At 32.5% G+C, this 123,510-nt stretch overlaps 6 protein-coding genes and 1 long non-coding RNA gene across 7 annotated transcripts; 3 read left to right on the forward strand and 4 right to left on the reverse strand.

Moving 5' to 3' along the window:
- Nucleotides 1-1,000: 1,000 nt before the first annotated feature.
- On the reverse strand, nt 1,001-5,928 carry LOC131855065 (uncharacterized). The gene is made up of 4 exons (XM_059206277.1): nt 5,827-5,928; nt 3,350-3,825; nt 2,563-2,673; nt 1,001-1,181 (listed from the first exon to the last, which is right to left on the reverse strand). Exons 1-4 carry the CDS (start codon nt 5,926-5,928, stop codon nt 1,001-1,003), a joined length of 870 nt encoding a protein of 289 aa, XP_059062260.1.
- Nucleotides 5,929-13,021: 7,093 nt separating this feature from the next.
- LOC131855050 (uncharacterized) lies at nt 13,022-37,875 on the forward strand. The gene is made up of 10 exons (XM_059206262.1): nt 13,022-13,065; nt 15,458-15,551; nt 16,353-16,482; nt 17,988-18,075; nt 19,604-19,711; nt 33,701-33,782; nt 35,130-35,261; nt 35,672-35,745; nt 37,518-37,625; nt 37,725-37,875. The coding sequence occupies exons 1-10, from the start codon at nt 13,022-13,024 to the stop codon at nt 37,873-37,875; spliced, it is 1,011 nt and encodes a 336-aa protein (XP_059062245.1).
- A 4,708-nt stretch (nt 37,876-42,583) lies between these two features.
- On the reverse strand, nt 42,584-79,056 carry LOC131855063 (acetylcholine receptor subunit beta-like 2). The gene is made up of 11 exons (XM_059206275.1): nt 78,950-79,056; nt 77,736-77,929; nt 76,498-76,626; nt 75,702-75,863; nt 75,038-75,194; nt 74,476-74,603; nt 72,577-72,752; nt 67,973-68,125; nt 66,604-66,722; nt 66,217-66,329; nt 42,584-42,985 (listed from the first exon to the last, which is right to left on the reverse strand). The coding sequence occupies exons 1-11, from the start codon at nt 78,999-79,001 to the stop codon at nt 42,767-42,769; spliced, it is 1,602 nt and encodes a 533-aa protein (XP_059062258.1). The 5' UTR covers nt 79,002-79,056; the 3' UTR covers nt 42,584-42,766.
- Nucleotides 79,057-79,868: 812 nt separating this feature from the next.
- On the reverse strand, nt 79,869-89,654 carry LOC131855069 (uncharacterized). The gene is made up of 3 exons (XR_009358090.1): nt 89,566-89,654; nt 81,773-81,868; nt 79,869-80,734 (listed from the first exon to the last, which is right to left on the reverse strand). It is a non-coding gene; the product is annotated as an uncharacterized LOC131855069 (long non-coding RNA).
- A 3,710-nt stretch (nt 89,655-93,364) lies between these two features.
- Nucleotides 93,365-104,436, forward strand: LOC131855062 (myelin expression factor 2-like). The gene is made up of 11 exons (XM_059206273.1): nt 93,365-93,458; nt 94,078-94,247; nt 94,506-94,674; nt 95,227-95,284; nt 96,346-96,523; nt 96,953-97,102; nt 98,083-98,839; nt 99,833-99,921; nt 100,497-100,632; nt 101,084-101,145; nt 104,277-104,436. The coding sequence occupies exons 1-10, from the start codon at nt 93,452-93,454 to the stop codon at nt 101,137-101,139; spliced, it is 1,770 nt and encodes a 589-aa protein (XP_059062256.1). The 5' UTR covers nt 93,365-93,451; the 3' UTR covers nt 101,140-101,145; nt 104,277-104,436.
- Nucleotides 104,437-104,747: 311 nt separating this feature from the next.
- On the forward strand, nt 104,748-115,962 carry LOC131855051 (uncharacterized). Its single transcript, XM_059206263.1, has 10 exons — nt 104,748-104,820; nt 105,884-106,035; nt 106,887-107,106; nt 108,034-108,088; nt 109,454-109,595; nt 110,211-110,351; nt 111,092-111,761; nt 112,567-112,664; nt 113,004-113,139; nt 113,738-115,962. Exons 1-10 carry the CDS (start codon nt 104,748-104,750, stop codon nt 113,791-113,793), a joined length of 1,743 nt encoding a protein of 580 aa, XP_059062246.1. The 3' UTR covers nt 113,794-115,962.
- Nucleotides 115,963-116,756: 794 nt separating this feature from the next.
- Nucleotides 116,757-119,818, reverse strand: LOC131855027 (large ribosomal subunit protein uL22). Its single transcript, XM_059206237.1, has 4 exons — nt 119,738-119,818; nt 119,454-119,542; nt 118,643-118,915; nt 116,757-116,998 (listed from the first exon to the last, which is right to left on the reverse strand). Exons 2-4 carry the CDS (start codon nt 119,532-119,534, stop codon nt 116,789-116,791), a joined length of 564 nt encoding a protein of 187 aa, XP_059062220.1. The 5' UTR covers nt 119,535-119,542; nt 119,738-119,818; the 3' UTR covers nt 116,757-116,788.
- Nucleotides 119,819-123,510: the final 3,692 nt, after the last annotated feature.

A 123,510-nucleotide genomic window follows, 5' to 3' on the forward strand; every position in this document is an offset into this window, starting at 1 on the left:
TCACACAGTCCTTCCATCTCTTTTTCGGCCTTCCTCTGCCCTTATAACCATCCACTTTCATGTGTAACACCTTTCTTAAAATATTATATGTATGATAGTTTATAAGGTATTTATAATATGGGCCTAGTAGCCTGAAATAAATAAAAAAATAAACAAAATTACGGATATCATGTGACATCTATGATAACACTCATGCGTTGCCATTTCAAGGACAAAGATGTCATACCTCTCATCCTGTAATTTCACTGCCTAATCTAAACGAACAAAATACTACCAAAACGAAGCAAGTTGCTTTCCGGCTAAAATAAGTGAAACAAAGGTATCCTTGCAGAGAATTTTTTGATAAGTTATTTTGTCTTTGAACGAATGTTGCTTGTGGATACTATATATTCTACTCAGTTTATAGCTGCTGATGGTTTTTTTATATTAATATTATAACAGCTGGTGGTTACTGTATTAATCTTAAAATTATGTATTTTTCTAACCATCCTAATGCTCTTAGAGGCAGCTAGCCTTTACAGCTTCACTGAATGATCAGGAGCGAGTGCAGATGGCACTCCAAACCCGTGGAAGGACTTATGGAACGTCTGAAGGCCAACTCCTGCTTGACGGATACGATTTTAGTCAGAGAGCACCTCTAGGGGTTCCAACGTCTTATCAGGCAGTCGTAATTTCCATCCCCGTTTGAATTGGACGGGATATCGATTTCAGGGGGACAAAATTATATATGGGTCACTATTATTGTATTATAAATGTATACTCTTATTTTTAAACTGCGATACCCGATTTTTTCGATCCCGAACCGACAGTAGATATTGTTTATCATAATCCTCAAGATCTGGAGCGAAAATTCTTGTAAATATTTCTGGCAAATTGTACTTCGAACAGATGGCAACTTTGACTTAACAGAAGTTCATGTAATAAATCTACACAGACAGACAATTGGTTTTGATTCGGTCAACGTATATGAGAAAGAAAACAAGTGATGTAATATCTTTAATTAGAACAGTCCAAATTTATGCATAGTTTCTTCTCCAATCTCCGTAAACGTTTCCAATATGGAATCCTCACATTCGGGGAACAAATCTTCACAATTTACACCGAGTTCTCTTCCGAACCGTTCTGCTGCATGATACTCATTATCTGTATGATGAGATAGGGTATCTTTGGTGGTTGATGGGCTGGAAGAAATAAATATATAATAAATAACCTTGGATAATTAACACAGCGCTATCTAGTCCCATGGAGCAGTGCAAGCAGAGCTTGTGTTATGGGGACTAAATAACTGATTTAAATACTTAGATTTTTTTGTAAATACATGCATAATATACATAGAATACACCCAGACGGGTACAAAGAATCATTCTCATGAATACAAATGTTTGCATCGTGCGAGAAATCGAACCCGCGACCATCGGAACTAAAGTGGTGTACTGTACCGTTAGACCGAGGCCGTCAACTGGAAGAAATTATGTTTCTATAAATACGATTGTAGTATACCCTATGAGATATCCAATATAAACATTATTTTTAGCTCATAAAGATCTTTAATGAATTTTTATTTATACACTTTATTGAACCAAATATAAAAAATAAAATAGAAAATATACATTAAGTGATACAAAAGGCGGTTTATCACCAAGCAATTTCTTCCCGAATAACTTTGGGTGACAAAGTAGAAAAATCCTGTTGGTTTGAAAGTGTTTATAGTGTTGACTGTTAGACGATCAAACTACAACTAACAGTCAACACTAAGCTTACTGTCCACGTACCTGTAATTTCACAGCCTTATTAAACCGTTTAACAGAAACATATCTTACAAAGCAAGGAGCTTTATCAAGTATGTGAGACAGGTTACACAAACGACTTTGTTATATGTGTTAATGATTTCTAATAACTTTAATTAACACGATTAAAAATCAAATCTGTAACCTTATTTTTTGAAAAGAACTTTCTACAAAATGTGTAATAAGAGTACTCATTACGTTATCCGTATACGTTACGTCCAATTTCATTAATATTTATTAAGCCGTTTAATCGTAAAAAGTAGTCACATACATAGACTTTCATATAAGTAATAACCATAATATATCTAGACAATTTACACAGCACCATCTAGTTCCAAGCTAGCAGAGTTTGCGTTATGGGTACTAGACAACTGATAAAATATCAATACTAATAACCACATACATTGATGAATTCATGAGAAATTCAAATGTTTGTGTCGTCCAAGGAATCGAACCCGCAACCATCGGAAATAAAGCGCTATGCTAAACTGCTTGACCACCGGGGCCATATTGGTACGAATGTTGGGAATGTCTGATGAAAAGCAAGCTGAAACTTTTTCTTTTATACAAAATGTAAATTAAAGGAATAAAAGTTTTTCCTTGAATGAATAATAAATTAAAAAATACAAACCCGTTGGAAATTCGAGGAGGTATTCTATACAGAGGTTAAGTCAATATTACAACAAAAGGCGAGATAAGGCTACGAATTCATTATAAAAATTTCACATTCCGTGTACATATTTACCATACCTGATTAAGCTTGTGATTTACTTACGTGAATAATATATGGCCAATTTCTGCGAGCAAGCCATTTTCGCGAGTGAAAGGAATCTTCGCTGCCTCGCAGATTGTTCGCAGCAAGCACGGCCGGCCTGAGTAACCATATCTGAAAACATTTTCAGTAAGATATTTATGATGATCACACAAAGATATCTCGAACGCAGTAATGTTAATGTAAAACATTCAAAACATTTATTTGTAGAAATGTCTTACTTGAGAAGATTTCACTGCCTCGGTGGTCTAGTGGTTTAGCACACCGCCTTATTGCTGATGGTCGCGGATTCCATTCCTCTCACGGTACAAATATTTGTATTCATGAGTATGATTGTTTGTATCGGTATGGGTATTTTCTATGTATATTATACAATTATTTATTTCTACGTATTTTTGGAATTAAGGAAAAAAATATATTTATGTATTTGTATCAGTTATCTAGTACCCATAACATAAGCTATTTAGCTAGCTTAACTTGGATCTAGATGGCGCTGTGTGTTGATGTAGAATAAATTATAACCCTAAGAGACTGTAGTCGTTTGCAAATTTTAAGATTCACACTTAATTATCTTTCCCCCTCTATCTTTCTATTCAACTCCCTTCCATCCCTCTCTTCCTAATTTCTAAATCTTATTTTGGACAAGAGTTGTGTATGAGCAATGGTTTCTACTTATTTACGTTAATACATTATCATAGATATAATTACAATTCCAGATGATACATATAAATTTAATATTCCCAGAAGATCACTATGCTATTTATAAAATTGTGATTAGAATATAGTTTACCTTTCAGCCATATGCTCAATGATTTTGTAAAAGTCCCATCTATTCATTCTCTGCGGCTCTTCATCTTCTATATTATTCTTGTCAATAATTTCTTGCCGCCTAATAGCTTCTTCTAGTGACAGTTCGGTAGTTTCATCTGCCGTGTTAATATTTATAGCACCGCCTTCAGCATAAACTAATGATCTTTTTCGTCTATCCTCATTAAAAGTTAATTCAACTAATGTATTTTTTTCTCTTTCTTTACCGTCATCAATCACATTTTCTGTATCGCTCAGTTTAGCCACATCACCAAGATCATTTGATTCTTCATCTGTTGTTACACCATACATATCTCTAGATACGGTATTTGCAAATCCGTATATTCTACTCGTGTAGTCTGAACTATTTGTTGGCAAATCGTATTGAAATTTAATAACTGTGCCTACAGTTACAGATGCTTCTTTCAAATCTACCGGTATACCAAGACCAATAATGAACTGAAAGTAAATTATTGTAGAATTAATTACTTTAGGTGCACCTATTAATTTTCATATTACATAAATAATTATAAAAACTTCTTTAAATAGAAAATTAAGTTAAACCCGACATGGTACATAGCTAATAATGGAGTCATTAGTCTCTTTCCCCCACATGAGGTAATTTTAATTGGCGCATTATTAATTCATCAGAAATTAACAACAATTGTACGACCACGTGGTCCCACTATTTTTTATAACAAATAAGCCCCATTTCTCCTATTTCAAGATTCTTTTTGTCCCAATTCAAGCGGATAAAACCGCACGTAACGTTTACGGGAGAATTACTGTACAAAATAAACTCTTCAATTTATGCCTTAACTTTTAATACCTCATTATAAGTGGAGTTACTCGTTGTATATCATTCAAAGGTATTTTATGTACAAAGTTTACACAAGTAGGCTGTTTAATTGTAAAAGTCCATTCTACTTTAATAGTACCTACTCAGTTTGTTCCACTCCAAAAAAGGAATCCTTTAATTGGACTGTAAATCTACTTTAGCATTCTGGAAAACAAAGAACAAAGAACAAGACGAGGAATTCTACTCGAACGAAATACAAATAACGCCTGCAATAAGGCATTGGGCGGGGTAATATTTAAATTTCTGTCAGGTATTTTCAATGTTTGAAATTTTGTTGATTTTAACCGATATCTTGAAAGAAGAAAGTGACTGCCTCGGTGGTTAACCAGTTAATCACACTGCTATATTTTCGGTGGTCGCGGGTTTGATTCCTCGCATAGTACAAATATTTGTACTTGTGAATGTGATTGTTTGTTTTCGACTCGATGTTTTTAATATTTAAATGTATATTGTGTATGTATTTACAACAAAAAAACTTAAGTATTCTATCAGCTATCTAATACCTATAACACAACCGCTACTTAGCTTGGGACGAGATGGCGCCGCGTGAATTGTCCTGGGTTATTAATATTGTATTTTAAGATAGTATTTTTGGAACTTAAAATTGTATGTACATTGATATAATGATGCAGGTCAACCTCTATCTGTCAAGTTACTAAGGATACACATTCTCAACAGAGGATGTATGCTTTACTAAGCTCTACTTTATAAAAATAATATAATTAGTCATGACCTAGTTGTTTACTACTCTGAATAACGTCCAAGAGGTCGTGAGATCAAATATGGCGGACGCACATAAAACTGTGTCAATTTATATTTCTGACCGTAACTACGACAAAAGAAACACAGGTCTCAAACCAAATCCGAGAGATAGCATTCAGCCAGTAGCCTTACCACGTAGAATTTTGATATTACTAGCAAAATATCAATAGCATGTCTATATTTAGGTGCCGTTGAAACGAAAGAAGAAGAAAAAGGGCATGTCAAGCATGATGTCGATAATTCACAATTAATCTCTGTCTACCCCATTCGGATAACAATCGTAATGATAGTATGTTGGTTTATATACATAGTATAGAAAAATAAACGTAAAAATATAAAGTTACAACTAAATTATTGAAACAATGAACCTAAAAGTAAAAACCTTAAAAATATAATGTAATAACTAAATTATAATATTAAAAGGAGTCCCTTTAGGCTAGGTTCCGAAGATACTGGCAGCGTTCCCCCTTTGAATAGCTAGACTAATTCTTTGTCCGAGGTAGCTGCCAGATCTTTGGTCTTCTGTGATATCGGCTAACCTTTTTGCTATTTCCTTAAAAAGCCTTATAGCTAGGACCCCACGTACCAAGGGTCTCGACACCGAATGGGATAAGATATACAGTATCTTTATGCAACTAGGTCAACATTCACACTTATCGCGACTTTTAACTCCCACTACAGAATAAATAAAAAATCTGCAGCAACGGCAGTCGTCCGACATAATTGCATTTAAATTCTCGAACAAAAACACGGCTTCGTTAAGCCTGATCCAGAGTGCAAAGAAAACATCATTTACTTAAGTTAAATCAGCTAGGTTGTTTAAATTTGCAAATACATACCTGAGCACGGGCCGGCCCTCCGTCCGGGTACACTAGATACCTTTTGTGTCGAACGGCTCCAATCGTAGCGAGAAAATTGAGAAAAATTAACTGTAGCAACATTGCGTGATTTCAGCTTTTTTCCTTACGTCTGTATATGGGTGGCGTGTGAGATAAAATGTAGAATGTTTGCACAGAGCCTTCGGCGCCGTGTGTAATGAACCGTTATGTTTTCGTTACGATTTGGGATGTACCTAACGGGCCAGTTGGTATACGCTCGCGTGAATTCACTGCATCTAACTGTAGCGTACATATATTTATTGGAAAGTTGTACCGAATAACGTTGAATCGAATGTTTATTTGTGATGGAGTAAAGGTTCTTAAAAGAGTTTCATCTGATTTATGGGATGTCAAAGAGTAAGTATAGTAGTTGAGAAGATTTTAAAAGACTGTCAATTCTTGCCCCTGTGGCTAAATAATACAAATAATAATAATAATGCAGAGGTACTGAAACATGTCATTTATACATATAAATAAAATTGGAGTGTCTGTTTGTAATATTGAAATCACCGTTTTTTACTACATACATGTGGATATAAATACGGAACATACACCAAAATAACATTTTTTAGAATTTTTGTCTATCTGTCTGCTGTTAGTTCCGGCTAATCTATGAAATGGCTGGACCAATTTTGACGGGACCTTTTTTGCCAGGTAGCTGATGTAATAAGGAGTAGCTTAGGCTACTTTTATTTTAGAAAAACAAAGTTAAATTCCACGCAGATGAAGTCGCGAGTACAGGTAGTCTTAATATATATATTATATTATTATATAAACGCGAAAATAAGTATAGATGTTTGTTACTCTTCCACGCAAAAACTACAAAACGGAATTTGATGAAACTTTACAGTAATATAACTTATGCATCGGAATAACACATGGGCTATATTTTATATTGAAATTTAACGCTAGTAAAACTTCGGGCACAGTTAATCTTTCATAATGGCAATGCATGAGAGGTACAACTTCAATTACCACTTAGTGACTGCTAGTAAATAACAACCAATCAACCGAAAAGCATCACTGTGATGTCACAACGTTTCTGCGATACGCGTGCTCAATAAATTCGATGAATAAAAGAGGTTTATCTCCTTACCCTAATTTCACCGTTAAAATTGGGTATGTGTTATTGTGATGTATAAACTATATCATTTCTAAGTTTCATTAAAAAAAACATCCGTCTATCTAATCACAAACTTCCGCGTTTATAATATTAGTAAGGTTAGTCGAGAATACATTTGTTTTGTTCCTTTCGTTTAAAAATAATTTCAATAAATACGTGATCAATACAATAACAATGCAATTTGACGGGCTTAACATAATAGCTAGACACTTTAATTAAGCTGTCATTGAAACTAATCCACAGTAAAAGTCATTAAGCATTCAATATTTCATATTCAAACAGCATACGGTTAACTTGTGAATACAAAATGTTGGATGCATTAAATATAAAACGCTCAAATTAAATGCAAAATTAATGAACACAGCAAAAACATCTATACGTATATACATATATGGCAATAGCAAGACCGCAAAATCCCATTTCGACCCTTCAATAAATTCCCCCCGATTCAGAATATAGAGAGGCTCTCCTTTGATGCGGCATGAGATCGTGTGTGTATGTACAGTCATATGCATTAATATCACTATTCTTTATTTTTATATATTTTTAATTTCACTTTTAGCACGTCGAGACAAATAATTAGCAAACTTATTTATAAAAGAGATCTCATCCAGTCAAGCCAACAGAGCCTGGCACAGTTAGTAATGAGTAGCTAACGCTAGTGTAACTAACAGTAGCAAGAAGTAAATTTAACAAAATATTCGAAAACAAATCGTTAATTCGCTGCCTTACAGTTGCCAGAAGTTTGCTTTCAGATATATGATAGCAATTAGAATTAGAATTTATTGTATTTATATAAATACACAAAATTTGTAACAGAAGTTTGTTTTCAGCAATTTGAATTTGTTGCAGTTTTAGTTTATGTGTGTAGGTAAAACGAAAACTATATAAAAAGATTTGGTATAAGGAGATTTATATTGGGAAACTATTGACAAGACAAAATTGAAGTATATACAAGGAAAATGTATGTTCATATTCTAAATTAGTATTTAAATTTATATTTATTTCATATTATTTTAAATTTATAGTTGTTTTAAATATTGTACATTCTTGTATATACATCAATTCTACCTTGTTAACCGGTTTTCCAATATATATCTTCTCATACCTAGACTTTTTCTATACTTTTCATTTTACCTATACACGTATAAAATAAACCTTCAACAAATTTGAATTTTTGACTTTGACAATTTATTGTATTTATAAAAATATAATAAATTTATATCGTCGACTGTACAATGTGGTCGCTGTAGGTAAATACAGATACACAGAAGGCTAATCTATCGACTTTAATTAAAACATGTAATTCACATTTGTATATTAACACAAATCTGTAGTTTCATGTTTTTATAGCAACTGGAATCAAGTTGCGTCTTTGATTCTATTGTCTATGACCTTTACGTAAGCTTAGATGGAGTATTGACAATTTAATGATTTTTGAGCCTGAATAGAGAAATAAATTAAGAATATAGGTACACTGCCAATAGCCTAAGACTTAAATTGTGGAATGAACTACCTACCGAGGTTTTCTCGAGAGACTACTGCATGGGGGTTTTCAAGAAGGGTATATTAAGGTTTCTTAAGGGTCGGCAACGCGCATGTGACACCCCTGGTGTTTCAGGCGTCCATAGGCTACGGTAACCATTTACCATCAGATGGACCGTATGCTTGTTTGCCACCTAAGTGGTATAAAAAGAAAGCCTAAAAAATAAGATTTCTATTAGCTTTCAAAATTAAAAATTAGCCTATGTTTTTTCTCAGGGTTTAGGTTCAAGGTCGGTTCAGTAGTTTCGGCGCGAAAGCGACAGACAGACAGAGTTACTTTCGCATTTATAACATTAGTAAATATTATAATACTTTACTATGTACTGTATATAGTATACTGTACTGTAAATAATCTCCTATAATTATAATGTGTGACTACGATCATCCTACAATCTACAAACAATTAACTATTTCAAATACAATACGTGCAGTTAGAAACTCCTTCCGATTCCATAACACTCTGACCTTGCGTTAACTCATCCCCTCTATTGGAATTTGGATAAGTTTGCGTGAAAAAGTTTTATTCCCAAAAGTAGGTGCCTGTCGACAAACGCTAACTTTGACGTTTGCAAACTTTTAGTAGTTTCGCTAGAACAGCTACGATCTATTAGATATAATAAGTACCTATAATACTTCAATAATACTAATGATTACATCGCTTTCTTTTATTTTATTAGAATAGAAAATCATTTATATAAATAAACTTACATTGAAGCACCTTTGAATAGTCATCACATTTTTTTTAATCTACCGCTCGTTCGGAAAGCTGTCTCATCACAATAAGAACTAGCAAGAAACTTGCGTGTTGCTCTTGTAAATAATTATAATCTTACTTTACATTTTTAAGTTTAAGTGTGTGAATACAAACCACCAATTAGCACTAATTCAATTAAATACTCAAATAGAAAAAATATTAAATATACAACCAACTGATTAAACAATTAATAAGAGAAATCAGTCATAGTAATTAGAGCAGACCAGTCTCTACAAGCAGCACCCGTTCACAAGTATGATGGATGGAGCCAGCCATCATTGCGCTCGACCATATTTTAGGGAGCCCAATGACCCGGCCCACCACGCCGCCACATGTCTGGATATTTTAGTGAGCCTGACTACTCAAGACACTAGACCACGTCATAGCTACTTACACTTATTTACTTACATACTTTCATTTAGTTTGCATCGTGAAAGAAATTTAACCAGCGCCCATAGGATGCTATATGGTCTAGACCATATCGAGGCAGTCAATAATAAAATGTTGTATGTAGATATTGTATATACTATATTCATGGTTTCGATTGTGTATCGGTTATAGCACATCGCTTTACTTCCGGTGGGCGCCGGTTCGATTTCTCGCACGATGCAAACTTTTGTATTCATGACTGGGATTGTTTGTACTGTTAGGGGTGTTTTCTATAAACAATATGTACTTACAAAAGATATAGATATATTTTTATCAATACGTAAAGCAAAAACTTTGTACCATTCTTTTCGAAAATTGCATGGACTACTACTCCAGTAACAAATTTCGCACATTTCGCATAAATGCGAAAGTAAGTATGTCTGTCTGTCTCGTTTTCACGCTAAAACTACTAAACCGATTTAAATGAAATTTGGTACACAGATATTCTAGACTCTAAGAAAGGACATAGGCTATTTTTTAATGCAAAATAAGGGTTGAAAGAGGAGATGAAAGTTTGTATGGAAAATCGTCATTTTTGAAGCTAGAACAATGGAACTTTTGTTTTAACATTTTGGTTTAGATTATTTAATATTTTTCTTTATTTAGTCAAGGTCACTATAATACGGACAAAATCACGGGCACTGCTAGTAGTTCATATAGAGAAAAATAGAAAATATTAATATTTTTTAAATTATGCATAATAAATAAATTACTATAAAAAACATTACACACTAATAACACTACATACTAATAACACTGTATTTGGCTCACATAACTACTAGCAATATACAAACTTATAATTTAAATTAATTACGATCGAATTTCGACCATTGGGCGACTGCTAGTTCATATTAATCATCAGTTATCTAGTACCCATAATCCACACGCCCTTCTTAGCTTGGAGCGCCTTCTAAATTCAGTATATAGTCGCCGTATATAGTCGCCTTCTGAGTTAATCAGAAATAAATATTATATTATACACATTGTGTGTATAATACAATATTTATTTCTGCCAACCTGATTCGAATCTACTTTCTTTCGAAGTACATCAGAGTGGTAACCACAAGGCCACACAGCACACAGCGTTCAATAAAAATAATGTAAAGAGCAAATTAATATTCATAAAATGCGGTTGCATAATTAAATTTCTGTCTGATTTTTTCTTATTTCTACGCAGTTGTAATTAGAAATTTAAGAAGCGGATCGTCATTCGTAATCTCTTCTAATTAGCCGCGATGTACCTTTTTGTGTTTGAGAAGTCCGTATAATTGGAGCGCAATTAATTTGATATAAGAAGCGTTTACATGATTCTGATTATCTTGTTTGGTTACTGTACGTTAATATATTTATTTTATTTTCATTTTACTTATTTAGTTCAATTAATCTAAATATATATAACTCAAAGGTGACTGACATAGTGATCTATCAACGCACAGCCCAAATCACTGGACGGATCGGGCTGAAATTTCGCATGCAGGTAGATATTATGTCATAGCATCCGCTAAGAAAGGATTTTGATTAATTCTACCCCCAAAGGGATAAAATAAGGGATGAAAGTTTGTATGAAACTTTGTCAATTTTAGAGACTTTGCATGCATAAAGCTACTGTGACGTAGACATCCCCTAAGAAAGGATTTTGATAAATTCCACCCCTAAGGGGACAAATTAACGCGAGCGAAATCGCGGGCAAAAACTAGTACAATATAAATTTACAGCAAATTGCGAATACGTTTATATCTTCAAAACTATTATATTTAATTATGTACACTACATAACTTTATAAAGACGATTTCAGCTAACAGAGCACTAGGGCAGGATGAGATAAATGGAATAACTTGTTATGGAACATGTATTGCCTATTTATTACCTGATATCTTTAAAAAGAGGATTAAGTTAATTCAATACGAACATGTCATATGAACATCCATGTATTATTAGAGGATTTTAATAAAGTAATAAAATTGAACACACGTATGTAGGTACTACATAAATTACAAATACATATCGACACGTGTGTGTAATTTTAACATTTTAATTTCATGATAAATCTAGAATTCTAATTCTTAGTTAACACTAAATTAGTGTTAGAACAAATATCGGTAGAGTTAGAATTAATTAATGGACACTTGTGCGCGGAAGTCCCGTACGGAACAAACTTCTGCAATCTAGTTCGTAGAAGCAATTAGTGGTAGATCTAGTGGTAGAACAGGATGACTAATGGTTGATGTTAGTCGAAAGATCAGAATAGAATAGAATAAATTTAGTATAACATCATCAACCCACTGCAGTCCAATGTCGTATATAGGCCTCTCCCAAGGCACGCTGCTGGGCACGAGATCCAGCCCTTAAGTTCCAGTTATTATCCGCAACCCTACATCGGCGTTTTATCTATTTGTGGAGCGTCCTACGCTACATTTGCCTATCCGTGGTCTCCACTCTAAAACACGTCTACTCCGAGCATCGGTTCTGCGCTAAATATAACCAGCCCACTGCCACTTTAACCTGTGAATACGAAGACCTATATCAGTAACCTTAGTTCTCTGGCGAATTACTTCGTTTCGGATTTGATCTCTCAGAGAAACTCCAAGCATATCTCTTTCTATAGCTCATTGAGGGACTGAGTCGATGGACCAGTCGTACTGCCAGTTTACACGTTTTGTCTATATAAGTCATAACAATGCTAACAATAACATACTCACACCAAACAAATAAAGAATTTATCAGTAAATGCAAGAACACAATGAACAACTGGTACAAAATAAACTATAATATATAGGTCATCTACTACTACAAAAGACAACCTGTTTCCAATATTTTCAATAATGGATATTTTTTTTCTAAATCCTAAAAGAGTCATGCCTTGGGAAAGTACTATGCCCAGCAGTAACTGCATTGGGTTGATGATGACGATTTTTTATGTAGGTACATACCTATAAAGTCATCAGATAACAATCGTCGACCATATACGTTTGCGGTAACCGTCTACCAACAGATGGGCCGTTTGTGAAAAAACAAAACGCATATAACCGCTTTGACCCGCGTAAAAAACCCAATATATTTTTTTATAAATATCGTGCGGGTATCGAACCTGCAACCGTCGGAAAGCGCGGTACTTTGCTGCTAATTGCACGAAAGTGCGCCTTTTTAGGCAGAATTAACAGGGCTTGACGCGATGTCAACGTCGATTCATCTAATTGTTTGTATAAACTGTGACGAACGATACAGCACGACATTACAAGTTTGTCACACTGTACTTGCAGTACCCCGTAGTTTGCTCGTAATATAAGTACTTGCACTGTAAAATAATGTTATTTAGTGTCGCCATGTGGATTGTTTACTATATTCTAATGTATGTATATTTTTATATTTCTCTTATTTTTTTTTATGTATTTGGAATGGGAAACAAGCTGACGGCCCTCAAGATGATCAGCTGTAACCGTCGCCTATATACATAAACAGCACAATGGACTTCACGTTATCATGTGACCCGAGATGTAACTCATGCGTTGCCATCCTAAAGGACCATGATGTTATGACTATTATCCTATAAACACTACAATATATAATTACAATTAAAAAAAAACTGAAATTAATTATAATTAATGTAGCAGTTTGGCCTGTGTGCAACCGTTCCCATCCCAAATGCTGTCACCATTACCTCATCTAATATGAAATTGTAAATAAAATTACAAGTATTTATTTACCTTGCTTAGTTCTAGATAACTTTCTTTCCATTCCCCTTTCCACTATATATGTAGCGCATTTTTCAGCAATTGCTGGAATCTATGTAAAACTTTCATACATATGTACAACTGGAATTACAATACCCTGGCGGTAGAGCTGATCTGATGAAATGGAATAAATGGTACTGGAAATTAGAATTTACGAAGTTTTAAATAATCCTATACAACTTTTTAGTTTATTTTGTCTAGGTGATTATAGTTAAGAATTAATTAGAATCTGATAAAAAAGACAAAGTCATCATAACTCGATATGTATGCTTATTTTTAAATATAATTATTTTAGTTTTACGTTAGTTTAGTTTCTTCTAATATTGATAGAATTCTGTCACCATTTGTGAAGCTGGAAAAGCTAGAGTTACATAATAAAATGACATTAATATGAAATTTTGTAATACAGAAATTTAAAAATATCATTAGGTATATAAATATGTAAAGCAAAAACTATGTACCCCTTTTTACAAAAATTACGGAGGATTATGAAATATCGCACACTTAGGATATAGAGTTTATATAGATGAGTACAGAAAGCTATTTCCTTTTTTAAAATAAGTAATAAAATCTATGAATACAATAAAAAAATATTGCACACACTACCAAGTATAATATTTGTCACACACCGGCATAAAAGTATAGTCTTAAACAATAGAATGAAAGAAAGAAAAAAATATTTATTAAAATAGATAGGTTAAACAATAGAACCTTATTATGTACATACCTATAATTTGATTTGATTATGGTCGAATCTCGACTATTGGCCGAGTACTAGTAACTATAAATATGTAATATTATCTTATCTGTGCTATAACCTAGTTTGTTTCGCTTTTGCATCGTAATATTTTTAATAGTGAGCGCACTTAAGATGAATTTTTCCCGCCCACTTAAACAAGACCAGTAAATATGTCTCGGTACCCATTAAAAGCACCAACATAGCGAATAAAAGAATTTCTAAAAATACGTAAATAAATATATAAATACATAAAAATAGTATAATTCGTTTCATAAACATTCATTTAATCTTACAGTTTATTTATAAATTCGTTACTTCAACTTTTGTCTGTTAACATTGTACTTTAAATCTATGTAAACCATTAATTATATCACTAATATATATTATCAAACTGATATAATTCGTTAACTACTCACCATTAATCACCACCTCCTGTCATCACATGGCGACCGTGACAGAAAAGCTGCATAAATGGATAAAGATCAGACTATACTCCTCGGGCCTCAATATTCTCAATATATTGTACGGTGGAAATTAATGTTCCTAGGCCATCGGTGTCCAATATCCTCAAATTAAGGTTCACCGCATACCTGTGCCTAAAATTGATTGAAGTATCCATAGATGGAAATATAAAGATTGAATAATAGGGTGCTAGCGGTCTACAAATGTTGTAGTGATTATTGTGCCGTGATTAGTGTCATTTTTTAATGACATTTTATACGTGTTTGGTGCAGTGAAAATATAATTAAGGGACATATTAAGGGGTATATAATATTTGATTGTGTATTTAAATTTAAGTCACTTATTTTGAACAGGTACTTCCTGTTTAAAATAAGGCAAACTGTGACAGGCCACTTACACAATTTTTGAAAGAATTTTATATTAGTGTGTGTATTTTAAAAATGACCGTGGAATTAACTACTACTACACGAAATTTAAAAATACTAAAATAAACGTAAAAATAGATTGTATTATGAAGACGTGGTCATAGGTTAGTATCAAAATAATATAATAGTATAATAAATTATAAATAAATAAATAAATTATATTAAATTGTTTATTTTGCAATGAATGTGGCACAGTGGTTATATAATGGGTACAGGGTTCTATACAGTCCGCTTCATGTGAAGAAATGCGAAATTATTATAATTATATTAAATTGTACCCCAGCATTATATGATAGCATATTACATTATTGTATTATACAATTTAAAAAAATATAAAAAAAGCTAACAATATCACCGGTAAGAGCTAGTTATATATTATTTCAGATTCATAACATTCGTCATAGCAACTACCAGTCATGCAGAAGTCAACAAACGTCAGAGACGGTATCTTATCTTCACAACGGGTACTCAATCTGGAGTAAGTATTTCTTATATTTAACTCAAATAGCAGTCGACCCCATGCGGTGGACCGACCAAGTCAAAGCAATTGTAGACGGTCCACTCCACGAGTGTACCAGAATGGTAGATAGTAGGGAGAAGTGGTGAGCTGTCATAAGGCGGATGATATCTGTCTCACACTCCAGTATATAATAACCATGGCCATTCGGTCAAGAACGTATCGAATAATAAGAAGAAGAAAATGAGAATCAAACTAATGTACCGTCTGATGGAAAGTTGTAACCGTCACCATAATTCGTAGAAGATTGCCGTCATCAGTACCGTCAGTGTTTCAATATCTTAGTTTTATAATATTAAATCATATATATGTCAATAAGATATTTATAATATGAGCCTAGTAGCCTGAAATAAGTAAATAATCATAATAATAAACCAATATAATAATAACACTAGAATAATTTACACTGCGCTATCTAATCTCAAGCTAAGCAGAACTTGAATTATGACATATAGAGAGATATTAAATTACACATAATAGAGAAAAATATATATATTTTTTTTGTAAATACATACATTTTGTATACACAGAAGCTACACAAACATTCATACTCATAATTGCAAATGCTTATATGGGCGAGGATTTGAATCCGCCATCATCGAAAGCAAGGCGGTCTGCTAAACCGACAGACCACTGGGGCAGCACCATGGACATTTGTCAACAAATGATTTTTTATACCCGTAGTTATCATCTTAACCTCGTGATACTGCTCCTGCATTTGTATAGAAGGTTTTATATAATAAAACTACAATATATTTCCAGGTATTTGCAACAGTATCGATTCCTCTGCACCCTGACAGTACAGTCAGCGTGGCTTGGTTCTTCGAAGCAAATTATTATACAGTCGCCAACGCAAGCTACTTGGACCCGCTTCTAGGAGACGTCGCTGTAAGTATTATCTCATTATGTTTACATTTTTTATATAGTGTAGGAGACAAACGAACTCGCGGCTATCTAACAAATAATCATAATATCTCAGGATAATACACATAGCGGTAACTGCTATAAATACATATGGTACATTTTTTGTAAATACACACATAATATACTATATTCTTAGGGCAAACTATCCAGCTAGGTAGGTCCAATTTTGAGAAAGAGATCAATCGTCAAATTCAACTCGGATGGGCAGCTTTCGCGAAGCTCCGATATATTTTCGATTCCGATTTACTTTCGTCTAAATTACCGCAGTGTCACAAGACGAAGGTTTACGACCAATGTGTGTTGCCAGTGGTGACTTACGGCATAGAGATGTGGTCGCTAACTATGGGCCTCATAAATAAGCTCAGAGTCACTCAGAGGGCAATAGAGAGAGCTATGCTTGGAGTTTCTCTGCATGATCATATCAGAAATGAGAAGTTTCGCAAAAGAACTAGCGTGAGCGACATAGCGCGAGCGAAACTGAAGTGGCAATGGGCAAGGCAGATAGCAGTTGGCCGAGGCTTTTGTTCGATAGTGGACGTCTTCCGGGCTGAAATTATGATGATAATGACGGTACATAGATAATGTACTATGCGAGGAACCCGCGGCCATCGAAAGTAATACGGTGTGCTAAACAACTAGATCATCGACGCCGTGATGACTTTGCGATTGAACTATCAAGGAAATTGTAGGTGAGTTGCCGTTGTATTAAGCAGAAGTGAGCTCTATTTTTGAAAATTTAATATCGCATTCGCAAATACCATTGCTAGAAGGCGACTCTACGATGTCATTTAAAAATTCACTGATAATTGTCATGACTCAATCGTTTACTATTTATTTATTATAGGAAAACTATATCTATAGTTAACATTTACAAGTTTCTTGTTCATTCTTCTTGTGATGAGTCTGCATTCCGAATGAGCGGTAGAATCAAAAAACTTGATTATATTAAGTTTATTTTGAATAAAGATTATTTCTATTTCTATTTCATATGTAAAAATAATTTAACAAACAAATAAGGCCACTAACATGCTTTCACAAATTGTAACAGTATGGTTTATTTATTTATTTCCATCCTCAAAAAACCTCATACATATGCCTTAACTAAATAGAGTTGTGAAACTCGTCATTACTACTTATAAAAGCAACATAAATCGATATAATAATGTATCTATATCTTTACCTTTATGTCACCCTTAACTGTAACAGCTTATAGAATAATAAATAATAAGCTGCTTAGTAGCTGAAATAGGTAATACTGAAGTTGAAGAGCGTCTTTTTATAAAGTCTATTTCTAAAGTCGGAAACTTTCGCATATCCGAAACAACGTAGCGTGTACCTAACTGGCAACCCTTTTATATGTAATTGGTCCTAAGGACTAGTATCCAGAGCTGTAAAATATAATAAGTAAAAAAACGTTATATATATATAAACATTTTATATCGAATGTAAATTATGTTTTTTTACTGCAGACAGCGAGAGATAGGAAGGAGAGAAGTGTGAACGGCCACAAAGGATTAACAAGAAGCTACATGTATCTTATTATTGAATCTATGCTGGAAAAGTAAGTACCTAATCTACATATTAATACGAGAAACAAAAACTTAGTATTCCTTTTACGAAAATTAAACGGATGAGATAGAGAAAAAGTGTAGAATTCAATTTTTTTTAATACTGAAAAACTACATTAAACATTAAAACACATTACACACACTACCATATATTTAACACACACACGCATATATAATCGTTTGTTTATTGTTAAAGTCTATGGTCAAATTAAAAATAGAATAATATTGTTTGTCTTTAGTATTATTTGTCTATAGACTTACTGAATGTTAAATTAATTATAGTCGAATTTAGACTCCTGGGCCAGGAACCACTCGTAGATATAGATATTTTTATATTGTATCTTTATCCATGAAGATCTATTACAGACTCATATGATATATCAAAATCCACCATCATTTCACTGACAAGAGACTCAGCTCTTATTCTTTTCAAATGATCTTGTACATCTTTACAAAACTACATGATATTTCTTTCTAAATTCTAAAAAGGAACGCAACCGAACATACCAAAAACTACTACTATTACCACAGATTAAAAATTACAAAACCCTTTAATTGTCATATCATTAACTCTACTGAGCATAAGTCTGGTCTATTACAGACTCTTATTATATGTCAAAATCTACCATTAGGTCGGAGTGCACTCTAGCTAAGAAACTTGGCTCTTATTCTTTTCAAATAAGCTTATACATGTCTACAAAAATATAACATTTCTTAATTCAAATTAGGAACGTAACGGAACCTACCAAAAACTACTACTACTACCACAGATTAAAAATTACAAACCCGCTTAAATATCATCTCATTAACTCTACTGAGCATACACAAACGTTCAATAGTTAACATACAAAAGTTACGCGGATGTATTATGCAAATAATGTAATGTGGATTTTGCGATTTATGAAATTAAATTCACCACGCTGAATGTTGGTTGATTCTGATTCCAAATGGAATTTGATTGCGGCACGACGCTCTGTTCCGTTTTCCAGTTCATTTACTGCGATTTCGTTGTAAATTTTTTTTGTATTCGAAATTAGAGATGGGATTTTTACTATTTTAATCACCTTAGTTTTCTTAGAGAATGGACGTAATATTCTATTATTTTTATTTATTATAACTTATTAGCTGATACCTATGTCTTCGTCCCTGTAGATTTAACTTTTTTTTTAATTAAATAAATTTTAAAAACTAAAAGCAGTCTAAATTACTGGTTATAACAGAAGCTATGCGAGTGAAAGTCTCATCAAAATCGGTCCATAATACATAAATTAGCATATAAACTCGGGACAGACAGACAGAATTACTTTCTCATTTATAATATTGGTAAGGATAAGGATGATAAGACTTGTCTTCAAATCTCATTCGCGATATTCCCACATATATATCACCCTTATGGCATCGAGATAGTTTACTAGTGTTGCCATAAATAATAATCGGTATTACATTTATTCCAATCGCCCTATTATAAGGAAATTGTATTAATCGGCAACTCTATCTGATAATAAGGTTATTTCTCCACAGACACGGCTACCCGGGCCGGGCGTGCTTACTCAGGGCTATTTGTGAGTCTGGTACTGCACAGTATCCCCACAACGGATTATTAGGCGATATCCTTCACCTTATACTTACGTAAGTATGTTATTACGATTAATTTGTTATATCACTAGGTTCTACCCTCGGCTTTGTCTGCATAGACCTGGTGAAAGGAATATTCGGTACTTTGTTTTCACGCAAAATTAAATACATGTAAATGTTTTGTATGTACCTCTGGGAATATTTGGTAGTATGGTAGTTTGCTTAAAGCAGAATAAAAATCATGTAAATTTTTTCTAGGTTATGGTTAAAAATGCATCACTCAAGTTTTATTATTGGCTGAGTGTGGCTTTAGAAAGATACTATTATCACAGATAATATCTATTATTAAAGTAACCTATTTCATTCTCCATCCAATATTCTACATTAATGCCAAATTTCATGATAATTTGTCCAGCCACTATAACATGTAAGAAACAAATAAACTGATAATCGCAATATCATTGTATTAAAAAAATCAAGCCAAACAACATGCTCTATACTGCATACATCTTGGCTGAATTTCCTAATGTAAACAAATTAATTAAAAAATCTGTTACAGAAAAAATAACAGTAATTAAATACTTTTATAATTTTATATATACTACAATATTAGGATCTTTATGCATAAATACCTAGTATATAGAAATATAACATAATATATACATATATATGTCGGAATTTTGTATAAAATGTTTAAGTATCTCTGTCAGGAGCAGATATTAGGTTTTTCATTTATTTTTTCACTTTACAGACCTTCAACATCTGTCTCCGAAGATACAATAGAAGATATTTTTTATGAAGCAGAATATTACGGCTTGGATAACAAGTGTCATGAATACAGTTTGGAATGTCCTGATGATCCTTTGGAATACATATCAGCACGGATTGATGATGTTCTCTAATAAATTTACTTCATAGGCGACAGACGTGAAAAAATCACGAATGAGCTTTGGCTGTACGAACACACTTCTTTGCTGTTTCTGAATTTTAAAAAAATAATTAATATTAGTTCTATTTCTGAAATACTGGACACATTTTGAAAATAGAATATTCCGTATTAGAATTGTCAGTTTTGCCGCCAATAAAATGGAATATTTACCAACCACATTTCTTTAGAATCATTTAAATTTAAAAAAAGAACTTTAAATTGGTTACTACTGAAAAATTTGAACAAAAAATTTCTTTTTTACTTCCTTTATAATTTAGGTAATTGGCGAAATACCACTAAAGTTTAGCTGTACGTATAATCCAAGTAATTGATCTTTTGTTATGTAGACAATAAACGTGGTATTATTTATTTTCGTTTTATTTATACTTTTGACTCACCATGCAAAACGAAATAACACTTAATGTATGATATTCTGAAGAGGTGTGGTATTTCCATCTACATATATTCCACAACTACGTGTGGTTATACAGCGTTCTCTACTACTCCAATTCTACTTCTTTTTTTTCGGTATTTTTCTAGATCAATCAAGACCTTATGTCACAAAAAATTCTGTATACCTAATCTTAGCTGGTGAAATAAAACCATTTAGCTCACTTTTTTTAAAAAATAATAAATAAAAGTCTCTAAGTAGTTTCGTAACAAGTCTCGAGCATACGTTCTGGGATCTGCTTTCAATCAGGCAGAGCGTTTGTTTTATTACGAGGTGCTCTCATAGCAAAAATACGTCACGGTATCGAATGAAGTAAAGAGTTTGAATTGACGTTGTTCCAAACTAAAATAAAATATTAATGTAATTACACATATTATAAGTTTAATTATTAAAATTATCTTATCTGTGATTTTACGAAGAAAATTAATATTATTTAATAAACTAGAAACCTTGATCTAACTTTAAAATTAAGTGAAAAATAAATCGTACTAAACCATAGACTATAAATTAAAATTTTGTCTAAGTCGTAAAACGATCACAATATTATTTTATCCTAAAATCTACCGTTATTTACTTAATCTAAAATATGCACTACTAAACTCTCATACTACAAATATTGCCTTTAGCAACATCGTATAATCTGGTAAACTTTGTTGTACAAACAAATATTAACTTTAATGGGAGTGCATAAAATACACATTTCAATTGTTGTAACAGCATACCGGGCTTTAGTACACAAAATCGGCAACGTCGACAATGCAATGCGAACGTTGAAAACAAGACCTACAGCTTGCCATATCGCTTACTGTAGCATGACCATACTGTTATTTATCCTACTCAGTATTTCCCAACAAGTAGTCAGCGGATTATCTATGGCCAGCTAGAGCCAATAACAGTTCGTATAAGATTTAAATTTTCGAACTTATAATTCATTCTAATTTCAAATTTTTGGGTAGCCGGTTGAAGATATGTAGGTCATCGAGGTCTCAATGTTACATGTTCTCTTTTTGAATCTATAACAATTGTGTTTATAGTTTATTATTATAAGGATTAGGAAGTTTTAATTTTATGATCCCAAATAACAATATACATTAAAATAGCAGAGCATGGCCATATAATTATTTATATTACACAGTAGTTCCCAACAGACAGTCAGCGGATTACTGATGGTCAGCTAGAGCTAATAACAGTTCGTAAATTCTAATTCTAAATTCAAATTTTGGTTAGCCGGGAGGTTATATTATGTACGTGAACGAGGTCACAATATGGCATGTTCTTTTTTTAAATGCATACTAATTATGTTTATAGTTTATTATTTTGTAAATTACGAAATTTTATTTTTTAATCTTGTGATCTCGGTAACAACATTTATTGATAATCTTTATTTTTTTAAATAAAGTGTCGAGCGATGGTTATTGCCTACATCATTATACATGACGTAATGTAGTGTCGCTACCTAATTTATTTGTTTCCTATAGTACCTAGGTAGTGAGTATACAGGTGTAATTATGTTTCCAGCTTCATTCTTAGCGATTTGTGTTTACATATTGTAGTAGTATTCCCAAGCACCAGCCTCGCACGGTAGTTTATAGTTTTTTTTTTTTTTTTTTATATAAAAATAAAAATTAGTTGTTGTATTGACTATTCCCTTACTACCTCCCACTACTTACCCGATAAGGTGGGATATTCTTGTTACTGCGCTCATTTCTGTGTTTTGCCGAAGCCTCCGCACGTCTACAATATACGAAGCTACTATCAACCTGGGGAGAAGACGAAGGAACGAAGACAGCGAAGAAAACATTCAAACAAGAAAATTACAAGAGACTCTGAAAAAAGAAAAATCTTCGTGTAATTTATTCATCGGAGAGTGAATCTGAAGGTAGAAAATTATAAAGTTGATGCGAGCTTACCATACTGGGTATTCTCTGTCAACCAAAAAGGTGATACGATTTTACCATACTGGGTATTCTCTGTCAACCAAAAACGTGATGCGAGCTTACCATACTGGGTATTCTCTGTCAACCAAAAACGTGATGCGAGCTTACCATACTGGGTATTCTCTGTCAACCAAAAAGGTGATGCGAGCTTACCATACTGGGTATTCTCTGTCAACCAAAAATGTGATGCGAGCTTACCACACTGGGTATTCTCCGTCAAGTAAAAATGTGATGCGAGTTTACCATACTGGGTATTCTCCGTCTAGTAAAAATGTGATGCGCTTACCACACTGGGCTTACCACACTGGGTATTCTCCGTCAAGTAAAAATGTGATGAGAGCTTACCATACTGGGTATTCTCCGTCAAGTAAAAATGTGATGCGGGCTTACCACACTGGGTATTCTCCGTCAAGTAAAAATGTGATGAGAGCTTACCATACTGGGTATTCTCCGTCTAGTAAAAATGTGATGCGAGGTTACCATACTGGGCATTCTGTGTCAAGTAAAAGTGTGATGTAAGCTTACCACATTGGTTATTTTCTGTCATTATCTAAATTCAATGTTTTATATTCTCTAGGTCTTCATGTGTGGATGTGCAAAACGACGAGATCGATTTTAATCCACAAAGCGTTAGTTCAGAACGGCTATATAAACCAGAGCATCGGTCATTCGAGCCTATTATTACCGTTGCACTCCAATCCTGTCATGACAACGATGTCTTCATCACCACAGTCAGGACCATCTGCACCACCACAAGAAAATATAGGTACAGAAGATGAGGTTATCCATGCCGCAGACATACTCGCCATTCTCGAGAACGCGCCAAATCAAAAAAAATATATATATTAAAACCTATAAACAATGAGAGTCGTTTGTTGTGCGACAGCTACAAATTAGAAACAAAAATCCGTTGTAATTGCATCTGTTAATAGTGGACTACATATTAATAAAGATACATTGATGATACTTCTGCTAATAGTTACGTGTCTGGAGAGAACATCGCTAAAAAAAATTTTTTTTTTGAAGGTAAAAAAAAAATCAAGCGGCCATGAGAAAAAAATCTAAATAAACGTTTTAGTATGAAATACTTCATTAATAAAGATCATACATCCAAAAACAAGTTAAACTTCAGAGCCCTGCATCTGAAGACATCCAACTTTTGCAATGCAACCGAAGCCACCACCGCGACCCGTAGCCAGCAGGCGCGCAGGCGCAGGCGCAGGATCCTTACGAGGTACACTATGCATCCCGTTTGAAACATTAATATACACCGTGCCACGGTGGAGTGAGAACAGTTAAAACGAGACATTGCTTGTCTGACGTGTGCCGGCTATACAATAACGTTATACTCCGTACCGACACAAAACCTCCAAGTGTCTACCCAAAAACACTAGAGGAATCGATAGATTTCAGTGATGCTATATACAGGACGGTTTTTATGAAATAATGTAATCTCAGAGTGCTGTCATGAACCAAACTAATTTATATCCAGCGTAGTTATATCATAAAAACAGATTTATTCTAAATTAAAAAACATTATAGAGATTTATAACAACCACACACTTTTAGTTGGAAGAGAGATAGAATTTCTTAAAATTAGTGATGGCATCCATATGATATCATAGCATCCGTTGATATAAGTATATGCTTTCAATTAATATTGACAATCACGAAGAAAGTATTTACGCTTTAAATATGCCGATAAATTATATGCCACCGTGTAGAACTAATTATTAAAATTAACTCATAGTTCAGCTATCCATACAAATATATAATAAAATACCACAGGTAATTCGAGAAATTAAATAGATTTAAAAAAGAATACACCAATGGCTCGTTAAAAAACTGTTATTCAAATTTGCGGGAATTGACCTGACATCTGATATTATTATTTATAATGTAATTTAATTGTAAAAGTAATTGTTATGAATTGTAATTTGCATGCCCCCTGAATATGAGCCGAACATTGTACTATTGTTGTAAATGTTGAAGCAAATAAATTATCTATCTATCTATCTATCAATTCAATTGATTACTATTTGGCCTGTGTACAGCCCCATACATATTGTGTGTGAGATTGTTGTTATGTAATATAATACCAGTTATGTAATATTTAAGTTCCAGAACGTTAGTGTCTGTAATTTACTTGTTTTGGCCGTTCATATGCTGAATGTTATTCTAATGTCAATGATACCACTTGTATTTTCCAATCACTACTTATTTAATAATAATAATAATAACAGTATAAATAATGGTAATAATAATAAAATTAAGAAATAATAATAATAATACAATGAGCTTGCACCCATCTCTGGCGCTCTTCAAAAACGCAAACGATGGACACTTGAAATGAATTTGTTCATATTGCGAACTTACCTTCAACTCACTGCATTAGACACTGACACAAAAAACTACTTGGAACCTTTACATCTAAAGTTTATTGAAAAATACCCTAATATGCATGTCAGTCGAACACATGCCGCATGGCTAGAAAGTTTCTACAGACAGATTAGGCCTACATTTGTATTATGGTATATCCACCTGAAATAGAACATTGTTATGTACTTGGCATATTTATAACCTATTTACATACCAAGATTACCGGCGAAAGTCGAGAAAAATAATATAAAAAAATATAATATATATATATATAATATATATATACCTACCCATCACTCCGTGTGAATTGCCCTTGGATTTATTTTTAACTTAAGACGAAAAATACAATTAATGAAAACAAGATATCAATTTTCATAAATGCAAACAGAGTTAAAATTGGTGGATGAATGTTTCATCCACCATAAACTTCTAGTTCGATTCAATAATTTTCTGATCTCTAATTGCAAAATAATTTTGTGTAGACATATTTTCTGACACGTCAGGTACCGGTTGGGGAATGTTCTGTGGCAATAAAAAATCGAATGGGTATTCGAAAGATAACAAACGTTCACTACACATTATAAAATAAGAAATTTATTATTTGGTTTAAAATTATATGCTTAGAATAGATAATGTAAAATGTGCAACACCTGAGGGTGTTTGGTGTGTCTTAAATTACAGATACAAAACAAATCTTCCAATTGCATGAGAAGCGTAAAATAATTAATATTAACATTATTATTTATATGAACACTACAATTTTTGAACTGAGTAGAAGTTAGCCGATTCTTGCTTTTAGAAATACAGGATAAATTAGTGATTTTATTGATTTGCAAGTCATATGTATAGTATAAAAAAAAAAATCCAGAAGCATTTGCAGTTGATGCATTTTCAATTTCTTGGTAAAAATACTCATTTTTTTACTATTTTTATTTTCCACCATTTGTATTAATTCGGAAACTGATTCTAGAAATAATAAATGCCAAAGCAGAAAATTTAGCAGTCGTACTATAATACTAGATAATAATATACTGGAGCCATGGTTTACATTTCACAAATCTCCTTTCAAACGATCCCATAATCTACGCTGCAGTCTGTAAATGGTAGCCGCGAGAATGTCATGAAGGTTTAATTAAAAGGTCCTTATCATCAAGATATGTAAAGATAACGCTTGCAAGAAAACACATAAGGACCTCAAAGCCTAACAGTTTCAACCTATGTTAAAATCGTGTTTCTACAATGAAAAGGTCGAAATTTATCCTGCAAGATGTGTTTGAGTGCATATCTAAACAAAACACACAGTTAATGAAAATCTAATTGTAATAATTTATTCATTAGTCATAAAAAACCTCATAACAATGTTTCTTGTTAACGGATGAGTCAATGGGTTAAGGATTGTCTGCTACATAGTAGCATGGTTACCGCTGTATTCATCGCGCATAGTACACCATGATGTGTACGTTCCACGTCGGCGGCCAATAGACTTAGATAGATACTTAGATAGCCAATAGTCAACGTAGATGTAATTAGAAAAACTGCAGGCGAGATACATTCTACCTTAATTACTACTGTAATTAACAGAACAATGTGTTATGCATGCATATTATAACATAATAAAAGTATTGTGTTATAATATGCATGTTACCTTACCTATTTACATTTTTACATTTTCCGCACACTTTATTGACAATTCTCTGAACATCCTACAATATGTAAACACAAATCGCTAAGAATGAAGCTGGAAACATAATTAAAGATCAAACGAACTTACCAAGTGAAGTTCGATCATATATATATGTGACAGCTTCATTCTTACGATTTATTCACACCCACCCACTTAATGCATTCATATATGTATATACTTATGTGCGTATTGTAAAAATCGAATAATTTAGCTGAGGTTCTTTCTAATATCCCAAACCCGGACAATAAAGTGAGAAGTGTGAAGCGAAAAATAAAATAAAAACTACATAAAATTTGAAATGAAAACTTTACTTTAAACAAAATGAGCGCAGTAACAAGAATATCCCAACTTATCGGGTAAGTAGTGGGAGGTAGTAAGGGAATAGTCAATACAACAACTAATTTTTATTTTTATAAAAAAAAAAAAAAAAACTATAAACTACCGTGCGAGGCTGGTGCTTGGGAATACTACTACAATATGTAAACACAAATCGCTAAGAATGAAGCTGTCACATAATTATGATCGAACTTCACTTGGTAAGTTCGTTTGATCTTTAATTATTGTACTACATTAGCAAGTTCATTTGGTCGTGTACTACATGGCTTATTAGAAACGGGAACACTCAACGCGGAGTCGTAGTGCCGACTGACTTTGAACTAAAATCGAAATAATGTGGAGACGTCAAGAAATGCAAGATTGCCGATTGTTCACAGAAATATTATAAGTACATGTAGGAACAATTTTACTAATATTATAGACGCGAAAGTTTATGAATATGGATGAATGGATATTTATTACTTTTTCAGGCAACAATAACTGTACTGATTTTGGAGAAACTTTACAATAATATAGCTTTATACATCAGAATAATACATAGGCTGTAATTTAAAAGGTTTTTATTTAAATTGGTCGAATTATAATGATATATGTCAAGCAAGTGTGATGCAGGTGAAGTTACGTGAGTCTGGTTGTTGTTAATAATAAATAGTAGTAATTTTATCTTTCAAGTGATGGCCGGTCATACTTAACGCAATTCCAATTCAGTACAAATCAATGATCTGTTTAACTGCACTCAGCGATTTCTTGTTTATCACGATGCAGATACTACGATGGCCTATTTGATACAATTTTACCATGCTGGACATTTATAAAAAAAAACTACTTTTGAATTTAGAATAAAAAATAAGTAAAGCAACTTTTGAATTTAGAATTAAAGCATGTCTGGTTGTACTTTTAGAGCAAATGAAAATGATCAGTATTACTATACTTATAGTAATTATTTTTGTTATCAATATTAAAATTAATAATTCAAATACATCATGAACAGAATACTTTAAACGACCTCGGTGGTTGAGCAGTTTAGCACACCGCTTTACATCCGATGGTCTTGGGTACGATTCCTCGCATGATGCAAATATTCATGAGTATGATTGTTTATGTCAAGTATTCTCTGGTTGCTATGTATATTAAGTATATGTTCACAAAATAGAAATATTTATATCAGTCTTCTAGTACCTACCCATAAGCTCTGCTTTGCTTGGCGCTAGATAGAGCTATGTGAATTGTTGTGGATGACTATTATTATTATTATTTATCCAAGACGCTAAAAATAAAAATACGGGTATATTACACTTCTAAATTGTTAATTATGTTGATACATTACAACATATTAAAACAAAAATATTTTTAAAGTTATCATATCACATGGCAACATTAAAAATAAAAGCCCGTATAACTTGCCAGCCTCAAAAAGTAATGGACAAGTGTTGACATCATCACAAGTGCTGTTGACTTCGGGAAATGTGCTGCCATACGCGACGCGGAAAATATATGTTCTCATTACGTAACCATTTTATTTCCCTATTTTCTGGCGTTTTGAAAGTCATGGAGCGGAGCGCTCAGGAAATCAAATGTAAACAATATATTTACAAAATAAAACGACTGTTTATTAACATTCTGTATAGACAATAATAAATCGTATGCATATATAATTTAGGTCCAATTTTAGAAATTCAAATAAATTATATTTTTATTGCTCGTAAAATTAATTTTGTAAAAATATTGTTAACATTTCTCGGTTATCTATGTGTGTGTTATGGGTGTGTATACGTGTATGTTGTATAATATGAATAAATAATTATTTACTTGTTTATTTTAATAAATAGATAAACCTGGACAACTTACATATTGCCAACTAGTGTAAAAATACGCAGAAGAATTTGAATGGTACTAAAAAAACCCAGTACAATGGTGCTCGATTTTCCCCGTAATAAGGTGGAGAGACTCGCAGATTATGGTACTAAGACACCTAAAACTTAGTTGCTTAGTTTTGTTTTTTATCTCATCAACTTCATCATCATCACCATTTTAAACCGGAAGACGTCTACTGCTGAACAAAGGCCTCCCCCAAAGATCTCCACAAAGATTGGTCCAGCTCTGCTCGCATCCATCGACTTCCAGCGATTTTGACTAGATCATCGGTCCACCTCATCGGAAGCCTTCCCACGCGGAATTTTCCACTCGAGGACTTTACTGTCCCAACGGCCATCTGTCCAATATGCCTTGCCCATTGCCACTTCAGTTTCGCAATTTTTCGGACTATGTCGATCACTCTGGTTCTTCTATGGATCTCCTCAATGATTCGATCACGCAGAGAAACTCCGAGCATAGCCCTGTCCATTGCCCTCTGAGTGACTCTGAGCTTATTCATGAGGCACATAGTTAGTGACCATGTCTCTAATACATACTAATACAGTAGTTAATCATAAAAAAAATTAACACAAGTAGACATGCTCTTGAATACAACTACACGTATCTACAATTGTTCGTATCATAGAAAATCGAACTTGCGATTATTGGAAAATTGAGGCAATACGCTAACCACTGAATCATTGGCTTCATTTTGGTTATGTTCTGATACATTGCGTGTCAATACAATATTTTTCTTCGTTACTTTCTTTTCTGAATAAGTATTTTGATCGTCAAAGGCAACCAAAATCACTCAGTTCGTAAGCCACGTGTATAGTCCCCCCAACGACACCCACTGAGCGGGTTTTGTCACGTAAATTGTACGATTACGTATGTCAAGACGGCGCAAAGCCAATTTGCGTGTCGCTACCTCGATAAATCTTGCTGATGTGCAATTATGTTTATTTATATTTTGAATTTTATTGGCAAAGGGGTAAATTTCAAATTGATATACCCATAGGTACTGTACAAATGACGTTTAGATGTCGGTTATATTTAAATGTAAGCATGTACTCGTATCAATTAAATGGAATGTTTATATTTGCCAAATGAAATTCGATCTGATTACGAAAATGTTTATTAGTGTTCAAATTTCAATTTTTTTGTTTTTACTTTTTAATTCTATTAATGGTTTGTTCAAAGAAATAACATTAAGGAATCATTACATAGTAATCAGTATAAAACAAAGTCGCCACCACATTGTTCATTTATATCTGTTAGATTACGCTACTGATTTTAATACATAATGTGATCCAAAACAAAGGTTTATATGTAATACATGCGTGTATAGAATAAGAGAGATGAGAAATTCAAAGATTTGTAATGTGTCCGTGCAAAGTCAGGATAGGTCTCTAGTTATAAGCCTGTTGATATTTTTCTGTTTACTATACGAGTATAGGCAGATAAAAGTTTCCTTTTTTTTGTAACAGAAATGGCAAATTAGCTGACTCTTGACTCAGCTGAGCTCTCCTGGCTCTCTGATTATCAGTGGCAACTTAATTATTAAGTATTAGTATATTTCGTCATTGTGTCTGAATGATTATGATACTCAGTAACATTTTATTTGTGTGAATACAATATAGTGATATTGTATTCACACAAATAAAATGTTATATAGGAATCTATATAGCGATTGTATAACCGTCGTGCTCAGCTTCTTGCTGATTTTTCTTTATTAAAACTACTATTACAAATTTGGTTCAAAATAAAGAATAATAATCTTTATAAACTGTTCACAAGGAATCTTACAATGCAAATAAATTTTATTTAAATGGCCTGTATTACAGGTCTCCAGGAACTCTCTCCGACTTACAGTACTGTACTGTGTAATACATCATTAAAAATATAAATAATTCTGTTTGTGTGATGAAGTTATACAATTTCTAGTTAGGTATGGTGTATCTGAGTTAGTGGCGTGTGTGTATGTATGTGTGTGTGTGAGTGTATGTAAATAATATTTAAAAAATGCTCGAAATTTTGTAATCGTTATTTCTAACATAAAATGGGCAAAATATAGTTCTACTTGTTATAAGAAATATATCTATTCTTTCAATATAATAGGTAACACTACAATTTTCGATATTGATATCAAATATCATGTAAGAAAGTACGACATTCGTCATGATCAGATTTTAAGGTCACATCGTGGTTAAGTTAATTAACACCTGAACTGGTACGATTTTCCAGACAAGCTTCTGTCACATAACGGGCACCAAGTACAGTTTGTACAACAAAATAGGGTGAAACCTCAATATTTAGTTATTAACTGATTTTTTAGATAGATTTTTTTTAGATAGATATCGTTTTTTTTTTAATTAATTAAAGAAAAGAAATTCATACTAAAATTCTATAACCTAGGATGACTCAAAAGTACTTGAAACTGAGTTTTCATCCTGGTAGGTTACCACATGTCATAATGAGATGATAAATTTATTTTAAAATTTATGATTGTCTACGCTTAAGTTAACAATTGGAAAGTAATATTTATTTTTATTTCTTTTTTCTCTTTATTTTGGTAACAGCCAGTAATATAAATGTACATATCAACGTTTTTTTACAATATATTGTACATTGAGTACCAAAAAATTATTTATGTATATATATTTCATAGCCTATTTACTAACTCAAATGAATTATTATTGTATCTTAACAAAACAGTAAAAGAACTATTTAAAATTATTACATACAATATATTATATATTTTTTTTTATTTGTGTGAAACAAAATTTAAATATTAACCTTAATAACTAGGATATAAAGTACATTTTTATAGTTTTAATGTAACGAGAAAAGAGACATTACATTGACTTCTTAGTTCTCGGAAATAGAAGAAGAAGGAATAGAAGAACTGCATAAGAGAAACCACGATCCTCACACGACAGTCATGTCTGTATATAGCCATTCCCCACCAGGTGAGCCGCCAACTAGTTTGCCATTCGAGTTTAATAAAAAAAGGAGGAATCTCCCGCCGCACATTTGTTTAGCGAGTAGCTGATAATTTCAGTCGGATCCAGTTCACGGTTCGGTTTCTGGTTCAGTTAGTATTCTATAGTTATACATAAAGTGCAGTATTCTATGTGATTATACAATATGAAGTGGTTTAAAGTGATTATATATATGTAAGTATTCCTTCATTTCTGTTTAAATCTGTACCTACTAAATAAAATTTAAGTTTTTATTTGTAATTTCAATTTAACATCTTTTTAATATATATCTACGTATGAAAGTATATACGAGTACGTTACTAACAATTAATTAAATACTCACATTACTTTTTTTTATCCGTGTCTCTGTCTGTTTGTTGCTAATCTACTGATTATGACAGAACTTTTACTTGTATATAGCTATAGCTAATGTTATAAGGAATAACTAGGCTACTTTTATTTTAGAAATTTTATTTATAGTACCTAATAAAAAAAAGTTAATTTTCACCCAGCTGTCGTCAAAGTCGTTGACATGTTTGTAAAATATATATGTAGATGATAAAATTATATAAACATTATAAATACATTGATTAAGAAAAAATCTAAATATATTTTTTCATGTAGATCTATTACATACTCTTGTCAAAAATACCGTCAGTTTGAAATTATTTCGAGATGAGAAGAACTGACAATTATTCGGACGTATTCTTTTCAAATAAATGTTGTACATGTTTATAATAATACAGATACATTTTTAAATTTGAACTTGAATAATAGATAGTAGCTGATTCTCAGACCTAATGAATATGCATATAAAATTTCATAAATCGGTTAAACCATTTCGGAGGAGTATGGTAGATAACGTTATGACACGAGAATTTTATATGTAAGATTTATCGGTAATATAACAATGATTTCGATATCGATGCAAGTGTAAATCAGGTAGTTTAGTGGATCTGAAGCAGTGCAGCAAATAAAATAGTTTAGTATTGACACGTCTTATGCAAATCGACTAAGCGATTTAACCCGTGCCAGGAATAACAATGTAATCTTATTATTTCTTGATTTAAAAAGTATCGTAGAAATTGGAATGAGAGGTGTTTGTGTTTTGCGAGAAAAGTGAACGCGAAGTAAACCAATCGTAAGATATCAGTTCTTTTTTAATTAAAAAAAAAACTTCAACTAGAAATGTCATTTGCGTAGTAGATTTTGTATACCGTCTCCTATTTTATAAATAAAGATTACTAATAAAAATGACCAATTATGTGTAGTTTTAGAATTAATTTTACGATCTAAACTGTAGCAGTTTATGATTTAAATTACACGATCAGACTAACTTGTATTTTAATGCTGAACTACGCCCAAGATTTTTGCATACATCTTTTTTGTTTAAAAGAACTATTTAAATCTATTTTCAGCCAGCCATTTTTATCTTTCAACGAGACTAACGAACAGTGTTTTATTTTTAATATGTGCACGTATTACTGTTTCAGGGCACTTCTATGCACTTGCTCCTCATATAAGAGCGATAGACAGAGAAGAGGTCTTATATTTCCACCTACCAGTCTTTATGGGGTAAATATAATAATACTAGAAAGACACGAACTTCTCGACACCAAATTGTAGCGCGATGGTTATCCTCATCACTGTAGCGTTATATATGTTGTGATGAGGTGGCGCTACATAATATATTATTTATTGTAGTATGTAGGTAGTGAGTGTACCAGTAAAATGATTGCACAATTTATTGTACATTATTAAGTTTATTGTTCGTATGCTACATGGCTTATTAATACTTTCTTTTCCCTATCTGACGTACGCCGGTGCACGAGCGCCTCTTCACCATATTGTTGATGTATTTAACACCAAATTTCCTGATTTAGATATATTTGATTTGTCATACTTTACCCTATTAGACATATTGGTTAGAAACCAGTAAATAAATAATGTATATAATAATAAGAGTACCATAACATAAGTATTAACCCGTGGATATCTGTATTGGTTTTACTATTATTAATTCATATCTATGTACTTATATACATACTACATTGTGAAACTGTTTGTATCCCAAATAAAATAAAATTAAAATAAAATAATAACGCGTACAGTCGACGACATGAATTCACTGTACGGGTCCCTGTCCCTGTGTTGTGCCAGACAGGGAAACTCCGAGCTGTTCCTGGGACTTGTGAGCCTGGTGTACGTTTAAAGGGCCCCTTTTCCGACGCACGTCACCGCTCATGTTTCTCTCCCTGACCAGCCAAATCTGTTAGTAGCCTGCTAGTGCAGCTTTATATATACGTTCTAGTATATAACCCACTGCAGTTCTTAGACAGGCCAAAAACTTGGAGAAGGACATAATCGAAATATTTTTTGTGTAATTTTATTTAAAATAATGAAATTAATACATTTTGTAATATATAGTTATATTTATCAAACCGTACTTAAATATGTTTTTAAAGAGTTATTTATTAATGTTACTATTTATTGTATTTATTATTTTCTTACGGCTATATCTTTAAAAATAAGTTTCTAAACATTATGTTATTATACTCTTATATATATTTCTATTTGTATCGATTTTACTTTTACAAAAAACATATAAATTTCATAATTTAAAGATTCGTATTACTATTTTAAGCGTATATGATGAGACAGCTTTCCGAATGAAAGTTATATTAAACAAATTATTATGTCTATTCAAAAGTGCTTAATTATAAGTTTATTTTAATATAGACTTTACTATTTATTGTATTCTGGTGTCTATATAATACAAATGTATACATATTAGTTTATGTAATTATATTTCCTGTGTGGGAAACATTAACGAGTTTTTATTCATTTCATTTATTCTTACAGATTCTCATTAAGAAAGTGTTAGATACGTAAAGTGATAATATAAAATTCTTACCTTTTCAGACATTCGTAGCCATCGCAGTGCCAGTAGATATTCCTGATAAAAATGTTTTCGTCTCCTATAACTTCGAATCGAATTACAGCGTTGTCACCAACATCACGCAAATAGACGAAGTATTGTTCCCCAATTTACCGGTAAGTCTACTTATCTAAACTTATGTTATAAAGAGCCTAGTGGCCTAGTGGGTCCCTACCTTGAGTTTCACTCAAGAGGTCTTGGGTTCTCTGGTTGACATAAAAGATAACTTGTGTCAGATTTTACTTATGGTTTAGCGTTGTGGCCACTTGTAGCATACTGCCTTACTTTGGTCTCAGGTTTCATTCCTCGCACAATGCATACAGTTTGTATACTATATATATATATTACGTATATATTTACAATATATCAGTTGTCTAGTACCCATAATATAAACTTTTTTTAGCTTCTGGAGATCTAATCCCAAGCTAAGTAGGATAGATCTATGGTTGTTATTAATATTAATTAAAAATAGTAAATAATTAAAAACAATATATTTTTTTAAATAATTACTTCTCAATACTTACAGATTATCGGTTCACGTCAAAGCCGCAGTATCACCAGGGAACTCGCTTATATGGTTTTAGAAAATCGTTTCAAAGAGTGAGTATTGTTTTAATTCTGTAGAACATTTTCTAACTATGTAACTGCAATTTATGAAAGAGAAATGTATATTAATTAAATCATTAAAGTTAAGTAATTTAATCATTGTTTTAAATGGAATAAAAATTTAAAGTAATTTACACGCCTATAATGTTAAATACTGCTGAACATTTGTTATTCTTACTAATATTATAAATGCGAAATAACTCTGTCTGTATGTCTACCTTTCACGTAAAAAACTACTAAATCGCTTTAAATGTAATTTGGTACACATATAGTCTAGAACCTGTGGAAGGACATAGGGTACCTTATAATGCAAATAATGCGGTTGTAATGGAAGGCGAAAGATACGCTTGAAACTTACTTTTAGGCAGTTGATTAAATATGACATTCAAAATTTGCAAAAATATTACCCTTAAGGGAGTAAATAAAATAGGATATGAAAGTTGGATTAGATTATTGCTTTTTTTTCTTTATTTAGTCAAGCTTATAGTAGATAAGACACGGACGAAATCACGGGCACAGCTGTTTATATATATATATACGGTTATGGCTATATTTTATGTATATACAAATACCAATATTTTGTAAATAACCATTCATTCACTCATTCATATATTTATTCATTCATGTCTTTTTTAGTTTCACTAGAGTACCAGGTTCTCTTTTCTGTCCACTTAATAAGTATTTTCACAATCGACTTTGATTTGTACAAAAGCAACCATAAAGTAAATATACCAATTCATTTTGTTAATGGACTCGGAAGCAAGAATGGAGGTTAATTCCAGAGACATTCACGACCATTCATATTATTTACTGTGTTTGTCTCTTTCATGTTTACTATGTTTTTTTAATTCAAATTCAAACTATCATTTATTCTAGCACATTTTAGCCGCTTATGAACCTCAAATCTTTTGTATTATCATTTTTCCCCACCGTTTGTGCATATACCAATATTTTGTAAATAACCATTCATTCACTCATTCATCTATTCCTTCATTCATGTCTTTTTTAGTTTCACTAGACTACCAGGTTTTCTGTCCTCTTAATAAGTATTTTCACAATCAATTGGATTTCCTGTGATTTCGAATACAAAAGCAACCATAAAGTAACATATGGTCCGCTGACACGACGTTAACTTCGTGCCATTCATTTTGTTAATGGACTCGGAAGCAAGAATGGAGGTTAACTCTCCAGAGACAGCAGCACGACCGTTGGAAAATAGTGGTATTAACATGTTACTGTGTTTGTCTCTTTACCAGTCCATTTACTATGTTTTTTAATTCAAATTCAAATTTCATTTATTCATGTAGCACATTTTTATGAATATCAATTTTTTTGTATTATAATTTTTTCCCTACCGTCCAGTTTAGCATATAAATTTGCGCTAACGGTTTACGCTGGCGGGACACCAGTGGAGGATAATAATATGAGCATGAAGTCAGGTCAGTTAGCCCATCGTGATAAAGTTACTGGGAATTTATCACGATAGTGTTCAGGTGGAACGACGTGAACGCCAACCTGACATGGTACATTGATAACAATGGGGTATTGCATTACTAACGATCCTCTTCCCCGTCAACTATGTACTTCCAATAGTATTCTCAATAAAATTTGGAATAATCAGTACCTAATACAAATAATACGTTTTCATGTTTATAATCCCACTTATGTTAGTGTTTTCTGTAAATACAAACTACCAAATGGCACGAATTTATAATAGTACAATAATAAATTTATAAAAATAACTTTTTAACTTTCTTTTTTTTCAGATACGGCATGAGCGGTAAAGCGTGCATGCTGAGGAATATCTGCGAAGCAGCTGAAACTCCACTACATCACAATGGCCTTCTAGGTCACATCATGCATATTATATTCACGTAAGAAACTCATTACCTTGTATCTTTCGCGTACACTTTGATGGTGGAATGAACTTGCATTATTTTTTATGATTTTTAACACCATTAATCAATTTCCAGACCATCATCATCTCGAGAGGAGGGAATCGATGACCAGTATTATGCAGCCGAATTGGAAGGGCAGAAAGGAAATTGCGACCGATATCTAGACGATTGTCCCTTCAGCTTGTTCGACATTATAACACGATTAGTTGAGATAAAAGACTCGTGAATTTTGATTTCATCTGTACAAGAACTGGCTATATGTATTTTTGCGAACAAATTACAATAATAATAGGATTCTCATAGCGCCATTTAATCCCAAGCTAAGTAAAGCTTGTACTATGGTTACTAAATAACTGGAAAAAACTATAAAATATTTTCCTTTGTAAATACTCATATGATACGCATAGAAAACATCCACTCTAATACAAACAATCACACTTATGAATAAAAAATTTTTGTATGTGCGAGAATCGATCCACCGACTATCAAATGTAAGGTAGAGTGCTTAACTGCTAGAATACTGAGGCTGACAAATAAACCAATATACATATAATATGTCTCCTTTGTTTTTTTTATTATGATGTAAACATCAAATGTTCATAAAAAGTGTCACAGATCTAGAGATATCTACATACATTATTCTGACTCCTGATATACTATATATACAACTCACGCTAGTTTGCATCGAATTGCACGAATGCATCAAACTGTACACTGACGAAGGTTTAAATAAATAAATAAAATAAATATTATGATACGGTTAGTTCTTATCATGTGTCATTATTTCACCCATTCATTTTTGTTTGTATTTTTCGTATTCTGAACACTTTCATAGTTGAAGCAGGTTGTATAACCTCGCTCGTATTCCAATAAAGGGCACTTGACATTACTGGCCACAAAGAAAAAAACTTAATAATTATAAAAAAAAAATATAATTAGAACTATTACAAAAATACGATCCTTTTATATTATTTACAAAAAAAATATATAGTTGTTATTTATCTAGGTTAATGGCCATTAACCTACATAAATACTACACGTTGGGACGTTCTAGAAGTAAAGTGAGTTTAGTGTTTCTTTCCTACACTTTGGGGTATGCGGAGAGTTTCTTTCTAGACGAAATTGTATTGATTCTTGCTTCTAAAATAATTCCTTTCTTTTATTAAAAAAATACAGTCCACTCTTTAAGCACCAAGGTATACATTTACAATACAACATTTTTTATGTTCTTCTCTATTCTTACCTACCGGTAGAATTAGTTTACTTACCGATGTAGTTGACTTCATCTCCTAAGGTAAATTTCCATGAAAAACTAGCTATTAAGAATATTGGTGGTTCACGTGTTAGACGACCAAAATTGTATAGCTACCATCATTATTTCTTACCTTTACCACATTATTCGGGGTCGGCATCTTCTTCTACTGCTCTCATATCTATTAAATATGGGACTCTTAGTAATGTTCTTCGGGTTCTTAATAAATGAGAAGTGTCTGTTTATAAAATCTACAGGGCCTTGAAAACCCAATGGCATTGAACTGAACTATATTTGTATAGATTTAAACTATAATATATATATATTTCTATAGAACCCTCAGTAAATAATGAACATCTTTACAATCTCCCTACAAATCCTTATTAAATAAGATTTTTTTTATACTGGACTAGAATATTATTGCATTTTGTTCGTCATTTATTATATCTGCACCGCCAATATTCTCTGCACCAGCTATGGTTTTCTGGTAGAAAATGCAGTAGATAATGTGTTAAGTCCGCCAAATGTACTTTACTAAATTTTGTATTGTGTGCATTGAACTTAAATAAATAAATATATTAGAATCTAACTCTTAATAAGTATGGAATACCTACATATATAACCTCCCAATAACTTATTAAAAAACCCAATTTCATAGAACTATAAAATTCTTAATTGCTGCGACGCCTGCTACATCTTTTCTTTTACCAATTACAAGTTCATTAGCACCTAAATCATAAAGCTTTCAGCTTTATTAGATAAATTTAATGGTGATTTTATACATAGCCGCAACTGTTTTACCTACTTCAAGAATATGAACCCTTGACACTTACGATTTGACGATTCGTCCGAGAATTAAATATTCTTGAAATTGAGAAATATTTTATTATAATAAATAGGTATTTTAATTATTCAAGTCAGTTGTTATTAGCATGTAATTTAAACAAAAATACTCGAAATGTAATTTAAATTATTTTAGATTTCTTTGTTTTAGTTACGTGAAATCATTAACTGTAATAAAACATTGAAATAGTGTGATCACCAAGTATAAATATAAAATTGAATCTAATAAAATAATAATGTGTTCGATATTTCATAATATATTCTGAAAATATTTTTATATTATATACATTATATAAAATATCTATAAAATATATAAAAACATTTTATTACAAAATGCTTTGAAAAAACAATTAACCCTAATTCTTAATTGTGTTCATAAATTCTAAAATAAAACAAGATATATTTAATTTACCATAATATTTATTGTGCACGAAATTTCTGTGACAATCGTTTATTACACATGCATTAAATAAATTCTTATTAATAATTTATAAAATCTTTTCAAAACCCAAATTCACAGCCGTGTATATTATATACTTATTATTACGAGTAACTATTTAATTGTTTTTAAAACATTCTCTATTTAACTACAGTCATAATAATTATAATAAGGATATATATATAGTAATTTATTAACATAGTTTATAAGTTGTTTACTAACAAAATATGGAATATAAAATATATTCCGAAATAAAATAACAATATATTAATAGTCATAATAACCTAGGACAATTCACACAGCGCCATCTAGTCCTAAGTTAAGTAGAGCTTATACTTGCTTGGTACTAGACAAATGATCGTAAACACAGGCGTCCATAGACTGCGGTAACCGTTTACCATGAGATGGGCCGTATGCTTGATTGCCACCTACGTGGTATAAAAAAAAACTTAAATTCATTAGCTATGGTAAATGCACGATTTGATAGAGAACACCAAGTCCAATACAAACAATTATATTCATGTGTCTACAAATGTTTGTACTGTGCAAGGAATCGAACTTGCGACCATTGGAGGTAAGGCGGTATGCTACACCACTAGACTACCGAGGCCGTCAATTATAATAAATACTAATATATATATATAGGCTTAATATATGTAATTACAATATTATCTAAATATATATAACTCAAAGGTTACTGACATAGTGATCTATCAACGCACAGCCCAAACCACTGAACGGATCAGGCTGAAATTTGGCATGCAGGTAGATGTTATGACGTAGGCATCCGCTAAGAAAGGATTTTGATTAATTCTACCTCCAAGGGGATAAAATAGAGGATGAAAGTTTGTATGAAACTTTATCAATTTAAACCTCATCGGGCTAAGACTTTGCATGCATAAAGCTACTATGACGCAGGCATCCCCTAAGAAACGATTTTGATAAATTCCACCCCTAAGGGGATCAATTAACATGAGCGAAGCCGCGGGCAAAAGCTAGTTATTGTATAAATGTAACTGTAATATTATTCTATAAATTCTTTATATTGTTGCCATTTTTGTTTAACTTAACTAGTTGTTACTCGTGACTCCGTTTGAAGAAACTTTAATTTTCTATTTCATTATCTTCAAGATTATTTCTTAAGATCAAATAGCCTATGTGATACAATCTTTATATAAAATTTCATAAAAATCCATTCAGCGGCTTGGTAAAATGGTAACAAATAGGCAGATAAACATTCTTCCCTATAACTAACAGTAATGGATACAATAGCTAGAAACATACGATAATTTTCGTTTAATATGATAACAACCACAAACACATATGTATTTAAACGCATAACAAGATACATGTAGCACGTTTATTGTTTCTCGTTACACAGCAAAAGAATTTCCTATTCGGCAAATACCTGCCTCATTTAACAGAAGCAGGAAAAAGCCGATTCGTTTTTTTCCGCTGTAATATTTAAACATAGTCCTCTATTCCGAGCATTTATTTTTATTGTTAAAATAAATAAGCAAGTCTTGAGAAAACATTCGTTCAGCTACCTGTGTAATACTTGGAGTGTAAGTGATTCTTTACAAAAATAACTTGATGCAGTTATTAAAGAGAAAATATGTTTTATCAAATGCCAATAAGCTTTTTTTATAGCACAGAGGACATACGACCGTGCGGCTCACCTGATGGTAAGTGATTACCGCCGTCCATGAGCACCTGCAACACCAGGAGAATTGCAAGTGACTTACCTTTTAAAAAGGAATAAGCTCTTGAAGGTTTCAATATCCTATCGGTTCGGAAATACCATTGCTGGGAAGGTGATTCCACAATGTAGTTGTGCGTGGCAAAAAGTTTCTAGAAAACTGCACTGTGGAAGACCGTCATTTATCGAGACGATCAGGATTATGTATGAAATAAATAATAAATAAAAATTATTTTAATTAAATTTTTTATATTCAATACCTACCTACTATTAACTTATCGGTACCTACATATTATTAAGTGTAACATTATATTTGATTATGAGAATTTTTGTTGTTTTCCCGCCAAAAATTGTCACAATTTTAAAACGATATCAATTGCCTGTAAGTTATACATATACGCATATAAAGACTACTTTCCAAATAACCTTTACACTTAAAATACATATTAAAAAACTTAACTTGCTTTACTTAAATTCGCAATTATGACAGGTTATTTAAAGGTAAGTTACCCACCAAAGAACTTACATCCTACCACATGGAAAGTAAGGATAACCTATATATACATATATTATATATGTTAAGTCGACGTCAATAAACAATTAACACTAAAAATAACATTTATTATTTATTTATTAATAATTATATCAATGATTAATTTATATAATTATAATGATAAATAATTGTTATTTGAGTACAGACATTATACTTATAACTCATCTCGACTCATCATCATCATCATCATCTGCTTCTTCCTTATCCCATTTATTTGGGGTCGGCGTAATATGTTTTTCGCATTACATATAACTATTATAATTAAAGAAAATAAATTCACTGTTACCTTTAGAGTATTAGTATTAGGTAGGATGCAATTTTGTATAACAAATTAACTGACAATACCATAGGTTTCGACGTCTTTCGGATAAAAGAAGTTATTCTTCCGCATGGGAATAGAAGATATCTGCTGGTCTACCGGTACTCTGGTATCATACAAAGATGGAGACTGGAAGATGATACCAAAAGTGCCAACAAAGCACGCTATTGTGAACAACCATAGAAAGAAGCGGTCCAACACCATTGACATGAACTTCCAATCTTCAACTACCTGTAGACAAAAAGAAAAATATATTAGAAAATCAAATAACTTACATAAAACTCCGGGAGCTCAGTATAGCTACAATAAAACATTTTGTATATCCATATCATTATATTAATAAAATTAAATTCAAAATATCTTTATTCATGTAGGTCTACTACAGACTCTTGTGATGTAACTCTTAGCTCGAAAGTATTACGAACTAACGGTAGATGTGACATACATCTAACGTCAGTTCGTAATGCTTTCAAAGAACTGACAAGAAACTCTTAATACTAACTTATTTTTTAAAATGAGTACGTTTTTTTAGAAAAATACAGATTCATTTTTAAATTCAAATTAGTGAGAATACAGTACCCAACAGCATATACCATTGTAATTTTTTTAAAAGAAAATAGTCGATACTTAAAAATGTAGCTTAACTTATGTAAGTTTGTATCAGCATAGCTTGAAAAGTAATCGACGAATTGCCTTAAATTCTATACACAACATTGCATTTATATATCAAAGTATTTTTGTATCGTTTTCATCCGGAAGTACCTCGGGAACGGGAGATTGAAAGCGTTTCGCGATAATTAATAGCGGACTGAGCCACAGCGAGGCGTGTCGGGTTTAGCTAGTCATTTATAAGCACTTTAGTACTTTATCACAATGACATTATTGACGGCTCTGAATATTTTTACGTATTACCAACAAATTGTTATTGTGACAAGGTAATTGTTTAAAAATTAATCCGCATAACGAATGAAGAGAATTCATGGAAATATTAATCCAATATTATTTAAATTTTATATATAAAATTCTCGTGGCACAGTTTTCGTTCCTATACTCTTCCGAAACAGCTTGACCGATTCTCATGAAATTTTGTGAGCGTATTGAGTAGGTCTGAGAATCGGCCAACATCTATTTTTCATCCCCCTAAATTAGGGGTAGTCCACACAATTTTTTTTTTTATTATTTTTTAGCCAAAATTTTTTGTTTCTATTTTTTATGATACAACATACAAAAATACATACAATCCTAAATTTTCACCCTTCTATCATCAACCCCTATTTTTTTATAGCGTTATTAATTTATATGGCAAAACAACGTTTGGCGGGACAGCTAGTGTTACATAATTATTGCATAACTTTCTGGAGTATAATGAAAAAGATTTCAACCTCTAATGGTATTATTGTAAACAAACAAATAAATAGTAAGTATATAAAAAGAGAGCAAATAATCAACTTTACTAACAGTTCAATCAGTCAACACATACAACTGAACTAGGGTTGCCAACATATCAAAAATCGTATACTGGATCAGTTTGGTTCTCTAACCTTCATTTGTTTTTAGTAAATATCATATAACGAATATTATAAGCATGGAAGTTTGTAAGTTTGGATGGATGAATGGATGGATGCTCCGGCAATGACGCTCGTAAGTACATTTTTAGTCGGTAAAGATCCCACTCACTCTTCGTTACTCCTCCATCGGGGGAACGGATTTTTGACGATTTTTCCACACAGTAAAAAAACCTGTATCAGGATTTTCCTACGTGTGACATCCATGAACTAAGATTGCTCAACTGAAAACAAATCAATGCGATAACAGCGTAACTATCGAATGACGTGTTCACTCTACCTTACAGAAAATGACACGCTACGAGTATTTCTATAACGACCCTTATTTATTGAACCTAGCGACTCACCCCAGCATCTCACGTGTGCAATAATTGTAAAGATCTCTATTCTTTTCAAAAATATACAGTTATTATTAGTTACAGATACAGTTAGTATTTTTTAGAATAGAATAAAAATAATCTTAATCAAATATACTTAACATAAGCACTTTTGGATAGTCATATTTTTTTAATTCTACCACTCATTAAACGAAAACTAGACTCATCAGAAGAAGAATGAGAAGAATCTTGCGTGTTCCTCTTTTAAATAAAATTAAATTCTCTTTTAAATAAAATTGTTCAGATTTTGAGTGAATACAAACTACCAACAGTAAATAAATAGTATAGTTACTGCAATAAAATTAATCAGTCATAGTTATCAGCGCAGACCAGTCAGTCAGTGATAATAGAACGGTGCCCGCTGAGCTACAAGTAACTGTATACTATAGCAGGGCACCATTGGAATATCATTGGTTATCAGGTAAGTAGAACAATCTGTATGTAGAAAATTAATAACAAACGGCAGTTTTATTAGAAGAAGAGGAGAGGACAAAAATCCAAAACAAAGTATACCTTTTTTTGGGCATACACACTACACTATAATTTTAAACGAATAAATAAACATACATAATATAGGTATAAATTTACATATAATAAAAAAGGATCAACCTAAAATATGCCACCCACATTACTAACAATCTCCCTTTTTTAAACAGTGGTTAGATACAGAAAAAGAACGTTTCCTAGAAACGGTTACTTTGGTTTCTCTATCCTCCCAATCAATAAACATTTTGTACTCGTATATAAAGCAAAAATTCCCGCCAAGATGTTCCCCTTGTTTTGTATGCCCGCCACTAACAGTACTGTTGACATTTCGGAAATAAGGCTGCCAAGTTCGCCAGCATTGTCTTGTTATGTTCATTTAGATAATGTCCTTTACATGACTACCCAAAAAAGGAGTATATTGTTGTTTTAACATTCATGTATCAGAAGTTATGACATATTCCAATAATATGTGAAATATACATTCAAACTTGTCACTTTTCGGCAGAGAGCAACCTACAATACATGTATACATCAAATCAGTACTCATGAATAATGTTTCCAACAATGTTTGGATAAGGCTACTATCAATGAAGGCACCATATCTTTATCTTTTAGCCTTTAACATATAAGTACATAAATGTGCAAATATATAAATATAACATATACATATTTGTATTATTTATACATAGCTTATATATACTAATAATAAATGTTGTGACAATTCACAACAAGCATGTCTTAAATGATGTTAAAAAAAGTAAAAAACTGTGTGTGAAAAAGGATGTATATAAAACAAATAAGTAATATATTAAAATTGATCTGTCGCCAACAATTACAATAATAAAAGATATCAACTAAATAATTAATATTGTTGTCTCGATAAAAAGTATAAAAGACATATCGCTATCACATTTTTACGCAACCGATGAAATCATTGTACGAGTATATGATCAAAAAAAAATTTTACTTGGCATCATGTTGTATTGTTCCTTATAATGCCGCTACAAAGCTTAATCTTTTAAAGGAAATTGCTCCTTGATACGCGTCTTCTCATTATTTTAAACTTGAGAGACTAAGAGGCGGAAATAATGAAAAAAATGCTTGTGAAAACTTCCCATTGTCCTTAGAACGGGTTCAATTAAAGTACACCCTTTGAAAACAGTAAACAAGAGTGGCGGACATGAAATTGGCTCTTTAGCATAATTGGATGGATTTTCTTCAAAAACTTTTAAATCATTGTTGATGAATGGAAAATCGACGGGACGTGGATTTTCTGACGTTCTAAAGATTATATTACGAATCGTAGTTAAATTATTTTATGGAAATAGGAAGTGCCTACTTACATAAATAATTTTCAATTTTGTTATACGTATTACACTATGATTCGTAAGTACGACAGCAGTAAGTATATAGTAAAAGCAAAACGAACAGATAGGTCGTTATTTTGTCTTTACCTCATTATGTGTGGTCGTCACAGTATATCCTCTTCTTCCACTATCCCTATCGGCCGTCATATCTGCGCTTATTCTCCTTTTATACGTATCATCTTTCACACAATCCATCCATTTTTTTATTTAACCAAATAAAAAATGGAGGGATTGTGTGATGATTGACACACTTTTAATTAATTGAAAATGGTACATTGATTTAACTGTGAACAGTGTATACTCAGATACAGGAGTACTACTACAATAATCTAATAATTATACGTTTATAATATGAGTAAAATATAATATCATAAACTGAACTATAATTTACAAGGAAATTGTATTTTTCTTCTGAATAATATTGTTATAAATAATTATATTTATGAAATAATGTCAATCAAAAGTAAACAAAGCCTCTTGTTTCAACTAGTATTACAATATATCGTGTAATTCTCAGTTACTATAAACAACAGTACAATAACAGGAAATCTTCAGTCCAATCCCTTGGCGGTTGTCTCGGAAACAATTCATTTTAAGTGTCAACTGCACAAAAAATCATGTGTTTTATATAATAGGATGTTCAATATTTTCTCTGTAGAATGTTATTGACATGTAGTTATGTTGACGATAGTGATACAGATAAAATTATATTTAATATATTTATCAGCCATATTTTTCATTACAAGAAACTCAGTTGGTATTCTTTTCAATATATTATTATAATTGTAAGTAATATATTGAAAAGAATACGAACTGAGTTTTTCGGAGTCAGTTCGGAGTACTTTCGAGTTGAGAAGCATCTCGAAACCACTGACGGTAGATTTGATATAAGAGTCTGTAATAGACCTAGATGTTGATATTTTTTTTTTATTATTATTAGTATTTTAAGTTATGTGTAATTTATTTTTGTTTATTTTTAAAGATTCTAAAAGTATTCTGTTTTTAATTCAATCGAACATAAAGTTCTATATCATCTCCTTTTTTGTAGAAATCAGCATACTTGTGACCGAATTTTACAGATTTCACAACATACACACACACAGTATATAAATACATGCAAAATAATATTAGGTACTATGTAATACAAACGTTTTTAATATAAAATACATCTAAAACCAGTCTACCATCTTTGAATACTTGGGTAATATACGAAACGAACGCAATCGCAAATCAATTCCTTTTCAGGAGTCCATGAAATAGTAAGTTGCAGACAACTGCTCCAACATTCTCTGAGACTAGGTATGCCTGATAGGAACTAGTTTATGTACATTCATCTCAAGGGATCGAGACACGCTCAAAGCAATTTTGGTGATGCTTGTCGCTTCGTTTGCCAAAACTTTGACCTATAATGTTCAATTTATACAAACGTAGTGGTCAGAGAGGCTTTTAGACTATTGCAAGATGTATGATGTAGAAACTGAGCAGCGCTCTCCTAAATATCCTCAGAAATATCTAGAGAAAAGATTTCCAGAATATATTAGAATACAATAGAAATAATCCTTGTTTGAATTTTCTCGGCGGTCTAACGGTTTAACACACCATCTTACTTCTAATGGTCGCAGGTTTGAGACCTCACACGGCGCAAAAATTAATAATAATAATAATTTCTCAGGACAATTCACACAGCGCCATCTAGTCCCAAGCTAAGCAGAGCTTGTGTTATGGGTACTAGACAACTTATATAAATACATGGATACATTTTTTTTATAAATAAATACATATTATACATAGAAAACACAATTGCTGAAAGTGTGCTTTCTATGTATCTATATTTATTTATTTCAGGCTACTGGGCCCATATTATAAATACCTTATAGACTAACATACAGATGAAGTAATATTATAAAATTAAGACATTGAAATTGCCTGTGTGGTGATGGCACTGACGAAGGCAATCTGCAACGGTAGCGCCGATATACCACACCCTTCGGCCAGTAGTACCTACCTATCTGATGATGACTAGAACCTGTATGATATTTGAAAAATATATCTATGTTTTTATATCAGTTGTATAGTACTACTGCTCTATGGTTCACGTTTTATTGTAGAAAATTCTATATGTAACCCACAAGATAACATCAATACCAAAGCAAATACACTCCGATTATCAAAGCATTACTAAATAACAAATTGCTTGTTCATTACTTATAAACCAACATTAAAGAGAATGCTAAAAAACAGAAGGTGATCAAAAAGGTCATTCAATCAACTCTCATTCATCTCGGCGGTATCTAGCACCCGTATAAAAGGAACTTCTCGATTCCTTCTGAGAGATGCGCAAGAAATGGAAACGTAGTTAGCCAAGACACGGAATACTTCCTTCCGACAGAAACTTGAGCCAGAAATACAAGGAAATGGAATTGAATATTAGATTTTGTTCTGAACTGTACGATATGCCATTTAAAAAAATCTGTCAACGTCTATGTAGAGTTGTTGTGTATTCAGATTAAGATTAAGATATTAACATAAATATAACTAAAGACTTCTAGCTAGTAATAATATCTTATTAGACTTTGTATTTTTTTTTATTAGGATTATTTTTCTCACTTGCATTGCACTTGTACGAGTATCTTACAGATGCAATGCGACATTAGAAAAACAACATAAGATAAGTTTTCCATACTTCCTATTAAAAGATGCATTTATATATTACAGTAATACGTGAGACCATTCCTATACCCTTATACATAATACAATACTGTCAGTAGTATATAGTAGCATAGTAGTATATCAGGGTTGCCGTACATAGTATCAACACAGTTCTATTACACTATGATTGCAACTCGAAGCGCACGGTTTCGTTTTCCACTGCAGATTTCCGTTATCAAAAACGCATTTCGAGTGCATTTTGTGTCAATGGTCGTGAAAAACCACTAACAGTGTCGACGGCATGCGCTGGCTCCAATTGAAACTCGATATCCGTCTATTTCCAACCAGTGGCCTGAAAACTTACCTCAGACTAGATAAAACAGTTTTGTCGACGCTCGACACATAAACAGCCTTTCATCAAACACCGCTTTTGGTAAAATATTTATTTACTTTTATAACATTTTATTTTTATTCTCTTGTTATAGTTCTGGATGGGTGCTGCTTGTAGGGACTGATCTGTATTGATAACTATGACTCATTAATAGAATAGAATAGAATATACTTTATTTATAACATACAGTAAGGAAAAGGCATAAACAATATATTAAAGAACACATGTATAGTTACAATAAGGCGGTCTTATTGCTGCTTAATAATTTATGTTACACAAATAGCCAGCTATCATATTTATTTACTTTTATCAATCTCGCTATTTCGCAGTTTGTATTCACGTATAATCTTAAATGTATAATAATGAACAACATTTATTGAAATAAGCAACACGCAAGTTTCTTACACGTTCGTCTTCCGATGAGTCTGCTTACGGAATGAGTGGTAGAATACATAAATAAAAATGTTTGAATAAAGATTATTTAAATTTCTTATTAGTTGATATATATTCTTTTGAATCAAAATTTAAAAATAAATAAGTTATATATGTAACTGGAATAGCAAACACAACATACACCCACCTGATGGTAAGTGGTAACCGTCTCCTATAAATATGTTGTTCCGTCTCACATTTATATGAGACGGAACAGCACCACACCCTTAGAAAAATACACGTAATACCTACTAAAAAAATATTGGAAATAAGTTTCGCTTATACTTATATATTTTAGGCATCATAGCTTACATCTAAGATAAATAACTTATACTAATATCATCGGAACGAGATTCTTGGTTAGGACTTGTTTGTTGAAAACAAGCTGGTATCTAAAATGTACATCAATTACTGAATTTATTTATATTTTATTTTATTTTGATACAGTCAATACAATTATAATTACCTATAGTAAGTATATATAGTAGATATACAGTGAGGCCCGAAACGTATTTGCATTGATTTTATATTCAACTGTTTACTCTTCATCATTTTAAAAGTAAACACTGAAAAGACTCGAGTCTTAGAACTGTATACACTCGATTTTCCGTACCCTATCTGAGCATAAATTTAGTTTTACTACATTATAAAGTTCGTCTCGAAGCAACACGCGAACACTAACACTAAACAAAATCCGTTTAAACAGCTTTAAATTCAGCGCACACAACATTTTTGTCCGTGTTCCATAACACGCTTGCTTATCTAGAGATGCAAGCCCCATGTGTCGACATAAACTTGCTATATATATATACTTAGAGGAAATCCCCTCGCAAATAGCCAGGCACGAGAAGAATCCTTGTATACATTGATGCGAGCTGCTTCGATATACTTACGTTCGCCCACAAAAGTGTATATATGCAGTTAGTACGTGGACTTTAGTCCATTATTGAAATTAACTTGGCGATGTAGTGGTTTGTTCTAGTATGTACCTGCTACTAAATAAATACCCCAGTATACATCATACAACGCTATCTAGTTCAACACTAAGTAACAAGATTGCTATGTACCAGACAACTAATAGAAATACGTAAATTTCATTTTCAAATACAAAACAGACAAACGAATGTAAACTGATTATCAGCTTTACAAAATACTATTTATTTATTAACTATTTGGACAAATACAGAAAAAGTACATCACACGAGTCAATTTAAAGATAAATAATCATTTTTTTAGATGTATAACTGGATTGGTAACTAAAAGTTTTAAATTAAGTTCAATTCAGTGTTTAGTGCCCTTAGACTAAAGTCATATCCCTGACGGATAAAAGAAGTTAATCTTATAGAGCGACTAACTCTACAAGTCCTTCCATGATCTTGTAGTGAGCACTCACCCTCTTTCGTTCAGTGAAGCTATAATGGTCAGCTACGCTATAACTTTAGAATAGTTCAGAAAAACAATTATCATTCTAATTATTCAATCAAATAAAATAAAAGTATCTTTATTCATGTAGGTCTATTACAGACTCTTATGATTTGTCAAATTTTCCGCTAGTTTGGAATGCTTTCGAGATGAGAAGAACTGACAAGAAACTCAGTTCGTATTCTTTTCAAATATGTAAATATTTACAAAAATACAGAATCATTTTTAATTCAAATTTGGGAGAATAGAGTCACCACTAGTAAATGCTATAGCAATTTGTCAAAAGCAGAGTAATCAGTTTTCGTAACCCAAACAGACTTATTATTGTTCTTAAAAATCATACCTGTGGTATGACGTTATAAATATACAGATATTAGTTATATTACAATACATAAAACTAAAAATAAATAGCTTACAATATCCAAAATGTGTTTGCAGAAAGCAAGTAAATCGCTAGACATATCTCAAAATCGTTTCGCATTCACAGCCCGTCTTACTTGCAAGATAAGACCAGCTACCATTAATATCAAGTCCGTACACCAAACAAAGCGAATGGACCATTCTTAAACGTCACTATATCCATTTATATGAATATTGAAAACCTATTTTAGTTTATCATTAATCTTACCAATATTTTAAAATAGAGGTAGACTTTAAATAAATTAATAATACAGTTAAACGGGTTTTGACAAGAATAATTTTATGGTAAATAAAGGTATTTACCACGTTTCGACTAATTCACATCGATATTGGAGAAAAATCCTATTATTTAAAAATATTAAAAGAAGGTAGTTTCATTATTACTCGGTATCTTTAAACTAGTTGCGTACAACCCCCACGCATAAGATCTTCTCTGTATAAAAGAAGGGTTTTTGTAAGCCACGGCATTTGAGCAAAGGATGTGCTGGTTGTATTTTATACTTAAGTGAATTGTGTTAGAGACATAGTTATATTAATGTTATATAGTTATCATTTTATTATAATACATACATTTACCAGTACATGGAGTTGATATTTTTTATACTAGGTTGTACAAGCAGTGGTTACGAGGTGACTGGAGTAACAGAGAATGTTAATGTTGATATTGCGGCAGTTTGCTCAACTACCGTCGTTAGATTTTCCGACGAAAAACGATACACAGTGCTCACGTTATCCATATACTTATTGACCGATGTTTTTGATAGCGGCGACAGGTAGAAAGGACTTTAGACGCATGCAGTTCTAACCAGGGATTAGTTTCAGGATTTAGTAGATTATGACCAGTTTAACTATATGTTAATAAAGTGTATTAAATGCAGAATTAAAAAGAAGTAAGACTGTGGACGATATCATCTGCGTTGGTACCTTTGTTTCATCTATTTCAGCCGAGCAATTTGGTTTGAATGATGAAAAGAGAAATAAGGCAGTAGAATTACAGAATATTATTTTATTAGGAGGATCGAGGTATTTTCTGGTATTTACAAATACATTTCGAAATTCAACAAAGCTAAGTGACGATACGGAGTCCTGGAACTGGAACTTATGGAAAAATTGTGTTAGCTACTTCTGCCATACATACATATTTTTACAACTATAGTCCGAGATGGAATATTTAGAGACATTATAACTGAACATTAGAACTTTTATCCCCTTCTATGAAATGAAGAAAGTATCTCGTGAGAAAAGGACGAACAGTTTTATAGTTAAAATAGGATTCCATGGTATCTCGTATTTTTTGAATAAAAATATTAATTTCAGCAATTTGAAATTGGATATTATTTTAATAAACATTAAGATGTTTTATTATGAAAATTTCGAAATCCCTGGAAACCTGAATATTACTTAATCAGCCATAACTTGAACAAGCAGTAAGTCACCGGAATGCTAATAAAAAAAATATCTATTTACCGTGAAAAAAAACGGAAGATTAATCCACACCGAGTCAAAATGGATCGCTTGCTTAATCCGCCGTGATGGTTTTAAAATTTATTCGTCCCAAGGGCGCTATTTATATCGTCGTTTCAAAAATGAAGTGCGGTTATCTCTAAGACGTAAGAACGCGCTCTGAATAATAATTCGCCAATCGTTCCCTCTAAAGGGATGTTGGATGTGCCAAAAACAGCGTCTTTCGATATATCGATATACCGATATTGGTATTACAATACCAATATCGGTGTAAAATGTATCGGTTAATTTTGGAATGAATATATTAAAAACTTAATAGCTTCTTCTTACTACTTCTGTACTACTTTCTTCTTACATAAATAAATTAAACACAAGTGGATTGTAATATTGCATTTCATTTACTGATAAGGATTGCATTACTTTTTTGTTGATTTCGTTAATGCATAATGTGGTTTCAATTTCAAATTACATTTAATCATATAGAACCTTCTTCAGCCTCTTCTGTACCGCTCATATTGTACTTAAGTTGCAAAGAATTATTGATGATAGAGTACAGTGGGTGATATCTACGTCATATCCATAGTATTATTGTTCATGTATATTAGGCGACGGTTGCCACTTACCAACTCAAGTGAGTCGTGTGCTTTTATTCCATCATTAATATAAAACAAAATCAATTTTATATATAGATACATCGATATATCTATACTAAAGTATATCGATATATCGATATTTTTACAACAAGCCTATTCCGTCTTGGCGCCACACTTTCTAAGGGAAAAGCGGTTTTCTGAGCGACATATTATTGGGTACCAGGAATTAGGTCAATTGTTGACAAAAATATACAATTGTCTGTATCAATATAATACATCTATAGAGTTTGTTTGTTTGAATGGCCAAATATTTTGCGCATTCAATTATTGTTAAATTCGACACAATAAATCTTTGTCCATTAATAAAAAAAATCTCTTATTCATATTACAGGATTAAAAAAAAATGTGATACCCAATTCTTGAGATTGGTTATAGACAATTTTTACAGATTGTAACTTTTTTTTATTTTACAGGACATCATAATGTGCATTCCTTTACGCTAACAGAGTTCTGATAATAATGCTATATGTAGTATTAAACCAGAAAAATTCCCACAGCCACATATAGTCTCAAGCTAAGGTCGTACACCTTACAGCTAAGATGTACTACCTTAGATTATGGGTACTATACAAGAACACAAATTAAATACACATTTTTGTAAACACAAACATATTATACGTAAACACACCCAGATCGATACAAACATATTCATGAATACAAATGTTTTACCGTGCGAGGAATCGAACCCGCGAATATCCGATATAAGGCGGTGTGCTAAACCGCTAGACCAACTAAAAGTCTTATGTACACATGTATATTGTAATATGTAGCTGGAGATTCAGGTAACTCGTCGAAGTATCGGGAGCTCATTAAAAACATAATCACGGTAAGTATCCCGTTATATAATCTCTAACTTAACTCTTAATTATAAAACTTTAAAGACGATTTTCCTAAAACATATTTCGTGAGTTAATACAGTTTAACACTTATTGATTATTGAGTGTGCGATATTCATGATATTGGAATTTAGAAAATGTGTCTTTACCTTTCATAACTTAAGGGCTAAACGAATCTTAATGAAATTTATAGAACGATTCATTGTATCATGAGAACTGGCATAGTTTTTAACTGCGTTTTAGTATGTTTTTTTAGATAAATAGTAGCCAAAAGCATACGAAGTCGCGTGTAGACTATATTGAACTAGTAATCAACTAGACTCAATATAGTCTCATTCCTTTATTTGTATAAGAAAATCATTTATATACCAACCACCATCAGATATCTATAAAAGCCTGAACATTATCGTCATCTGTGTGCCAATTGGCGAAGCGATTAGTGTAAGCGGTTACACGAATTGGACTCGAACCTCATTACGGAGCCGTTCGAAGAAATCAGCACATTTAAATTGGTATCGATTACTCGTCCCCGAGGAAATATCGAGACTCGGCGAATAGACTGCTTCCGGATCCCGGGGGGCAGTTAAAACCGCGAATGTGCTGCTATGAATCTCAAATAGTATTCAATTATAATTTGAGTCTTCAGTACTCTGGAATTATCTGTGGAATTGGCATTACTACAGTACTCTGGAATTAACTGAATTGGCGGGAATATAATTTATGCTGTGTTATGCCATTCTGAAGCCATGCCATTCTGCATTCAATAAGAACTATTTTACTGTTTCCAGAAAAACAAGCACTAAAATAAAATTATTGTGTTTGTTTAAATATGTATATTATTTACGTACGTTCATTTCATTTTATTTATGTATCTACATAGACATATGTATTTAGTTTATTAATTTGGAATTCAGTACAAGCACTAAAATTGTTTATTATATATATATATATATATATTTTTAAAGTATACATAATCCTATGTGTTTAGTTTATGTATTTACTTATATTATATTTATATATGTAATAAGTAAATACATATTTTATTAGAATCGTTTATTTTAGTGTTTATGTATACCTTTTGTATTTGTATTGATATATTCTATATATATAATATGACACCTACCTTTTCACTGTTCAAAGCTTCTAATTCTCAGGTAATAATGTAATAGATTGATTTACGATTAATTAACATTTCTATAGCTTATCATATGTTTTTAAAATATAGTAATATCTCACGACAATACACACAGCTCCATCTAGACCCCAGTTAAGCAGAATTTATATAACATACTATATATATAGTATGTTATATAAGTTCTATATGTTATATAGGGTACTAGATAACTGATATAAATAGTTAGACACATTTTTCTATAAATACATACAATTAATACACAGAAATCACCCAGACCTATACGAACAATGATATACAAAAGTTTGCATCGTGCGAGGAATCAAACCCGACCATCGAAAGTAAAGCGGTGTACTAAACCACTAAGACATCAAGCCGTAAAACTATACTATATAATGTATATTATAAAACACTATGGTATAGATGGTGTTCCCTTGTCATAGTCTCGTAATGGGATCTGAACGATGCCATGATGGATAGAGCAATTTGCAAGTTAATTTCAACTTTATTACATTAAATTCCTGAGACGTGATTGACTAACTAAAATCACAATATTGTAATCTATAAATTTACATAAAATAAATGGCTTAAATATACAAATGTTTACATATAAAACTTAGATCAATAAATAAATAATCCTGGATTATTAACACAGTGCCATCTAATTACAAGGCAAGTAGCATGTGTTATAGCTACTAGACAACTGATATATAATACTTAGATATTTTTTATAATATAATATACATAGACAAATGTTTACATCGTGCGAGGAATCGAACCCGCGACGATTGAATGTAAAGCGGTGTGTCATTGTTATAGATAAGATTTTTTTTTGTATTTTATTACACAAATATAGGCTTAGTTACAAATTAGTATATAATACAGTTTATTTAAACCAATACAATATAAGTAATTCTGCATGTATATGTATACCCGCGGCTTCATCTATTTTTTGTAGATAAAATATAGCCTATTAATATATAAAATATCTCCTTTGGAAGTTACACACTATCCTGTGGAGAGAAAACCTTCTCTCTTGAGAATATCTTTCAATTCTTGTCCCTGATAGGTCTACCCTTTTTTAAGACCCATTCAACTCTAAAAAAAGGCGAACATAATAGATCTATGCAGGTTGCAGTACTACTAGTTTTAAAAAATAGCCCAAACTCCTTTAAAAAATTCTTTGTACTCGGAACAATCTACCACGCTGAACTTACGAACTTTTAGTATTGGTGCGTACAGAAGGACACCATCTTCATAATATTATATCGAACTATGTATAGTGCACATTTATGATAGTATAATAGTATGTTATTAATAATCAAATAAAGTTTTATCTATCTACTTAGTAATAGGTTAAGAGGCATGGCATCTTAGCCATCTTAAACTGGCAACACATGTTAGTTTTTACGTCATTGAATAACATACATTCATCCAGCCATCTATATCTATATATACTCACAAACGTTCACGTTTATAATACTGTAACATATATATAGACGCATATATTTAAACACTTAGAACATATAACCTGTAATACCAAATACGTATATATTGGGACTATGGAATCCCACAGGAATGTAATCGCAAGCAAAATCTAGTGACTGATAAATTCTTCTTAGAACACCATTCATTCGTACATTCTTCTTCCCAATGGGGCCATTCATTGGACGATCATGACACGAGTCGAACCCCATTACCAGTATTAATCTAGTTAATGTACTTCAAATTATGCAATGTTCTACAGGCATGCCAGGGAAATTGTCACCGCCTTAAATTCAAATTAAGTAAGATTTACTTGATGACTTTTAATTATTGAGAGCCCCGGCTTCATTCCTTATTCTCCATTTACGCTTTGCTACTGATGTTTCATTAGAAAATTTAATATTTCGCCCATCTTTTTACATTCTAATTTGGTTATTTTTTTCTTTTGCCTCGGAATGGTATTCGTCAGTTATTCTGTGTAATAATTGAAATAAAAATTTAAAGAAACTATCTTATTATCTAGTTGCTAACGCAAAATATTGTTGATGTATAAATAGTTTTCTGTTAGACGTAATAATAATAATCTCAGGACAATTCACATAGCGCCATCTAGACTTAAGTTGAGCTAGCCAAAGCTTGTGTTATGGGCAATAGATACATAATTGTTATAAATACTATAGGCTTTTTTCGTAAATACTTACATATTACACATAGAAAACACCACGACCGATACAAATAATTATACTCATATATATAGTCATCTAAAGGAACATAATAAAAAGAAAGATTATATTTTTTTACTGGTGAAAGATAAACTAAAGAGAAAAAAGGCTTCTGACCAATATCAACAGATTAAACGCCAACGTTCATGCGAAGGCTGAATGTGTCATTGGCGCATAGTAATGGACATATTCAACTAAAATACTTATTTTTAATGGAATTCTACAAACATAGAACAGAAAATAAATAATACTTTAAATTAACGTCTAATACACAATAGCACTCACGGGTATGTTACTAGAAATCTCTATAAGGATTAAGCTCGCCGTTTGTGCACGTCTTTTCTTGGCTTAAAATTTCTCCACAATACTACAGTGCTATAGGTATATTGGGTACTAGCATGCAACGAAACAGTATATTAAAAGAATTTAACTCTTTGTTTTCTGTATTTCTGTAGATCCTTTGTACTGTAATTTCAAGTAAATAGACAATAAATATACACATGTATGAAATATGAGCATGTCCTACCTCAGTGGTCTAGCGGTTTAACACACCGCTGTACTTCTGAGAGTCGCAGGTTCAATTTCCCACACGGTGCAAACATTTTTATTAATGTGTATGATTGTTTGTATCGCTCTGAGTGTTTTCTATGTATGTTATACAGAAGAAAAATGTATATGAGTATTTGTGTCAGTTGTCTAGTATCTATAAAACAAGCTCTGCTTAGCTTGGGACAAGATGGCGCTGTGTGAATTGTCCAGGGTTATTAATATTATTACTACTGTCAGTCGGATTGACCGTAAGCGTGTTTGCTTTTCTAATAATATTAAAAAAGTAAACCTGTAATAAATAGTTTCAATAGTAATTATACTGCCAGCAAAGTAATGTATTATTGTCAAACATGCATTCTTCATTTGATCAACACCCGTGAAGTATAGTAAACCTGTCACACTATATAACATTTATGAGCTCGTCAAAGTGAGTTACGATCTTTGAGGGCAATTCCCCGCTTCAGATTGCTACTGTGTTGCAACTGCAGAGAGGCTGCTAAGTGAATTTGTCAACGTTTATCTACAACAATGTCAATTTTATTGCAACTTTATACTTATGGACACTAAAGTCTGGAGTGGCATAAAATGCGTGAACATTAAGAACAGTTTCGGAGTGTAACTATTACAGATACAATATATAAATAATATGACATAAACAGATCTATATACATATATTTATAATAAAAAAAACACGAGCGATATCGAACTATTCGATGTACACTTGGTGTTCGAAATGATAACTTTTTTATCTTATAATTATGTTGATTTTTTTTATTTAAATGATAAACATACTAATAGCCCACCTGATAGTAAGTGGCAAACGTCGACTATATATATACAAGAACAGCACCTCCAACATCATATGACGCCACTAATACCCATGATGTGTTACCATTCTCCACTCAGATGCTATTTGCATACCCCGTGATTTCATTGCCTTGGATATAAATGATATATAGACAGATAAATGTTTTATGACATATCTCAAACTCCAACTGAAGTAGAAGCTACAAAGTAGGTGATTTGCGGCTAGCTGAAATGGGTGAGATAGAGGTACACAAGACGTAGTTGCTGATGTATTTCAAGTAAACGAATCATTATAAATACAATAACTAGAGCAGGATGGATATACAATTATTAAAAAAGCAGGTATAATTAAGTCCATAATAAATTTAACATTGAATAACTTTTTTACTGCAGACAAATAATATGTATTGAAGACAAACAATCTATTCTCAATTTGACCACAGACTTTAAGAATAAACAAAAGTGTATGTATGCGTGTGTGTGTCAAATAAATGGTAGTGTGTGTAATGTTCTTTAAATTGATTTAATGTATTTTTAAAACAATAATACGTTTTTGCACTCCTTCTCTATATAAACTATAAGTATGCTAAAATTTGTGCTCCCGCGTCGCGCATATCTTGTAAAAAGGTACATAGAGTTTTTGCTTCACATATGAATACTGGGTTTGCACAAATGTCAAAAGTGATATATAAAAAAAGGTCTTAAAGTAATATAAAAAGAATGGTGGCCAAGCTGCCAGCAATAATGTCTCAATCAGTATAAAACAATACCGAATTATTGATGGCAGAATTTATTGCCATTTTATGTAAACAAGCGTTCTGAATCATGTTAAACCACGTCGATGCCGTGTCAAAATTTACATAGTCTTAAATTGTTATGATAACATCGATTTAACAGATGTCTTCTAATCAACGGACGGACATATTTTAATGCCTCATCTGTTCCTTTTGAATATTTAAATTGGAATTATCGTCTACGAAGAATATCCTAAGTGTTTCTGGCCGGAAAATTGCTTAATCAATTTTTATATCAGGCCCTAACCTAGAATAGAAATTTGTTTAAGGTTTACTACGGCCGGCTATGTGATTGAAATTTTATGAGCCAACGATTATTGCAAAACTGAGCAAGTTAATTGGAAATTATTAATTAGATAATTTTGATTACAGATGTTATGACTAGTGGTTACCTAGTGCTCGAAATTCGACCATAATTAATTCAAACCTTCTTTAAAGAAGCTATAAAATGTAAAAATTAAATTCAATTGTAAGTAATAGAATCAGAAATTTAGAAAAGCGCATTCAAACAAAGTTGCTTTAGGTATATATTGGATCAGATTCAGGAAACAAATTCTCTCTAAACCGAACAAAATTCGATAATCCACTTAGTTGTAGAATTAATAGAGAACACAGAGTAAGAATCTCCAGATAGTACGTAAAGCTAATTAAATCCATAGACACTCTAATAATTTTCAAGAAGGTAGACGGATTACTTTCAACAGCATGGAATCTAGCAATTACCGCACTCAAGTCACGCGATGTACATACAAGTAGTTTATTTATTAACAACTAGCTACCCACCGCGACTTCGCACGATTGTACATGTATTATACACATAAACCTTCCACTTATATCAATCTATCTATTGCTAAAAGCTGTATTGAAATCCGTGGCGTAGTTTAAAAACTATAAACCCTAAGCGAACAAGGTCGAAGCTTTATTTTATACTATGTAAAGATAGAAACAACGTGTAGAAATTTTGCAAGCCGGTTTGTACTAAAGAATGCAAAGTCGCATGTGTACCTCAATCTCACCTATTACACTTATTACAGCCGCCAAGCTTGCTTTGTAAGCTGTGAAATGAGAGGATAAAAAGTACAATATCTTAGACCTCTGAAATGTCGAAGCAATCTCAGCTCTCTGGAATAACATCGCATGAGTCACAGGACATAAAAAAGTAAATATTATTATGACCAATTCGAATTGTTGTTGAAACAATAATATTAGAGTATGAGTAGTTACTATTTAGTTACAGATTGCATTAAATACAGATAACGATAAAATAATAAATGTGTATAAAGACGTATGTAACACGATACAAAAACACGCTAATTACCTTATGGTAATTTTTTGGTTTTTGAATTAAATGGCGTTGCCGGGTTTATACCCGTATACCAATTTAATTAAAAAACTAGTACAACTTGTACCTATTATAGATAACTTTTTTTTTATACTACTATGGTGGCAAACAAGCATACGACCCATCTGATGGTAAATGGTTACCGTAGCCTATAGACGCCTGAAACACCAGGGGTGTCACGCATTGCCGACCCTTAAGAAACCTTAATATACCCTTCTTGAAGAACCCCATGCTGTAGTCTCGTAAGAAAACCTCGGCAGGAAGTTCATTCCACAACCTAAGTGTATGCGGGAGGAAGCTCCTCTGAAACCCCACTGTCCGAGACCACTTAGATTCCAGCATGTGGGAATGAATTCTCTGTTGATGGTCTCATGTCGAACAATTGCTCAGAACACAGTCCGTTGTATAACTAGTTTTTTTTTCTTACTACTCTAATGCTGTTGGCCACAGCTTCCTTTACAGTTCCATCGGACGTTAGTTAGGGGGCGAGTGCAGATGGCACTCCAAACCCCCAGAAAGTCTTATGGAACGACTGAATACCAACTCCCGCCTGACGGATAGGACTTTAGTCTGAGGGCATCGCTAGGAGTTCAAACGGCTCAGGCCACCGCAATTTCGATCTCCGTTTGAAATAGACAGGGGATCGATCGGAGGGGGTTTAAAAATTCTTAACTTTTAACTAGTATTACGACAAAAACTTTCTTAGTACGGACTTCTTTGGTTTATGTAAGTTTATTTAAGGTAAGGTAAATTACTTTATTAATTAATCCAATTAATTAATTCGCCGTTGGATATTTAATTCAGACGGTGTTGGTCTTGTTGCTCTGATTTGAATTAACAACAGACAAAGTGATTATCCACTTAATCGCTGTATTTGTTTTCTGTTAATTTTAACGCAAAGAGAGCGGTGTTATAAGTTCGACGTGTCTGTTTGTCTGTGGCTAGGAGATACGATATCTCCTAAACGAATGGACTAATTATTAGGGTTTTTTTATTGAAAACAAATTGATGTAGGTTCTTAGTTAATTTCTACATTCAAATTCTTTTTGAATGTATAATTGATGGAATACACATACAATTTTCTAGCCTATTGTATATGTTGTCATAATAATTTGTAACAATATTGTTATTTTTTTTACAAACGAACATACGAGTATGTGGCTTCGTCACGGTTTTGTAATATGTAAAGCAAAATAAAGATAAAGAAGATAAAAAGAAATGACCCCGTTTATTTTAAGAACTCGAGAATTTACAGTACAAAACACTGCATAAAAATAAAACTTTATGTACTTATATATATGTATCTACTGCTTTAAGGAAATTGGAAGCGAGTTGAAGCCGTATAATACTTGAGGGCGCCATTTTATATGAAGTTTTAATAAGAAACCACAGCTTTGGGGATGTGCACAGAATTTTTAACTGCCTTAAAAAACTAGGCTCGTTTTCAACTTGACTGCTTTTATATTTTTGATATAACTAGATTTCTTTTCATTTACATTTATTTATTTTATAATATCTCTATTGTTTATATCTATTATATATCTTCTTATATATAGCATTCTCGTGTTTCAATGTTAGTTACCATACTCCGAAACGGCTAGACCGATTTTGTTTTGATGAAATTTTATATGCATATTCGTAGATCTGAGAATTAGCTACTATATACTTTTCATACCAATAAGTTATAATGGTCGTCCACCCCTAACATTTTTGTTTTTTTTGTTGAACAATTTTTTTTTTATTATTATTACGATTTGACATTAAAAAATAGATACAACCGATTTTAATTTATATGGCAAAACAACGTTTGCGGAGTCGGCTAGTTTTTTATAAAAATCAACTAGGTATAGGATTCCTTGGTGGTGATTTGGTGACTTGGTAGTCTAGTGGTTTAGCACATCACTTTACATCCGATGGTGGCGGGTTCCTCGCGCGGTGCAGACATTCGTATCCATAAGTATAATTGCTTGTATAGGTCTGGATATTTACTATATATTTTATGTATGTATTTACGAAAAAATGAACTCAAGCATGTTAATTCTGCTTAGCTTACACAAGCTCTGCTTAGCTTGGGACTAGATATATTAGTAAGGTGTAATATATATCTACCATAAGTAGTTTTTTTAACTACTAGGCCCACATGAGTAGGTACTCTACCTTTTATAACTACTTTAGTTATAAAAGGTGTTATAAATTATTGATATTAGATATATGTTTTACATAAAAAAGTGTGTATAATAAAATCCTTCTCTCATTACTGTTTCATCGGATTCCCAAAGTAAACATTCTATATTCATAACTGAAACATAACAGGCGCAAGTTGCCGCAGCCGTCTTAATTATCGTCGAATAATAAAGAACGAAAAAGCATTACTAACTTTTTCGGGGTCGGTTTAAATATTCATGCACCCTCCGAAACGTAACGGTCCTCCTGAACAGGAAAAATGGTCCGCCCGTGACGCGGCCTGATATTTTATACAATACGCCAGCGGTTCCCAAAGTTGACTGCCCCGCGACATATTAGAAAAACAAGCTATTCGGTGTTGAGATGTAAAATTTTATTGTTTGCTAACAATCGTTACTAAATAACTAACACTTTTTCATTTTCTGTATGTGAGATTACAAACCTCAATACGAATAACCTAATAACTACTTCCAACTTTGGCACGCATTTCCAGAGGTATTATTCTACTCAAGAAGAGAAATATATTTATTAGGCAAGATAGACTTTGTTCAAATTCTGCTTAGTTCGAATACATCAGAGGAAATATGAAAGTGGCACCGATGTCGGAGTGGTTAAAGAGTAATCGTCTATCGTCTGGTATGGGCATGTAATGCGTAGGAATGAAGATCATATCCTAATGACGGTGTTACATATGAATGTGGATGGTTATAAGGGTAGAGGAAGACCGAAAAAGAGATGGATGGACTGTGTGAAAGATGATATGGCGAGAAAGGGAGTAAATAACGGGATGACTGCGAACAGAGATGAATGGAAGAGAAAAACATATTACGCCGACCCCAAATAAATGGGATAAGGAAGAAGCAGATGATGATGAGACTTTGTTCAAAGTCATCTCCAAGGATACCTATATTGGGCTATTGTGCTTTCCGCTATTTTTCTATTGAGCTATCCGCTATTTGAGCTACAACTTTAAAATTTAGGACACTGTTCTAGAGCAGGTAATACAGAACTTTACTGTACAAGATAGACTTTATACAAAGTCGTCTATCTATTATATCCCTTTCTATTTGAACCGTCAAGCAGCTTGCTTTGTAAACTATATTTCGGGTGAAGAGTGAAATACGATAGTGAAATTACATAGAAAAAGCATGACATCTTAGTCCTCCAGAATGGCAACACTTGAGCGGTATCACCGGCGTTCCTTGTTCACGTAACGGCCGTGGTGCTATTCATGTAGATGAAGGTTACCATCAAAACAACAGTATGCCTGACTACCACCAGTGCGACATAAAATTATGTAGAAATCAGTTTTTTTACTATTGCAGTAACAAAATAATTCTTACATCAAACTGCTAATTAACTTCGCGATTTTGTACATCTGTCCTTATATTTTCATCAAAAGCCGTCCTCATTTTTTGCCACAAAAGAAAAAATAGAGTTCTTAACATGTTAAAGACCGCTTGCCTTGCTTAAATTTACACATTGAGATCGGGAGATCACCCGTGGTCGCTTTAAATGATATAAATCTTGGGGTTAAATAATGTTCACCTCAAATTATTGTACACTAAAAACATGTTTAAAAAATAATATACCTACGTAATTAACAGTAAAAAAAATGTCGGTGCCTGTGTGAGAAATAAGATTTTTGAATCCGGTCTTCAATGTGTTAAAGAAGTTATCAATGCATCGTGCGTGAACTACAGTTTGAGAAGCACTGCAATACAACATAAAAGCAATTCTGTTATAATTATACCGAACGGATGACGAGCGAGTTTTGTATTGCAAACAAAAGAAATACTGATTATTTATTTAGACAATGAGGGGACTTTATTGTTTATAGAAAAACAATAATGTAGGTAATGAAGTTTTTGTAAATATTGCTTTTTTAGTGGATGATAATGGTATGCTACCATCCAGCGGTAGATTAAATGAAAATAACTGATGATTATTCAAAAGTGCTTCATGTAAGTTTATCTCAGTATATTGATTTTCTATTCTATTCTATTTCTACTGACTTAAAATAATATAAAAAGATACCACTTGAGTTTCTTATTAATTCTTCTCAAATGAAGTGACTTGACGAATTGAACGATATATCCGAATGAAATATTTTTTTGTGATGACAAAAATGATATTTTATTTCTTGCATGTTTTAGTGTTGTCTCTGAGTTTTAGTGTTAGTATAAATAATTAATTACAATTAATATTTTTTAGTTATATATTTTTTTTAAATTTGTTTTTATTATTACTTTAGATTGCTAGCTAGTACAGTTAATACAGTTAGAACTCCAAATTGGGTAAAGACACCCACGAAGTAAGCCATTTCTGTGTATTTTTGCCATTAATATCCCGTACAATTATTTTCTAATGTATAATTAAACTAACCTCGTTATCTTTGTCGGCGTCTTTGATATGCTGAGCTATGAAGCGGACGCTTTGCAGCGCCGCAGCTACCTCCGGAGATAGATGCCGAGGTAGCATATTCTCCGATTCAGTCACTAGAACAAACAGCTACGATGAATAAACGCATTTACTTTTTTATGGTACTAAAATGGCAAAAAGTCTATTGGTTCACCAGATGGAAAATGATACTTAACCGTTGGTTATGAAGGAAACGGACTAATAGCAGATTTTCTATATCGACCTGGTTTACTGAACCTTTACACTGTCCTCCTTTGAAACTCGTTTCCAATTATCTTATTGACGAATTTGCCACTTCAGTGTCAAATCAAAACACTCTCTTGGTAAATAAATGTAAAATTTATGTATAACCTGAAGGCCTTTGATGGGCACTAGCAGATAGGATGTCATCTTCAGGCGCTGGGGATTTGCGGTAGTCTCCATTCTCGCCACCCTTTGCGTCACCAAATGCATCAGTAAGACTGTCCCTGCTAAAAACAAAATGTAATTCTCACATATAAAATTCTTATCTCACAGTCTTTGTCAGAACTCCTCCTAAACGATTTGACAAATCTTTATGAAATCAAAAAATTGAATTAAAAAAATCTTTCATTTTTGGTGATTATTTAGTAGGTCTGAAAATAAGTCCTTGTTAATTTTTTATACTCTTAAGTGATAAAGGTGAAAAAAATCATTAGGATAGTTTATATAGTAGGTAAAATAATGTTTGTTCCATAGATTTTTTTACTTTTAATAAATTTTACATGACATTATTAAAAATATTTTTCCATATACAGACAAAACATGTATATGTTATGTATGTCCACGATATTCTCAATAAGTATTGAACAGATTTTCATAGAGTTTATACCTATCAACAGAACGATTCCTGAGGCAAGATTACTTGTGTTCGTTAAGCTTTTGTATAAATGAATTAAAACATTTGTACTAAATCGAAGGGTACAATTTAAGTATTATATACTGCACTATTTAAATTATTATAGAAAATCAACGCTGTTGTCAAATGATATTCCTACGATGCACCAGCAAATTAATGGATGTTCCGGTATTATCTGAGTTTAACCGGATTTAATTGGATCCAACTGGAACGGTACAAGGCACTGGCTTTTGTTCGGGTAATGTGAGCTCAATATGAAATGCATTCAGCTCTTTGATGCATAGTTTAGGTTCGAGCAGAGGCATTTAACACTACGCTTAACAAATCCTACATTTTCCACTTAATAACTGCAGATGTGTAATGTAACATTAAGTAATATATATGTACATGTTACAGATGACCGAGACAGTGCTAATGAAAGAAAGGGAGACAGCGTCGTAGATGGGAAGATGATATTAAAAAAAACCATATCTAGAAAAGATAAGCGCAGAATCGCATTCGGTGGCGAATTCTATCTAGTATTATGTCAATACGTGAAGGAAAACCTTTTTACGAAAATTGCGAGTATGAAATTTCGAACACTTGCAGTTAATATAGAGGAAGAGTGCAGAATGCTAATTTTTTTTTTAATTATGCAAAAAATACATTTAGTCAATAAAAAAAACATTACACACACTGCCATGTACTTGACACACATATATATGTTTACTTGTTACTGCTGGTTCAAGATCTTTTTGTATTTTTTATTACGATCGAATTTCGACCACTGGGCGATTAGTTTATATAAAAACAGCGATTATATAAAAAGAACAAGTTACAAATGAAATTATTTTTTTATCTAACCTCATTTCCAATTCATTTGTGTAGCCATTCGACACGAAGGTATCATCGTAGTCTGGCAGCGAGTACTTGGTCCTTCTCATCATGAGGAGCTTCGGCATCAGCTGCAGGAACAATTTCTTCATCCATGGTGACATTGTATGAGTGGACGGAGACCTAAAGAATAAAGGACACTTTATTACCTGTTGCAAGCAGCTTGAACAATTTTTTTTATACATATATCATTAATTTTATTTGATGTATTATTAATATTCATTTTTATATACTTTTTTTTACTTATATAGTTTTGCGTTTTCTATGTGACGGACAATTATTATATTCTCAACAGTATTTTTTTAAGACTTTAATTTAATTTATTATGAATTTGTTTCCAGTGTATATTTATATATAAGTTCTAGGTTGACTTGAATGTGCTACAATGGACGAGGTTATGTAAACATAACAATAAAGACCAATCTCTCTTCTTAGTAATTGAAGAACGAGTAGGTAGTTATCCATCTATGTACACATTCTTACTTTACTGTATAACAGTATAGACAAAACAAAGAGAGAGAATGTCACTAAAGTCAGTCATAGAAACGACGTAACTGTGAATAAAATTTTTAATTTTTAATAAGTTAATATTTTAAGTGTCATATAAATATTATAAAGTGTGTTTTGCTGTTACCTTTGCTGTTGCACAAATAAACAACTAAAAGGATCTTAATGGAAATTGACATGAAAATAAATTGTTTATCTATCACGGAGTTTATATATATCTATCTATCTAAGAGAAAAGAGAGTATAAAATCTCAAAAAATCACGGATGTTAATTACCTATGTTCTACGATTTTTTTAATTTATTATCATTGCCTGATTTTATCCCATTATTTGAAGTATATCAATCTTTCCCACTGATCCCTATTGGCCGTCATATCTGAGCATACTCTCATTTTATTCATATCCTCCTTCACACAATCCATCCATCTTTTGTTGGTCGTTAAAAATTATTAAGTCGCAGTTTGCTGTACAGTTAGTACATATATTAATTTTTAAACTCGCCATTAACAAAACACATAACAATCTTATTACAATTAAACACTTAATAGATAATAACTTGACAACTGCTTCGCAAACGAGCTCGTTAACAAAACATTAAACATACGCACTCACAATCGTTCAAGTATTCATTTCATTACAAGCTGTTAATCTTGTCGTTTTCGTCAACGTGTTAATTAAAGTTAATTTTAACGTTAATTAGCGAATAAGTCTTCCAGTCGCGTTTGCCTGATTACAAAGGGTTCCGCTATTAATATTGTTTATAGAGTCAGCTGCACAATCTAGGCTATATTTATTATATTAGCTGTGATTTAAGTATATTTTAATAATGACAAATTAAAAATACAAATACAAAAATATAGTCCATGAGCCCGTAAATCCTGTAAATTTATTGGATGGTGACTGCAAAAAGTCGATTCACCTCTTTCAGCCGCCAAGCAGCTTTGTAAACTATGTAATTGTAGGGTGCGTTTAGCATATGAAGTAAGTAAGGGTGATAACATTTCAGCAGTGGACGTCTTCCGGGCTGAGATGATGATGATAACATTTAGTCTTCGGGAGTGACAACGCATGACTGTCAAGTAACGTGCCATCCGTCGTGTTTATTAAAGAACTATTCTAATGCTGTTGGCCTGTACCACGTCTGGTTGACCGCCACGCGGAAAGGGAATCTGGAAATCACTATGATAAATTCCAGGTAAATTTCTCACGATGGGCTAACTGACCTGACCGTATGCTTATCTCATCAGCCTCCACTTGTGTCCTGCCAGCGTAAACGTTAGCGCGGGTAGGAATACCATTCCATTAAAAAAAATGCTGTAGGCCACAGCTGGCCTTTACAACTTCACCGAACGAGGGGGGCGAGTGCAGTCCAAATCCTAGGAAGTACTTATGGAGCGACTAAAGCCAACTAACGCCTGATGGGTGTTTTTTTCTGAGTACTCTAACGTTGGCCCTAGCTGGTCTTTACAGCTTCACCTGACGATAGGGAGCGCGTGCAGATGGTAACCCAAACCCGCGGAAGAACTTGTGCATCGACTGAAAGCCAACTCCTGCCTTACAAATACGACCTTAGTCTGAGGGATTCGAACCTCGACTTAAGCCGTCGTATTTTCGAACCCTGTTTGAATTAAACGAGAGATGAATCGGAAGGAGGCAAACATGTTGGTACCCTACTTGATGGTAAACGACAATGCGTGCAGATGGCACTCCAGCGCGGAAGGACTTATAGAGCGACTGAAGTCCAACTGTCTGACGGATCTATTCATGTACGAGTATGTACTCGTATATATAAACGACGATTAGGTATCTCCTTCCATCAGATTATTTAGAAATACATTTATATTTGCTACCTCCGCTTTTTTAAAACGGGCTGCAAAATGTTACGGTTGAATAAACTCCAAAACTAATAAACGGTGTCCTGGACGGTATAGGGTTCCGTATAATTTTATACGCATTGTTTGGGCGAGCCGCGTGCATTCAATAATAGCATCCCCTCACTACCCCATAAGCCGTATTTCACACACTATTGTCCTATTATCGATGTGACATCGTTACAATGAACGGAAGATTTATGAGTCTGTTTGGCTATTTTACAGGTCAGCTATTTCATTATGAGGGTATTTTTTTCGACTATAATGTTCAATGACTACGGTCAAGTGATTACATATTTATATAAAGTGAACTATATTTGTATTAAACTTAAATATTATAGAGAGCGACGTGGACTAATGGTGAAATACCCTAAATTACGCCCAAGAGATCCTGAGTTCAAATCTAGCCAACACCAAAAAAATAATTTGTATGTTAATTTAACTCTTCATTGAAGGGTATCGATATTAAAAAACAAACTTAATCCCAGAGTAGTCGGTAAGAGGGCATGGGGCGCCTGCCACGGTCGATTTGAAAACCAAGCGTAATATCAAGTGGTGGTGAAGGCAGTCACCACAACATCGACAATTTTAATGCCTCTGTCTACCCCATCTGACATAAGAGTCGTAACAGCATATTTTTATGTTTTTATGTAATATTGTTATGACGTCACCTATTTCGAAATTTCGTTTATACTATTCTGCTAAAACTCTGGAAGCAGGCTATGTATGGGTGAAAATTATGTATTACAATAGTAGAAAGGTCTAATCTTTATATACAAAAACTAGCTAGTCCCGGCAAACGTTGTTTTGCCTTAAAATAAAATAAAAATTAGGGGTGGACTACCCCTAACATTTAGGGGGATGAAAAATAGATGTTGGCCGATTCTCAGACCTACTCAATACGCTCACAAAATTTCATGAGAATCGGTCAAGCCGTTTCGGGGGAGTATGGGAACGAAAACTGTGACACAAGAATTTTATATATAAGAACATTACGTGTGACGTTGTTTGTCCGCGATGAACTCCTAAAGTACTGAACCGATTGCTAATTTAATTTACACATTGTGTGCAGTTTGTTCCAACTTGAAAGATATAGCTTACTTTATCGATATGGGATAGCTTAAATCTCAATTTATAGTCGCAATATTATTTTAATCAAGAACCTTTGACACAGCAACGCGTGGTCGGGTCTGCTACTGTATGTATACATATAATGTAGATAGGAATGCGTCACACGAAAACTTTATTTTCATTGTTTTATTTTTTTTTACACATATGTTTAATTAGATAAAAAATTCAAAATCTCTTTATTGTGGAGATCACTTAGGTTTGCTATGAGTGTGATGTGACAGTGAAATTACAACGTACGCACAACATCATACTTTTCATTAATGGTATAGCAGGATTGGTACTAGGGATTTTTACATGTTTTTTGCCATTTGGGCTTAGAGAACCGACAACTCGTTTACCCTTCAAATTAAAAAAAACTAAGCCAATACGCATTGCGGATGCAGTATTAGTCACACAGCTGTTTTCACGAAAACATGGGTGCATACTAAATTAATTATAACTACTTAAATACTGACATTAAATTAATAATTTATTGTTTAACAATTCAATAAGAGGTTAGTATGTTTTATTAGTGATATATATACACATATGATGTCATTTTATTTACAGATACTAATTACAGTTAAAAGTATTTCAGTTAGTAAATTAGTATGCTTAACATGTTTAATAGTAATAAGAGTTATATTATTTATTATTTTAAATGAGTTTTAAGATGTACTGTAAGCTGCCTGCCTCTACTTTCGTGCATTTATATTTAATTTCATTAGTAATTAAAGTAACTCTAATTGTGCTCATTGCATATTATTATTAATAACATAGAACATATTTAAACGGTATTTTAAAATTTAAAGCTTTATAATTGATGTCTGAATGATGAATATTATTGAGCATTAATAAGAACTAATGCAAACATTAAGAATACTTACCTAAAATGTACGTTGAGAACGCACACCGTCATCCATACACTGAGCGATACCAAAATCATTGTGAACAGCAAATACTTTCCTAACAACGGTATCGCCAGTGATGTCGGCGGTATTATCTCAGCCAGTAACAGGAAAAACACCGTCAGTGATACCAGGATAGAGATGCTTAATGATATCTACGAGAAAACACATATATTACCTGAAATGGACGTTAAGTATGCATACAGTGACCCATACGCTGAGCGAGACGAGTATCATCGTGAACAGTAGATATTTCCCAAGCAAAGGAATCGCCAGGGATGTTGGCGGGATGATCTCGGCCAGACCAAGGAAGAACACTGTGAGGGAGACCAGGATGGAGATGCAGAGCGATATCTAAGGGAGAGAAGTCCTTTTTGAATTAGACAATTTTGGAAAAGCTGAAATTGTCTTTCCACTTGTGTAATTGTTATGCGAAGTTGTTAGTTTTCTTGTCATTAAAGACGCATTTAAAGCTGGTAGTGATTGCTTAAGTGATTCTGAAGTGTTTAGCATGCAGCATGAAATTGTAGTTGAACGTGTAGCATTATAATGAAATGTCGTGTATAGTTTTATTTTAAAAATATACGCTTTGCTTTAAATATTAATAGTATTTATTTTATACAATTTAGTAAAGCAAAATCGCAAGAAACTGCTTCTACTGGTACAGATAACTAAGACAAGATAACTACAGGTTTTTTAACAAAATCAACGACATAAGCGTAAACTGATTAAGCTATGCAGGTTCTGAAGTTTAACAATAACAGAAATGTACAAATACCAGATTACAATAAAGAAAATTTATTGTACTATTTAAGAATCATTCAAGTGTATAAGAACACTATTGTAAATTTCTGTTAATCATGGTTTTTAAACCATTTTATAATTTAATATTTCACAAAAATAATCATTGTTACATATATGTACATTTTAAGATATCCACGCTTTTGATTTAATGATATATTAAAGTACAGTTTAATATATACTTTTTTTCTAAATGATGTCTATAGAAATAGTAGAATAATCAGCATGCAAATACTAGTATGTACCTGCATTACAATTGATTAAAGTAGTAAAAATAGGTAGTACAATAATCACAGAAAAATAGAAATATATATGTAATTTAATAGTTTTTATATGTTCTATTAAACTGTTAAGTTTAGAAGATATTGGAAAAAATTCGAATAATATAAAAAACTGTTTTTCCTAGTGAATCATAACAAAACAAATCTGCCACGACTGAATTTCAAAAAGCATGTTGGAGGCAAGACTTTGTCAATCTTGTTCCAATACATCTATTATTCATTATGAGTGCGATACACTACAATGGCACTCAGAATGAATCGTAAAATAGAAGTTAACATAGGAAATCCTGATTATATATCTTTGGCAAATTTATTTCACTATTATTTCCCGTGGAAAGACAATAATGATGAACAAACCCTTTTTAATGATACTAACACACTCACACATCTAACTAATGAATCAAAAAAGACTATTGGTAACGATGGGTGTTATAAAGGCATGGAATATGGATGGTACAATGGACTAAAGGATGGATACATACATGCCCCTAATGCACTCTATCCTGTTAAATATAGACATCGAAAGGTATCTGATCTTATGATTTATTTTAATTGCAAAACTATTACACTTATCCTAATATATGTTGTAGAATGCATATTCATTATTGATACATACCAATTGAAGTTTTAGATGAATAATACTCTTCTTTAAACGCCTATTTCTAAATTCTGTTTGTAATTGGGTTAATAAAACCAGATTGCCTTCGATGTACAGGCGTAATTTCACACATTACACTTAGCAGAACAATTGATATAAATAAGGATTTGGCTTCTGCAATTTAGACTCCACAGTACTATAAATACAATAATGATGATGTTCATAATCTGTTACCATATTTGTAAGATTACAAAGGTTTTTATTTAATGCCAAGCAATAAGGATAAGGGCACAACAGTTGTCTAATTTGCAGACTAATATTTAATGCGTTCTCCACATATCTTCTATAACAAACATAAACAAACATTAGATCATCAAAATGTTATGGATAAACATACCTTCTCACCAGAATCCGATGGCAGATAAAATACTAAAACAGTTAGAAATGTGAGACCAACGCAAGGAATAATCAAATTAACAGTATAAAATAGGGTTTTACGGCGCATTGTCAGTTTGAACGTGATGTCTGAAACAAACAACAGTGTCTAGTTAATTATAACTGTAATCAACACAGAATAATATTAACTAAATTAGATGATTAATGATTTACTTAAATAATAGTATTTAAGTAAGTAGTGTATAAGTATAAAGACCATCGAAGTCGTACATCAAGTTATAGTAACGGATGATAGAATCCAAAATTAGGAAATCCGTAGAAGATAGTTTATTTATTTATTTATTAAAGCTTACAAAAATAAAGATGCATGTGGCGGATGTAATACCTAAAGGTACACATATTTGTTTTCATGAGTATAATTGTTTGTCCGGGAGTTCTCTTCTATGTCTGTATTTACAAAAAAATGTAGTAGTCTAGTCCTTATAACACAAGCTCTTCTTAGCTAATGATCAGATAGCACTCTGTAAATAGCCTTGGATATAAAAAACATAAAAAAATATTACCAGAAAAAGGCTCTGGACAACACGGGTAATATTCCTCGTTCCTAGTAGCGGGCACTTCCAATATGTCCCATTCAACAGACAGGTAAAATTCGCTGAGGTCAATTCCTACAGGCACCAAACTGCTTCCTGGAGACTGGTCCATGTGTTTTAGGTCCACCTTATAAATACAAAGTTTAATGAAATTACGAAAAGAGTAACGCCAAACTTAGCTCGCATTTTGTATAGTGGTTTACAGTGAAATTATTGTTTTTGAACTAGACTTCATAATTATTAGAATCGTTAGTCTAAGTGCCGGTTCTGAGGTCTTCGTCATATAATGTCCCAAAGCCGAGATATAGTGTCCCAAAACTTTGAGAGCCATCAGGTGCAACACGCGGCGTACATTCCATAACGCATGACCCGCTCCCAAAATAGGTTTGTCAATAAAATGTCGTTTCCGGAGATACCTCAGTATCTCCTACTTCTACTTGCTTTGTAATCTTGAAATAATGCAGTGAAATTTCAGGATATGGTTGGTGTAACATTAGTCCTCTAGAAATAGCACCTCATGACGGATATTAACTTCGTATAATGTCTATGGTGCAATGCATTTATTATATAGGCTTACCATCTGATGTGCCGTTATTTTGTTTTCTAAAGAAATATAAAGATACTGAGCTAATACCTGAGCACCATTGTAAGTCCAAGAACCAAACTTCATGAAACAAGTTTGTTCGTCAAACGGAAAGTACTCTACGTTGATTTCACAAGACGACTTGTAAATAGCTGGGGGTTTCCAGTTCACTTCCCCTGTGTACTTTAAAGTTGCCTTTGTCATGAGAGTCACCTGGAAATATATAATAATAGTTACTTTTAATAAGAAAGCTAGAGCGTCATAGTCTAATGGTTTTTAACTATAAATTATACACAAGAGGTAGTAAATTCAAAGTGGCCAACACGAAATACATACTAATAATACAATAATTGTGTGTTATCAACTGAATTTCCGGTGATGAAAAAACCAATATTAAACCAAAAATTAGAAACTCACAAAAAAAAAATTTCGTATTAAATTCCTCTTCACTTAATTACAATAGCCTAGCTGGCCTTACTATATGTCTGTACTGTCATCTTGTGTTGCAGATATGTGAATATTATTCACTACTGCCCATTAAAAAAGACTCTCTTTTGAGTACATGTCTTTTACAACTACGCATCAACTGCTATTTATGTGTTTTACTGCACTATATGTCGTCATAAAAATAGAACCAATTTTGGTCCCAAATTCAATTTCACTCACAGACTCTGTATTTATGAGTGTGAAACCGATTTGGGTATTTTCCATGTACAATATGTATGTATTTACAAACAAATGTATTTAAGTACTTATATCAGTTGTCTAGTACCCACTATAAATCAAGCTTTGCTTAGCACTAGATGGCGCTGTGTAGGTTGACCTTAGTTAATATTATTGTATTTACCTCATAATTTCCATCCCAGTTATTATAGAGGACAATATCAGGTAGCCAAATGTGTTCAGATGGCACGTACAGCATCTCGAGACCGCCGTAATCTTCGGGATTCCAAGTCAACTTATAGTCATACCATTTCTGAAATTAAAGAGATTTATATTCAGTTCTAGCATAAGCGTCACTAGATTGTCCAACTGAAGATATAAAATAACGACAAAACAAAATTATTAGAATTTTTCAATGGATGGTAATGTAATGGTGCTCGACTCCTCGATCCTATACTGGTGCCCCGCCTTCGCTAACGGTTTACGCTGGTGGGGCACCAGTAAAGGATAATAGGATGAAAATCAGGTCAGGCCAGTTAGCCCATATCGAAAAATTTACCAGAAATTTATCACGATGGTTTCCAAGGGAAACCGCGTGGAGGTCAACTTGACATTACATTGCTATTAATGGGGTTATTAGTCCACATTACTAACAATCCCTTTCCCCCCAATTATTGGTATTAAATCATAACGTAACTATTAAAGATATAAAATAAAATATTTAAATTTTGTTTAATAGTGTGTATTAAACAAAATTTAAATATTTTTATCTTTAATTTAAATTTATGTATTAAACAAAATTTAAATATTTTATTTTATATCTTTAATTTCCACGTTACGGGCTCGCCTATCATATTGCGTATATTTTAATTTTTTGCTACAATGATGCAAATTTATCACGATGGTTTCCAGGAGGAACAGCGTGGAGGTCAACCTGACATTACATTGCTATCAATGGGGTTATTAGTCCACATTACTAATAATCACCCTCCCTCCAATTATTGATATTAAGCACGATTATAATGTGTATTAAAAAAGTTAAAATTTTGTACAATACAAAATATCTTTGATTTCCACGTGACGGGCTCGCCTTCCATCTTTCGAATATTTTAATTTTTTGCTTATGCTACAATGGTGCAAATAAGTATACATACATGTGTTATTAAATCATATCTTAAGGAAGGTATTACATATGAATGTAAATGGTTATAAGGGCAGAGGAAGACCGAAAAAGAGATGGGTGGACTCTGTGAAAGATGATATGGTAAGAAAAAGATTAAATAATGAGATAACTGCGAATATGGATAAATGGAAGAGAAACACATATTACGCCGACCCCAAATAAATGGGATAAGGAACAAGCAGATGATAACATGTGCACTGATTTTAAAAAAAATACCGAAGTCTATGGAGTGTACTTACTTGTTCAACCCATAGATTCGTCGTCATGACCTGATTCTTCAAATTGACTTCCATCAGCTGTGACAATTTGAGACCGAGTCGGACGGTGAGTATGTCGGTAACATTGGTGACAGGCCGTATTAATCTGTTGTAGTTGCTCAATAAATCGTCATATAGCCGTTTCACATCTGGATTTGCTTCTAATAGCTTTACACCTGGAGATGACAAGTAATAATAATAATAACCGTGGACAATTCTAGTCCGAAACTCAGCAAAGCTTGTGTTATGGGTACTAGACAATAGATATAAATACATGGATATATTTTTTTTTTTGTAAATACATAGGTATTATAATGTAAACGTACGTAAACAACCAGACCGATACAAACAATCATAGTCGTGAATACAAATATTTGTACCATGCGAGGAGTCGAACCCGCGATTTCCGGATAATAAGCTTTTTAACGTTGCAGGCGATTCAATTAAAAAGTTAAAGCTTTGTGTTGATAGTTCAATTGTATTAGAAAACATATAACTAATGAATAAAAATATTATAAAATATTAATAATGTGAAAATATTAAGAATTAGGTTTTTTTTGTAATATAATATATACTGTCGCCGATACTATACTTTTTATTTAAACTTATCACTTTTTTTATTTATTTTTATAACAACTCCATACATTATACATTCCCAACAATTCTATACATTACCGAAAATATGAGATAAATATATTTCTGTTTTGTAATAAAATTAATAATTTAAATTAATTATTTTAATGAATTTGAATTTTATTAAAATAATGAATACACAGTCTCAATCGTCAATCATAAATACAAAATATTTTAAAGTGTGGGGATTGAACCCGCGATCTCTGCAACATGCGGAAATACACCATCTAGGTCATAAATATGCTCAGAAACATATTCGTTTCCATTATCCAATTTATTTAAATAGAATAAATAATTTTCTTAACATATTCTTAGTTTATTAGAACTAGGAATAATAGAATCATAAGAGCAGTCAAAAATTATCACTATTTAGTTCTTTTATTATTTATTTTTCTAATTTTTATTGCACCACATTTAAAAAAAATAAGAGCTAACACGAATGTGAGATAAGGTGTTCCGGAAAGGTTAAACCGTAGTGCTTAACTACTAAGTAATAGCTAATTATTAATTGTTTATCTGTATGATATATTCTATAAATAATTTATAATATATTGAATACTTACAGAAACAATTCCTGGTGTAGGTCAAAAGTAACCACACAATTCCTAATTTCATTTTGGCACTGTTTAGTATTTAATTCTTTATCATTTCAGTATATCATGTTTACAATGACAGGATGCTGTGCATCGAGAAAAAGTGAATTTGCGCATGCGTGATCAATAAAATACCTAAACAAATATATATATATGGTAAGATACGCCCATTGCATTGCGAATTTGGGAGATTCATGCATACGTAGCGATTCGTAGACGTGCTACGAAGGACTATTAAGTTCTAAAATAATGCCATAGATGGCGTTATTACTGAAAATAAATATTCTAGTCTGTTGATTAAGATGTATTTTGTTATAGGAAAAAATAAAAGCCTGGAGTAATAAAAAAATACTTTATTGTCTAAACAATAATTGATAACTTTCAGAAATAATAGGAACTTATACATATGTTGGTATTTATAGCATAAATCTAAATCGGTATAAAGAATAAAAAGATGTGCGAGAAAACTATTATTGGGGAACTTTATCAACATAATAAAACTCAAAACAATGATTACTTACATGTTTGTCTGTCTGTGCATTGATGTGCGACAATCTAAAACGTGGTAACCGAGTAGTGGTAACTGGGTACATATTTATAGTTACACATACATATACAATAAATTTACAATATAATAACTATACATACTACAACCCTGTTTAAAGTGTGTGACAATTTTGTAGATAACTAGTGTGGAATGACACTAGTTTCAAAAGCTTTTCTTTTACAACTGTATTGTAGTAAACTTAATACAAATCTTTGCGTGTATTTTATTTCAATCGTTTTACAAACAATAAAGTTATTTATAATAAATACATAACTATATAAAAATACCTTAAATAGTATATGTCATTTATTTATAATGAATAATTATAGAGTTTTTCTCTTTAAAATCAAATCAACTAATCACTAGGTACAAAATTTTGTAAATTTAACTTGAGCACGCATGAGATGCAGGTTAAAAAAGTACAATTGTAAAATAATAATTAACGAAGAAATTAATACACATGTTTATTATTAATTAATAGTAACAATTTTCCTGGTGAGATTGTCATGAGAGGCTAACTGACCTGACTATCTGTCTTCATTCTCATCTTATCATCCTCCACTGGTGCCCTACCAAGGTATACTGTTATCGCAGGCGGGTATACCTACCATTCCATTATCACCCATGAAAGATATATCCAATGTCATGTGTAATTGTTTTCAAAATTAATGTATTGTTGTTTCAAAAAATTCACACCCTGCACATTAGAAATAGAACACAGCACAGAAGAAATATTCTATTTGCAAATGTTAGCCGTGGTCACATGTGACAAAGGCGACACTACCGCCGGCTCTCGGATGAAATTTTAAGATTAGTTCTCGGTATTGCCATCACAAGAAAGTCCCATTCCCATAAAAGACCCATTGACTTTTCTAAACGATACTTAGGAACAGCAAATTTGTTTTTATATCTAGTATTAATGTTACATTAAAAAAAATATATTCAAGGTTTTTACCTAAAAATCGGTTAAAACGGGATACCTATAAGGCTAGAGAACTCAATTAAGTCAATATACAAGATTTTTGACTTCTTTGTACGAGGGTTAAATGCTTTTTTAAGGTTGGCAACCCTGCTTAAAGAAAGAAATTATCTCACAGTATCCCTAATTAAATTTAGCATCTATATCCAAAACCAACTCTTATCCTGCTTCGCTTGTTCTTGTAAACGTCGTCTGTTGTGGAATGTTTCGTGAGATTCCATCTCCACGGCTGAAAAAATGTAGAAAGAAACATATCTGATTAAAAAGTTATTCCAATTGCAAAATGCTGACCTAAAAGTAGATGTCTTAGGGACGAATAAAATAACTTTTTAAAAAATGTCTCAAAGTAGTAAACGAAGTTGCGAGTCATTGCTAGTTATTACCTCATTCCTTTGAGTTGTTTGTATGGATAGTCCATAAAAATACGTCATACAACTTTCATAAGTTTGTCACAGCTAGTCATACTTGTCAGATTCCATGGGAAGAGCCCAAGGTTGTAAGTAATGGGGATTAGGTCACTAATCCCCATATATAACTTAATAAACACTAGAATAACTGACCTAACATCATTGTCATCGTATCATCCTCCACTGGAGTCTCGCCAGCGTATAACGTCAAGGCAGACGGGTGTGGTATTCCTTTATCATTAATTAAAAAAACACTCCAGACTAATGTTTCGCCTCTTAACCTGTAATTTCTCTGCCTAATCTACATCTTGCGACCGAACAAATTACAGAGTAAACTGCTTGGCGGCTGAAATAGGTGAGACTGAATTTTGCACGCAGACTCACCTTATCTTTTACAGTTTAGGTAAAGTATCGTATGAGATCTAACAAGAGGACAGATAACTAATAACTAGCTGTGTCCGCGGTTTCACCTACGTGATTTTTATAGCCTATGTGCTATTCTGATGTAGGTATATGATAGTATTTTAAAGTTTCATTAAAATCCATTCAGTAATTTTTACCAGAAAGACAAACCATCGAGCTTTTCATCCATCTATGCACAACTACAAACTTCTATTTTTATAATATTCATATATAACTAGCTGTCCCGGCAAACGTTGTTTTGCCTTAAAATAGAAAATAAAAATTTAGGGATGGACTACCCCTAACATTTAGGGGGATGTAAAATAGATGTTGGCAGATTCTCAGACCTATTCAATACGCTCACAAAATTTCATGAGAATCGGTCAAGCCGTCAAGGACACGAGAATTTTATATATAAGATATATTATGTTATCTGTGATATTAGTAAGATTCAATACCTTTAACTGGATATAACGGCCACAAACTAAACGGATAGTATCCAGCCCGTAACCTTCTAACTAGTATTGTAGTTTTCTCTTGCACCATTTTGGGTTCTGAAAATAAATCATTACGTTTATAAGTCATTTAAAAACATTCAATTTTCGCGAAGGCTGCGCAGATAGAGCGATATATCATAAGCATATTAATAATAATAATCCAGGGTAATTCACACAGCGCCATCTAGTTTCAAGCTAAGCAGAGCTTCTGTCATGGGAACTAACAACCGACTTATGTAAATGCTTAAATACATTTTTACACATATATAATATACTGACATCGGGGGGAAAGGGACTTTGTAATGTAAACTGCTAACCCCATTGAGATTGAGATTCCCCCTAGAAACAATTGTAATAAATTCCTGGATAATTTGTGACGCCCGAACTGACCTGACCTCATCGCCATCCGTCCGTCCGTAGAGCGCAGTGATGGCTGGCTCATCCGTCATACTCGTGAACGGGTGCTGCTTGTAGGGACCGGTCTGCTCTAATCACTATGACTGATTTCCTCTTATTAATTGTTTAACCAGTTGGTTATATATTCAATATTTTTTCTATTTGAGTATTTAATTGAATTAGTGCTAATTCGTGGTTTGTATTTCACACACTTAAACTTAAAAATGTAAAGTAATAATAAAATTATTTAAAAGAGCAACACGCAAGTTTCTTGCTCGTTCTTCTTGTGATGAGACAGCTTTCCAACCGAGCGGTAAATTAAAAAAAAATGTAATGACTATTCAAAAGTGCTTCAATGTAAGTTTATTTGAATAAATGATTTTCTATTGTATTCTATTCCTAATATCCTCCACTGGTCCTTGGTCAGCGTAAACCGTTAGCGCAGGCAGGTGCAACATTCCATTATAATAATCCATTAAAGAGAAATATACTAACATAAAGTACGTTTAGATATACTTTTTTTATTAATTTTAAAAAACTTAATCAAATTAATTTTAAAAATAATTACACGCATTACCTTGTTTTCGACACATACATACCTAATTAAATGAAAATGAATGAATTTCCAGGACAGTAATTTATCAGAAAAACAAGATGTCTGCCGCCTAGTTGTATAAACAGTCGTTAATAAAAAAGTAACAGACCAACAGACAGACATACCTTCGAAATCATAATATTAATATAATAAGGAAGCCTGTAAATAAAACATACGCTTGTCCGTTGTAAACAAGGAAGTGTTAGGGCGGTAATCGAATCCACTTCCTCATCTAAAACTAGGAAGACATCGAAGGTATCAATGTCAAAGTCGTTATAATGTGTGGAATATTTGTAGCAGTTTCAAGTATGAATAATGAACGCGTATTACATGTCTGATGTACCTATAAATATAGGTATGATTTACACATAGAATAAAAATGTACCTGAACGCTATGTTCATGGAAGATATACGAGAACAACTATTATTAGTAGACTTTATCATCGAAATAGAATGTCTGTCTGTACGTACATTATAACTATGTAACTAGCCCCAGAAACTCTTACTATCGAATTTCTCGGCTTGTTCTATACTTCTATACACGCACGTATTATATATATAAACCTTCCTCTTGAATCACTCTATCTATTAATGAAAACTGCATTAAAATCCGTTGCGTAAAGAAGTATCTATATCAGTTGTCATGTACCCATAAAATAAGCTCCGCTTTGCTTTGAACTAGTATAATTACACATGAACTAGTATAATTACACATCTAAATATTTTAATCATCAGCTTAAAAAATAAGTTTCAAGCTTCTAACTTAAAAATGACGATTCTTCCGTATGTTATCTCCTCTTTCAACCCCTTACAACACTTTTTTCTTTTTATATATTAGTCAACAGACTAAAAAATAAGTTTCAAGCTTCTAGCTTTAAAAATTGCTAAACTCCCATATAACCCTTCATCTCCCCTTTCAACCCCTTACAACACTTTTTTCTTTTTATATATTAGTCAACAGACTAAAAAATAAGTTTCAAGCTTCTAGCTTCAGAAATGACGAATTTCCATATAGAATTCCATACAACTCAATCAGCAGCCTAAAAAATAAGTTTCAAGCTTCTAGCTTTAAAAATTGCTATACTCCCATATAACCCTTCATCTCCCCTGTCAACCCCTTACTACTCTTTTCGCATTAAAAAGTAGCCTATATGCATTCTTAAGATCTAGAATATCTGTGTACCAAATTTCATTCAACTCGGTCCAGTAGTTTTGGTGTGAAAGCGAGACAGACAGAGTTACTTTCGCATTTATAATATTAGTAAGAACTCCTGGTGATTGCAACCCACAGCAATAAGGAATCGACTGAGAATAGCCAAGGGTTAAATTGCGTATACGTATCTCGGCTTTATTCTTTAATCGATGTACACAATTGTAGTAGGTAAGTGTAACTGCAATGCACTTCCTGATTGTTGGGTAACCATTTTCCACTTAAGAGCAATATGCATGGAAATATGAAACGATTTAAAACCTATATTAGCATGTCAGAGCAGATTTTTATGTAATTTACTCGTTTTATAATCATCACTCATGAATAAATACATTAACCTACCATTTTGTTCCTACTTTTTATATAATTACTCTGAACTTTATAGTATATGTATTGTGTGTTTATATATAACTAGCTACCCACCCCGGCTTCGCACGGGTGTACATGTATTATACAGATGAACTTTCCTCTTGAATCACTCTATCTATTAAAAAAACCGCTTCAAAATCCGCGTAGTTTTAAAGATTTAAGCATATATCGGGACAGACAATGACAGCGACTTAGTTTTATACTATGTAATGATGATGATGATACTAGCTGTCCCGCCCAACGTTCTTCTACCATAAAAAATATTATTCCAAAAAAAATAGAGGTAGATGCTATTAGAGTGAACTTTCGAAGTTAAATGTATTTTTCGATACTAAATAATAATAATAATAACACCCTTATGGGGAGTATGAAAGATAGAAGTTGGTGATTCTCATATCTACCTGATATGTATACAAAATTTTATAAAAATCGGTCAAGCCGTTTGGAAGGAGTATGGTAACTCACATTTTGACACGAGAATTTTATATATAAGATATATTATTTCGTTTATTTTAGAAATTTTACTATAACGTTATTGTTACACGAAGAGGTCAGTAAAATATGTTTTTATATAGTTGATAATAATTATGATTAAATAATCGTAGAGTAATCAGTCTTACAAATTATAGGCATATATCTAGTAATAATAATAATAATAATAATAATCTCAGAACAATTTACACAGCGCCATCTAGACCCAAATTAAGCTAGCTAAAGCTTGTGTTATGGGTTCTAGATACATAGATACATTTTTTTTTTCGTAAATACATACATATTATACATAGAAAATACCCAGACCGATACAAACAATCATACTCAGGAATACAAATGTTTGTGCCGTGCGAGGAGTCGAACCCGCGACCATCGGAAGTAAGGCGGTGTGCTAAACCGTTAGACCACCGAGGCCGTCGAGTAATAGGCAATATAATCTATATATGTAGGTTACAAAACAAGTAATTTAAATCTATAATGTTGTCGCGGATATAAACGAGTAGGCCACAATTCAAATATCAAAATATGGGTCAGTTTATATATTTCCTTGCCGATATACATATAAACTTAAACTTAATAAATTTTGAATTAGAATTTACACATATTATGTCGTCGATCGGTTAAACAAACAAATTACGTACATTCTATTGTCCATTTATACTTCGTTCGATAGAAACAAAGAACTACTAAAATAATAAATTACTAGAATAGATAATATTTTATTCATATAAACTTAATTTAAGCACTTTTGTATAGTCACAGTTGTCCTTCTTTTAATCTACTGTTCATTTGGAAAGCTGTCTCATCACAAGAAGAACGAGCAAAAAACTTGCGTGTTGCTCCTTTAAATAATTGTTACAACTTTACATTTTGAAGTCGAAATGTGCGAATACAAACCACTATCACTATTTGGGGGTAAAGGGGGTTGTTAGTAATGTAGAGTAATTATCCCATTACCACCATGGAAACCATCGTCATAAATTATTGGCGAATTTGTCTCGATGGGCTAACTGACCTGACCTCATGCTCAACTTATCATCCTCCACTGGTGCCCCGCCAGTATAAACCGTTAGCGCAGGCGGGTGCACCATTCCATTATCATAAACAAAAAAAACTATCACTATTTTGTTAAAGTCAATATTATTATTATTATAAACGCGAAAGTTTGTGAGTATGGATAGATGTTTGTTACTCTTTCCCGTAAAAACAACTGAACGGATTTTGATGAAACTTTACAGTAATATAGCTTATACATCAGAATAACATATAGGGCATAAATTTCATGCGGGTAACCCAATAAAGTTAAATCATTATTTAAATTATTAACCGGGTTTTAACACGAATAATTTTATGGCAAATAAAGGTATTTACTTTTTAAACAACTTTCGTTAAACAATCTAGTGACGGTAGATGAAGAAAAAACTGCTGTCACCTATCTACATTGACATCGCTGTTACTCCAGTCAACTCGTGACCACGGTTAGTGCAACCTAGTCGAAACGTCGAGAGAGGTAAATACCTTTATTTGCCATAAAATTATTCGTGTTAAGACCCGGTTAATAATTTAAATAAAGTTAAATCAGTCGCAGTGACTAGAGCATAAGTAATTAAATTAATAATAACATTCATATTACTAATACTAGGTATATAAAAAGATGAACTTACTTGATAGACTTTTCTCAAAATCGTTTTCGTGGATTTACTTACGAGACTAATATTACCACAGATATAATAATCTTACATAGTATTACCAAACGATAACGTTGAACTCAAGTATTGTGAACCAGTTACGTCGTCCGGTCGCGGTGTCGAGTGCATTATTGTTTGTTTATAGGTCAACAGGGATATCAAAGGCGCCGCGTGGCCGTTGACACATGAGTGAGTTCACCTAGTTACAGATGTGACAGTGCTCTCAATAAACCCGCTGATTGTGACCACATATAGAACGGTTACACTCCTAACTCACTGACCTATTGACGCACTCTATACTGGGGTATAGACGTTAGTAACACAGTTTTTTTTAGAACAGAAATAATCATAAATAACGGTAGGGAAAAAATATAATATAAAAAATATTGATGTTCCTAAGCGGCTAAAATGTCTTGTATGATAATTTTTTTTTTTTAATTTGAATTTGAATCTTAAGCAAAAGTAATTATACGGTTTGTATCTTAACAGAGATTATTAAGTAAGTGATCCCGTTATTCCTTATTATTATTATTATTAATACGCGAAATAAAAACTGTGTACCCCTTTCTACGAAAATTACGCGAACAGACGAATATGATATTTCGCACACTTATAGTTTATACAGAGAAGGAGTATAGAATGCTATTATTTTTTTAATTGTGCATAAAAAATAGATCAAATCAATAGAAAAATGTAGGTGAAGAAATTCTCCCTATTTGAATTTAAAAATTAATATATATTTTTATAAGAATGTACATTAATGTACAAAGTCATTTGAAACAAAAAAGAACTGAGTTTTTGTTATCTCTTATCTCGAAAGCACTCTAACGGAAGATTTGATCATATTATAAGGATCTATATAAGATTTACATGAATAAAGATATATAGTTTGTTTTAATTTTTTTATTTATGTAACTGGATTGCAAACAATAATGTAACATCGAATACACATGTACAGCGCAACATACATCACGTTATCATGTGATACCCCTGATACCACCCATGCCTCACCGTCCTAGATGACTAAGATATTTTCTTTAAGTTTTTAATGGACGATAATAGAATGGTGCTCCCGCCTGCGCTAACGGTTTACGCCGGCAGGGCACCAGTGGAAGAATATAAGATGAACATGAGGTCAGGTCAGTTAGCCCCTGACCAATTCACCAGTAATTTATAATGATGCTTTTCATGTACATTTAAAACAATTTGGTCATTAGTCCATATTATTAATGATCCAAGAACTGGCGGAATGTTTCGCAGACCTCTATGAGTGATGAGGTTGAATCAGTGAATCAGTCATTGCATCAGTATCATCACTAAAAAACAAACATTTAAGAAATAAATTAATCACAATCATACCTTAAGCTATAATGTATGATTGTGATTAATTTATTTGTTCCCTGTGGTATCTAGGTAGTATATAGGTGGAATGATTGTACTACATTAGCAAGTTCATTTATCGTGTGCTACATTGTCTAACAAGTTATTCCTGTAATATATCTGGTGCAATGAAGAGTATAAAAAATAAAATAATGCACTCGTATTAAATGATAAACTGATTTAAAAAAAACCTGTATTGCCATTGAAAACAACTACGATGTCGTGGCTCTGATTCCCGTATTTTCGCTGCCATATCTCACCCTCCAACCAAAAACAATGCAAGCTGCTTGGTAACTGAAATAGGCGACACTATCTACGTAGACTGCACAAAATCTACTTCAGGTAAAACCATGGGTCATCCAAAAATATAGTGTGATCTAATTCTAAGTACTGAATCAATTCAACTCAAATATTACTAACTTTAGAAAATCTACTCTAAACCTTTAACTTTAAAGTCTAATTCCAAATAGAATTCAAGAGTTGTGCTAATCCAATATTATATTTATTAATAATAATAATATATATATTGTAATTCATTCATTGTCACAAATACACAGAAAGAAGAAACATAATATACAACAAGTAATAACAATAATAATGTGATATATATATACACAATATTAAGAAATATTAAAGAGAAACATGTAGCTGAGGACAAAAGGAAGAACAACAACAATAAATAGAAAAACAAAGGGAAGTTTACATTAGGTGTGCAATAGGTGAAGTTTCAAATAAACAAATGACATCTACAACAATATTGTGGAATTACCTTCCAAATAAAGTATTTCCTAAACGATACAATATTGAAAATTTCAAGAAAAATATTTACTCTTTCTTAATAAACCGGCAACGCACTTGCATTTGGTGTTATGGGTGCTCATGAGCAGCGGTAATCACTTACGACCAGATGAACCGCTAGTTTGTCTCCTATACTATTTAAGAAATACCACCTTTGTTTCACGATTTGATCGTCGCAAGTGGCGATGTTTACTTTAAGAAAAAAAGTTCATTCCTTCTTAAAAGGGATTATTCACTTAGATTTTCCCTGGTGATACGGATGACAGGCGGTAATCATCTACCATCAGGTGACCCGCAAGCTCGTTTTTTTCCTGCTATAAAAAATTCCACCCAGGGGATGGGTTCCCCTTTGTTTCACGATATTATATTGATACCGTCAAAAAAAGTGCTTATTCCTTCTTAAAAGATAAGCTACTGTCCTGCATTTCTTCTAGTTTTACGGGTGATCATGAGCACTAATCACTTACCATCTGGTGAGCTGCAAGCTCATTTTTTAATTATGCTATAAAAAGAGGAATGTGTGCTGGGATATATACTAGAAGTAAAACTTCAACGAACAACACGATACGGCTACCTCCACACGACGGTAAAGCTTTTTCATGACCGTAAAATCTCACTTGCATTTCCCCTGGTGTTACGGGTGCTCATGAGCGGCGGTAATCACTTACCATCAGGTAAACCGCAAGCTCGTTTGTTACCTATGCTATAAGAAAAAAAGAATGTGTGAACACGATATATCGGCTACATCCACGCGATAGCGCTATTTCGTGACCGAAAAATCCTAATACACTCTATTTGTATAGAAGTTTAACTTTAAAAACCCCACCTTTGTTAGGCGTTTTGATGGTCGCAGGCGGCGGTGGCACCGGTTCTCCAATCACGACCACAATAAGCGCGCACGCGCAAACAACAAACGTAATACGAGCGTGCGACATGCGTACTGTATCAATAACAACTGCCCCACAAACCCACGGCCCCAACGCCCACCAAACGGAATCATTATCATCCTTACTAATATTATAAATGCGAAAGTAACTCTGTCTGTCTGTCTGCGAACTCTGTCTGTCGCGCTTGCACGCCTAAACTACTGAACTTTAACTGAAAGGTACATAGTATAGAAAGTAGATATATAGAAGTCTAGAACCTAAGAAAGGATATAGGTTACTTTTTAATATAAAGAAGGGATGTAAGGGGTTGAAAGGGATCTCCCCTTCCAACCCCTTACATGTTAAAGGTTGTATTGAGGTATCGTCACTTTTAAAACTATATTGAAGCTTGAAACATATTTTTAGGCTATTGTTTGAATAGGGTTGAAAGGGTTGAAAGGGGAAATGAAAGGTTGTATGGTAGTATTATCATTTTTAAAGCTCGAAGCGTAGTACTTATTGTTTTTTTTTATGAATGATAATGGAATGGTACACCCGCCTGCGCTAACGGTTTACGCTGGCGGGGCACCAGTGAAGGATGATAAGATGAACATGAGGTCAGGTCAGTTAGCCAATCGTGACAAATTTACCAGGAATTTATCGCGATTGTTTCCAGGGGGAACCGCGTGGAGGTCAACCTGACATAGTACATTGCTAGTAATGGTATTATGAGTCCACGTTAGTAACAATCCCCTCCCCCCAGTACTTATTGTTTGGGTTGTTGAATTATATAAATAGATTATTTAATATAAATAGATATGACATTCAAAGTTTGTAAAAAATTTACCCTCATGGGGGTAAAATAAAATAGGGGATGAAACTATGTATGGAAATTCAATATAATTTATTTTTGAAGCTCGAACGTTGAAACGTTTTTCTTTGGGTTTTTATAATCAGCCTAAAAATGCTATGCAAAGTTACTATTCCACGAACAAAGTCACGGACACTGGTAGTATGCAAATAAAATCATAAAAGGCAATTTATCTGTGCATTGAATATTAAAAAAATGTTTACTTTTTGTCAGGGGCGAGCCAAGGTCTGGGAATGTGCCCCTAATTTTTAAAACTACCAAACGCAAAGTAGATATGATTTATGACTAAAAATAGGCCTGTAGTTACGAGTACACTGTATCCTAGGGCCCGCCACTGCTGTTTGTTTTATTTCCTTGATTTATCACATTATTAGGAGTAGGAATGCATTAATAATGTTCAATAAATCCTTCTATATACCTACTACGCCTTCTATTATATTTTATTTCTAAATTTAATATTTAAAAAAAATATGTCTGTCTTAAGCCTGATCAATATTTAACATTATATTCTGAAAAAAAATCATTCTAATTCCTCCAATCGAACAGACCAACTGACAGTTTTTTTTCGTCACGAATTTATTTTTGTTATGTATTATTTATATTTTTATGTGTATAATACGAGTCTATATTTACTATTATTAACTCTAAGAAAATTACAATACTAACAAGATGAGCAAAATAACCGGATTATTATTAATTAATTTTTACGGTTATTTATAAAAAAAAATATGTAAAGAAATAAAAATAAATAAATAAAGATACCACGGGAGAGAAACCACGGGCGCTGTTAGTCATAAATAAAGCTCCTACACGCAACGTCATGCCTACGCAGTCTGGTACGCTTGTAACAAATTTAATGGACTTAAACAGTCCCCGGTAAAATTAAAATAAAAAATATGGTTATGGGATTAAAATGCATAAAATGTTCTTACAAATAGTACAGAAACGCGTATAGAAAATGCCGAGTGTAGTCTCGATAAATTATGATCAATTGGAATGATCCTCCATAACAGCATCAAACCTTCCTACGGATCGACGTGCCCGTAGTTATCGTATGCATAATATAATTATTATTGATCTTTTCGTCCCTTGACTGTAAATTTCATTTCAAATTATATCTACACATTGGTAAACATAAAACAACACTGGCACTCAAGCATAAGTACACAGAAGTTATTAGAAAAAGAAAAAAACTGACAACTAACTCAAAAACTTGGAAAGTAGGTAATACATGTATAAACTTAATTCAAAATTACTAGTTATATTTACTTTTATGGTGGCCAAAAAATAAAGCATGAAAAAGAGACCCTCCTTTTCTAATTTAAAATTAAATTTAAGTAGAGTTCTCGAAGAAAATAAAAAATTGCATTATGAACTTCAAATAGCTACTGAAAAACAACACCAAGAAATGTCCAGAGCTATTGAGCTAAAAGAAAAACATATTAAGCTTAAAGAACAATTTCATACTGCCAAAATAGAAATATTGAAGATTAAGAAACTAGAAGCACAATTTTAATGCAACACATAATTATCTAGACTCGTATTACGGTTACAAAATAGCGTTTATGAAAAAAAAATGCATCATGTTTGTAATTACAGAATAAAAAAAATCCAGATGGAAAATGAATATTTAAAGAAACAAATAGTTAAAACAAAAAATAAACGCTGTGAAGCAAAAAATAATGCTGAAAGTCTAGCTGTAGCAAATTATTATTTAGAAAACTGTCTGCACGAAGTTTGTCTCGAGGTTCAAAATTTGAAAATGAAAATGGCTGATACAAAGGAGGCACTTTTGTAAATTGTTAAAGACTTTTTTTTTATATATATATAACTCGGCAAAGTGGAATTGATAAAGTCAAGTTTTAGAAGCTTTGGTTGCATGTCATTTAGGAATGTAGGTACTTAGTAATGTAGCTGGGTAGGTATTGTTATTTATTAATTAGGTCTTCTCTTTGAGTCATACTTTTTTACTCATGGGTAATAGACCCTGACCTACTAACAGTGAAAGAATTTTATTTAGATGATCAGTAGAACCGGAGATTACAGAACATGTCTATTCAACAATTCCGCATATCTTTCATTCAAGTATTCATCGAGTTATCTCTCAATTTTTGAATGTCATATCTAAAAATTAATTAAGAGAGTGAAAACAAATAGGGTAACTATTACCATTTACTGAGAGCTTATATAATATTTGTTTAGTTTTCAGTAAGTTCTATTTAACGGAATTAAAATATTTGATACCAACAAATTATACAGGAAATTATGATAGGAATCATAAACTTATGTATAAACAAGGATAGAAATAGTATGTACATTGCGGTAGGCTCTGAATTTCTGTAATGATCTGTGGTTGCAAGTGTTGCCACCTTATTCATTTTTGTTTAGTTGCATTTTTTGTAGGCAGAAATAATAAACTAGGACCAACATTCTTTATCCAAAATAATAAACATCATAATGATTACAGACTTTAAATATTTGAAACTTAAGTTACACATTGCCAAATTTTTTAAAATTACAATTCATTGTACTATTTAAACTAAATTAAATAATAAATAATTTTAGGCACAGGTTGTCAATATATTTCACTTGAAAACAAATGAGTAATTGTAATTTTTTTTTAACATTCGATAAACGGTTATAATGCTGTTAAGTACGAAGTTAGAGAGCTAAATTGAACTAATATTCCATGTCAGTTTTGTACATGTTAGTGTGATGTCAGTAAAAAGTGATTAAGGTTGGCAACCCTGGACTGTCAGATTAATAGCTTCTCGGCAACACATATATATATAAATATATAAAAAATAAAGTCTGTTTTTGATTTCGCTGTTTTACTTATATTTATAATTTGTATAAACGTATTCTTTTGTTTAAAGAGTATTATACATATATAGTTACAACGCTATACTTCATCTTATCTGTTATCTATAGCCCCACAGTTGTAGTAATTATAATCAAATACAAGTTAAACAATAATGCAAAGTAAGTTCAAGTGTTTTTATTGAAATAAATAGTGCCTGATGGTTATTATTACCTTACTATGTACCTACTATGATAACGATTTTAATAATGATAAAATTGGGACATACCTGTATGTATAGATTTTATATACTTAAGTTTAATATCTAAATTATTTGACTACCTACTATATTTATGTGTATATGACCTAGAAAGTAAGAATGGGAAAGATATTTACACTTTTTATATGTAGTAAAAGATGTGATTTGTAATCTATACAAACTGGTATCTGCCCAAAATCTTATGAATCAAATGCAATCAAAATCAAATTTTTCTACCGCCAAGCTTATATATCCAGAATGGCAATACAATAATAATGTAATGGCTACCAATTGCCATTAGATACCTTGTCAGATTGTTTGCCATTCCACATTAAAAAAACTTGTATCTGTATGCACTAAATCATAATAAAATAAAGTATCGGATTAGACAATAAATATATATATATATATATATATATATACATAATATTTGGGAAGTCTCTTACAGACTAAAAGATTTCTTTTGTAAGAGGTACTTTTTATACAAATTTTTCAGAGTCCTATAAAGAGTTATATTATAATTATTAATATTATAATTACAGGTAATAGAAGTCGTTCCCGTTCACCAATCAGATCACAATCCAACAATGACTCCACTAGTGATGACAGGAACTCCTTTAAAAAGAGTCACTACTTGTTTATTGCAAATTTGCCTGCTCACTGGGACCATATTAGGGTCAAGCGGTTTATTTCTGACACATGCAACTCTAATGTGAGTACTCCTATTATAAGTTCCACCACTTCTGTGGTCTAACGGTTTAATACACCACTTTATTTCTGATAGTCACAGATTCCATTTCTCATACAGTGCAAATATTTGTATTCTTTATGTATATCATGCATGTATTTACAAAAAAATAATTTAATATTAATATAAGTTGTTTAATATAATAGAAGCTACTGCTTAGTGCTGTATAAATTATAGTGAGTTATTTATTCATTAAAAAATTTACTAACAATTACATTACAGGCAATTTCACAAGCATTGAAGTATGTAACAATTTTAAAAGATTTTAAACAAAAATCTAAAGGAGAATGCTTACTGAAATTTTCAAGTCATAACGCTTGTAACATGGCTTTGCAACAACTAAAAGGTGTTGAATGTGAAGATAAGAAAATAGTTGTGATGCCAGATTCCGGTAAGAAAATATTGATTTTATTTAATTACTAGCTGTTCCCGCGACTCGTCCACATGGAATTTTATTTTATTTTTCTAAAATATAAGTAGCCTAAGTTACTCCTTATTACATCAACTACCTGCCAACAAAGTCCCGTCATATTTGGTCCAGCCATTTCAGATATTAGCTGGAATAAACAGACAGACAAAAATCGTAAAAAATGTTATTTTGGTGTATGTACCATATTTATATTCTATATCGTATATCACATGTAGTAAAAAACAGTTATTTCAATATACAAATAAAATGTGATATACGATATAGAATATAAATACGGTACATACACCAAAATAACAATTTTTGTCTGTCTGTTTGTTCCAGTTGGACAGTTGAAATGACTGGGCTGATTTTGACGGGACGTTTTTTGGCAGGTAACTGATGTAATTTGGAGTAACTTAGGCTTATATTTTAGAAAAATAAAGTTAAATTCCACGCGGACTAAGTCGCAGGAACAGCTAGTATAATATAATTTATATTGCTCTTTCCATGCATTACAACGATTTATGATTGCAGGTGAACTTTTCGAGCAACTTGACAATTCCAACAAAAATAAAAAGAAACCGGAGGCATTGTGAGTACTTTTTTTTATTAACTTATATTTTTTATATATTTATGATAACAAACACAATTTATAAATTACGTAGCAACATCTTATCACATCATATATCGGAGATAACCTTTACGTTACAAGGTCATCTTCGTGGGTTCCTTTATGGGTTCTCGCCTATTTCAGCTGCCAAGCAGCTTGCTTTGTAAGACGTGTATTGATTGAAGGTTGAGATTTGGCAGTGAAATTACAATATAAAAGGAATTAGTGACCCTATTGCTTGGAATATTGCTACCTGACATGGTTAAATGTCAGATCGACCACCACGCTGGGTCCCCTGGAAACCATCGCAATTAATTCCTGATGCCTTGCAACGGGCTAACTAACCTGACATCATTCTCATCTTAGTATCCTCCACTGCTTCCGTATATTTACCATCCATTAGAATAGAAATAATCTTTATTCAAATAGTAATATAAGCTTTATTTAACTTAATATAAGCACTTTTGAATAGTCAAGTTTTTTTTATTCTACCGTTCATTCGGAATGCAGACTCATCACAAAAAGAATGAGAATGAAACTTGTGTGTTGGTCTTTTAAATAAATATTGATTTACTTATATTTAATTAACAACAAGGATTAGGCATGCGACAATCAACATAGAAACCGCTACGCACTTTATCTCTGTTCAAGAATGTCTATGTCAAGAATAAAAAAATCTTTATTTAAATAAACTTACATTTAACAAAAATATGTAACGACTATTAAAATTTACTTTTTCATTTTAAATCTACCGCTCATTTAGAAACTGTCTGTCTCATCGCAAGAAGAATGAACAGAAATGTATGTGTTGCTGTTTAAAATAATTTAGTTGTAACTTTACATTTTTAAATTGAAATGTGTGAATATGAACTACCAACTTGCATTCATTAGAATCAAAATAATAAATAAACAACCAACTGGTTGAGTAATAAAATTAAATCAGTCGTAGTGATTAGAGCAGACCAGTCACTACAAGCAGCACTCGATAAAGCAGCCTAATTTAAAAACATAAATAAATGTATTTGTTTGTTGTAATTTATTAGAATGGACCTAGTAATCAAACGAACCAATTTACCACTCGAGATTCAAACACCAAATAACCCAAAACCTGCAGATAGGAACCAACATCAAGGGGTGCACGAAACATATGGACTTAGCTTGAATTTCTTGCAAACACTGGGTATAAAATTGCCATTGCAAAAAAGGATATTCGTACGAAATGTAAGTACTGTTATGACATCAATTAGCCTTGTTGAGAACATATGGCCTAGCGGTTTAGTACCCTGAATTACGCACAAAAGCTCGTGAGTTCAAGTCTAACTGACACCAAAAAATACTTTATTAATTTATATAGCCACGCTAGCCCCTGCACGTTTGATTAAAATAACAAAAAGTGTGTGCAACAATGCAATGATAATATAAATAGTTTTTTCTTTCTTTTTAATATATGGAGCGAAATGTGGCCAAGTTTAATAAATTTATATATATTATGACGGTATATAAGTTAAGGTAATCCGTATTTATAGCCATAAAGCAATAAACCTTCGAATCATCATTTTAGTCAGGAAGATGTCCACTGCTGAACAAAGGCCAATAGAACCTTAATAACAATTAAAATTTAATTTTAAAATTGTTGTTATAATTTTTCAGTTGCCGAGTGATATAGAAGAAGACAAGTTACGCGACCTCTTTGGCTATGCTGGCCTCATTTATGGAGTATTGATTGTGAGGCAGAACCGCGATACTGAACCGAAAGCATTCGCCAAGATCGAGTATGATCATCCAGTGGAAGCTGTGCAGGTATGAAATAAATCAAATATGTAAAAATCTCGCATCACCTGTAGCTGCCTTTATCTCAGCAGTCAGCTGCGGTGTAAACTGTACTTTGATTGGGGAATGAGATATGAGAGTGAAATTACAGGATACAGATGTTACATCTTTATTCAGGGGAAAGGAAATTTTAGCAATGAGGACTAATAACCCTAGCAATGTACCATGTCAAGTTGACCTCCATATGGCCCACCCTGGAAACAATCGTGATAAATTCACCGTGAATTTACCACGATGGGCTAACTGACCCAACCTCACACTCATCTTGTCATCCTCCACTAGTGACCCGCCAGTGTATACCGATAGCGCAGGTTGGTGCACCATTCCGTTATCATACATAAGAACATCTTAGTCCCTTGTAATGGCAAAGACTGATGGGAGTATCATGGATGTCACATGATGATGTGATCTGTTGTGCTGTTCTTCAATATATACTGACAACGGTATTCAAGTGGGCCATATTTGAATCCAATAAATGAGCCCAATGGCAATATATTGTAGATAGATAGGTAAATTCTTTATATATAAGTAGCTACTCGTCCCGGCTTCGCGCGGGTGTACATGTATTATATATATAAACCTTCTTCTTGAATCATTCTAACTATTAAAAAAACAGTTTCAAAATTCGTTGCGTAGTTTTAAAGATTCAAGCATATATAGGGACAGACAGCGACAGCAACTTTGTTTTATACTATGTAATAATGTTAGATACTATACTTTATATATACTACTAGCTACTCATCTCGGCTTCGCATGGGTGTACATGTATTATATATATAAACCTTCCTCTTGAATCATTCTATCTATTAAAAAAACCGCTTCAAAATCCGTTACGTAGTTTTAAAGATTTAAGCATACATAGGGACAGACAGCGACAGCGACTTTGTTTTATACTATGTAATGATACTATACTTTATATATACTACTAATAAATCTGCAATTTGTTACAGGCAATATCAATGTTCCACGGCCACGAATACCTGAATAAAGTACTACATGTCCAAATGGATAACAATTTAAATGGTAAATTCAACAATCTACCAAAAGAACTTAAGACTGTAGGACCAGGTTTAGGGCCCAATGGAGAACCATTAAGGTCAGTTAGGAACGCCGTAGAGTTTGAACCTCTAAAACAACTGCTAATACAAGAAATTACTAAGCTACAAAATATGAAATTGCAAGAAGGAAATTTGAACACAATGGCCATGAACCAAGCGATCCCACAAGACAACTCATTAGGTGTCATAAACAATTTGATGAATTTACAGAATCCAATGGGTACATTGAATGTAAATGCATTTAATCCACTCAATCAAGCAAATTGGGGTGGCCTCAATATGATTAGTAATCAAGGGACACAAAACTTACAAATGTTACAAGGATTACTACAACAAACTATAGGCAACGATTTATCAAGTATCCAAACACAAAGTGTGTCAAACACGATACAGAATCCGTTGACCAATCTGTCACAGACACAATGGGGTAGTAGTGTGACTCAGAATCAGTTCGGCAATATTGGACAGAGTAGCTTTGGAAATATGACTCAAAATCAATCGGATAAAATTGATTCTTTTACACAAAGAAACCAAATTAATAATAGACAGAGAGATAGAATTTCTCAAGAACGCGGTGACAGTTATGAAAAAAACTATGATAAGTTTGACATCGAGCGCCTTAGTTATGCTGACTCGAAATATTCCAAAGGTTAGTATTTCTTTAGGGCATACAATAGCTGTAGTCATATATATACTGTATATGTACTGATATATTTATTTTGTTGAACCATAAGGCGCTATCCATAAATTACCTCAGACGTTAATGGAGCAAGGTGATCGACAAAGAGTAACAGTATGTGATAAGAGGGCGTGATAGACTTAAATTTCGTAATGTTATTTTTTTAAATCTAATATATATCTAAGTATTAACCCTTTGCCTCGTAATTATGATTTAGAAAGTTAGCAAATAGTATGGATTTAGCGTAAAAGTTGAGATTTAGTGTCCTTTGTATGGTGACATACAACGCAACGGTGAAACGACTTATGTCCCTCGTACAGGGACATACGAGCGCAACGATAAAACGACTGATATCCTGTGTACGGGGACATACGAGAACAGTAAAACGAGTCATGTACCACGTACGAGGACATGCGAGCGCAACGGTAAAACGACTGATGTACCACATACGGGAAATTAGGGTCCAACGGTAAAACGACTGATGTACCACGTACGGGGACATAAGAGTGCAACGGTAAAATGACTGATGTACCACGTACGGGCACATGCGAGCGCAACGGTAAAACGACTGATGTACCACGTACGAGGACATAAGAGTGCAACGGTAAAAAGATCTTCAAGTGTTGTGTTCATGCAATGTTAGCAATTGTGATGTAATCATATATATTTTTTAATGCAAACGACTGATTTACCACGTACGGGGACATAAGAGTGCAACGGTAAAATGACTGATGTACCACGTACGGGCACATGCGAGCGCAACGGTAAAACGACTGATGTACCACGTACGAGGACATAAGAGTGCAACGGTAAAACGACTGATTTACCACGTACGGGGATATAAGAGTGCAACGGTAAAACTACTGATTTACCACGTACCGGGGACATACGAGTGCAGAAGGTTAAAACCCGATTTTTTCTAAATTAAACCGATTAACCCATCTGGGATTTATTTAATTTCAGAATCCGATTCTATGTACGGACGCACTGGAACACCAAAGAAAAGTGATGAGAGTGATATCATGTCATCGGCAATGTTACTATTCACCAATGTAAGTATTGAAATGTAAAAATTAAAAAAAAACAGCCTCTACTCGACACATTCTTTCACGAGATATTTAGCGTAGGAAAGCCAGCGGTCGACGCCTATGGTTCATGTCATTTCACTTTCTTTTTACATTGTATTTATATCACAGAGTATTTATATCACAGAGACACGTTTGATAATTTATTTATTAATAAATATATCTATGATTATATTTCCGTTACTCAGACAGAGGTCCACCATTTTGCAATGATTATTGATTATTAAAAAAGGCGCTAAAGCACGTACGGTTCTTCAATCGTACGCAGAGCGAGCTGCGACGCGGGCGGTCTTTTTGTTTACATTGTGAAAAGCCTAATCGTGCGTGAGCGTACGTATAAACGCATCTATTTTCAGATTTATAGCGCATCAGAGATGCATCACTTATGTGTAGAATTCGGGGTATTATTATTATCGCGGTATTATGTGTAGTTTATATGAATTACAATAATAAAGATATAAATTATAATTTACTAATATAGTTATTAGTTTTTTGCTAACATAATATGGATGGATATAAGAATATATAAAAAAAAATTTTAGCTACCTTCAAGTGTGACCACAAAGGCATTGTCGACCAAGATGAGTGAAGTAGGAGAAGTGACGTTCGCAGAGATGACCGGGCAGAACAGGGCCATCGTGAGGTTTACCAGTACCCGTGATGCTGAACGTTGTATTAGTATCCTTTTTAAATTTGTCATAACACACCCTGGCAGTAATTTCTGACAAGTATATAGCCTCGGTGGTGTAGTGGTTTAGCACATAGTTTAATATATTGACGGTCACAAGTTCGATTCCACGCATGATGCAAACATTTATATTCATGAATATATTTGTTAAGAGTTTTCTATGTATGTTACATTGTATTCACAAAAAAAAAGTATTCAAGTATTTTTATCAGTTGTCTTAGTACCCATAGCACAAGCTCAGCTTCATGCTCATGTTTGTGGGTGTTTTCTATGTATATATTTAAAAAATCTATATATATGTATCTGTTGTCTAGTACTCGAGTACTCTAGTACACAAGCTCTGCTTAAATTCACACAGCGCCATCTAGTCCCAAGATGGTGCTGTGTGAATTTTGCTGAAATATTATTATTAAATATAATTTCTTTTAACTATTATATCAGGACTTTTCGATCGTTCTAAAGTGGACGGACAGATAATTAACGTGAAATTTCTCTAAATAATGGTAAGTGAACTTTTCAGATATATAAGGCTGTAAGGTAAGTAGGTATAGATAAAGATATATTAAAAAAAAACAATGTTTTTCTTTAAGGGAATTGTTTTTGGTAGTTATTAATAGTTTGTTGTCATTGTAGTTTTAGGAGCTTAGTAGTATTTTTATTTGTTGTAGTGTTATTTTTATACATATGTACCTATATAGGTAAATAGAAAATGGAAGAAAAATATTAGGATTTTTTTATACTTGTCAATTGTTTGTACAAATCTTACGGAGATTCCTAGTATTTTTCCTGTATTTTCTATTTACCTATACATATATAAAAATTAAACTACAACAATATATATATTTTTTGTTTCCTTTAAAGGATATATTTTTGGCAGTTATTAGTTGTTTTTTGTTATTGAAGTTTTGCTTTTTATTAGTTTATTAGTATTTATATTTATATCTATTTAATACTTTATGATTCATAAAAAATATAAACGGATATATGTCTCTGAGTTTGGTTTCATAATAACACAAATGAAGCACCACAAAAAACAAAGTAGACATTTATTTTCAATTTTTTTTTTTCTGTTATGTACGTATAACAATTTTCAGAAATAATATCCGGTTACAATTTTTAAAATTGTCTTCGCTATATATTTTTTATAGCGTAATATAATTTTCCTACCCTACATAGCGTTAGAGAATTTGGTATTTAAAAATTTGATCCTGACAGTACCGACCTCTGTCGTGGTCTTTGGTGATGCTATAGTTTATACAGCAATAGACAAACAAAATTGCCGCCAAAACTTGGATTAGCTTGGAGCTGCCGTTTCACTATTATTATTCTTAAGGATCAACAACGCGCATGTGACACCTCCGATGTTTCAGGCCCATCAGATGGGTCCTATGCTTGTTTGCCGACGTGGTAATATTAACCTTATACATAAAATTCTCGTGTCACAATGTTAGTTACCATACTCTTACGAAATAGCTCGACCGATTTTTATGAAATATTGTATGCATATTCAGTGGGTCTGAGAACTGGCTACTATCTATTTTTCATACCCCTAAGTGATAAGGGGTTGGTCACCCCTGACATATTTTTTTTTACTTTTTTTTTATTTTTTATAATATGGCATACAACCCTAAATTTTCATCATTCTATCACTAACCCCCAAATTTTTAAATGGCTATTTATTATATTATATATGGCAAAACAACGTTTGCGGGATCAGTTAGTAAAAATATATATAAAATACCAAAAGCTTCTCCAATCCTGTTATTAAGTGATTTCCATGTCAAATTAATGGAAAATACCAATATTTTCAAAACGCTAATAGTAAAGTTTGTGTATTTGTATTTCCCTCAATTATTACCCAAGATTTTGACATATGTGGACTGTGGATTCATCTTGAGTCCTCTTTACACCTAATCTATGGATCTACCAAACTGACATAAAAACCAGTGCTGCTGCCACTGTCCATTCAATTGTAAGAAATACATGCTGTTTTCTAGTTTTCAAACTATAAAAAGTTGGATACAAAAATATCCTTACTTAAATATGTCTCAATGGAACGAATTGTTCTACTTTGTCGATGCTGTATGTCCCTCCACATTTCCATTGACTAGTGTTTGGAATTGTCCTCTCACATTTTCGCCCATAGATATTGTTTGTCGCCCATCTCGACAGGTTCTATTCTCATCACGGAAATATAAATGGCCCCCTGACATTTGCTTACTGCAAATACCATCCATTTTTATATGATCATTTTAACACTGCCTCGGTGATCTAGCACACCGCTTTATTTCCAATGGTCGCGGGTTCGTTTACTCGCATGGTATAAACCTTTTGTCTTCCTGACTTTATTGTTTAGGAATATTATTATTATTATTTGTAGTTTATAGTAACTAGTTTTTACATGCGAAACTTGTCCCATGCCCTCTTACAAATTTAACGCCTCTTAGCCTACAATCTTGAAGTTTTCTTCCATTTTTTTATCTGTGGGTACAGGGTTATGACGCTGGTCATCAACCACATTGTTATAGTGGGCTTACCAGATTTCCAGAAGGTCCCACAGTTTTCAACACAATTTTCTTTTAATACCTACATTAATGTATGTATGTATATCATTCTATATACTATACCAATGATATTATGTTGTGAAACCGAAGTTAATATTAACAATAAGTAGATTTAGAATGTTAATGGTTACAAAAAGTTTTATATTTACAACTTGTAGTTTGCCATCTCATGATTATGTTATAAACTTATATAATTCGCCACCAAATTGCCAAATGTATGTATTATGGACTAGTGTTAAGTTTATATTTTTCTTTTAATCCACTATAAATAATATCAAAAACAAGAAAATTTTGTCAAACTTAGGAGACAATTGAGTTGAATTACTGAAATTTTATGAAAATTGTACATATCATTAAGTTTATAATTTATAATTAAAAATTGCACCATCTAAGGACCTGATTTCGTAATTTACCAGTTTAATTGCATTCTTGGAATTTGGTTTCGAATCTTTGTAAATTACTTACAGACTTTTGTTTAGGTCCCATAATGTCTGGTGAATTATAGTTTAATTATATTCAAAGTCGATCTACTGTTATACATAAATATAATATACATATACAAAATTATTTTTGACTTTATTATCTTTGACCCCAATTGGTATTTTTATACGTAACATAAAGACAATGCGAACTTCTTGCAATAATTATTGTCTCGCATTATCTTGAGTTGAATTACAACTGACCAGATGAGAATTGTTATATTTAAGTTGGCAACATTATTGAACTTCACAGAGAAGTCAAGACGCTAATTTTACCTTTCATAGACACAAATTTCATCAATGGAATGCAGTTTACTTCTCTATTAAAGTTTTCATCTTTTATTTACTTTAATAAGTACTAACATGTTGCCATATTATTAATTGTCATTGTCTTATATACCCATTTTTTTTCTTACCTTTAATATTATATAATCCATATTTGTATAGTTTATACTCTTCACCGTTTGCAGTTGGGTTGGACTTTAGACTTTAATATTGGATCTGACTCTTAAAATATTTTCCTCCGATTTATGAAGTTTTACTAGAGGAAAAATAAAACCAATATGAATGATTCTTTTGTTTTTATTTCAGTGGAGTTTGGTGATGAATTCAAGACCCATTTTTAAATACATTTAATTCTTAGTGATTAGACAGTTATTTTCATTGTTAGTAATAAGCTTGCATCCATTATCTTCTTTCGTAGAGGTTTTTAGCATTAGGATTTTATTTCAATAAAGTGTCTAATACTGCCTTTGTGGTTTTTTTTTATTATTATAAAAAGTCAGTACAAACAAATCACCTGCATCACTCCTGTTAGAACAATTTACAGGAACATTGAGTAATGAACATTAAGTTTAGTTACTACTGGTTTACTATCCAGAATAACCCCCGAGAGGTAGTGAGTTCAAATCTGGCTGACACTAAAAAACTTTCAACATAAAGTTTATATTTTAACTGTAATGTTTATATTTTTGCCTGATTCTCCAGTGATGGAAACGATTTAAATCAAAATTTAATAAGAGTGACGGCTTTAGGCTCAGCGTCGACTACGTTGTATTCAAAATGGTCATGCCAAGTGTTGTGATCGTCACAAGATCGACAGTTGGAGCTGGAACCACAGGCGTGACGGTATCAAGTAACCTATAAATGTAATCTTAATTCTAATCTGAATACAGATTACAACATACTTAATTATTAAAACATAAACAAGTACCCGCAGAGGCACTGCAAACCAGTGGAAGGATTGCTTGACGAAGACATCTGAGAGCAACGGTATGGGATCAAACCTCCGGTTGGGATGGAATTTTGTTCCCCGTTTGAATTGGATGATGGAGAGAAATTAGCATTACATTTTTTTTGTTATATAATAAATTCAGCCACAAAAATATATAAAGAAGAAATACTCCAGTTTCATATTGCAATTCTTTTGTTTTATTGAGGGTTAAACCTGAGTACAATACAGTCTAAATCCATACAATGATTTTAATCATTGTATAGACAAAATATTACCATACAAATAAGCTACAAACTTTTATGACATTCACATAAAAACTTATGTACGTAGTGAAATAATACTATGCTTTCAGTTTTACTCGTTCTACAACTGTGCGAGGGGCACGACATTATACGCAGTGTATCTCAGTATATCACTCGGTATTGAGGATTTATTTATTATCTCATTTATTAAATTTATTTGAACGCAGTTTTCTAAAAACTTTAAACGAATAGTAAGCAGCCGAAAACAGTGGCTGTATGGATTGAGTACTTTTGCCTTTGTTTGACAATAAGACTAGGAAACGAACCAAAAAAAAAGTAAGCAATTGACAGACAGATCACTGATTACAGAGTACTTCGAGGATAAGATAATTATAAATTCACAACAGTGCTCATGAACTGTATTGAATACATTATTGTCACGAAATCTAATTATAAGAAAGTATATTTTCAAATGTATTGTTATTATTATTTGTTTCTGATGTTAACATTAATTTACAATGCAAAGTAAGGCTAATTTGTAGTTGTTTTTACTTAAAAATAATTAATGTAGTAACTAAAAACATTAGTTAAGAAATGTTTATTGAATTTTGTAAATCACCGAATTTTATAGAAAATAAATTACAGAAGTAACTTTCTAGGAGAAGTGGTATATAGTCATATACGTATTAATGTGCAGTATAGTTCTAAATCTGTTATTACAGGTAACAGGAGTCATTCTAATTATATTATTCCTTCGGGACTCGTTAATGAAGAGACACAACAAAAAGATGCCTTTTTGTTTGTAGCTAACATATCCAAATACTGGGAACCTAATGATATCAAGCAATTTGTTTTTGAAACATGCAAGTCTCCTGTAAGTATCTAAGTTTTATAATATACTAGCTTTTGCCTACAGCTTTGCATGTATGGTGTATTATATGAAATATGTATTATAATAATTAATTGACATTGTCACCTCTTTTCCCATAACTGCATTAAGCAGTACATGGACATTTGCCTCTATTCACAACAACTGATCATGATAGACAAATACAATATTTCAGCTACAAATTTTCTGCTGTTAATAATAATAATGCCTCCCTCCGATCGATCTCTTGTCCAATTCAAACGGTGATCGAAATTACGACGGTCTGAGCCGAGGGTCGAACCCTTCGGTGCCCTCAGACTAAAGGCATATTCGTAAGGACCTTCAGGAGTTGTGTGGGTTTAGATCTGCACTCGCCCCCTATTGGCCAGCTGCGGCCAACAGCAATGGAGTAGTCCAAAAAAAATTTTATTAGTGAATGATTATACATATGTTATAAGATTTTATGTAAAACATTGACTTATATCAAGCATACAGATATTAATCTATACATATAAATAAAATTGGAGAGTCTGTTTGTAATATTGAAGTAACCGTTTTTTATTATATGCATATGAATATAAATACGATACATACACCAAAATAACAATTTTTACAATTTTTTGTCTGTCTATTTGTTCGGCTAATCTCTAAAATGGCTGGACTGATATTGACTTAGGCTACTTTTATTTTATATGTATATTTTTATTGGCAGATAGCCAATGTAATAATGAGTAACTTAGGCTACTTTTATTTTATATGTATATTATTGAGTGAAGTGTGAAGAGATCTTAGAGATCACATTTGCACTCTTTGTATATAATATAATATGATTATAATACAATAATATTATGTTTCAGGTAATTGAACAGACATTAAAACATGTGACAGTTTTAAGAGATTTAGAAGATAATTCAAAAGGCGAGTGTTTGTTGACATTTGCAAACCCAAATGCATGTCATATGGCAATGAAACTGCTGCGAGGTGCAGAATGTGATAACAAGAAGATAATAGTCATGCAGGATTCTGGTCGGATACCTTTATATGTTGCATTAAATCCATACTTGGCTTCTGACAAGAGTAAGTACCTTTTTAAAACTTTCCAATACTCAATATTATATTTTATCACATTCCATAATGTTTTATTTATATTAGATGTTTGCATTTCGTACAATTAGATCCATATGGACCATTTTAGGGTATGTGAACAACAAAATTATTGTTATAACAAATTATCAATATTAGCATTATTTATAACATATAATTCTATATTATTCATCCATAGATTTATCATATATTATATCAAATCTAAAGCTTACCATTTGATTATAGTATAATACTGTTTATTACTAATAATAATCTCAGAACAATTGACACAGTGCCATCTAGACCCACGTTAAGCTAGCTGAAGCTTGTGTTATGGGAACTAGATAACTGATACAAATACTAAAATAATGAAACGAAGGAAAAAAAACAAATAAACTGTAAAATAAAAATAATACATAAAAGTCATTATTGGTATATAAGGTTATACACAATAAACATGTGTATATTATTAAATACTGCAAATATATATTATAGTATACTTATAATATTTAATGAAGAACTCAAACTTAATACATTTTAAATTATTTGTTAGGTATGTTACTTGGCTATATTTATATTCGGGGTTGTTGTGTATATAGGTATTTTTTTATTATTATAATAAAAGTAAATTGCAGACATAAATAGTATAAAATAATGACGAGCACAACAAGTAATCAGTATGTCTGCAGAAGAAGTCTTTTATTTTCCCGCGCGAAGATAATGCGCCACATATGGGCAAAGTTCGACGGCGTGCGGAGGCAGTAGGATGACCAGCGCAACATAGCTATATGCGCAATGTTATTACTAATATGAGTATTAACATTATTAAAGAAGAAATTTAAAAGATTTAAGTCATAACCTTGTTTATGAATGAAATCCTATAAAAGGCATTATTATTTTAATAGAATTATATTGTTTCAGGTAACCTAGTTGAACATTATAAAAATTTAAGAAACAATACAGATCCAAATACAGTGTAAGTTTTGCATTTTTTTTTATATAAAATCTATACAAATAAATAAAATTGGAGTGTCTGTTTGTAATACAGTACATGAATATAAATGCGGTAAAGACACCAAAATAACATTTTTTACAATTTTTGTCTGTTTGTTCCGGCTAATCTCTGAAATAGCTGGACCGATTTTGACGGAACTTTTATTGGCAGGTAGCTGATGTAACAAGGAGTAACATAGGCTACCTTTATTTTAGAAAAAATCTTTTATTTTAGTTTCACGCGGACGAAGTTGCGTGTACAGCTAGTGTACAATAAAAAAAAAGACGTTTGTATACTAAGCTTAATATACTTTTTGTATAGACTAGACAACGGATAGAGATACCTAATTTTATTTGTATAGGTACATACATACATGTATGTATAGAAACAACCACACAAATAACACGTCACGAATTGGGGGGAGGGGGTGTTACCATCAAGTTGCCTGTTAATTGGTTTCCAATTCCAGTTACCTAAAAAAATTTGGCAGATACAGCGAAATCATTATTTTTCTTTTAATTGTGGCTCCATCGGAGATTCGACGGTCAATTGTAAATGTCAAGCTCGGAACAGATCATTTATGTTTTAGTAGTCATCATATAATATACACTTTGTGCCTGTGAGTGGCGGTCGACAAAGTGTATAAAAAAATTGGGCAGATGAATTGAAATCATTTATCTTTTTTTTTAATTATAGCTCCATCGGAGTTATGATCTTTTTTCCAATGTCAAGTTTGAAAAAGAATATTTATATTTCAGTAGTCATCATATAATGTCACACGTTGAGCTGGTGGAAGACCGTCAAAAAAGTTTGACCAAGGCCGCCAGTGGTCCTAAATTGCGTGCCGCCACTGTGCGCGACGCATATTTTGAGATATTATTTATGTATTTATATATTATTATACAAGAATGTTATATTTGACATTCTTATTCTTCTGTTATTTGCTTAGTTTTGATACGTACAATTATAATATTCCTTCTTGAAAACCTTTCCATAATTATATTTACCAGCCTAACATATATACAGTCCTTCGCCCACGTTACATTCCCAAATGTAATATATCTAAGTATTTCCATAATACATCATAATAATATCGCCTACACTTAATAGAATACTACAATAACTAAACATTACAAAATTAGGTAAAAAAATATTTATTAATTATAAAAACAACTCTATTTTTTAAATTTAAGTCTAATTGCTTGGCTAAATTATATCATAATGCGGTATTGTATTACGCGTGCAAGATAATCATATGTAATTATTCATCATGATTATATGTAATTAGTAATGATAATTATATATACTTAATTATTTACTTTTTTAAATAATTTATTTTACCAACAGAACAACAAAACCAACTAACAACGTCACTAAATCAACAAACACATCTTTTGGTTCTTCGAACGAAACATATGGTCTGAGCAAAGAATTTTTGGATTACCTCGAGATAAAACTACCGCTGCATAAAATAATATTCATTGGAAATGTAAGTGGTGGGCCTTTTTTTAATGACAGTTTGCTTCTAGTGTTGAAAGTGCATATGGAGGCAGTAATCACTTAGCATTTAGTGAAAGGACCTCCATCTGAGATACCAAAGTCACCTGAGATAGAGTTATAAAAAGTCGCCTCTACAATTGAAACTGAAGAACCCATTCAGAAGCGAAGCAGCTTGTTTCGTAAACTATTGCAGTGGCTAAGCAGGTTAGCTTGCTTGTAAGCTGTTTGGATAGTAGCGTCAGATTAGGCAGTGAAATGACTGGATAAGGAGCATGACATCTTAGTCCTCAGGCATGGCAACACATTAATGGTTATTGCTAGTACTTGCCACATTATATAATGGATTAGTGACTAGATCCACTAGTGAAGGATAACAAAATGAGCATGATCAAATTTATCATCTGTATAATGGATTAGTGACTAGATCCACTAGTGAAGGATAATAAGATGAGCATGACCAAATTCATCAACCTGACATGGTACATTGCTGACAATGGGGTCATTACTAACCATCCCCTTCAACCCATAGACCACAAGTGGTCTGCTGATCACTGGTTAATAAGATTAAGTAAAGGTCTAATTCAATGTGATTGATAATTTTCAGTTAGAGTCATCAGTAACTGAAGAACAAATACGCGAACTCTTCCAGCATGCTGGTCATATCTATGGCATAATGCTCATGAAATCCGAGAAAGCGAAAACATTTGCCAAGATTGAATATGACCATCCGGTCGAAGCTGTACAGGTATGTATAATATTTAATCGTTTTGTATTGACAATAATTAAAATTTGGCATTAAAAAAACTGTGACGAAACAGAATAAAGAAATATTTCAGATAAGTTGGCGGTATTTTAACATTTTATATGTTGACTTGTACAAAAGGCGACTGATGAACGACGACTCCAAACAATTGAATTGCGAATGTTGAGATGGATGTGTAGTGTGACAAGAATGGACAAGATAAAGAATGAATGCATTAGAGCAAGTATGAAAATGGCGCCAGTATCGGAGAATTTGAAAAATAATCATCGGTCATGTATGGGAATGTAATGCGTAGGAATGAAGAGAATATTTTAAAGAGAGTACTACATGTGAATATGGATGGTTATAAGAACAGAGCAAGGCCGAAAAAGAAGTGGAGGTACTGTGTGAAAGATGATGGCAAGAAGAGGAGTAAATAACGAGATAACTGCGAACAGGGATGAATGGAAGAAAACTCCATGCCCATTATTATGCCGACCCCAAATGTGTGGGATAAGGAAAAAGCAGATCTTGATGAACTTGTACATATTATACAATACAAACTTGTACCCTGCGAGGAATCGAACCCGTGACCATCGAATCTAAGACAGTGCAAAAACGAATGATTTTTTTTTAATACTGCTAATTGGCAATCTGTGTTAAACGCTAGTCCAATCTGATGACTCTTTTTGTACAAAGTATAAAGATATTTTGATACAATGATGAACTTCGTTTTGTTTTAGGCTATATCGATGTTCCATGGCCATATGTATATGAATAGAACTTTGATAGTCAAGATGGACAACAATGGAAGTTTGCAGTTAAAGCGATCGGGGCCGGGTTTAGGACCTAACGGGCAACCATTGCGAGCGGTCAGGTATTCCGTAGAATTGGAGCCCCTCAAGCAATTATTACTGCAGGAAATTGCTAAATTACAAACAATAAAACCACAAGAAGGTAATGTTAATACCGGATATCAAGGTATTCTACAAAACAACTCCATTGGAGCCATGAGCAATTTCCAGAATACTCAGAATCTTAACGGCCTGCTGAATGTTGATGCCTTTAACCCATATAATCAATATTTGTATACATATAACATGATGAACAGTCAAGGTGTGCAAAATTTAGTAATGACGCCAGGATTACAACCGCAAAGCAATGTTATGTCAGTATTCCAGAATCAAAATATAGCTAATACGGTTCAGAATCCAATGGCTGGTATTCAAAATCAATTTAGTAATATAGACCAGAATATTATTGGAAATAAGGCACATAATAAAACGGATGAAGTTAATACGTTTTTAAAAAGAAAGCAGAGTAAGGAAAGCCATAGACAAGAAAGTTCTCCAACACAAAGCGACAGTTATGAGAAGTACTTGTATGATAAGATGTATAGTAGCGACTTGGAAGGTTAGTTTAATGTTTGTGTTTTATATTACAGTATATTTTAATTATTACTATTGGATGATATATTTATTATTACTAGTTCTATTATTGTGTTCTCTTCTAATAGTATTATTGTGTTAAAATTTCGAGCACTGGCAGCAAGCAGTGGTCGAGATTTTAACACAAATTTCAACTTAATTTGAATTATAAGAACATCCATTACATTCAGTAAAACTATAGACAAATAATATTAATCTATAAATATTCTCAATTTGACCACAGATTTTAACAATAAACTAGAGTTTAAAGTGTGTGTCAAGTACATGATAGTATGCGTAATGTTTTTTTTTATTGATTTAATGTATTTATTAAGCATAATTTAAAAAATATTGGCTTTCTCCCTCATTCTCTATATAAACTATAAGGACGCGAAATACTGCTCCGTCCGCAAAATTTTCGTAAAAAGGACTACAAAGTTTTTGCTTCACGTATTAATGTAGTATAAATTAGTATTTTAGCAATATCAGGAATTTGGTTGTAGTTTTTAATATTTTTACGGTATTAAACTACAAACCTACTTTTTATTTCAAAACGAACTTAATCTTCAAAACTTAACTATTTTTTCTTTCAAACAATATTTTAAATAGGTTGTTTCATGAAATATGACACTATACGAAGGTCACTATTTTATATATATCGCAATTAATCTTTGTTTTAGTAAAATATATGTAAATTAAAAAAGAGACTTGTTTCTCCTTTTATTGATACCGGGGCAAAGGGTCTGCATCGAGGCCCTGAGAATTTTAATAATTAAAGACTATATTTTCAGAACCAGAGACTAAATATACACGTAGAGTATCACCAACGAGAAGCGAACATTCTGATAGCAGTGTTGATACATCTTCTGATTTGTTAATTTTCACAAATGTAAGTTAGAGCTATATATCTTTACATAATATAAATAAATATAATGTTTTAAATTACGCAACGCCTTATAATGCAGTTTTTAGCATAACATAGCATAGCATAGGAGAATCAAAGGGAAGGTTTATATGTATAATACATGAACACCCATGCGAGGCCGTGCCTGGTAACTAGTATAATATATAATAGCAATTCATATACATGACTCTAAATTAGTCCAAATGAACGCTTTTTATTTATATGTAGTTGGAATAGTAAACAAGTCTCTATGTTTTTTTTTAATTTATCCGTTTCTTGTATTGTTTCAAATTAGAAATCTATTTTTATATTTCTTAATTTCAGCTACCGTCAAGTTTGAACGCGGACACGCTGTCTTCCAAAATGAGTGAAATAGGCGATTTGAAATTCGTGGAGTTGACCGGAGGCAATAAGGCCATCGTGAAATTCAACAATACTCGCGACGCTGAACGTTGTATCAGTATCCTTTTTATATAATAAACACGCAAGTTTTATGCTCATTCTTATTCTGATGAGTCTGCGTTCCAAATAAATGATAGTAGCAAAAAATGTGACTATTCAAAAATGCTTATATTAAGTTTATTTTAATAATAATGATAATTCCTGTTTCTATTTAATATCCACAACGAACAGAGAATGGATAAAACAGTATCTAGGCGAGGATTCCTTCAGATTGCTTTCCGGTCCAGTCTAGGCTTTTCTATGTATATTATGTATGTATTTACAAAAACATTTCTATCTAAATATTCCTATCAGTTATCTAGCAGCAATAACAGAAATTCTGCTTGGGACTAGATGACGCTGTGTGGATTGTAAAATACTACACTCGTAATATAGTATACAATAATGAGTACAGGTAGTCTCCACCTGTATTGTTACTGCTTCCATTAAAGTTACAGTCCCTATGTTCATGTTCAAGTCTGGTTTAGAAACCATGGTACGTCAAATTTGAATGTAACATGTAACAAGATGGCTGAAGTTTTAATTAATTGTATTTTATATTCAATGACATGACTACAACATTTTTAACAAATAACTCTCCTTAACTGACTTATCAGGACTGTTAGATCGTTCCAAAGTGGATGGACAAAGAATAAACGTGAAATACCTGTAAATAAAAGTGAGTATTTCAGACTCGTCGGTGTGAGGTAAGTAAGGTAAGATTGAAGTAAAACTTTAAGGGAAATTGAACTTATACATACAGATTTTCCATTATTCATTCCTTCTTCCTTGTCATAATTTCTTGGGTTAGAGATAAATTTGTATAGGTTGATCTGCGTTGTAATAGCTTTTTTTTAATATTTATGGCTGCAGGGTTACGATGATTTTGCCAATATCAAGCTGGGATATCACTGCTTCTTTTATAATCTGTTCATACGGCTTTTTTTTAGCTATCCAAATTTGTTGAGAATTGGACTCAAAGGAAACAAATATATAATGCTGTATTTGTTAGTTGATTGGATTATCAAATATTTGCGTTTTACAGTTTTATTAAACTACATTTGAAATATCAGTGGCGTAATGTATATAAAAATACTATACTTTACATACCTACATATGTATATTTTAAACAAGTGCACAACTTGTGTTTATTTATCAACCTCAAAATCATTTATTCACACGGACCTTTCTGCCTTGTGTATACATCTTTTTTTTTTATCAATATGCCTACCGCCCTAGATTTGCAGACATCTGTCGATGAAAACTTTTTAGCCCTTTCAAGCCTATATGGTGAATCATATTTAATAACATATTCTGTGAAAATTTCATAGTAACTCTTCCAGCCATTATCTACAAATTCTAAAAACAGGTAACGCAAATTCTTCAAGTATATAACTGTTTTGTTTTCTGTAATCTAAGATTATTTCAGTCGATAAAACGTGCCATTTTCCAAATCGTGATACAAAATAGTTTTTATGATTTTAGAATATAAACTAAAAATTTTACCTAGCATTTTTCATTTCCTGTGTACATTAGGTACTTTTGTTATTTTAGGCTTGTTACTTCCAGGTATCTTTAATTGTACAGAAAGACGGGTTTTGTGGAGTCATTAGTAGAATCATTTGTTCATTTTTCTAGATTCATAGTTTTAGGTATAATAGAATAGAAGCAGATCCTTCTCACTCTCCTGTCTTAGTATTTCATCTATTATTATCTATTATGATTATAGCATTATATTTTAGGGCATTTTCTTCCAGCACCATGTTTAATATTTAAGTCGAAGCTCTTCAATTTTTCATTACGTGACCCCTACGTAGTTTAGTCATTTTCATGTTGTCTCTTTATTTCTGTTCATGATTTTTTAGATCTAATTGAAGACTAAGGAGTTATATATTAGATACATTAATGTCTCGCCAGCTAAAGTCCAACTAGTTGACTCGGCTTTGCCTATATTACTCGGGAACATGGGCAGTGAAAGGATTTCTCAATTCGGTGCAGTGCTTCCGGAGTTTAATTTCCTGATAACTAAATTGTCTCTATTTTACTTTATATTAGTATACATATATTATCTAATATTTTTAATTTTATATATCGTTTAAGGCAGCCGTGCCGTAAGTAATTCGACTTTTCGATCTTTGTTACTGAAATTTCATGTATTTTTCATGTATTTAAGCCAGTGCGGGGTCTTTAGGCACATAATTTGGGTACGAAATTAGATTCTTCAGTTTGGGTTTTTATAAAAAAAATACTTGCAATTGTTTTTCTTTTAATATTACGTTTAGTTCCCTACTAAGTCAGAGCGTGGGGCCCGTAGCATTTGCTACCATTGCTACAAGTTAATACGCCACTGTATTTAGGATATTAAGCTTGATTTTTTAGTTCCCGTACAATTCTGTAATTAAAAAGGTAATTACTCTGTGTTTTAGCGCTGCCATTTTTTAATCTATAGAACTGTTTTTTAATACTTTATTGTGTTTATAGGTGCCTCACAATGTTTTCCTTCCACATTTTACTTTTAGTGCATTTACTAAAAATGGCAAAGGTCTTAATGAAATATTGTTTTTATTTCAGTGGAGTACGCAGCTTATTGAAGACTATTTTATTCGTAGACAAAATCAATTATCTATATAGGATATTTTTTTATATTTCTTGCACGTGAATAATTAAAAAATATATATAACTATCCTCACCGTCCAGTTTCGATCACTTTAGTACTGTATGTAAGAAACTCTGGTAAATTTCTAGTTTTAAAATACTTTGCTTACTTTATTATATTGCTAAATATTTTAGTTTTACTGTGACGTCACCATTTCATAATATTGCTAATTTAATCTAATAAAATGAATATTAATACCTATATTCTTGTTTTATTTTTTAATAATAATATACCTTTGGAATATTTAGATCTGATGGAGCAGTCAGTAATTATCAACTGTGAATAATTTTTTATTCTTAATGACATTAAAATTCCTATATAATGCTGTATGATACAATATACATTGTATCATACAGCATTATATATCACAAAGTCCACCAGTCGATCTAGGGGCCGGTGAGTGTTAGGGGGGTGGCATTGTTTAGTTTTAGCCCCGCCTTGAAAAAATGAAGATCCGGTGCTGTCGTCCACTAAGTCTTATGGGTATTGAACTACCGTCGCATGTCTATGAATAGTACATTGTGACATGCGTGATATCACTAATGCGTTGCCATTCCAGAATACAATTACAATTGAAACGCTCGTTGCTCACACGGATGACTTATGTATAAACTATCTTTGTAAATTTAATATCGAACTTCTTAGCATTCCATGGAAGTGTAGAAGCGAGGGAAACACCTAACAGTTCCCAGGACTTATGCCCCGGGGGAAGCGGTGAAGGTGTTAAAAGAGGCTCCTACAGACCTCACCGCTCGTGTTTCTCTCCCTCTAGCCAAGTCTAGTACGAGCCCACTAATGCAGCTTTTGATGAACGTTATAGTATAGAACTTACAGCAGTTCTAAACAAGCCAAGAGATTTCGCTGGTATACCTCTCGCTTCCACTTCGATCGAGTATGAACCGATATATGAACATATCTGTGCTGGATGATGAAACACCTGCTTCTTCTGGGATATTTAAGGTTTATAGATAAAGACGAAATTGTGGTAAGTCATTTATTAACCCTTAAATGCCTATTCTCTCATCATCTTTTCCTTTTGACGAGCCAACTTCTTTTTGGAGAGTTTCTTTTTGGCGGGCGCGTCGTCGGCGGGTGCCGCACGTGCTACAGCGTCCTCGCGTTCACTGAGACACACCTCGATGTGGCATGGAGATGACATGTAGGGGTTGATGCGACCGTGAGCACGGTATGTACGCCGGCGGAGGCATGGCGCGCGGTTTACCTGAACAAGAATTATGTCAAATCAAATCAAAATGTCTATTCATGTAGGTCTATATGGACTATACATCAAATCTACACTCAGTTTGATGTGCTTTCGAGTCTAAAAACTGAAAGAAACTCAGTTCTTATTCTGTTCAAATGAGCTTGTACATTTTGTAAACATGTACAAAATACAATTCATTTTTAAAATAAAATAGAGAGAATATGTCTCTACTTTTATTACATACGCTGTGGTTCACAACAGCATATGCTATTGCAATTGTGTGAAAAGAAATCTAATCAGTGGCCACAATTCTAACAGTATCTACTTAAGTATGTAATAGTAAGGTGTTTGGGTTTCTACTTTAGAATCTCCTCTATACTTTAGTACAAAAATCTAGTTCTAGTATTCAGTGCATGACGTAATATTTAACACACTTTTCTAAAGAAAAGTTTTTGAAATTGAAATTCATACAGCTGGTATAGACTAAGGAAAATAAATTCTCCAAAATCAGGTGTAAGCATGAGATGCAAGGTACTTCCCGGTATGGTTACAGTGCATAAATAATCGAAGGTACCCAGAAATTACCATTACTTTCAGGTGTGGTGTTACTACTATAAATTTGAATGCATCCTTATGAAAACAAGATATGTCTGTATGCAAATTCATTGAAATCTATCAGTTGTATTGTGTTAAAAACATTTATAACATATACAAAACAGTGACTTCTTTTTAACTAACTTAGTCCTTATTTAAAATGAAATAAGATTGAAATGCATTTGAAAAAATACAGCTGGCGCGCACATATCGCCTCTTCACTTTCGATCACTGGGAGAAACTACAGAAATTCGAAAGGTTAATGTTGCAACAATGCTCATAAAAAGAAAATTATTTTCTTTTAAATAGAAAACCATGATTGCTAATATTGTTTGCCTTTAGAAAACAGTCTGTACATAAAAGGAACATACTGTCAAGCAAAAAAGGCAATCTAATATAGAATTCAACCCCAGATTATTTAATATCACTACTGTATATAAATTAGAACATACTAACAATCTTACACATGAATTTAGTATTCAGACCATATGAGAATCGAACCCACTGCCATGTATCATAAGCTTGGTGTTTAAGGCAGTGTATAATAATCATCACATATATAAAACTTACTTACTCTGATTAATTACAAATAATGTAATACAAGTTAGCCAAATACAAAACTATTTCTAATTTGCAATAGTGTCCGTGTCCCCTACTATACAATTTGAGTAAATGTATTGGATGTAATTGAATTAGGTACCTACCTAACCTGTGCCATCTCTTCAAATATATGTTACTTTCCCATTTTTAACTTATTTCTGTAGATGAATGAGATATAGAAATAAAACCAAATTGAGTTTGGACTCACATCTGATATAGGTCTTGAAAACTATGTTTTTTTTTCTGAGTATATTTGTGATCACTCCCAAGACTATGAGTGAATCTATTCTGTGATGCTGTCATGTAGTGGCTTCCCATTGAAAACTTCTACTCATCTGCATCCTAGAGCTACTGCTGGTCTTCTAGCTCCAGGATATGATGGTGTTTTAGCTATTGCACATACTGTTCTATGGTAAGGTGAGCAAGTAGATAAACTATTTACTATTTAATCACACATAATTTACTGACCTGAATATGATCAATGACCAGCCTGTCGACATCTAGACCTTTGTAATCAGCATTTGACTCTGCATTCCTCAATAACTGTAGAAGGAATTCAGCAGATTTCTTCGGCCAGCGACCCTGTGTGGTACCAAACTGCTTGGCCTGTGCACAACGACCAACTCCACCATTGAAACGGCGGAATGGTATGCACTCTTTCTTATCAACTACATTTTTAAGATAGCGGATAGCACGGCGAAGAGGTAACTTCCTAATTGCCATTGCTGTTTCATATGTGTTCTGAAAATGATATTGCACATTTTAAAAAATTACTATTTCACAAATACAAACAAAGAGATTTTATATGATCTCTGCTGTGTGGAATAATTTATGTCATCTATTCTTGCTATGCAGTCATATATACATCTGTACTCATACTTATTGGAAGTTATTGGGTATAAAATCCATCCATTGGCGTAACATGGCGTGCATAAGGACTAAAATTGGTAATTCTCTAATACCCACAATATATATAGATTTTCTTTTTTTATAGTTGCATATCCATAGCCTGTTAGGCTATGGATACCATTTCGATGAAGATGTACTTTAATATAAATTTACGACTACCAACACTAGTCAACAGTCGGATCCTAAATTGTAAGTATTTAATTATGAAAAAAATGTAGCACACCATACAGAATTTATAAAGTATAATGTAAATAATAGTAACTATAAAATGTATATATTTAAGTAAGCATGTACATGATTCTATGTAAGTTTTATTGTAAACAACGTTGATCATGTGAAACACTATGGAATTCATAAAAAATTTAGATACCTTGAAATGAACACGGAGATTTGAGCCACGGGCCTTGCATGACTTCGCTGGGTTATCTGGTTCTCGGGAGTAACGACCCATTTTTGCTCCTGAAACAGAGCGGCATATTTCAACACAACACCATAGAGGTTATAACTTTTTAAATTAACAAATATTCACTCATCCATTGAAATAAACATGAAAGTGGCGAGGGAATAATAAAAGAAGAAAGATCATAGTTGGATTAAACAAAAACTTTCGTAGTTTTTCAGATAGAAATAGATTTTTATAAACACGAAACCAACCTCTCGTAAGACAATTTAAGAGGAAAAGGAATATGGAACAAAGTTTGACAATATTGACAGATAGATGACATTGACAATTGACATTCTCGTCCGTGATGTTTGTATCACCACAGACAATAGACAGAGTTAAGTACCTTTAGGCAAGTTATCACTACGACAATATAATTATCCCACAACATTTCTTAAAATGGTTTATAATACTAAGTTTTTTTAGCCTAACATTAACAATAAATAAAAATTGAAGTCGTCCACATAAATATCACTGTTAACTTTTTACAGAGTGGTATCATTTTAAATATTTATTTTTAATTTTTGTATCATCATTTCTAATATACCTCTTTAATTTGTTCGGAGTTATTTATTTTCTACTATAAAATCTTAAACGATCTGTATACCATACATTCCAAGGAATTTTTAAGTAGGTAAATAATAATTTAAATAATCCTACTCATGACCAAAAATGAGTAAGGATAGAACCCACAATTATTTTAATTGAAGTTGTCTTAAAATTCATAGTATTCTGGTACCCATCATCAAAATTTGTAATATAACTATAAATATATATAATTATCAGGTTTGGGGTTAAATAAAAGATAAAAACATTAGAGTTCCAATGTTTTATTTGTGCAGCTAGAACTACAATTAAATAAATACAATAATTACATGATATTATATATAATTAATTTGGATAAATTTTATAATTCAATAACCCTACATATTGTATTGATATGTATCAAAGCTTTAATTTTCTAATAAATGACCTCATATATTATTGATACGTGATGACTAAAAGCGATGGGAAGGAAGGGGGGAAGAGATTACTATTGGGGGACTAGTAAACCCATTTACGGGGCTCCACACACTCTATAATATGGTAAATTGCTGGAAAATTCGCCATTGAACTGACTGACCTGACTCTTTCATTATCCATTGGTGCCCCTGTGTATACCGACAGCGCAGGTGGGCATATCATTTTATATTTATCCATAGAAAAACTGTCTTTAATGATTTCACCTTCACTGATGTTCCCCCCGCTTATATCGGTGCCATAGAAAGGAGCACCATTCCATTATCATCCTCTAAAAAAACGGCCAGTCATTCGATTCGAAAATTGAAAATGTTGCCGCCAAGGGAATGCATCGTAGATTTTTTTTAAGGATGATAATGGAATGGTGCACCCGCATGCGCTAACGGTTTACGCCGGCGGGGCTCCAGTGGAGTATGATAGGATAAACATGAAGTCAGATCAGTTAGCCCAACGTGACAAAATCACGATGGTTTCCAGGGGGAACCGCGTGGAGGTCAACCTGACATGGTACATTGTTAGCATTGAGATCATCAGTCCACTTTACTAACAATTCCCTTCCCCCCAGCATCGTAGATTATATACCGCTTTGAATGCTAAATGTTTTATAGGCATAGGAATTGGCGATTTGCAGAGTTACAATTCATAGGACGATAGGGGTAGGCTATATTCATTTGAATTAACCCTGATATCGAGCGGTTTATCTACGTAAGTACTTCCTTATACGAGTATTATCTACATGTAATGAACAATTTTCGACATTATTTTTATTAGTTGTAATTCATTTTGTTATTAACTGTACTAACTCAAAATAATTACAAAAACTCAAATCCTTTACCAACTTATTTTACTTAAATATTTTGTCCCTTTCTATCACATAAAGAAAATAAGAGACCTGTAGCTGAGGTATAGACACCAATAGATTTATATTACACATTCGACGTTTTCATGAAAAAACATTTGTTCACATTACAAGTTCAGATCGGACGACCCGTGCCAGCGATGCCGTTCAGTTAGCACAGTTCCAATAAGTCAATTAAACTACGTTATGGGCACGAGCCATCCGGTCCAAACCTAATAATGTGAATCCACACTTAAGCTCGCATTAGTTGCTCCGCTATGCTCTCTTTGCTAATGCGCCAATTGAAAGGAGTCCACGGCACGAGGATTATGTATACATATAAATAAAATTGGAGTGTCTGTTTGTAATATTGAAATAACCGTTTTTTACTACTTGCATAAAAATTCAATACGGTACATACACCAAAATAACATTTATTATAATTTTTGTCTGTCTGTCTGTTTGTTCCGGCTAATCTCTGAAGTGGCTGGACCGATTTTGACGTGACTTTTTTGGCAGGTAGCTAAAGTAATAAGGAGTAACTTAGGCTACTTTTATTTTAGACAAATAATGTTAAATTCCACGCGGACGAAGTCACGTGAGCAGCTAGTTAGGTAAAGTTAGTTAAAGTAAGATTAAATAATTAACATTAATGTTTGTACAATAAAGTTACAACTTATATACAATATTAATTAATATACATTTAATTGTATACATAATAAATTAACAATAACTTATACATTATTAACTAACAGACTAGATTCTATAGACTAGATTCTTTGCAAGAAGTTCTCAAATAATTACTATTAATACAAGAGAAAAAAAAAAGAAAAAAAAGAAGAGAAAGAGAAAGATTTGTTGACATAAATTAATCATGTCAACAAATCGTCATCTGCTTCTTCCTTATCCCATTTATTTATGGTCGGCGTAATATGTTTTTCTCTTCCATTCATCCCTGTTCGCAGTCATCTCGTTATTTACTTCCTTTCTTACCATATCATCTTTCACACAGTCCATCCATCTCTTTTTCGGCCTTCCTCTGCCATTATGACTGTCTATAATTATGTCGACAAATGTTATACGTTAAAATTTATATGTATAAATGTAAACTGTTAATAATGCTTTGAGAACCACTGCTTTTATATCTATGATAAAATTATGACTTTTATATTATATGATAGAATTATAGTATACTGAGTAATTAGGTAATTTTGACTAGAAATTATTTTCATGTAATGAGGGTTTATCCATAAGTAACGTCAGATCAATTGTAGCAAATTGAGCATCTTCCACTGTCACGGTTAATCTCATTTTAATACTCCAATATGATGTTAATACAAATCTAAGACCTAAGAGAGGGGTCCTATCTTCCAGGCATCTTTACATGCTTTTTTTTCGATCTATTCTAAAGCTGTTAGCCGCAGCTGGCCTTGACAGCTTCACCGGACGATAGGCGAGTGCAGATGGCACTCCAAACCCGCGGAAGGACTTAGAAGCGGACACACGCCAACGTCTGACGGATACGACTTTAGTCTGTACACCGCTAGGGGTTCGAACCTCGGCTCAGGCCCTCGTAATTTCGATCGAAAGGGGACACGCACTTTGTGATAATGTACCACTTTATAGAACACCCCCCTCCCTCACCTCTTTCTTTAACCTGGGACGTAATTTTTTGATTAACGTCAAAGATGGATAGAGACAAGTTTAAGAAAGTCTATAATTATATAGGTATATATATAGGAATACGATATGTATCTAAAAATTGCTTTCCTAGAATTGTCTAAAGTATATCGTATTTCGTATAAATAAGGTTGTTTGTAATCTTTAAATAATACACAACGATTACTGTGCCTACAGGAAACTGAATCATTTTCCCTGTGAATTACATTCCACACATTCGTAAGTATTTTTTAACTACATATAGATGTGTTATACGTGTGAATTCACATCATACACATAATAAAGAGGGCAGTTTTTACCTATATGACATTGTTGTTATGCTAACAGCTAACAGACCTTAGTAATTACTATTATTCATTGTTTTTGCTTTAGTATCGTTACATAGTATAAAACAAAGTCGCTGGCGCTGTCTGTCCGTCTCTATGCATGCTTTAAAACTACTCAACG

Source organism: Achroia grisella, unplaced genomic scaffold (assembly GCF_030625045.1).
Source record: "Achroia grisella isolate CSIRO2021 unplaced genomic scaffold, CSIRO_AGI_Agris_v1 utg1295, whole genome shotgun sequence".
Lineage (NCBI taxonomy): Eukaryota > Metazoa > Arthropoda > Insecta > Lepidoptera > Pyralidae > Achroia > Achroia grisella.

What these genes read in the sequence shown, in the direction of transcription:
- LOC131855065 (XM_059206277.1), bottom strand. Translation starts at nt 5,928, where the DNA reads ATGTTGCTACAGTTAATTTTTCTCAATTTTCTCGCTACGATTGGAGCC. An exon ending in ATTGAGCATATGGCTGAAAG is followed by an intron (nt 2,674 to 3,349) that starts GTAAACTATATT and finishes AAATGTTTTCAG; the next exon opens with ATATGGTTACTCAGGCCGGC. An exon ending in ATTGGCCATATATTATTCAC is followed by an intron (nt 1,182 to 2,562) that starts GTAAGTAAATCA and finishes TATTTCTTCCAG; the next exon opens with CCCATCAACCACCAAAGATA.
- LOC131855050 (XM_059206262.1), top strand. Translation starts at nt 13,022, where the DNA reads ATGTTATTTAGTGTCGCCATGTGGATTGTTTACTATATTCTAAT. An exon ending in ATTGTTTACTATATTCTAAT is followed by an intron (nt 13,066 to 15,457) that starts GTATGTATATTT and finishes ATATTATTTCAG; the next exon opens with ATTCATAACATTCGTCATAG. An exon ending in ATCCTTCACCTTATACTTAC is followed by an intron (nt 19,712 to 33,700) that starts GTAAGTATGTTA and finishes TTACTGTTTCAG; the next exon opens with GGCACTTCTATGCACTTGCT.
- LOC131855063 (XM_059206275.1), bottom strand. Translation starts at nt 79,001, where the DNA reads ATGAAATTAGGAATTGTGTGGTTACTTTTGACCTACACCAGGAATTGT. An exon ending in TTGTCCAGAGCCTTTTTCTG is followed by an intron (nt 74,604 to 75,037) that starts GTAATATTTTTT and finishes TGTTTGTTTCAG; the next exon opens with ACATCACGTTCAAACTGACA. An exon ending in CATCGGATTCTGGTGAGAAG is followed by an intron (nt 72,753 to 74,475) that starts GTATGTTTATCC and finishes TCTCTCCCTTAG; the next exon opens with ATATCGCTCTGCATCTCCAT.
- LOC131855062 (XM_059206273.1), top strand. An exon ending in AAAGGATATTCGTACGAAAT is followed by an intron (nt 96,524 to 96,952) that starts GTAAGTACTGTT and finishes ATAATTTTTCAG; the next exon opens with TTGCCGAGTGATATAGAAGA. An exon ending in TGACTCGAAATATTCCAAAG is followed by an intron (nt 98,840 to 99,832) that starts GTTAGTATTTCT and finishes ATTTAATTTCAG; the next exon opens with AATCCGATTCTATGTACGGA.
- LOC131855051 (XM_059206263.1), top strand. Translation starts at nt 104,748, where the DNA reads ATGGTCATGCCAAGTGTTGTGATCGTCACAAGATCGACAGTTGGAGCT. An exon ending in TTGAAACATGCAAGTCTCCT is followed by an intron (nt 106,036 to 106,886) that starts GTAAGTATCTAA and finishes ATTATGTTTCAG; the next exon opens with GTAATTGAACAGACATTAAA. An exon ending in CGACGCTGAACGTTGTATCA is followed by an intron (nt 113,140 to 113,737) that starts GTATCCTTTTTA and finishes CTGACTTATCAG; the next exon opens with GACTGTTAGATCGTTCCAAA.
- LOC131855027 (XM_059206237.1), bottom strand. Translation starts at nt 119,534, where the DNA reads ATGGGTCGTTACTCCCGAGAACCAGATAACCCAGCGAAGTCATGCAAG. An exon ending in ATCTCCGTGTTCATTTCAAG is followed by an intron (nt 118,916 to 119,453) that starts GTATCTAAATTT and finishes TATCATTTTCAG; the next exon opens with AACACATATGAAACAGCAAT. An exon ending in TGGTCATTGATCATATTCAG is followed by an intron (nt 116,999 to 118,642) that starts GTCAGTAAATTA and finishes ATTCTTGTTCAG; the next exon opens with GTAAACCGCGCGCCATGCCT.